This window comes from Dermochelys coriacea, chromosome 2 (assembly GCF_009764565.3).
Source record: "Dermochelys coriacea isolate rDerCor1 chromosome 2, rDerCor1.pri.v4, whole genome shotgun sequence".
In the NCBI taxonomy this organism is placed as follows: domain Eukaryota; kingdom Metazoa; phylum Chordata; order Testudines; family Dermochelyidae; genus Dermochelys; species Dermochelys coriacea.
This window is the reverse complement of record NC_050069.1, coordinates 270,236,182-270,377,660: the sequence shown is the minus strand read 5'-3', so window position 1 is coordinate 270,377,660 and position 141,479 is coordinate 270,236,182. Positions and strand designations below refer to the sequence as shown.

The following is a 141,479-nucleotide window of genomic DNA, read 5'->3' as shown; positions in this document are numbered from 1 at the left end:
CTCCATTTCCCCAGCCAGCACTAAACTGAAACTCGCCAGCCCCTCCTCCGGCCTTTGTCTCTTTCCCCGGGCCAGGAGGTCACCTGGTCTCTTTGTTCTCCAACACCTTCAGTCAGCACCTTTGCAGGGGAGTGGCCCAGGCCATCCATTGCCAGGAGACAGGATGTCGGCCATTCTCTGTGCAAACAGCATCACACTGGCCCTCTAAGGCTCTGCAACAATCACACCCCCTTATCCCACCACCTAGATACTTAAGAAATGACTAGGGGAAACTGAGGCACCCACACAATATTCAGAGAAAACATAATGAACATTCCCACTTTGTCACAGGTTGTTTGTGATGGGGGCAGGGCTCAGCAGCTTGGGGGCTCACTCCCAGTTTATGTTTTATGTTCCTCAATCTCATGCTCCAGGTTTTCAGCCAGCCACTGGCAGGGGTCAGTAAGGATGTTTTCCCCAATTTATTCTGTGAGAGGTTGTTTTTTTTTAATCTCCTTCATCTGAAGCATCAGGACTGGCCACGGCCAGAGATGGGACACTGAGCAGCGTGGACCAGGGCTCTGAAGTGGCACCGAATGTTCTCCGGTGCTTGGCTGGCTGGTTCTCTCTCAGATGCTGAGTGTCGGACTGATTACCACATAGGGGGTCAGGAAGGAATTTTCCCCCATGTCAGACTGGCAGTAACCTTGGGGGTTTTTCACCTTCCCCGGCAGCGTGTAGGGGCCAGTCACTTGCCAGGATTATCTGGGTGTGTCTCATTGACTCATTCCCCTGCCACTGCACTGGCACTGGTGCACCCTAGTCCCTCCTATGCACACATCACAGTCTACTTTGCTCAGGGCTAATACTTCAGTCTGATATCAGTTGTTGGGTGTAGTGCGAGTGCTGGGCTCTTTCTGAAGCTGACACCAGAAAGAGGCCCTGAAATGGGATTTCTGGGGCTGGTCACCAGAGCAACCAGCAGAAACTGGCTTGAGAAGAGATTCCAAGACATACTGATGTGTCCCCCAGGGACCATCACACGACAGGGGCAGGGAGCCACAATGGAAAATCCAGATGGGCTGTGTCCTTTCCCAGGCCAGGCTCCCTTTGTGTCAACATCCCATTCCTGAGTACGAGCAGAGCCCTGGCTCTGTCAATGGAGCCCATAGCAGGACGGTGCTTTCCCATGCGGTCAGAGGGAGTCATGGAATTTCCTCCTGCCCCTCTGACCTTCTCTGGCTCTGATCAGCCAGTAGCTCCCAGCCAGGGAGTGTATTTTTCCTCTCTCCCATGGTATCGTTCTCCCTCTTGTAAGGATAAGGCTTTTGTCTGTAACCATATTGTAAAACCTAAAGCCTAAGGCCTTCGTCTGCAGCCAGATTAAAAGAGCAGCCAAGCAGCAGCCCTGAGCTGAAAAGCAGGAAGTCCCATCCTCACATTCCATCTAATTATGTTAAAACAATGTAATATCAGGCTGTTAAGAAGGAGACCCCGTGCTAATGGCCCCCACTATCATCAAATAAAGAAACAGATCTTAAGATGGTGAAAGAAAACTTAGTTTGCTAGCATCCTGTCTGGCAAAAAATCACTTATCAATAGTTGTGGTTGTGAAACACTCATTTCTTTATTTTTTGTCTTTATGGTCCCCACTTCCCTATTGTTTACCTGTATAGTCTCTGTCTTGTTCTTTAATTGTTTCTGACTGCTGTATAATTAAGTTTGCTAGGTGTAAGTTAATTAGGGTAGTGGGATATAGTTGGTTAAAGAATTTTGTTACAGTATGTTAGGATTGGTTAGTAACATTTTAGTATAATGATTGGTTAAGGTATAGCTAAACAGGACTCAAATTTCACTATATAAACTGGGGTCCAACAGGAAGTTCTTTGGGAACCAGCTCCAGGACACAGCCCCACAGATCAGAGCTGCCAGACCTCAACAGTCTGCCAATGATACCGCACAGAAACTGGAGTTCCCCAGATGACCTGATCCTGACTGGCCATCAAGTTCATCTGTTGTATTGGGAGTGGTGAGCACTGTACGTGTAGCATGTACAATCTGGTTTTGGTGATTGTTAATAAATAGAGGTTTTGTAGTGTGTTACTGTGTAAGGCTCTGTCACTGGTAAAAGACCCCGCAAACCTGCAAAAGATTGAGCCCTGAGTCCATAGGGAAAGGGTGTTTGCTCTGAGTCCACATAGATAGGTATTTGCTCTGAATCTACAGGGAAAGGGTGTTTGCCCGGAGCCCACAGAAGGGTAAATTTAGGTGCTTTTCACCTGGAGCCCTAGGAACTGGGTAAAGGTAAGTGGCCTTGAGTGTGTGAGTAACAGAGAATTTTTTGCGGGTAACACTCTGGGGTTTGTATTATTGTCATTACAGAACACTGCACCCCGACCACAGCTCTGGGGTTCTTGTCTGGCTTCCCCGTTGCCCCTCTAGGAAATTCACAGCTACAGCGCAGGCTGGCAGAGTTCACACTGGCACGTCCTTCTTAAGGGGAGACTCTTTCACAGCATCACAGAAACATGGGGCTGGAAGGGCTCTTGAGGGGTCATCAGTCCTGCCCCTGCACTGAAGCAGGGCCAAGGTAACCCAAACCAGCCCTGACCAGGGTTTGCCCAACCTGTTTTTAAGCCCCTCCAGTGACAGGTGACGCTCTGGGATTCACCCAGCCCAGTGAGGGGTTGTCACCCCTGCCCTGTAACCCTGAGTGCGTCCACACTGTGCAGCTTTGGCTCAGCGCCCTGGCACCAGCAACCTGTTCACAGCACAGTGCCCTCACCCTGGCGTCTGCCAGCCTGGTTACTCCTGGCAGGGCGACACCGACCGCCCTTCCAGCACTGAGTCTCCCAGCACGGTCTCTCCCGCAGAGTCCAGTGCCCCTGCCTGGACCTCCCAGCAGTTCTCAGGCTGGCTGCCTCCAGAGAGAGCCAGTGGCCCCACCCCAGCTGGCTGAGCTGGGGCCGGGCGGTTAACTCCATAGTGTTTGCAATGAAACAAGGGCACCTGTATGAACAAAGAACAGACCCATGAGCGATTTCAAGTGAGAGAGAAAGGGAGAGGAAAGATTACAAAGAAAACAAACCAAACATGCTCTATAGTGACTAAAACTGCATTCTAGCAAGTTACAATCTTTGCCTCAGGAGGCTCGCAGAGGTGTGAGCTGCTCCATTCCTATCCATGGATGTTCCCATCCCCTCCCCCGTATCAGTGCCAGAGTGCATGTGCCATGCATCGAGTATGCCTGTTGTCAGCTCCCCACTCCCATCTCAGGGCTCTGTGCCTGGGGGATGCATCAGCCATGCCTCTTCTTTGTGCCCAGTAAAGATCAGGTCCATCATGCCTTCTGATGCTGGGCAGGAACTCAGAGAGTCTCTCCCAGGGGAGAACTGATTCATCCGTGCTGGGACACTGGTGTCTCTCTGGTGTCATTTTCAGTTTGGCAGCCAATCCTTCCCATGTCAGCCCAGCACCACACCATACCCCAGACAGAGCACTGCCCAGGAAAGGGTGCCAGGGTAGGATTTGGGAGGGGGGCTGCTGAATGGCTTTGGGGTACACATGTGGGGTGTTGAACTTCCTCAATATTGCATACGCGACTCCACTTTTTACTTTCAGCCTCAATCAGGATAAAGAGTTGAAATATCAAAACTTTTCACTGAATGAAAAGTTCAGCAATGAAAGATAACAATCATCAGCTATGTTAAGGGTTGTCATAAACTATGTTAAGCTATGTTAAGAGCCTGGTGATCAATTTTTCTCTTTCTACACTAAAGGTAGGAGAAGAAGCAAAGGGCTTAATCTCCAGCAACGGAGATGTAGGTTGGATATTAGGAAAAACTTTCTAACTATAAGGGTAGTTAAACTCTGGAACAGGCTTACAAGGGAGGTTGTGAAATTCTGATCACTGGAGGTTTTTAAGAACAGTTCGGATAAACACCTGTTGGGGATGGTCGAGGTTTTCTTGGCCCTGCCTCGGCACAGGGGTGGACTAGATGACCTCTCAAGGCCCCTTCCAGCTCTACTTGTCTATGATTCTATAGCAATATCCCCAAGCTGAAATATTTTGGTTTGTTGAACTGATCCAAAAATGTGTCATTCTGAATCAGTTCCACATTAAATCACATTTGCCCCTGGAGCTGCATGGGAGATGTAGTCTGGATACCTCATGCTCCCATTCTCCCCAATGGATTGGTCGCCCTGGCCAGATTACATCATGGGAGATGTAGACTGACTGCTCCGGAAGCCTGGCCATGGGTGCATGAAACACCAAAATGACAACTCCTATAAGGCAATATGGCCCCACAGGGATATACCGTTTAATGGTGAACTGATTCACACAGCCAGGCTGAACAGCGACATCTACTTCCTGAGCAGATGGAAGAAACAAAACATCATTTCCACGGACACACCATCTATAACCTCCTAGGCACTACAAACAGTTCGAAATATGCTGAATAACTCTGCAGGAGGACCTCAGAAAAACCGAGCAACCATCTAACTCTCAATTGCCCACTTCATTTTAAGTGGTCTCCTACTGCATGTGTGAACCTTTTATGCTTAACAATTAGGGCTGTCGATTAATCGCAGTTAACTCACACGATGAACTCAAAAAAATTAATCACGATTTAAAAAATTAATTGTAGTTAATCGCAGTTTTAATTGCACTGTTAAATGATAGAATACCAATTGAAATTTAATAAATATTTTTGGATGTTTTTCTACATTTTCAAATATGTTGATTTCAATTACAACAAAGAATACAAAATATACAGTGCTCACTTTATATTATTATATTCGATTACAAATACTTACACAGTAAAAATGATAAAAGAAATAGTTTTTTTCAATTCACCTCATACAAGTACTGTAGTGCAATCTTTTTATTGTCACAGTGCAACTTACAAATGTAGATATTTTTTTGTTACATAACTGCACTCAAAAACAAAACAATGTAAAACTTTAGAACCCACAAGTCCACTCAATCCTACTTCTTATTCAGCCAATTGCTCAGACAAACAAGTTTGTTTACATTTACAGGTCATAATGGTGCCCACTTTTTGTTTACAATGTCACCTGAAAGTGAGAACAGGTGTTCGCATGGCACTTTTGTAGCCAGCATTGCAAGGTATTTATGTGCCAGATATGCTAAACATTCATATGCCCCTTCATGCTTCAGCCACTGTTCCAGAGGACATGCTTCCATGTTGACGATGCTTGTTAAGAGAATAATGTGTTAATTAAATTTATGACTGAACTCCTTGGGGGAGAATTGCATGTCTCCAGCTCTGTTTTACTTGCATTCTGCAATATATTTCATGTTATAGCAGTCTCAGATGACAACCCAGTATATGTTGTTCATTTTAACAACATTTTCATTGCAGGTTTGACAAAACATAAAGAAGGTACCAATGTGAGATTTCTAAAGATAGCTACAGCAGTTGACCCAAGGTTTAAGAATATGAAGTGCCTTCCAAAATCTGAGCGGGATAAGGTGTGGAGCATGCTTCCAGAAGTCTTAAAAGAGCAACACTCCAATGCGGAAACTACAGAACCCGAACAACCGAAAAAGCAAATCAAACTTCTGTTGGTGGCATCTGACTCAGATAATGAAAATGAACATGCGTCGGTCTGCACTGCTTTGGATCATTATCAGGAAGAACCCATCATCAGCATGGACACATATCCTCTGGAATGGTGGCTGAAGAATGAATCATATAATCATAGAACTGGAAGGGACCTCGAGAGATCATCTAGTCCAGTCCCCTGCACTCAAGGCAGGACTAAGAATTATCTAGACCATCCCTGACAGGAGTTTGTCCAACCTGCTCTTAAAAATCTTCAGTGATGGAGATTCCACATCTCCCTGGGCAATTTATTCCACTCTGACAGTTTGGAAGTTTTTCCTAATGTCCAACCTAAACCGCCCTGGATGCAATTTAAGCCTATTGCTTCTTGTCCTATCCTCAGAGGTTAAGAAGAACAATTTTTCTCCCTCCTCCTTGTAACAACCTTTTATGTACTTGAAAACTGTTCTCATGTCCCCTCTCAGTCTTCACTTCTCCAGACTAAACAAACCCAATTTTTTCAATCTTCCCTCCTAGGTCATTTTTTCTAGACCTTTAATGATTTTTATTGCTCTTCTCTGGACTTTCTCCAATTTGTCCACATCTTTCCTGAAATGTGGTACCCAGAACTGGACACAGTACTCCAGCTGAGGCCTAATCAGCGCGGAATAGAGCAAAAGAATTACTTCTCGTGTCTTGTTTACAATACTCCGGCTAATACATCCCAGAATGATTGCTTTTTTTGCAACAGTGTTACACTGTTGACTCATATTTAACTTGTGATCCACTATGACCCCCAGATCCCTTTCCGCAGTACTCCTTCCTAGGCAGTCATTTCCCATTTTGTATGTGTTCAACAGATTGTTCCTTCCTAAGTAGACTACTTTGCATTTGTCCTTATTGAATTTCATCCTATTTACTTCAGACCATTTCTCCAGTTTGTCCAGATCATTTTGAATTTTAATCCTATCCTCCAAAGCACTTGCAGCCCCTCCCAGCTGGGTATTGTCCACAAACTTTAAAAGTGTATGCCATTATCTAAATCACTGATGAAGATATTGAACAGAACTGGATCCAGAACCGATCCCTGCGGGACCCCACTCGTTATGCCCTTCCAGCATGACTGTGAACCACTGATAACTACTCCCTGGGAACAATTTTCCAACCAGTTTTGCACCCACCTTATAGTAGCTCCATCTAGGTTGTATTTCCCTAGTTTGTTTATGAGAAGGTCATGAGTATTCAGTATCAAAAGCCTTACTAAAGTCAAGATATACCACATCTACCGCTTCCCCCTTGCCCCCATCCACTAGGCTTGTTACCCTGTAAAAGAAAGGTATCAGGTTGGTTTGACACGATTTGTTCTTGACAAATCCATGCTACTGTTACTCATCACCTTATTATCTTCTAGGTGTTTGCAAATTGATTTCTTAATTATTTGCTCCATTATCTTTCCGGGTACAGAAGTTAAGCTGACTGGTCTGTAATTCTCCGGGTTGTCCTTATTTCCCTTTTTATAGATGGGCACTCTACTTGCCCTTTTCCAGTCTTCTGGAATGTCTCCCATCTTCCATGACTTTTCAAAGATAATTGCTAATGGTTCAGATATCTCTTCAGTCAGCTCTTTGAGTAGTCTAGGATGCCTTTCATCAGGCCGTGGTGATTTGAAGACATCTAGCTTGTCTAAGTAATTTTTGACTTGTTCTTTCCCTATTTTAGGGCTACACTGAAAACTTCAAAGCGTTCCCAGCACTCCAAGCCTGTCCACACTAGCGCTCTAAAGAGCTCTGACTTGCTGTGCTCAGGGGGATGATTTTTCACCCCCCTGAGCCAGCAAGTTAGAGCGCTATAAAATGTAAGTGTAGCCAAGCCCTTAGACTCTGATCCTATCTCATTTTCACTGGCATTCACTATGTTAGATGTCCAATTGCCACCAACCTTCTTGGTGAAAACCAAAACAAAGAAGTTATTAAGCACCTCTGCCATTTCCACATTTTTTGTTATTGTCTTTCCCCCTCATTGAGTAACAAGTCTACTCTGTCCTTGGTCTTCCTCTTGCTTCTAATGTATTTGTAAAATGTTTTCTTGTTTCCTTTTATGTCCCTAGCTAGTTTGATCACATTTTGTGCCTTGGCTTTTCTAATTTTGTCCCTACATGAAGGAACATATGAATCTTTAGTGCATCTGGCATGTAAATATCTTGTGACGCTGACTACAACAGTGCCATGCAAATGTCTGTTCTCACTTTCAGGTGATATTGTAAACAAGAAGTGGGCAAAATTATCTCCTGCAAATGTAAACTAACTTGTTTGTCTGAGTGATTGGCTGAACAAGAAGTAGGACTGAGTGGACTTGTAGGCTCTAAAGATTTACATTGTTTTATTTTTAGTGCAGTTATATTTTGTACATAATTCTATATTTGCCAGTTTAACTTTCATGATAAAGAGATTGCACTACTGTACTTGTATCAGGTGAACTGAAAAATACCATTTCTTTTGTTTTTTATAATGCAAATATTTGTAATAAAAAGTAAATATGAAGTGAGCACTGAACACTTTGTATTCTGTGTTGTAACTGAAATCAGTATATTTGAAAATTTAGAAAACATCCAAAAATATTTAAATAAATGGTATTCTATTATTGTTTAACAGTGCGATTAATCTTGTGATTAATCGCGATTAATTTTTTTAATCACTTGACAGCCCTATTAACAATCTGTCCCTACTTGTATTTAGTTTAGACACTCTTGTTACTTTCCCCAGACTGGAAGTAGAGCTCTGTGAAGCCTGAAAGCTTGTCTCTTTCACCAACAGAAGTTGGTCCAATAAAAGATATTACCTCACCCACCGTGTCTTTTAATATCCTCGGACCGACACGGCTACATCTACACTGCATACAACTATGGTAAGTATTTTGGATCAGTTCAACACAAGTTATTTTAGGGGGGCCTGTATCTTAGGAACAACTTGCTCAAATGACCCGAAATTTGGCTCATTAAATCTACCCCAGACCCCAATGAATCACACACATTTTCAAGGCATTATGATTTTCCATATGGATTGTACAACACTTAGAAAAAAATCAATTGTTAAACAATAAGCTTGTCTCAACCTTAATTACTGTGGTGCATCACACCAGTCATAATGATTGTTTTATAGATGCCAGTATAGATTACGCAAATTAGTCTTTTATGATATATTTACATAACATTGTTATAAACTTTGTTTAGTGACAGATAAGATTGCATCTGCTCCAGCAGCACAGATGTGGAGAAGAGTGTTAAATCAGCAGATTGGCAGGGTAAAGGACTGGAAGGGAGATTGGAAAGGGCCTTGGTGTGGATTTGTGTGGACCAAACAAAAGGTTTATGGCATCTTATCAAAGAGGGGAATCATGTGACCATTTCTATACTGTATGATCCTGTTAGACACAGGGCCCTGCAGGGGAGGCTGCACCAGTATAGCAAGGTCCCTTTGTCAGTAGCTGAGCATGCGATGTCTCTGCACACTCAGGCCATGTCTCCACTCCAAACTTTGGTTGAGGCAAGTTACGTCAGTGTACAGTCAGTGAAGTTTATATATTGCTTGGGTGCATATGTAACCCACACACCTCCTGGGTGTGGTGTTCTGTCCCATCTCGTGGCACTGAGACCACTTAGAGAGAGAGAGAAAATGAGTTTGCTCTACAGCCTGAGCTAATAGCCTGTTGACTTTTAGCTCATGCAGTAGAGGCTCATGCACTAATCTCCAGAAGTAACCGGTTCGATCCCGCCCAATGACGACCAGGGTCTGTCGGCGTTACGCATACATACTTGGCTACTTGGCTGCTTGCGTCAGTGCTGTGCGCATTCAGCAGGGTTGATTTTGTCACTAAGAAGTGAGGTGCACCACAGTATCCCAGTGTGCCCCATACTGCCATCCTGCACAATGATTTGGGGGAAATGTTTGCAATCTATTGTGGGTAGAAATGACTCACCCGGAGATCTCTGGGACCTAGGCATCATGTTCCCAGCATGCAACTTTCTCCATCCCATGATTTTTGTGCTTTTTTTAAAAAAAAATCCCACAAATCTGTGTGGCACTTTGCAGTGCCTGCCATCTCTGACAGAAGCATGGAGTGTGCCAAGCTCCGCACTATTGTCGTGAGCACTGCAAGCACAGGCTGCACCATCCACCAGTATTTTCAAACTTGCAGGAAGAACAACAACAACTGGGGACATAGTGATTTCCTGGAGGACAGTTTGCTGATGGACACAGTGAGAACCAATTCAAGATTGTTAGTGGCATTCACAGAGCAGCTCCCAGCTATCTTCGAGACACCACTGACTTCCTGAGGAAACTACAGTCCATTGGTGATCTTCCTAAAAACACCATCCTAGCCACTATGGATGTAGAAGCCTCTACGCCAACATTCCACACAAAGATGGACTACAAGCCGTCAGGAACAGTATCCCCGATACTGTCACGGCTAACCTGGGGGCTGAACTTTGTGACTTTGTCCTCACCCATAACTTTCACATTTGGTGACAATGTATACCTTCAAATCAGCGGCACTGCGATGGGTGCCCGCATGGCCCCACAGTGTGCCAACATTTTTATGGCTGACTTAGAACAACGCTTCCTCAGCTTGTCCCCTAATGCCCCTACTCTACTTGCGCTACATTGATGACATCTTCATCATCTGGACCCATGGGAAAGAAGCTCTTGAGGAATTCCACCATGATTTCAACAATTTCCATCCCACCATCAACCTCAGCCTGGACCAGTCCACACAAGAGATCCACTTCCTGGACACTACGGTGCTAATAAGCGATGGTCACATAAACACCACCCTATATCGGAAACCTACTGACCGCTATTCCTACCTACATGCCTCTAGCTTTCATCCAGATCATACCACTCGATCCATTGTCTACAGCCAAGCTCTACGATATAACCACATTTGCTACAACCCCTCAGACAGAGACAAACACCTACAAGATCTCTATCATGCATTCCTACAACTACAATACCCACCTGCTGAAGTGAAGAAACATATTGACAGAGCCAGAAGAGTACCCAGAAGTCACCTACTACAGGACAGGCCCAACAAAGAAAATAACAGAACGCCACTAGCCATCACCTTCAGCCCCCAACTAAAACCTCTCCAACGCATCATCCAGGATCTACAACCTATCCTGAAGGACGACCCATCACTCTCACAGATCTTGGGAGACAGGCCAGTCCTTGCTTACAGACAGCCCCCCAATCTGAAGCAAATACTCACCAGCAACCACACACCACACAACAGAACCACTAACCCAGGAACCTATCCTTGCAACAAAGCCCGTTGCCAACTCTGTCCACATATCTATTCAGGGGACACCATCATAGGGCCTAATCACATCAGCCACACTATCAGAGGCTCGTTCACCTGCGCATCTACCAATGTGATAGATGCCATCATGTGCCAGCAATGCCCCTCTGCCATGTACATTGGCCAAATTGGATAGTCTCTACATAAAAGAATGAATGGACACAAATCAGACGTCAAGAATTATAACATTCAAAAACCAGTTGGAGAACACTTCAATCTCTCTGGTCACTTGATTACAGACCTAAGAGTGGCTATCCTTCAACTAAAAAGCTTCAAAAACAGACTCCAACGAGAGACTGCTGAATTGGAATTAATTTGCAAACTGGGTACAATTAATTTAGGCTTGAATAGAGACTGGGAATGGATGAGTTATTACACAAAGTAAAACTATTTCCCCACGTTATTTCCCCCCCCCCCGCCCCCCACTGTTCCTCAGATATTCTTGTTAACTGCTGGAATTAGCCTACCTTGCTTGTCACCATGAAAGGTTTTCCTCCTTCCCCCCCCCCCCCCCCGCTGCTGGTGATGGCTTATCTTAAGTGACCACTCTCCTTATAGTATGTATGATACATTGTTTCATGTTCTCTGTGTGTGTATATAAATCTCTCCTCTGTTTTTTCCACCAAATGCATCCGATGAAGTGAGCTGTAGCTCACGAAAGCTTATGCTCTAATAAATTCGTTAGTCTCTAAGGTGCCACAAGTACTCCTTTTCTTAGAGCAGCTGCAGACATTCGAGTGCTGCTTCTGGGCCCATGAAACAAGCACTGACTGGTGGGGTCACATTGTAATGCAGGATTGGGAAGACTAGCAGGGGCTGCAGGACTTTTGGATGCACAAGGTGAAGGCCACCCTCCCAGATCCATTCACTGAGCTCCCCCCAGCCCTCCAGGCAGGGACACCAGAATGAAAGCTGCACTGACAATGGAGAAGTGAGCAGTGATAACACTGTGGAAGCTTGCAATGCCAGATTGCTACTGCTCAGTGGCACATCAGTTTGGAGTTGGAAAATCCACAGTGGGGGCTGTTGTCATGCCAGTTTGCAGGGCCATTAATCATCTCCTGCTATGCAGGACAGTGACTCTCGGCAATGAGCAGGATTTGCAGCAATGGGGTTCCTGAACTGTGGTGGGGCAATAGATGGCACATATATCCCCATTTTGGCCTCAGTCCACCTTGCCAAAGTGCACATCAACAGCAAGGGCTACTTCTCCATGGTTATGTAAGCACTGGTGGATCACCAGGGATACTTCACTGACATCAGTGCAGGCTAGTCAGGGAAGGTGAATGACACTCACATCTCTAAGAACACAGGACTGCTCAGAAAGCTGCAAGCAGGAACTTTCTTTCTCGAATGGCGGATTACCATTGGCGATGTTGAAATGCCAGTAGTGATCCAGCCTCCCCCTTACTCCCCTGGCTCATGAAGCCGTACACCGGCCACCTCAACAGCACCAAGGGAAGATTCAGCTACAGGCTCAGCAGGTGCAGCATGACGCTTGAATGCACCTTTGGTAACGTGAAAGGCACCTGAGGGTGTTTACTCGCAGATTATAACTTTCCAAACGATGCTAGGCATACCTTTTACAAACCATATCATACTCCTGTAACCGTGATGAATATGTGGGTACAGGGGGTAACATGGGATACAGTATGTCACAGTGTCACATTAGCTACCCTCCAGTCATCTGGTACAGAACCTGATTTAAGTGATCGGATACATACCCCAGAAATGGCCCACCTTGATTATCATCACAAAAAGTTTTCCTCCTTTCCCCCCCTCCTTCCTGCTGGTAATAGCTCATCTTTAAGTGATCACTCTCCTTACAGTGTGTATGATAAAACCCATTGTTTCATGTTCTCTGTGTGTGTATAAATCTCCCCACTGTATTTTCCACCAAATGCATCCGATGAAGTGAGCTGTAGCTCACGAAAGCTTATGCTCAAATAAATTTTTTAGTCTCTAAGGTGCCACAAGTTCTCCTTTTCTTTTTTGCGAATACAGACTAACACGGCCGCTACTCTGATACCCCAGTTAGTAGTTCTGCAATTTCACATTTGAGTTCCTTCAGAACTCTTGGGTGAATACCATCTGCTCCTGGTGACTTATTATTGTTTAATTTATCAATTTGTTCTAAAACCTCTACTATCGATACCTCAATCTGGGACAGTTCCTCAGATTGGTCACCTAAAAAGAATGGCTTAAATGTAGGAACTTTCCTCACATCCTCTGCAGTGAAGACCAATGCAAAGAATTAATTTAGCTTCTCCTCAAAGGCCTTGTCTTCCATGAGCGCTCCTTTCACACCTTGATTGTCCAATGGCCCCACAGATTGTTTGCCAGGCTTCCTGCTTCTGATGTACTTAAAACAAAACTTTGCTGTTAGTTTTTGAGCCTTTGGCTGGCTGCTTTTCAAATTATTTTTGCAGAGCAACACAATGCCATTCAGGGAGGTGATTTTACTGTGTCACTATAATAAGGCACTTGTGTTGCCCAGAGACCAGTCTGAGTATAGACACATGCACAAATAGGTCGATGCAAGGCAACTTAAGTTGACCTACCTTTGTAGTGCAGACCAGCCCTGAAGCAACATCATGATGTGGAACAGAGAAATGTTTCAGTGTATTTGTCCATAGGATTGGAGAGAAGCAGCCTCCAGGCGCTGTACCAGCCATATCACCCTTTGACTGGAGAGGCAGGCAGGTAGATAGCACATGCATACAGAGCTTTTTTTGCCTTAATAACCTGTCAACAGCAGCCTCAAGGTCTCGTAGTTCTGTGACATTTGGGGAGAGTGGCCACCCTGAGGGGGAAGTGCAGGAAGGGGAGTGAGCTGCAGCATGAAGACGGCAGCCATTGGTAAAGAGGGCAGTTCTACTGTGAATCTTAAGTCTGGGGGCCAGGTTCAATTTTCTAGGGGCTCCTTCTGAAAACTGAAATAGCACCAGTGCAAGACCCCACTGGAAATCTGGGAAACTATAGACCCCACCCTGGGTAGCCCTGGCTGGCCAAAACTTCCCCATTTGCAGGTACCAAGTCAAGGGGTTTAAACAAAGAGAATATGATTGGGGAGGGGAATGGGGTGGGGAAGAACAGAATAAATTTGGGGAAACCAGCAATTAATGAATTCACAATATTAGGTCAGACTTTCACCCCCTGGGGCGTCTAAACAATAGTTCCAGCCTCCGGCCTCCTCTGGGAATTGTGAGCAGCTGGTGCATCCTGGCCCCTTCCCCTCCCACAGCTCCCCCACTCATAGCTTGTCGTCCTGCAGTGGGGAAGCCCCAGGGCTCTGGCAGGTCCCTGTTACTTGGGCAGCTCCAGGGGCTTTACCACCCGACCCAGCTGGGGTAGTTTCAGCTTTAATGACTGGGTGGGGGGCCTGCACTGGAGTCCCTTGGGTAGGCTGCGGCTCTGCGCAGCTTCAGCCCAAGCTACCTCCCCACCAGGGCTTGTGTTCGCGCAACTCTGTGCTGTCACCTCAAAGCCACCGCCTCAGCTCTGCACCGTCCACTCTTTGTCATCCTCAGCTCAGCTCTTTTGAGAGGAACCAGCAGGATACAGGGCCTTTAACAGAGTCCTCACCACCACACAGGCCCTGCCAGCGGAAGGTAAGAGTCCCTTTCTGAAACCACGACCTACCACATCTACTGCGTCCCCCCAGCCGCTCGGCCAGTAACACTGTCACAGAAGGAAATTCGGTTGGTCTGGCATGATTTGTTCTTGACAAATCCATGCTGGCTATTCTGTGTAACCCTGTTATCCTCCAGATGCTCACAAGCTGATTGGTTAATCATTTGTTCCAGTATCTTTCCAGATATTGAAGTTAGGCTGCCTGGTCTATAATTTCCCAGGTCCTCTTTGTTCCCCCTTTTAAGAAGAGATACTATATTTGCCCTTCTCCAGTTGAACCCAGTTCTCTAGGACCTCACCTGTCCCCCATGAGTTGTCAAAGATCATCGCTAATGGTTCCAAGACGGCTTCAGCTAGTTCCTGAAATACCCTAGGGTGAATTTCATCAGGCCCTGCTGACTTGAATACATCTAATTTAGCTAAATATTCTTTCACCTGTTCTTTTCCTATTTTGGTTTTCATTCCTTCCCCCTCGTTGTTAATATTAATTGTGTTAAGTATCTGGCCACAATTTACCTTTTTTAGTGACGACTGAAACAAAATAGGCATTAAACACTTCAGCCTTCTTGGTGTCATCCATTACTAGCTCTCCCCAGGGCTGGATTACCCAATAGGCAGACTAAGCACGTGCTTAGGGCACCAGCAAAGCAGGGGGCACCAAAAAAAATGAGATTTTAAAAAAAAAATTGATATTTGCAGAATGGAAATTTCTTGGGATTGTTGGAGCTTGTGGCTCAATTTGACCCATTTTTAGCAGGCCATATCTCAGAATATGGGAATGTTGTCAAAGGTAACCCACCATCAGAGGTGAAAGTAAGCCAGTACTCCCCAGTACAGGGTACCGGTAAGAGCCGGTTCACCGTACTGGGGCAGCCCGGCTTCCCCAGGGGGCAATTGAAAGGGCCTGGGGCTCCCAGCAGTGGCTGGAGCCCCAGGCCCTTTAAATTGCCTCCAGAGCCCCGCTGCTGGAGCCCTGGGGTAGTGGCTGCAGGGCTCCGGCGGCTATTTAAAGGGCCGGGCTGGTAGAAGCAGGGTAGCCGCGGGCCCTTTAAATAACCCCCGGAGTCCTGGGGTAGTGGGGGCTCCAGGGGCTATTTAAAGGGCCGGGGCTCCAGCTGCCTCTGCCACCCCGGTCCTTTAAATAGCCACTGGAGCCCCGCCGCTTCCCCAGGGCTCCGGCGGCTATTTAAAGGACCAGGGCGATAGAAGAGGGGAGCCCCAGGCCCTTTAAATAGCCCCCGGAGCCCCGGGCTGCTGGTGCTACCCCGGTGGGGGCGGGCACTTACCTTACAGGGTGGGCTGGCGCTGGCTCTGACACCCTCAACCCCGCCCCTTTTGCCTAGGCCCCGTCCCTTCCGGGGGCCAGAGCTGGCCCCAGAGTACCGGTAAGTCACTGGACTTACTTTCACCCCTGCCCATCATACTTATCCAAGACAATATGTGATGAACTCATTGGTCTAATGAGTGACAAAGTTCGTTCAGCTATTGTGGATGAAATGAGTACTGCTGGGTACTTCAGTTTATCTGTCGACTCTACACCTGATCTTTCACATATTGATCAATTGAGTATTGTACTAAGATATATGTTTCCCACAGATGGAAAACCAGTTGAACGATTTATAACATTCCTCAATTTGAAAAGCCACACTGATGGAGAAATGGCAAATCAAGTACTGCATTATCTATGCCAAGTTTGCAAAATAGATTTCACAAAGTGCAGAGGTCAATCTTATATCAACTCTGCCAACATGTCAGGACTTTATCAAGGAATGCAGAAGAAGCTTTTAGAACAGAAAAAATATACCATATTCATACCATGTACTGCACACTCTCAATCTTGTTGGCCGCAGTGCTGTTGATTGTTGTCCGGTGGCTGTAAGGTTTTTCTCAACAGTCCAGTTACTTTATACATTTTTCTCTGCCTCAACACACCGATGGGCAGTTCTTAAAACATATTTGGGCAATGATCGTGTGTTGAAATCTCTTTCTAATACTCACTGGCAGGCACAGGCAGTGGCAACAAGTGCAATACTGGAGTCTACTCAAAGATTGTGGCTGCATTAGAAAGAATAGCTGAAGACCAATCACAAAAGGGAGAAACTATATAAGAGGTAGCAAACATTGCAAATAAGATGCAAGAACTAGAGTTTGTATTCATGTTGACCATGTGGAATGACATTTCACAACACTTTGACCACACAGGTCAAGCTCTCCAAGAACAAGAATAGGATTTGCAAACATGTGCAGGCCTCTGTCCATCATTAGCAGACCACTTACACACTTTGAGGAATGATTTTCAAAGATTTGAAGACATATCAAAAGATATCTTGCCTGATACTAACTACAAAAAGCCCAGTCCCACAAGCGAATCAGGAAAAAACAAGCAAATGATAGCAGTGCAAAGCAGAAACAGCACTGAATCCTAGAGACAAATTTTGCGTATCTACTTACTACGCTATAATTGATACGCTTGAAGCTCATATGAAGAGGAGAGGTGAAGTGTACAAAGAAGTATCAAGTAGATTTTCTTTTCTAAACAATATGGACTTATCTAACGAACAATATTCACAAGGTTCCCAAAAGCTCATTGACCCATACCCTGTTGACTTGAACATGAATCTCTGTGGAGAAGTACGGCAGTTCCACTATTATATGTGTGCAATGTTTAATGAAACAGGAAAAATGAAATTCAGTCACATTGATCTTCATGACACAATATTGAAAGGCGGAATACGATGTGTATTTCCAAATGTGGAGATTGCACTACGGATTTTTCTAACACTGATGATTACTAAGTGCTCTGCAGAACGCTCTTTTTCTCATCTGAAAAGAATAAAAATCCCGCAGAGAACAACAATGTGTCAGGACAGACTTGATTCACTTTCCCGATTGTGTATGGAAGTGGACATGCTTCGTCGAGTCAGCTTTAATGAACTTATCCAGAATTTTGCAATCAGAAAATCTAGAAAGAAGCTATTTTAATTTCAGTATACATATCAGTTTTGTGTCATTCGAAAAATAAAATTTTATTTTACGGTATAGTGTTGTTTTTATAATCTTTTCAGTGCTTAGGGCCTCTAAAGGTCTTAATCCGGCCCTGGCTCTCCCTCCCCACTAAATAGTGGGTCTAAACTTTCCTTTATCTTTCTCTTGCTGCGAATGTACTTATAGAACCTCTTTGAGTTCCTTTCATCTCACCTGCTAGGTGTAACTCATTTTGTGCCTTTGCTTTTCTGATTTTGTCCCTACCAGCTTGCACTATTCTTTTGTACTCCTCCTTTGCAATTTGTCCATTTTCACTTTTTGCAGGAGGCCTTTTTGATTTTTAGGTAATTAAAGAGCTAATTAAATTCCTCTCTTTAGGCATAGAATAGGTGCTGCACAGACAGCGACATTGCCAATCACCCTCCCCCCGCCGCACCAATAACAGCATGTCTCAGCCCTGACCACAGAGCCAGCATCGGAGCAGAGGGCAGTCCCCATGGCACAGCCAGGCCCTAGAGCCGGCTGCCATGTGCTCTGTGATATGGGCACCGGGAGCTGAGACCAAATCTCCCGCTGTGTATGGGGCTGTGGGGCCACCAGAATGGTGATGCTGAGTGCGAGGGTGCTCAGCTAGGCCATGCGGCTCAAGGAGGAGCATTGCATGCTGGGAGCTGTAGTCTCCACAGCATGTACCTGCAAATTAAAGCTACTATGTGAAACCCCCCTCCCCCCCCATTGGCTCATGCACCATGGGGCTCTCTGGCCCCCACTCTTCAGCAGACACCACCAGGAGTAAATGAGATAGAGAAAAGGAACCAGCGAAGCCCTGGGCAGAGTCGTGCGGCTGTAGCTTGAGAGTCCCAGCTCCACCAACAGGAACAGGTCACGCAGAGCGAGTGTATTTGTGTTTATTTGCACTCTTGGCTCACATTCCCCCAGGTATAAACGGGCGCAGTTCCACTCAGTGCAGCAGAGCTGGACCCACGTACACCCCAAGGAATTCAGCCCTTTATATGTGGCTTTAGTTTCATTTACATCTATCTGCCTTCACACAGCGCCTTGGGAGGCCGGAGGGCGCCACGGGACAGGCCAGTCTGGTCCCGTGCGGCCCGCGCGCCCCTTGTCTATTACTGGGAGCGAGACAGGGGAGGGTGGGGATTGTGGGTTTGCAGGACTCAGAGAAAGGGGCCTTGATTCCATCCCAGCTCCGCAGCAGGAGAAACAGGGTGGGTTTGTGCCAGCTGGAGGGGGAAGGGGGGTTGGGATCCAGATTCTGTGTAACTGATCTCAGGGGTGTGGAGGGGGGGTGGATACCAGACTCCCAGCCTGGGCTGCTGTCTAGCTACACAAGGGATGTGAGGCCTGGAAGGACTCCTCCTCAGGTGGGTGCAGTAGCTAATCTCCTCTTGATCCTCCATCCGCCTCCTCTCTCAAGGGGGCAGGCTGGTCCCGCAGCGTGAGGCTGGAATAGCAGCCAGCACAGTAGAGCCTGTCTCTTGCTCTCTGCTTGGCTTTACGCTTTGCCGCCGTGGGCCTTTCGTCTTCTCTCCTGGCCCTGGGGCTCAGGATCCCCTCAGCAGAGCGCCCCTCCTGCACGAGACAGAGATGGGTCACCTACAGCGTCCTCTCCGCCCGCTGCTCCTTGCCACCGTAGCACAGGGTGGCGAGGGATCCCAGAGGAGCTAGCCAGGGCCTGGCACACACAACCATCACCCTTCACACAGAGGAGCAGAGGGGGGGCAGGGTGCTCTGACAAGCAGCCGATGGCTGAGAAACCAGGCACTCCTGACTTCTAATCTTGGCTCCATCATGGACTCACCATGTGACCATTAAACTCTCCGTGCCTCAGTTTCCCCATCCGTCTAATGGCGGTAATACTGACCCACCTCCTGCAGGGGGCTGGGAGGATTCACTCATTACTGTCTGTAATGTGCTCAGAGCCCAGACAGCACCAGCAGCTATTGGGCAGGAAAGCATCTCCTTCAGCCCTGACTGAGCAGGGCAGGACTGAGCCAAGCCCTCCTTGCCATCCAGGGATTCGGTCGCTGTCTCTCAGCAGCAGGTGGTTCTGTGATAGATGGCCAGGGACAGCAGAGCAATCTCTGCCCTGCCGCATATTTCCCCAGAGCCCTCCCCCACAGGGCATCTCCCCAAGAGTCCCAGCCGGAGGTGGGGGCTGTGACGGGACTTTCAGTGCCTCTATGGAGAGGGGCAGCAGCAGGTACCGTCTCCCCCTTCCCTATGCCCGTCCCCTTCTGTCCCATCATTCCCTGACCCAACTGTGGGAGGTTTCATTGTGTTTGACAGGAAGAGGAACAGAGCTAGAAGGCATCCCCAGCTCCGAGTCCTGTCTTCCCTGGGGCCCCTGGGTTGCCTCGTGCTGTTCCCCCCTGAAGCTACCTCTCACCTGGCCGGTGGCTACAGAGCCATGGCAGCTGGGACAGGGGAGCTTGGGGGTGGTGAGCTTGTCTTTGACTTCCTCAGGCGGGCTCTGCAGGAGGAGAGGAGAGGGTTAGGGGGCAAGTCACTGGGAGGCTGAGGCTTATGGGGTGAGGCCAGGGGGATGCATGCAAGCGGTTAGCGCCCTGCTGCCCCTGCAGCAATGGTGAGCCATCGTCCCTGGGCTGCACTGGGGCCGGCCCGCGAGGGCCTTGGTGGATTCGCTGGGGATCTAAGGGTCTGTCCATGCTACAGCTGGGGAGACAGACTCGCACTAGCTCCGCTCAGGAAAATGCACTAAAAATAGCAGCGTGGCCGTTGCAGCGAGGGTGGCAGCTCAGGCCCGGGGGGGCTTGGATGTGGAGGGCTAGCCTGAGCTGCCACCTACACCGCACCATCCAGCGGAGACAGACCCCTGGAGGGAGGCTTCTCCCCCTGCTGTCACAGCCACGCAGGGGTCTCAGCACCGTGCCCAGCTCCTTCAGCTTCCATTCCGCCATGAAGGATCAGGAGGGGGCTGGTTTGCTCCATGGCTGTGGAGCATGGAGTTCTCCCTGACCCGTTCTTTCTGGGCCAGCATTTCCCCTCGTTCATTTGAATTGAACCTCCCCTCTCCCGGAGCATGCGCTCTGGCTGCACCATGGCTGACGTGGCCTCCCAAGAGCAGCCAGCACATCGGCCCCCCTTGTGCCCCATGGATTAAAGGACAGGCTTTTGTTGCCCATTAGTTAATCTGGAGTTCATGGCTTCCACCGTCATCGCCTCTTACTGTACCCAGCCTATGATGGACCCAGAGCCAGGTCTCCAAGTTGGTTTCCTTGTGGGTCTGGCTTGCTGAGGTTTCTGGCCTTCCCTCTTAACTCTCTCTTGTTGATGGTTGTCCTGCAGGAGAGAGTAGCCCATCAGGGACATGCTGTAAGGCAGGAGTTGGGCGGGAGAGGGGTGAATGTCACCCTCTGCTGGCTGGGCACAGCCTTCAGAGGGGATAAAGCTCCTACTACTGCAGACAGCCACTGAAGGTCTCCTTTAGCTCAAGTGGGAGAGCAGGGATTTCCCCAGACCTCCCCTGGGGGGTGTACCTCCCCCCCTGAATTTCCCCAGCACCCCTGCAGTTACATGCAGTGTTGCCAATTTAGTCATAGATTGGAAATTAAATTGAAATTGAAACATTAGTACACACTTTAAAAGAATATACAGTGTATGATAAAATACTTGTACCTGAGAAAGCAGAATGGGTTTGAAAATCTGAACAGAGACTAGCTTCCTCAGAGAGCTGCTATTTATGACAACGTCAGCGCGTTGGTTTCGGCTATGTCGGCCTACCTTATCATTTCAAATTATGATTTGCAAGCCAGGTCTGATTGAGCTCTGCCCTGGCAGCTCACGATGAGCCGCGGTGGGGGGAAAGGCTTCAGGACCAGACTGTATTGACACGAACTCACCTATGCTGCCAAGGTATCCAGCAGACAGAGCTGTGTTACCCAAGGGATCGATTTCGGCTGGTGTTGGGTTACAAATCACTGAAGTATTAAATGTGGGGGTCATGAAATGTGGTTCTCCTCATTGTAGGAGTAAAGGGCAGCAGAACTGGGCTTAGCCTAACTGAATGAGGGGGTCTCCCTCCATGCTTAATTTGTGCCAGGGCTGAGCCCTGGCACCTCCAGGCTCAGCCGTTCAGAGCCCTGGGACGTCTGGGCTTGTCACATCAGTTGTGAAAGTAACAAACCTGCATGAGCCCAGCACCTCTTTCCTTACAGATTAAGCCCTGGTCACCCGCAACTGAACGGCACTTGCTAAGCAGGGTGGTTGGATGCCAGATCCCAGTGGAGAGAGAGAGACAGAGGGTAGGGACAGGGGTTTTGCTTGGTGGGATGGGCTCTGCCTAAGAGTCACAGGCACTATCTGACCTGCCCCTCTCTCCTGTTTAGAGGGAAAGAGAACTGGTTAGGCTCCACAGAGAGTCTTCTGGTTTGTTAAGTGATCACTAGAGCTGAAATCACTGAGAATCAGGTCTAAGTGCTTAGACCTGCTGTGGGACAGTGTTTCTGTGGAAGCGACAGCCCAGCCTGCACTAGCAGCGAGGTTCCCCCACTGAGAGCTGAAATCACCAAGGGATGGTGGAACCAGGAGAGTCCAACTCGCAGAGGTCACAGTGGCAGGTGGCAGCAGAAGATGACAGTGCACGGCCACTGGGGATGGAACAATAGAGTGAACGGTGGCACGACAAACAACAGCAGCCAGAGCATTTGTTTATTGGACTATGTGTTAGCGATTTCACTCCAGAATGCTAGATTTGTGACTGGACAACTTATAAAAGTATACGTCTCCTAGTAGGCCAAGATTTTAAAAATGCATTATTTGCCCAGGTCGTTATCTCACATCATCACTATCTCAAGAGGCCATTATCTTGGGGAGTTTCTGTACTAAACTTTTTTATTATAATAATTAATTTTTATGTAAGAATGGCCATATTGGGTCAGACCAATGGTCCATCTACCCCAGTATCCTGTCTTCCAAAGGTAGCTATTTCAGGTGTACCAGAGGGAATGAACAGAACAGGGAACCATCAAATGATCCATCCTCTGTCATCCACTCCCAGCTTCTGGCAAACAGAGGCTAGGGACACTAGGAGCATGGTGTTGCAAGCCAGCCCATCCTGGCTAATAGCCATTGATGGACCTATTCTCCATGAACTTATCTAGTTCTTTTTTTAACCCTGTTATAATTCTGGCCTTCACAACATCCTCTGGCAAGGAGTTCCATGGGTGACTGTGTGTTGTGTGAAGAAATACTTCCTTTTGTTTGTTTTAAACTTGCTGCCTATTAATTTCATTGGGTGACCCCTGGTTCTTGTGTTACGTGAAGGGGTAAATAACACTTCCTCATTCACTTTCTCCACACCAGTCAAGATTTTATAAGCCTCTATCATATCCCCTCTTAGTCGTCTCTTTTCCAAGCTGAACAGTTCCAGTCTTTTTAATCTCTCCTCATATGGAATCTGTTCCATATCCCTGTTCGTTTTTGTTGCCCTTCTCTGAAACTTTTCCAATTCCAATATATCTTTTTTGAGATGGGGTGACCAGAACTTCACGTAAGTATTCAAGATGTGGGCATATCTTGGATTTATATGATAAAAGTGGAGGACCTTGGTTTGCCAGACTGATTAGCTAAGCCAATACTGACAACCTATGTGAAAAGGGTGCAAAACACCAAACCTCTGGACTGCACCAAGCCTTATAAACCCGTCACTGTCAAAGCCAATTTTAGAAGAATTTAATGGAGGTTGTTAAGAATGCTGGAGACACAACTCAGTTTATGTGAACCAACATGGCTATTGCATCATACTTTCTCTTTAAGCAAGAGATACCACACACTACAAACTGGAGGCCAATGTTAAGTGCATTGTCACTTGTTAATCCTGAAATTGGACACTGGTTTCGAACAAGACCAGCAAATGCTCGCTATCTTTCTGGGGAAAAAAACTCAGCTGACTCTCTAGAAGCATGTGGTGCAACAGTGAAAGACTCAGCAGTTGAAAAAGTGAAGAACTCTCTCATCGCATTCAAAATATGTGCATGCATGGCTGATGAATGCACCGATGCAACTGGGCATCAAGTATTAAGTCAGTGCGTATGTTATCCTGATGACCATGATAGGCCAGTAGATGCATTCTAGATGTTCAGGTTATAGAAGACACATCGGCTGCAACTGTGACCTCTTAGAAGGGTTAAATGCTTGTCAATTGAACCCCAAACAGATGGCTGCTTGTGCATTTGATGGAGCTGCAAACTTCTCTGGAAGACATAGTGGAGTACAAGCTTTGCTCAGAGAAAAGTGTAACCCTAATCTCTCCTATACACACTGCAGAGGCCATCTACTCCAGCTAGCGCTAGTACAAGCTGACGAATCTTCAAAAGACATTAAAAAGCCATAAATTTAATGGCTTTGTTATACTCTTTTTTCAGCAAGAGTCCAAAAGGACTGAACATCTTGGAAACAAATAGAAGATACGCTGGGTCTGAAGTTCAAATTAGTCCAACCTGGGAAAACCTGCTGGCTTTCTCATGAGTGATTCTTGGCTGTTGTCTTAAAATTACTGCAACTTTTATTACTGGCTTTGGAAAGTATTCAACAAGATAGGATAGATCTAATTAGTGAGGATGGTGGACTATTTTTGTTACTAAGTCCAGAGAAGACTATAGTCATTCTCTCTCTTGTAAGTCTACTGTTGAAACCACTTGTCATTAAAAATGTCATCCAGGCATCTACTACAACAGTAGTAGTTCTTTGTCCAGCAACAGAAGCTACCTTTTGATCAATCAGAGATATCCATTGAAAATGTACTGAAAGAAACAAAAACTTCAGTCCAGATGTTGACTAATGAAGGTACTTATATTGACTTCTTAAGTGAAGAGGACAAGAAGTGTTTGTTAAGCCAGCTGAAAAGGTGCATAGACTTGATTCTTACAAATCTACAGTAACAATTTCTGAATTCTACTCAATTTCCACGTAACTTTTACAGGTGCCTGTCTTATAAAACACCGACAGTTAAGTGGAGTGAGGCACTACCAGCAATAGGGCTGCTATGTGATCAGGACAGAACAGAAATTTTTGAAAACAGTGTGGAATATCTTATGATGAACTAATGAAGATTTAACTTTAACTTCTTCTTTATCATCACTAATGGTTCAACCCAATTTTTGTGCTAAGTTTCCTGGGCTGAAAGAAGTAGGAATTCATCTCTTTCTATTCCCAGTCCCAAGAGCTACAGTTGAGCGTTCTTTTTCCTCATTGAATAGAATTTTGTGTTCTGAAAGACGTCGCCTCCTGCCTGATCATGAGCATGTCATGAAGGACTGGAAGTAATAGACATATGGGAAGCCACCAAAAATGAATGCACTGCGTTCGAGAAGTTCATTAACAGAATTGTGCAAAATAACAACCAGAAAGATGTAGATATAGAGTTTCAGAGTAGGCTTGTGTAGCCAACTTTAATTTGTGTGATGATTTAAAAACATGAGTTAAATCTAATAAAATGGTCATGAAACATTTTTCAGTTTTTATTATGGTGCCAGGGGTGGGGCGGTGCCCCATCCCCTGGGAAAAAGGGCTGAACCAGGCCTGAGAGGCTGTGCAAACCTGCAGCCAATCAGAGAAGACCTGGGGAGAGCCAATCAGAGCAGGGAAAGAGTCAGTCAATCAGGGCCAGGCTAGGCCCTATATAAAGGCTGCACAGGACCGAAGCAGTCAGTCTCTCCCAGACCTTCAGAGGGGAAGGGCTGTCTCCTGAGCTAAGGAGCAGAGGAGAGCTCCAGCCTGATACTTGTCAGACTGCGGGCCCTGACCAGAAGTGCCTAGACGGTGCAAGGGGTCAGAAGGGAAGTGACCCAGGAGGGATGGATAGACGAGGGGAGAGAAGGTGGGCAGAGAGGCTGCCACTAGAGAGTCCCTGGACCTAGAGTAGTGGGTGGGCCTGGGTCCGTCCCCCCGCTGCTTTGCCCTTGTACAGCACCTGGCTGTGGAAGAGTGGCTGTGATAGACTGCAGCCAGCCCTAGACCTTTGGGGGTTGTGGTTGGCCACTGCGGTAGGAGCAAACTGGAAAGACTGCTGTTAATCACACACACACACACACCCCAGAAGGGGGGTGAGGACGGATTAAGGGGCACTCTCGGAGGGCAGTGACTAGAAGAGGACATCTCTGAGCAGGGAGCAATGCGGGTTTGGATACCAAAGGGGGAGCAGATGACAAACGGGACACCACCGGCAGAGGGTGCGCTGCAGAGGATAGAGCTAATTCCCAGATGTGCCAGCAGGAGGCACTGCGGTGGTGAGTCCCAACCCCGTTACAGTGCCATACATCCCACCTTCGACCTCACGGTCTCACTCCACATCAGCCCTCCCCCTGTATATTCAAACACCACCACCCCCATTTCAATTCCTGGGGAAAACACTGTGGAAGAGGTTTCACAAAAGTCCAAATGGGCACAGGGAGAGAAGCTAATAGGGGAAGGTGGAGAGAGGTAGTTGGAGGAGGAGTGAAGAAACAGCAGCTGGTGGGGCCGGATGCAATGCACCCAAGGCTGCTGAGGGAATTGGCCAATGTGATTGCAGACCCATTGGCCACTATCTTTGAAAACTCATGGTGATCAGGGAAGGTCCCAGATGATTGGAAAAAGGCAAATATAGTGCCCATCTTTAAAAAAGGGAAGAAGGAGAACCTGGTGAACTACAGACCAATCAGCCGCATCTCAGTCCCTGGCAAAATCATGGAGCAGGTCTTCAAGGAAACCATTTTGAAGCACTTGGAGGAGAGGAAGATGATCAGGAACAGTCAACATGGATTGACCAAGGGCAAGTCATGCCTGACCAACCTGATTGCCTTCGATGATGAGATAACTGGCTCTGTGGATATGGGAAAAGCGGTGGATGTTATATCTTGACTTTTGCAAAGCTTTTGATACGGTCTCCCACAATATTCTTGCCAGCAAGTTAAAGTATGGATGGGATGAATGGACTATAAATTGGATAGAAAGCTGGCTACATCATCAGGCTCAATGGGTAGTAATCAACCACTCGATGTCTAGTTGGCAGCCGGTATCAAGCAGTGTGCCCCAGGGGTCGGTTTTGTTCAACATATTCATTAATGATCTGGAGGATGGCGTGGATTGCACCCTCAGCAAGTTCGCGGTTGACACTAAGCTGGGAGAGAGGTAGATACGCTGGAGGGTAGGAATAGGGTCCAGAGTGACCTTGACAAATTGGAAGATTGGGCCAAAAGAAATCTGATGAGGTTCAACAAGGACAAGTGCAGAGTTCTGCACTGAGGACGGAAGAATCCCATGCACTGCTACAGGCTGGGGACCAACTGGCTAAGTGGCAGTTCTGCAGAAAAGGACCTGGGGATTACAATGGAGGAGAAGCTGGATATGAGTCAACAATGTGCCCTTGTTGCCAAGAAGGCTAACGGCATATTGGGCTGCATTAGTAGGAGCATTGCCAGCAGACCGAGGGAAGTGATTATTCCCCTCTATTCAGCACTGTTAAGGCCACATCTGGAGTATTGTGTCCAGTTTTGGGCCCCCCAATACAAAAAGGATGTGGACAAATTGGAGAGAGTCCAGCGAAGAGCAACGAAAATGATTAGGGGGCTGGGGCACATGACTGACAAGGAGAGGCTAAGGGAACTGGGGTTATTTAATCTGCAGAAGCAAAGAGTGAGGGGGGATTTGATAGCAACCTTCAACTACCTGAAGGGGGGATTCAAAGAGGATGGAGCTAGGCTGTTCTCAGTGGTGGCAGATGACAGAACAAGAAGCAATGGTCTCAAGTTGCAGTGCGGGAGGTCTAGGTTGGATATTAGGAAACACTATTTCACTAGGAGGGTGGTGAAGCACTGGAATGGGTTACCTAGGGAGGTGGTAGAATCTCCATCCTTTAGAGGTTTTTAAGGTCTGGCGTAACAAAGCCCTGGCTGGGATGATTTAGTTGGGGTTGGTCCTGCTTTGCGCAGAGAGTTGGACTAGATGACCTCCTGAGGTCACTTCCAACCCTAATATTCTATGAGTGTATGGTGAGGGAAAGGAAAAATAAAAAATCAGACAGGCTTACACTGCCCCTCCCCATCACATGCCCTCTCAGCAGCACTTTGAGGGCCTCCAGGGTGTCCAAACCCACGACTGGCACCTCAGGAACTGGGCACTTGCCCCAGGTTAGTTTTTATACTCGAGTGAATTGAAACTGTCAGGTCACAACCTGCTGCTAACAGAGCCAGCAGCGGGGAGGCTGCTGGAAAAGGGACTGTGTAGTCTGAGAGGATTTTGAAAGAAGGAAAAAGTTAGGAATAAATATCTGTTCCAAACAGAAAGGTGATGACAACCTTTCCCCTACTACCTGTGTGAGCAGGGTCTGAATGACTTCTCCCCGGACATCCAGTGAGGAGCTCGGGGGGCGGGGGGAGAAAGACTTCAGGAGCAGACTGTGTTTGCATAGACATGCCCACTCTGCCAAAGTGAGCAGCATGATGGAGCTGCTTTGCCAAAGTGATCACTTTTGGCTGGTGCTGGGTTACAAATCCCTCTTAGTATAATCTTTATGAGTGATGTGCCTGAATATTTGGATGCTAATATCTAAACTGTATCGTTAATTTATTAACCTGAATTTGGGATATTGCAGATTATGTACTATAGGTATTTTATGATTTTTAAACCAAACTTTGTATAATTAAGCATTGTATCCAGATGTATAGACACTCTTTCCTTAACCTGTGTATGAGATAATTTTCACATTAGCTTGAATGCAAGTTTAATGAAATGTGGTTATCCTTATTGTACGAGTCAAGGGCAGCAGAATGGTACTTAGCCTGCCTGATTGAGGGTTCCCTTAAATTGAACCTCATTTGCTAAGCAGGGGGTAGAGATGCCAAATCCCAGGTACTATCTGATCTTCTCCTCTCTTCTGTTTGAAGACAGAGCTGATTAGACTCAATCGAGAGTCCTTGTTTTGTCTAATCATGGCTAGAGCTAAAATCCCAGGTAACCAGGTGCTGAGCCTTCGGCCTGGTGTGGGACAGTGTTGTCCTGAAAGAGAAGTTTCCTGCTACCCACTGAGGGCTGGGTTATGTGCTGGGACCGCAGAGCATGACCTGGCAGCAGCTAATTGCAGAGGCAGTGCAGCGGCTCGGGCATGGCTTGATGGCCCTTCCCCGGGGTGCGAGGTGAACTCACATGACAGCACGGCTGAACTCTGGATCTCCGCTGGCCAAGCCCAGTAACTGCAAGTGGGGTGCAGTGGAGGGAGAGGGGAGCGATGGGTTAAAGGAGCATGTGTTGTCAGACTTTCACACTGCAAGCAGAGAAACTGAGGCAAAGGACACTGCCCAGCGTACTCTGGGGTTGGTGTTTGCTCATGGTCACATGCTTTCGGATTGTGGTTGTGGTGTTTTCCCAAATTAATGCTGGGTTCCTTTCCCCTTTTAATAAAAGTTTTCTTTGCTAGCCACAGACTCGGTGCTTGCGAGAGGGGACGTATTGCCTCTCAGAGGCGCCCAGGGCAGGGGTTCATTTTCCGAGGTTGCTGGGCAGGGGCTTGAGCCGGTTCTGATTTGTATTGTTAAGAGGAACCCCTAGACATTGAACCCAGCCGTTGTTGCTGCTGACTCTACCTGGCAGAAGGGGTTACGCTAGCATTTATCTTTCCACTCTGGACTACTTTTTTGTAGTGGAAGTATACACACAAAACAACCAATGTCTCCACAGACTTTCTTCAAATGCCTGAGCTGTGCCCTGCTAGCAGTGGGCACCGTCGGGGCGTGCATTAGTTGGCTGCTGGGCCACTTATCCGGTGGCCTTTCCAGTACGTTTATCACCACCACCTGACCCTTTGCTGTCACTTAGCCAAGAGATGCCTATTTAACCCCTTTTGTCTCTCCTCCTAATGCCTCACTAGTGCAAGGCTCAGGGACACTAACCCACCTCAGTCTAGCACCTTCCCCACACCGGCATCTCTGCTTGTAAGCAGAGGAGACAGAGTACGAAAGGTGAAAAAAGTTTATCGTCATCACATTCCTTTGGCCTGACCAGAGTGTCTGTCCCCTGGAGCCTGCTCCTGCGATTTCAGGGACGTCTGGGTCTCAGATGCTCTTAGGGTTGAGTTTGCTAGATTGTCAGCTCCTTAGGGCGGGGGCTGCTTTTGCTTGGGTCTTGTACAGCACTGCTCGCCTCGTTGGCACGTAAGAGCTAGCACCAGAGTCTGGTCCCCTCACTCTCACTGACCTCCAGTGGACCCCATAGGGCCACTCCTGGAATGAAGTGCTACCCTACAGAACCCAGCCCATAATGCAGAGCTCTCACACCAACCACAGTGTTCCCTGCACTCATGTTGTAGCCTATCTCATCACATATGCAAATCTCTGCCTCCTGATTGGATCATGAGAGACAAAGAATAGCTTTTCCTGGACCTCTAACTCCACCCACATCTCTGGTCTAGACTGTAAATGTTTATTGGGGTGGGCTAGGGGGATGATTTGGGTCTCATAGTCCCGAGTCCCTAGACATACCCAGATACTTGTTTCAGAGTAGCAGCCGTGTTAGTCTGTATTCGCAAAAAGAAAAGGAGGACTTGTGGCACCTTAGAGACTAACAAATTTATTTGAGCATAAGCTTTCGTGAGCTACAGCTCACTTCCTCTAAGGTGCCACAAGTACTCCTTTTCTTTTTCCAGATACTTGTGTTGGAGACATTAAGGATGATAAGTACTTGTGGCACCTTAGAGACTAACAAATTTATTAGAGCATAAGCTTAATGCATCCGATGAAGTGAGCTGTAGCTCACAAAAGCTTATGCTCTAATAAATTTGTTAGTCTCTAAGGTGCCACAAGTACTCCTGTTCTTTTTTGCAAATACAGACTAACACGGCTGCTACTCTGAAACCTGTCATTAAGGATGATGTAACTGTTGACATGGACTCCATGACTCAGCAAACAGCAAGACTTCTTGTGCCTGGAGGTAATTATTAACACTGACTTCATGCTGGTCAATATTTACAGTACGTCTCAGGTCAATGATGTTGATGTTCACCTGGGAAGCCAGTGGGCCAGCTTCAGAGCTTTTGGTCATGGGGCGGGGGCGGTGTTTGCACTAACTTTTTTTTTTAATTAAATGCCCTGCCTTACAAAGCTGTAAAGTTGCAAAGATGTAAATCTAGGGTAACTCCACTTAATCCAATGGTTACTCCAGATTTACACTGGGGTAACGAAAGTCACTCATGCTAATTGAGTTACTCTGGATTGACACCGGTAAACTGGGATTATAGTCTGGCCCCCTATGGGCTTGATATCTATCGAAATGAAGACTCGCTGAACTATCTTCCCCTCTGCGGTCCTGCAGTCCTGCCCCAGAGGGAACTGGGGTTTATCTGTTTAGTTAGCTATCTCTTTATTTATTCCCTTCTCTAGAAGGGAAGAAGGCAGGTTCGTGCAGCTCCGTCCGGGGAACCCACTGCACCTGGAACTGGGACTGAAGCCAGTGGGATCCAGAAGAAGCAGCATTTCTTAGCACTGCACCTAAAGGAGACTCTCCATCATAAGCTGGTTCTAGGTCGTGCTTACGTGCCCCGAATCAGCCCTCCAGCCCCTGTTCCATCTGTCCCGCTGGCAGAGGGGACCACAATGCAGCTTGTGCTCTCAGTAGGGACTGCAGAGATGGCCAATTGGAAGCCCCCAGCTAAAATGCAGCCTATGGCCAATGGAGGCTACAGGTCCCAGCCTGCAATGCTCCGGCGTGATCTGTGCAGCCGTAGCTTAGCTCCGTCGGCTGAGTCCTGTAGCTCCTGGGGAGTTCCCAGCCCTCAGCCTGAGTGATGCTGAGTCCGAGAATCACCCGGCTGGTCTCTGCTTCTCCCCTCCCTGCCTCTTACCTTGAGGGACACTAGAGGGCTGTAGCAACCCGAGCAGGGCAGCCTGGGTCGCTTGGGTTTTAGTGTGCGTGGCTGAGTTCCTTCAACCGCCCTCCTGCCTCGCCCTGGTAGAGCAGGCCCCTGTGCAAGGAGAGAGTCAGCATTGGGCCTTGTTCTCGCTGCGTCGGGCCCCGCTGCCAGTGAGCAGCGCAAATGGGGCCCATCTCACCCCTGGGCTGGCCTAGCCACACTGAGCTCCCAGCTTCTGGGGGGGCAACATGTGCTGCCATGGGAGACTCACTAACGCCAGCCCTGGGACAGCAGAACAGAAGGGAGCTGTGGGCTGGGAGTGCTGCAGGAGAGGTTACGGGCTGTAACGCCCCATGGGCAGCAGGTATCCATGGCCGGGGTGGCTAAGCCTCCCCTGTTCTGCCCCAAGGCCCTGCCTTCCTCCCTCTTTCCCCTGAAGCTGGTGGGGGCTCAGCTCCAGCCAGTGGCCTGGAGCTCAGGCCCGTCAGCAGCCAGGGCCTGGGACTGCCCTGGGAAGCTCGGGCCAGCTTGGGGTTCAGGCCAGCAGCCCCAGGGCAGCACTTGGGCCATCCCGGAGGTCAGGCCAGTGGCTTGGCCTGGTGCTCGGGCCAGCGGCTCAGCCCAGGGATCGGGCCAACAGCTCAGCCCGGTGATGGGGAGGGCTGGCACGGCTCGGGCGGGCTGGCCAGCAGCTCAGGGCAGGCAGGGCTTGGGGCTCCTCTGGCGGCAGAGGGGGTTTTGGGGGTAGCAGTAGCAGGGGGGCGCTCAGGGCTCTTCCGGCCACAGGGAGGGTGCAGGTGGAAGGGGTGGGGCCAGCAGGTTAGCCTCCCCGAAACGGGGGTTCACCCGCCCATGTAACGCACTAAAGAAAACCCGCAGCAGGCAGGGGCACAGGGACCTTGCAAGCCCTGGTTAGTACGGGTGCAGAGGCAGTGGCTGGCTGGTGATCAGCAATGGAGCCTCTGGCATCTAAGGGCGTGTCTACACAGCAGCTAAACACCCATGGCTGGCCATGCCAGCCGACTCGGGCTTGTAGGACTTGGGCTGCAGGGCTGTTTCACTGCTGTGTAGATGTCTGAGCGGGTTCCCAAGCTTGGGCTGCAGCCCGAGCCCAGATGTCTACACAGCAATGCAACAGCCCAAGCCCCGCGAGCCCAAGTCAGCTGGCACAGGCCAGCCATGGGTGTTTAGCTGCTGTGTAGACATACCCTAAGCTGAGCATGCCCTCTGCAGTGTGTTGTGCCCTTCCTTCCGAACCTCCCTTTCCCCTCAGTAACGCCCTTCCCCTCTCCCTGAGCAGGGGCGCTGGCTGCCCCAGCCTCCCAAGGACAATCAATACATCAGCTCCCCCTGGGCCCTATCGCTTAGACCGTGGAGTTTCATTGCTTGTTAGCCAGGCCGTGGGTAAATCACACTTTTAGAAAATTCATAGCAGCGTAAAAGGCAAAATATTGAATTCCCCCAAGTTTGCACACAATGAATTTCACAACTAAATTCAGAGAGACAAGGTTGGGGAGGTGATATCTTTTCCTGGACCAATTTCTGTCGGTGAGAGAAACAAGCTTTCCACCTCAATCAGAGCTCTTAGCGCTTCTTTCTTGTTTACACAGAGCTTGCACAACAGAAGTTGGTCCAGAAAAGATACTACTTCACTCACCTTGTCTCTCTAATACCCTGGGTCCAGCACGGCTACAGCAACACTGCAAACGACAACTGAATTAAGTCAGTCTCAAGGCTGGAGTGAATTTCACAAGTAACTTTGGTCAGTTTTGAGTTGCCTTACTAGTAAAACTAATTCCAGCCTTCAAACTGACTAACTAAGAGAACTGTTTGTATTAAGGACTCTAAGGTAGACATTTTCTTTAAAAAAAAATATTGGAAAGATCACTGTCTGGGGGCATGGCCACGATTTCTGGGCCCTCTGTGACAGGGTGATTTGCACAGGGCCCTGCTCATTAGTTAACATGAAGCTCACAGCTTCCACCCTCCTCTCCTCTTACTGTACCTGGAGGCTCACATTGGCGGGGGAAGCAAGAAGAGTCATATAGCCGTAGTTGTAAGGTGAGTGCCCTGGAAGATTCAATCTGGGTCTGGGTCGCGGTTGCGGTCCTCTCTCAGCTTCCCTCCTGGTTCTCACTTCTGCATCCTGGACCTGCAGAAAGACAGTGTTAGGGCCACACTGCAGTGTGATCTCCAGGTAACAGGGGGCCATGGGACAGCACAAGTCTGGGTGGGGCGGTGAGCTCTGCTTCGGGCAGCAGGCCCCCCGCTGAGTTCATTTCAGGCTGCCGAACTGTCCCACTGGCAGGAACTCAGTTGGTAACATGGAGCTCGGGCCCCATCATGGGATGGCTAAGGGCTGAGTTTGCCATTAAATCTCCACTGGTGCCTGAATGGGGCTTTCTCTTCTCTGTACTGACACTCCAGACCTCTCAGCAGTGCACCAGGAGCTGAGAGCGGCGACGGAGACACCTCTCCCCTCTGCTCTGGGAGCTCTCCTGGGACCTCAACATCAACTCCAGCTTCCCACAGTGTCCTGCAATGGTCCTTTCCGTGGCTTCCCGGTGAGCTTTACTCTTGGCTAACGCTGCCAGTGGTGCAGAGAGCAAACAAAAGGAAGTGGGGATGCTGTCTAACAGGTGGCCAGCAGACCAAAGCAGCGGGCTAATTCACTCCAGTGTTAATTTAGTTCAAAGGTGACAGAAATGATATTGTCTTCACTTATCTGTAACCAGTTTACATTAGGTTTTACCCTAGATCAAAGGCTATATTAGCATTTGGATGAGAATGTACTTGTTGTGTAAACCTCCTGAAAAACCAGTGAATGTTACCTGTATGGCTTTCTCTTATCTATTTTTATTATAATGTGACAATTTCCTTATGTATATCACTAACCAAAATTACTCATCAAAGAAATCTTTTGAACGCTGAGGAAGGGTTTAAGGACTTTAACAAGCAAATGCTAACGTCAAAGCAAGTGGTCATTGATTTGGCGACCTGAGGTCATGGACTCCATCTGCGTTCTTCATCAAAGGAAGCGCCCACGTGGGTGAAAAGCCAGCGTGTCTTCTGTGAGCAGGATCTATAAATACTGATTCAAGGGCATGATCCAGCATCTCTGAACAAATGGATTCTGATAGAGGGAATCCTGAGTGATTGAACAGAGGTCCCCAAAAAACAATTTGGGTAACCCTGAGAGACTTAAGGTGAACTAGCAGAGATCTCTGCTATCATTTGGACTTACAAACTCTGACTCAGCAGTTATGTATTTTACCTGTTTTACCCTCTCAATAACTCTCATTCCTTTTCTTAGCTAATAAATATTTAATTTACTAGAGAAATTAGCTACAGAATTGTATTTGGTGTGAGATCCTGAGCATCCATTGACCGGGGTGAGTAACTGGCCTTTGGGATCGGGACGGAAGTGACCTGATGCGTGGTGATTTTTGGTTTATGTGACCTTTATCACCAAGTCCAGTTTGTCTGGGTGGTAAGGTTGGCTGGAAAGCCTAAAGGGGCCTGTCTGTGGCTCCATGGGAAGATTAATAGAGTGATCCAGGATCCCATGTCTGTTACTGGCTTGGTGACTTCTAATTATAGAACACACCACCAGTTTGGGGCGTCTGCCCTGTCTTCTGACAGTCTGACCTGAGACTGGCACTCTGGCAGCTGTGAACCCCTGCAGACAGCGTGACAGAAGTGGCAGGCCAGGGTCTGTGGACGGACAGGATGGGGGCTGTCATGCACGACGGGAACATCACAGCAGACAGGGGAACGAGGAGCTTGCAAGGCCTGGTGGAGATGGAGCTGGCTAGTGAACAGCTACGGAGCCTCCTGGCGCCTGAGACTAATCGTTCCCTCTGCATCCTGGCCTGGCCTCAGTCAGGCTGCGCCACTAGCTAGAGTCCATTTCCCTGTAGCACTCCACGAAATATCAGGATCGTGCTTGGTTTGCTCCATGGTGATGGAGCTGTGCCCTCTGCCCTTCCTGCCGAGCCACCGTTTCCCCTCAGTAACTCCCCGCCCCTCTCCCAGAGTGTGGGCTGGACAGCTGGGGTTCATCCCCCCTTTCTTAATCTGGTGCTCCTGGGATCCAGCTTCTCCCCCACCAAGGGTCGCCAGGTGTCCGGCTTTCGACCGGAACGTCTGGTTGAAAAGGGAAACTGGCAGCACCCAGTCAGCACAGCTGAGCGGACGCTAAAGGTCTGGTTACCTGCAGGAACGGGCTGCTGCCACCCGGGGACAGGAAGAGCAGCAGCTGCTTTTGGAGCCTGGAGGGGCAGCTCCGCTTAGCAGCCCCTTCCTGCCCTGCCCGCCCCGCCAACCTGATGGAGAGAACTGGCTGCTCCAGGACCGGGCTCCAAAGTAGGTACCGGTGCTGTTCAGGGGGGCAGGGGAGTAATTTGTCTGACCCCCATCCCACTGTGCCCCGATTTCCCCTTCCCAGTCCCTTGCTACAGGGATCCTGTGCCCCGATTGCCCCACCCCAGCCCCTCACTCCAGGGACTGACCCATCCGCCTCACTGTGCCCCGATTGCCCCACCCCAGCCCCTCACTCCAGGGACTGACCCCTGCCGTGCCCCACTGTGCCCCAATTGGTCAGGCTCCGCGTCAGCTCCTCCCAACCCAGCTCTGCAGGCAGCAGGTGAGTCCCCGAGGGGTGGGGGAGCAACCGGCAGGGGTGGAGAGCAAGCGACGGGGGTGGGGGGAGACATGTGAGGCAGGGGATGGGGCCTCAGAGGAAGAGGCAGACAGGCTGGGGCCTGGGGGAAAGGGGTGGGGCAGGCGTATTCGGTTTTCAGGGATCAGAAAGTTGGCAACCCTACCTCCACCTTGGCAGGCCTTAGCAAAGTCAGGGAGCCTGGTCTCCAGGTGGGTCTGGGTCTGGCTCTGGGTCGCCACTGCTTCTCCACTTGTCTCCTGGCTCTCACTGGTGTATCCGGCTGCAGAGGGAGGATGGGAGCTGAGAGCCGGCTCTGGGCTCGGCGGCAGTAGGCATTGCCTCAGCACCAGCGTCAGGACCTACCTGGGCTGGCCGGGGCCAGGGCTGGGGGCGGTGGCCTGTGGAGGGCAGAGAGGTCCCTGTGCAGCTCAGAGTTGAAGGACAGTGAAGCTGGGCGGGCGATGCTGGACACACGCAGTTCAGTCCCCTCGCGGGGCAGCTGGGCTCTCTGCAGCCTGACCGGGGAAGGCCCTTCCCGGTGCTCCCGCTGACCCCGACTAGGAAGGGGCGGGCGGATCAAAGCACCCCGTAGAACGGTTACCGCGCTGCAGCACCCACGCAGCCAGTCAGTGTGCGGCAGGCAAGTGCACTGTGAATTCACACCCCGGCGTGCCACAGGCTGGCTCGCCGTGGGCACAAGCCCTGAGTCAAGGGGCAGATGCAGCTTCCCCCGGGTGATGCAGCCGCACTGGGGTTGTGACAATCTATCGCGCTGTCTCCCTGAGCCCTGCCGTGGCTTCTGTCCCTTGGCGCTCCGCACGCCGCACGGGCACCCATGGGAGAGCCTCCCGCGACAGTCGGGACAGGCGAGCACAGAGTAGAAGGACAAAGAGTGACACCCTAGAGAGCCCTGCAGAAGGAGAGGAGCCCGCAGCGCCCTGCAGGGGAATAGAGGGGGTGGGGATGAGCAGCCCAGGTGGGAATGGCCAGGGTCGGATTAACGCAGGAGCTTTAGGGGCTGCTAAAGGCCCCGGGCTAAGGGGGGCCCCACAAAAATAAATCCATAATTATATACAATTCAGTGGTCACCAACCCGTCGATTGCGATCAGCTGGTTGATCCTGGAGCCTCTGCCAGTCTATCGCGATCTCCGGGCTGCTAAAAGTCCAGCGGCGCAGCAGGGCTCAGGCAGGCTGCCTGCATGCCATGGCCCCACGCTGCTCCCCGAAGCAGCCGGCTACTGGCGTGTCTCTGCAGCCCCTGGTGGGTGGGGGAGGCTCCGCATGCTGCCCTCACCCCCAACACCATCCCCACAGTTCCAGCCAACAGGAGCTCCAGGGGCCCCCCAACAGGGCACGCAGAGACATGCCAGAAGCCAGCCGCTTCTGGGAGCGACGTGGGGCTATGGCAGGCAGCCGACCTGCCTGTGTCCTGCTGCCCTGCTGGCCACGAGTTGCCTGTGGTAAGTGCCTCCTAGCCAGAGCCTGCACTTCTCACCCCCTCCCTCACCCCAACCCCCTGCCCCAGGTCAGAACCCTCTTCTGTACCCAAACTCCCTCCCAGACCCCACACCCCCTCCTCTACCTCAACCCCCTGCTCCAGGTCAGAACCCCCTCCTGCATCCAAACTCCCTCCCAGACCCCACACCCCCACCTGCACCCCACCCCCCTGCCCCAGATCAGAACCCCCTCCTGCACCCAAACTCCCTCCCAGAGCCCACAGCCCCTCCTCCACCCCAACCCCCTGCTCCAGGTCAGAACCCCCTCCTGCATCCAAACTCCCTCCCAGAGCCCACACCCCCACCTGCACCCCACCCCCTGCCCCAGATCAGAACCCCCTCCTGCATCCAAACTCCCTCCCAGAGCCCACACCCTCTCCTCCACCCCAACCCCCTGCCCCAGCCTGGAGCTCCCTCCTGCACCCAAACTCCCTCCCAGAAAGAAACTAATATAACAGCAGTTCTAAGGTAAGAAGTAGGCTATTTTGAATTAACTTAACTATATTCTACATGTTTTCAGAGTGAAATGTAACCACAGAATGGCTTTATGTTAATTAAAAAGCAAGTTTAGTATAGCATTAATAGCCTCAATGCCATAATTGTGATCATTTTGTTTTAAATTAGGAAAAAGACTTGTATCCAGGGCCCCACAAAATCTAATAGCCCCGGGCCCACAGGAGAGCTAATCCAGCCCTGGGAATGGGGGATTACAGTCAAGCCTTTCCACCTTAACTCTGACCTTGGGACACTGAACTATGCAGTCCCCTTGTTCTCCATGTAAATTGTGTTTTGAACGGAAATGCTGCAATTACAACAACAATCCCAGCCCGCAAACACCCAACGTCTGCTGGGCCCTTCCTGGAGATGGTCTGGGAAGGGCTGGCTGGGTTGCTGGGCTGGACAGTGGAGACTGGCCATTGCTGGCTGATTCTTCTGTCTTGCATCCCAGGTTCAGGCAGATTCCCCAGCTCAGTCTCCTGCTCTGACGGCACCAGGATGCAGTCTGGGCCGTTCCCAGTTAGATCCCTGTGTTTTATTACACGATTGTTAATCTGCAGCAGTGCTTCTCCATCCTGATCTGCCTTCCCTGGCCCAGCTGCTGTCTCTTATTAACCGATCTCTGGTACAGAACCTCTGGGGCCCATATCTCTCTGGTGCCACTGTTGTTCCCTGCTCACCTTGCTCAGAGGAGAATAGCAGCCAGGACAGGGTTTGAAAGGTGGGGGTGTGCGTTTTCTGTCCTCCCTCCTCACTCGCAGCAGATCCTGTGGGTGGAGAGAATTCAGCAGTTAGGGCCATGTCTCGTTGCCAGAGTCTGTGTTTTGCACCAGCTCACTGCCCAGTCTCAGGGAACGCTCAGAGCAGGATCAGCTCCGGAGGGGCAGGGCTGGGGTGCATTTGCTGAGCTGGCTGGGTGCCAAGGCTGGCATTGGCACAGCGGGGAGGTGGCAGAGCAGAACGAAGAGCACAGGGTAACAGACAGTAGAAATGGAGAGCATGTAGTCCATCCCCAGTCACTAAGGCAGGGTTATTCTCTGCAGTGCTTTGTCCAGTCCCCTTTTAAATAGCAACCAGCTCCCCCTTAGGGGATGAGTGTGCAAGACCTTTCCTCCTGCTCCACCAGGATCTACCTCTGTCCACTTTTCTCTCTTTACTCCAGGCTATACCCCTTGGCCCACTCCATGATTCCTCTCCCTGCTTGATGTTCTCCCCTCGAAATGGCCACACACTATTAGTCCCCCTTCGATGTCACCTAGACAAGCTAGCCCCGTATGACACTTAACTCTCTCTCAGTGTGGGGGAGGTGGAAGGACTACATGGCCTCCTGATGGCCCATCTAGCCCTACATTTCTATGAGTCTGTGACATATCTTGCCATTTTCAACGTTCCTCATAAACCTGTCCCTGCAGTCCCTCAAGCCCTTCTCTGGCTTTTCGCTGAATTCTTCCCAGTTTGGGGAGGTCCTTTTGGTCCTGAGGGACCCAGAACTGGACTCAGTACCCCTGGGGCACTCTCACCAGCGCTGTACTGGCATCGCCTCGTCGCTGTATGACACAATACATCAGTGGGCGCAACTCCTAGCCCACATCCTCTATGGTGGCCATCTGACAAGGCAGACCCATAGCCCAGCTGCTCTGCACTAGTCTCCCCCCTAGGTCTCTGGCTACGGCTGTTTCTCCAGTCTTTCCCGCTATGTTTTGGGTTGTCACTCCCCCCCATGTCTTCACTTCCACTTTTCCAGGCTGAATTCCATTGTGTTATTTCTTGCCCTTGTTTCAAATTTCTCTCAGCAACTTTCTGTCATTTCTCTCTCCTCGTTAGTGTTTGCAACTCCTTCCAATTTAGTGTCCCGTGGCAATATCGTGAACAGACTGGTCACACACCTTTCCAGGGCACTCAGCTGGCTCTTCAGTCAGACAGGACCTAACCCCGAACCCTGCCATGTCCATGAGATGCCTCTCCAACCCTTAGTACACCTGCCCTATGTCGTTACCCTCGATTTATGGCCTGCTCAGCTGATTTTCTGTCTATCAAATGCGTTACTAAAACTCTGAGAGAATTCATTAGACACATTCCCTTCGTTCACTAGCAATGGATTTGATCTAGTGCAGCAATCATCAGCTTACGTTGCTATGGCTTCTTCGGAAACCCTTCTGGCTCCACTGCCCCCTAGATACCTGCTGTCAGGGTTTGCAAGGTCTGGGCTATGTCCCAGCCACTGAACCGTCCCCGGCAGTACCCCAGCTTAGTGTGCCAGACCCCCCAGGGTCACACTTTCCCACCAGGGCAAGGCCATGCTGCCTTAGCACCTCCTGCAGGGGCCTTCGGGCTCCATCAGCTCCTGTTTATCCCCATGACTCTCCACCGCCAGTCCAACCAAGAGCAAAGCCCTGAGAGAGGCTGTTCCTCAGCGGGGAGCAATGCAACCGGGGGCACCTGCAGTGAGGTCAGCCAGCCTTTTCCAAACAAGGTTGTTTTTATTAGTTCCCTGGCGCACAGCTGAGGTCAGCGCGGGGAAGGTAGATTCCAGACAGAGTCCATGTGGGTGGGAGCCAGAGCCCAAAACCTGCCCTCTCCTTGGAGCCCAGTTCCCTCTTCTTGGCCCTCTGTGCCTGCTCTTGTAAGACACCATCCCCTGCCCACTCTCCAGCCAGGGCCGTGCGCTCCGCTTCCCCGCAGGAGCTGGGGAGAGGTAACCGGCTCTAGGAGTTCACGTGGGTCATTGAGGCTTCCATTGTCTCTGTAGGGTTTTCCATTCTGCTCAGCTGAGTCCAGGCCAGCCAGCCCTAGAGGCCCTACATCTCAGACCCCTAGCCCTGATCTCCCATGGCCCAGGGAGAGCAGTAACTCCTTCCCCCGCAGGACACAACCATGCAAAGCGGCTAGTCCAGAGTCACACCAATAGTTCATAAAAACATTACAGCAAATTCCCACTCTGAGCTCCCTGCCTCGCTTTCCTCTCAGTGGCAGCACAGTGTGGAGACCCAGGACGGATGTGCAGCTGAGGACGGATGTGCATTAGCAGAGCTGGGTGGGGAGACAGGGGGGTCATTAGCCAGCTGGCTTGTGGCCCTGGCCTGGACTAGCAGGAGGGCTGCAGGTGAGGGCTGAGGTATGTGAGCCGTGGGTAAAACCTGGGAGTGTAAAAAGCCATTTGGGGCATGGGAAAGAGGCTCCCTCAATCTCATTTTCCTCTCCCGCCGCTATCCGCCCTTCGCCAAGTCCCTGATGAAATGTTTGTCCATTGCACAAGCCCTGACCTGAGCAAGGGGGAGCTGGGATCTGCCCAGTGCAGATCCCCACAGTCACAAAAACATGTTTTCAGCAGGGCCCCCCCAGCTCAGCCAAGAGAGGGTGGGGAGGGGGAGGGGGCCATCAGCCAGGCAGCAGGTGAAGCATGTGACTAACCCTTGATCAGGATGTTCTGTCACACAGGCGCTGTCAGCTCCATCCCTCCCAACCCCTGCACACCAGCCCAGCTCCAGCCCTCGAGGGCCTGACTCGATGGGACCGGGCCAGCCAGGGACCAGTATGCCCCACTGCCATGCCCAATGTCTGTTCCCTCCCCGTCGGCCGCAGTCTCACTGCACGCTCCGTCTCCCAGCGGCCCTGCAGGCTGGTCTGCCCTGCTCCAGTCTGCACCCGCACTAGACATGCCGCAGTGGCACAGCGGTAGGGTAGACACTGCAACGACGGGAGGGGTTCTTCCCTCGCGGCAGGAAATCCACCGCTCTGAGGGCCGGGAGCTGGGTCAATGCACCAATTCTTCTGTCAACCTAGTGCTGCCTACCTTGGGGCTGTCCCCTTAACTCTGTCATATGGGGCAGGCATGTTACACCGCTGTGAGCAATACCGTTCGGTCAAGCTAACTTTGTAGTGGAGACTAGCCCTAAAACCTGCTTCCAAGGCATGGGCAGCGAGTCCCTCTCCCCACAGGGCTGCCTGGAGAGATAGGGACCATGTGGGTCTCTCCCAAGGCCCGTGGGCATTACGGTGGTTATTCGTTTAATCTGTGGTGTCTACAGCTGTGCCATGCATTGCACAGAAAACTCCTAAGACACAGGCCCTGCCCCAAGGACCCATCTATGCCAAGGGCTCCCACACAAGGCCAGAATCCATACAGCTCTCCCACCTTCAGTGAAGCTGGGCCGGTTTACACCAGCGGAGGATTTGGCCCGTCCTCTCATGGACATCCCTTTTCAGCTGTGCACTTTCTCAGCTGGAATCGGCAGCAGCCTGTGACCCACACAAAGCTGTCCTCCACCAACAGCCAGGGAGCCGCAAACCACTGCCCGAGACCCACTGAGCCGGGGGGGGGGGGGCAGTGCCCAAGTGAGGGTGTAACAGTATGAGGAGGGGAAGAGGGCAGGTCCGGGGGTACTCGGGTGAGGCAGATAGGGCTCCTGCTGGGTCCCACATTTCTCTTACAGTGCAGGGAGAGGATGCTCCCTCTTTGTAAGGGCTGCTCGTGGGAGTGACACAAGCGAGGAGAAGGGCTTCGCAGCCAGGCTGTGGGAGGACACTGGAAGGCTGGGGGAAGCATGGAGCGAGGGGTGAGAGATGTCTCTGGAGGGCAGTGTCACTGGCTGACCGGACAAGACGGGGCAATTCCAGCCAAGACAAGGCCAGAGACACAGGCAGGGCTGTGTGGGGAGCGATGGGGCGACCATGGAAGAGACTCACGGCCAGGGGTAAGGGGGGAAATGCAGGAGTATGAGGCTTTGGCAGCCACGTTTTGAGGGAGCTGGAAGGGGCAGGGGCAGCGTCTGAAGGTCTCAAGAGGAGGTGCCCTATTCTTTTCTTTTGTAATTTAAGCAGTTGAGCTGCTCCAATCAAAGGGCTCCCAATGTCACCCCCCTTCGTCCCTGCTTCTCCCCGCCAAGCTGACATCAGCTGCCCCATTCCTACTTTTACAAACGGCATTTTGCAGTGTGCTCCCTCACCATCCCAGATCCCAGCTTGCACTCAGACCAGGAGCTCAGCAGGAAAGCGATGGACACAACCATCGGACCCTAGAGGATGTTGTCTGCAGTGTTGGGGTAGCCATGTGGATCCCAGGCTCTGAGAGTGACAAGGTGGGGGAGGTAATAGCTTTTATTGGACCAGCTTCTGCTGGTGAGAGACAAGCTTTCGAGCCACACATAGAGCTGTTCTGCAGGTCTGCACCCAGAGCTCTGAGGGGCTCAAAAGCTTCTCTCTCACCAACAGAAGCTGGTCCAATAAGAGACATCACCTCGCCCACCTTGTCTCCCTGAAACCCTACAATAGAGAAGCAAATCACATAATTAGTGACCAGGCAGGAGAAAGAGACACACACACACACAACAGCACCAAACACACACATACACATACACACACACACACAACAGCACCAAACACACACATACACGCACACAATCTACCAGTGGAATTATGGTGGGAGGTGACGGACGGCTTGATTGCCTTCCTGTGATGCTTCAAGTATTGCCCATTGCCACAGGCAGGACACTGGAGCAGCTGGATTAATTGTCTGAGCTGGTACAGCAAACCCAGTGTTCCTGGGGGGGCAGCATAAAGTCCTTTGGTTCAGGGAGGTCACAGTGCCGGTGAGAAGCTAGTGCCTGCGGGCTCAGGCCTGGGAGCACGGCTGCCTCTCGCTGGTTCCAAAGACAACCAGCACTGCGATCCAGGCCGTGTCTCGCCGCAGCCCCGCACCCAGAACCTCCACTTCTTTTGAATAATGTCAAACCCAAATCCTCTGCGGGTCGATGGGTGTGGTTCCTGGTCTCCCTCTCCCACTGTCCCCCCCGTCTCATTGCTCAGGCCTGTCCCTCCTCCACACTCTAGAAACCTCTTTCTCTCCTACCTACCTCCACTCCTACCGTGGAGTCCCCCAGGTCGGCCCCAGCCACCGCCACGAGGGCGAGCACAGCCACTAAACCCGCCAGCAGCCAGAGCCTCATCCTGCACCGGGCTTGGTCCGCCTGCAGCTGCTTCTCCTACAGCCTCACAGACTGTCCTGCTGGAGGGCAATGAACTGTCGCCAATCCCCGCATGGACCTTGACTGTTGGATCCTAGCTCCTAGCAGCCAGCTCCAAGGCAAGCTGCCTAACAGCTTGGGCTCCTGCCTGTCGTTACACATTTACCTTCCTGCTCCAGATAGGCCGTTGACTCATCCAGCCGGCTCCCCCCACTAAGGGAGAGCCATTCCTGTGAGCGAACCAGGGCAGAGCTGACTGAACAAACAGCCTGTTTCGGGAGAGAGATGGAAACAGTCAGCAGCTCCCCCAGGGCAGGGTGCGCGCAGGGAGCTGGCGATGTGGGGAATGGGCAGCCCTTCACTTCAGCCGGAGCTGTCCGGAGCAGACATCCGGTAAATATTCCAAACCTGTGGGGCCAAAGTCCCAAGCCCTGGCACCTCCTGCAGAGCTGAAGCCCTGAGACCCCCCTCCCCACAGATGAATCCCAGAGCCCCGAGGTCCACCACCCCACCGCAAAGCAGAAGCCCTGAGTTCCCCCCTCCAAGCCTAGCAGCTGAATCCTGGAGCCCCCCAGCCCCACTGTACCCTGGAGTTTGTATAGTATTGATGGGAGGGGGCTCTGGGAAATACTCTATGACAGAGGTTCTCAAACTTTTTTTTTCGCTGGTCACTTGAAAATTGCTGAGGGTCTCAGCGGACCACTTAATGATCTTTCCAAATATTGTTTGTACCATGAGCTAGCTATTGTAAAGCGCTTTGGATAAAAGCGCTATATAAAAAAAATTAACTTTTTTTGTTCTACAAATAAAAGCACACAACTCATATTTTAATATCAGTAGTCTTACCTTTCTAATGTGATGGATGTGCCCTCTCTTCCCTGCCACGGCAGCTGCTGAGCTGGGGCTGGGAAGGAGGGGGGTGTCTCCCCCACCGCGGCAGCCTCCAAGCTGGGGCAGGAAGAAGGGCCGTCTCTCCTCGGCAGCCACAGCCCTGGAGCTAGGGAAAGTCACCTCTTTCTCTGGCTGCCACAGCCCTGCACATCCCAAATTCCCCCCACCCCCTCTTCTCACCACACTGCCCCCTCCAACCTAGCCCCTATTCCGCCAAGGCCACCACCTCACTTTACATGTGCGCCTTCTCCAGGGTCCAGGCACCTAATTAGTGGAGCCACTCCTGCACACTCCACTAATTAGGTGGGTGGCCCTTCATTTTCTTGTGTGCAGCCGCCCACCTTCAAGGGAACTATCCGTGGACCACCTGGATGGAGCTCGCAGACCACTGGTGGTCCCCGGACCACAGTTTGAGAACCTCTGCTCTATGAAAATTTACGCCCTGGGAGTGGGGCTCAGCTAGGCCCACAGCTCTGGGTTCTGGAAAAGGGCATGTGCTGGCCATTGACACTCAGTGAGTGGGGGGGAGGACAGGTCTCCCCGGAAGCTGTGAAGGGAATGTGGGTGAGAGTGCAAGGGGGTGGGGAAAGCCCTGCGGCTTTGGAGTGGGGCGCGCGGAGGTGGAAAGGAGGCATGTGGGCTCCACTCTCCAGCAGAGTCGCCTTCATTTCCACAGGCTCTTGCTACAGGTGATGGTACAGTCTGGAGCTTGCCCTTATCTCTACCGGACAGCGGGTAACTTGGCGTCTTCCCCACAGACGGGCCCCAAGCGCTTTGCAAACAGATGGGCCTGGTACAGTCACACGCTGTCCTGGCAGAGAAAACCCAGGGGAGGCTGAATTGTGTGTGGAGTCAGTGCTCCTGCAAGACACCTGCCTCCCCCTGTGCTAACCAAGCCAGCAGCATCCTCCGGCTGGGACTGCAGCGGGATGCCGGAGACCCACATCCAGCCCAGAATAGCGCTCAGCTCGGGAGGCCTGAGACTGCACCACGCTGCCCGTGGAACGGGCCCAGGTCTGCTCGGTGTCACGCCGAAGGCGACGGAGTTACAGCAGGCGGGAGATGGGGGAGGAAGGCAGGGACTCCAGGAGGCAGGGGTTTGTGCCAAAAGGAAAGGGCAGGGTTTGAAAAGGAAGGCAAACAGGTAGCCTAGTAACAAGAGGTTTGGCAAAGATGCTCAGTGAATGTCTGTAAACATGAGGTGCTCTGAAGAGGAAAGCGCAGGTGCCTACACGGAAGGAAGGTCACAAGGAGGGCACAGAGTCGGGGCCAACTCAGAAAAGTGGGAGTGGGAGAAGCCTGCACACCAGCACGTGGTCTCCTCTCCTTGGGCCCAGCAGTGTTAGCGGCACAAGCCCCGTGGGTCTCTCCCTGAGTATCCATAGCACCGGAGAGTGCGGGGTGCCTGCCAGAAGGGGAGCAGGCGCTGAGCAGAGAAGAGGGACACGCCTGCATGGTGACACAAGTTCATGGGGTGTGTGTGGGGTGGGGTGACTCATCTCACCTCCTCCGGGGAGTTGCTATGTGGTGCCAATTTACCACCGATTGACTTCCCATGGCTGTCTTTTCTGGTGTGTGTCCCAGTTCCCAGTGTCAGTCTTTTCCTGCCTCTCCTGAATTCCCTGCAGGGTGAGTTAATACAGTAACACATGGCTCAGTGACACAGGAAGAATTCCTGGTGGTTGCAGAGTTGGGGGGCTGAGCATGAGGCCATCCTGCGCCTTGCGGACAACCTGAACCAGAGCAAAGCTGCCTTGCTCTTTGGAGCTGGGAAGGCCCCTCTGCAGAGGATCTGAATTCAGGTGTGTATGGGGGCAGGGAGCTGCTCCTCTCCCCCAGCTGCTGCTTCTCACAGGCAAGAGAATAAAGAAGTTGGCTGTGACGGGCCCCTAACTGTGAGCTGGGCATGAAAGGGCCAGTGCAAATCCCTGCCCTTCCCAAATCAGACCCACCCCTTTGTTCAGAATCCCAAACTGCCTCATTGGTGGGCAGTACAACACCTGTGCCCCAAAGTGCCAGCATACAGGTAATGCATTTTCCATCTCCAAGGATAGAATCATAGAATCATAGAATCATAGAATATCAGGGTTGGAAGGGACCCCAGAAGGTCATCTAGTCCAACCCCCTGCTCAAAGCAGGACCAAGTCCCAGTTAAATCATCCTAGCCAGGGCTTTGTCAAGCCTGACCTTAAAAACCTCTAAGGAAGGAGATTCTACCACCTCCCTAGGTAACGCATTCCAGTGTTTCACCACCCTCTTAGTGAAAAAGTTTTTCCTAATATCCAATCTAAACCTCCCCCATTGCAACTTGAGACCATTACTCCTCGTTCTGTCATCTGCTACCATTGAGAACAGTCTAGAGCCATCCTTTTTGAAACCCCCTTTCAGGTAGTTGAAAGCAGCTATCAAATCCCCCCTCATTCTTCTCTTCTGCAGACTAAACAATCCCAGCTCCCTCAGCCTCTCCTCATAAGTCATGTGCTCTAGACCCCTAATCATTTTTGTTGCCCTTCGCTGTACTCTTTCCAATTTATCCACATCCTTCTTGTAGTGTGGGGCCCAAAACTGGACACAGTACTCCAGATGAGGCCTCACCAGTGTCGAATAGAGGGGAACGATCACGTCCCTCGATCTGCTCGCTATGCCCCTACTTATACATCCCAAAATGCCATTGGCCTTCTTGGCAACAAGGAGTTGATAAGTCCTTGATAAGTTTAGTTGATAAGTCAGTTACATCAGATCCCAGCTCTTGGGTTTCTCCAAACAGGGACCTGTCCAGCACATGGTAGAAAGTGGGTCAAAAGACAACTTGCACGGTTGCCATTTACTAGAAGATTAAAGCGAATAGTGACAGACCTCAATTAATGAGATTGCAAAAATTTTATCCAACCTGTCAGTGCCCTGCTATTTCCTCAACAGTTTGTATTTTTCTCGCTCGTCTGGGAAGCTGCTACAACGAATTTTCCCCTTGTGCCCTGATAATCCCTGACACACAGCTCTTCCCTTCGGTCCAGCCGGGATAAAATATCCAGTCTGGAAACTGGGCGCCCTGTTGATGGGAACGAGGAGGACAAATTGCACTCATAGCCTGCTCTGTAGTCAATTGTAAACTAGTTTCACACTATAGGTTTTTCTCTTGTGCCACAGGTGTTGTGTATTCCTATTGCTGATGCTCCCACGCTGTCCCATGAAATCCCCATTCCCCCAGTAAGGAGTCAGTGAGGATGAAATGCTAACAGCATGAAGGTGCTGAGCCAGCATCCATGATGCCAGGTTCCCCAGTGGGAAAGCCACTGCAGAGATTCTAGGAGTGAGATCGACAGGATCGGAGTGGTGGAAAGGGAAGATATTTGAGCCATAGCATTTGGGATGGACAGGCCTGGGGAAGGATGGACTTTAAGTGTAATTTATTTAATAAAGATTAACTGAGAACATTTACAGCCACCTTAGGGAATCAGTTCAAAACTACCTGGGCTTACGATTTTTTTAACCAGTTTCAGAAACTTATTTTAAAAGTTGCTTGTTCCCGAAGCTGCTCTCGGAGGGCTGTTGAAATCAGTGGAGCTGTAGCTCACGAAAGCTTATGCTCAAATAAATTTGTTAGTCTCTAAGGTGCCACAAGTACTCCTTTTCTTTTTTAGTGGAAAGGCTGTTACTGATTTCTAGCAGCTTTGGAGCAGGCCCAGAGTCAACTGCTCTAATGAGGGAACAACAAGGTTAAAGTCACCATATGGAATGAAACAAAGACTATCAGGAATCCCACAATCCATTATTCCATCGAGTTCCCACACTGAGTCACCGCGTTCTGCAGTCACCAGCAGTGCACACACAGCACCTGTGATGGCCACACCCGAGTCTCAACCAGGAGGGAGGCTTTAAGAAAACCACAAACATCATGAAACTTGTGATAAAATTGCAAGAGTTGACAACACTGCGTTTGCAGCAGCTTAAAACCTGCTCTTGCTGAAAGATGCACAAGCATTCTTGTGACCACTGGTGTAGCAGGCAGCTGATAGGTCCAACAGTTTAATCACTGGGAATTTGTCCTTTCTCCTTAGCCATAAGGAGTTTATCTATCAGTCCTCATAGACTCATAGACTTTAAGGTCAGACCATCGTGATCAGCTAGTCTGACCTCCTGCACGTTGCAGGCCACAGAAGCTCACCCACCCACTCCTGCCAGAATCCATCTCCTGATCTGAAACCTGATTGTGTCGGTCCCCAGATTTTGGAATGGATCAAATGTTATCAGAGTTGGTTGCAGCTCAGGAAGGATTGCTTAGAAATTGGACACATGGAAGGACCAGTTTAGTGTGTTTTCGGAAAGGCAATAATTAATCAACTGGACTGACATGGCCATTTCAACAACTTTTAACAGTATTTTTTGTTGCGGTTGCATTTACATACACATTCAAGTCAAGCATGTTCATCTAAATGTCTTAACTGTAGTAAGAGGAGGCCCTGAAACATAAATTCTTGTATCAAAGGCCCAGTCTGAGGCCTGAAGCCTGAACCAAAGTAAAGCCTGGGGAATGGCCCACCTGTGTGTGGACATTCTCATACGCAAACTAAGGAAATGTGATCTAGATAAAATTACTATAAGGTGGGTGCACAACTGGTTAAAAGACTGTACTCAAAGAGCAGTTATCAATGACTCACTATTAAACTGAGAGGACATATCTAGTGCGGTCCCACAGGGGTTCCACAGTGGTTCTGATGCTATTCAATATTGTCATTAATGACTTGGATAATGGAGTGGAGAGTATATAAAATATAAAATATACAAATGACACCAAGCTGGGAGGGGTTGCAAGCACTTTAGAGAAGAGGATTAGAATTCAAAACTGGCCTTGATAAATTGGAGAGTTGGTCTGAATTCAACAAGATGAAATTCAATACAGACAAGTGTAAAGTACTTCACTTAGGAAAAATCAAAAGCACAGCTATAAAATGGGGAATAACTGGCAAGGTGAGAAGGAGCTGGGGGTTACAGGGGATCACACATTGACTATAAGTCAACAATATGACACAGCTGCAAAAAGGCTAATATCATTCTGGGGTGTATTAACAGGAGTGTCATAGGTAAAACACGGGAGGTCATTGTCCCACTCTGCTTGGCACAGGTGAGACCTCAGCTGGAGAACTGCATCCAATTCTGGGTCCCACACTTTAGGAAAGATGTGGACAAATAGGAGAGTCAAGAGGAGAGCAACAAAAATGATAAAGGGTTTAGAAACCTGCCCTATGAGGAAAGGTTAACAAACTGGGCATGTTTAGTCTTGAGATAATAAGACTGACGGGGGGGACCTGATAACAGTCTTCAGATGTGTTAAGGGCTGTTATAAAGAGAACAGTGTTCGATTGTTCTCTGTGCCCGCTGAAGGTAGGACAAGAAGTCATGGGTTTAATCTGCAGCAAGGGAGATTTAGGTTTGATATTAGGAAAATCTTTCTAACTCTAAAGATAGTTAAGCTCTGCTGTGGGCATCCAAGGGGGGTTGTGGAATCCCCGTGACTGCTGGTTTTTAAAAACAGGTTGGACAAACACCTGTCAAGGATGGTCCTGCCACAGCACTGCTGGGGACTGGACTTGATGACTTCTCAAGTCCCTTCCAGCCCAACGTTCCTAGAATTATAAACCAACAGCCTGGGAAGTACGACAAAAAACAAATGAACTGGTACCTGGTTCCAATTTTTTTTCCAACTTTCTTTTAATTGATATTCAGGCAACTGCCAACAATGAACAAAGCGCCACCAGGGAGTGGCTCAAACCTGATGTACAATCCTGGGTGAAAACAGGCATCCCTCATATAAGAAAGAGAAACATGCTCCTGTTCTCACTGCCCTGGTTGTGTGGACAGGGTTAAGATGCCCGCCCACCCACATTGGGAGATGGCTGAATTCATATTATTCATTTTGACTGAGGTCAAAACATGCCTTTGTACCAGGTAACCTTGGTGCAGGGCAATGGGAAAACCCAGCCACCATGCAAGAGTAAACAGAGGGAATGTTAGAGCTAGTCTGTAAAATGAACTGGGAAGAAACAGCCATTGAAATACCAGAGGCTGACAGAGCCGCTTTCAGCTCAGACCCCTGGAGCACCCACACCATGCCCAAGAGGGTCTGTCGCTGGCAGTCCTGGCTGACACTTGCCCTTCCCCCACATCCCCAGAACCACTTTTGGATTGACCCACAGAATGGGCATCTACCTACATCCCCCATCTCCCCTCCCAACTCCCACTATTGTTCCATGTCTTTTCAGAGTAGAAAAGTCAAACTCCCCAGTACATCCTGGACTGATATTCCCCGTAACCACCCTGTACTGAACTATAAGCTATAAACTTCTAACACACAAAGAAACTGGCAAAAGGCCCTCATGCAGTCAGTGCTCCCCGGTCAGCTGCAGAAGGATTGGGCAATGCAGACTCTGCCTTCCCGGGATTCTCTGCGATGTGGGAGGCTGTCCCGTTTCTAGGGGCTGAGCCGTGGGTGAGTTGCCTGGTGTTGTACCAGAGCATGCTTGAGCCGGAAGCTTTTCCCACATTCAGGACAGGGGTGGGGCCTCTCTCCTGTGTGGACACTCCGATGTCTGTTCAGATCCTTCTTCTGCCAGAAGCTCTTCTCACAGAGGCCGCAGGCAAAGGGGCTTTCTCCCATGTGGATCCTCCCATGTCGCAGAAGATCCTGTCTCTTGCGGAAACCTTTCCCACACTCCTTGCAGGTGTGGGGCCTGGCACCCATGTGCATCTTCCGGTGGGCATTGAGGTTCGAGACGTGGTTGAAGCATTTCCCGCACTCAGTGCAGGGGTAAGGTCGCTCTCCCGTGTGGATGCACTGGTGCTTTCTGAGGTCTTGGCTCTGCTTGAAGCATTTCTCACAGGTCCCACAGGGGTAGGGCCTCTCTGCCGCATGGGTTCTCTGGTGGGCGACGAGATGCGCCAGCTGGCTAAATCGCTTCTCGCACTAGGAGCACAGGAAGGGTCTCTCTCCCGTGTGGGTTCTCTGGTGGCTCGTAAGCTCCTGTCTCAGACAAAAGCTTTTTCCACAGTCCATGCAAGGAAAGGGCCGATCCCCCGAGTGCGTCTTCTGGTGTCTCGTAAGCCCTGCCATTTGGCTGAAGCTTCTCCTGCAGTCCAGGCAGCTGTAGAATCTGTCTCCAGTATGGACTCCTTGATGTCTGGCCAGATCCTTCTTCCGCAGGAAGCTTTTCCCACATTTCCAACATTCATGCGGCTTCTTCTGACCATAAAAGGTGCCCAGACTTTGAAAGAAGATCTTCCCCTTCAAGCTCTGCTCACAGGCCGAGCAACTGGGCACCTTCCTAGAGGCCTTGGCTCCCACCTCTGAAGAGGACTCCATGTGCTTCCTGGAGCCCTTTTCGCTCTCCCTTGGACTGTCCAGCCCCTTCTCTGCTGGGATTCTCTTGGGTGTTTGCAACCTGCGCCGCCTCTTATAGGTTCTTCCCTGGCTTGGACTCTGGAAAACTGTCTCTTCACCACCTCCCAGTGGGATTGTTTGCGGCTCCAGAGTCTCAGACCCTTCCTCCGGGCGCTGCTCCTCAGCTCCGTTCATGTTCCCTCTGCTGTATTTCCAGGGGTGGTTTTCTCTCACCCCCCCTCCTTTTTCACCGTCTCTCCTAAGCGGGATGGGAACCCAATAAGACAGTGTGAGCCAAACTCCCAAAGCCAATGCAAGAGGAAGAAAATTCTTCTAATAAAAAGGGTTAAAAAAACACCAACACAACTCCTGCAAATGACCTCCTAGGTAGCTGGGTGGGAGACAACGGGTAACAGAAACTAGCGGACACCTTCAATTGCAAGGGTGTCAGGGCACTTTGCAATAGAACGGAAGACTCAGAATCTGGGCTGGGCAAAGTAAGCAGAAGATCGCTGTGGTGCAGTGAGACAGCTGGAGACCCAGCTGCACCAGCCCAGCGGAGGCCGGGTTCTTTCAATCCCTCGACACCAGGGGGAAGGATACCTTGGAAATTCTAGTAACAAAATCAGGAGTAACAACAATCGGTTCTCACCCCGGGCTGGGGAGCTGAGCACTAGTTTAAAGAGAACAGATTTAAATTTCCCAGGACAGCAGCACGACAGACCCTGCTGCAAAGTTTGACTCACCTGGATCTCCTAGCAGAAAAACCAAGGAAAGACTTACGGACCCGGAAACACTAAGGGGAGATCAGAGGTTTGCAGAGCACCTTGGGAGTTACCAAGTTGGAACAGGAATCTGGAAAGAAAAAGGCTTTGGTAAGACAAATACTTCATCTGACCTTCCTGCCCCGTCACACCATAGCCCCAAACCCCAGGAGGGACTGCAGGCTTAGAGGGGAGCCTTTCTGCTCACAAGGTGTGGAAAGCTGCAAAATTTGAGGAAGAGGATCTCATGCAGTTCTATGGACGGCTGTGGAGATGAACAGAGTGAGGGGGCTAAGCAGGTAATTTACCCATAATTTCACCAGTATGATGAAGCTCCAGAATTCAGCCCAAGAAAAGACACTGAGTTAGCCAGACTTGGTGAAAGCTTGTGTCTTGGGATTTGAGACCATCCACAAACCAGAACCAGTCAGGGCCAAGCCAAGAGCAAGGAGGGGGAAAGAGAAATCACAAACCGAGTTCCCATAACGGAGGCGCTGAGAAAGTCTGTGTATCCGGCACATCCAAATGACAGCACAGACACCCAGAATACACTGGCAATGGACCAGTCAAAGGCACCTCAGTAGATACAGGACTATCAAGTGCACCTGCCTCATCAGGGAACACATTTAGAGCAGAGAGGGGTGAATCTGTGAGCTCAGTTAATGACAGGACATCCCCGAGTAACAGGAAATTGCTGGTGAATTGGGAGAGCCCAGCACGGGAGGAATGATTTGCGACTGATGGGAAGACAGGAAAGTACAAGGATCCCTGAAGATGCCAAGCAGAGGTGCAGTGCTGTGCCCTGTTACAGTCTCTCCATCTGATGAGGGTTGGGACAGGGGAGAAGGAACTGGGAAGCTGAGAGTCTGAGTGTCTGGGGGCCCTGGGTTGCAGCGATTTTCAATGAATTTTAAACAGATTTTTGACAAAAATGCCTGTTCAACTTTTCCCTGGCAGTCATAGGTGCTGAAACTAGGGGAGCTGGGGGTGCTGCCGTACCCCCTGGCTTGAAGTGGTTTCCACCATATTCCGGGTTTACAGTTTGGTTCAGGCTCTTAGCACCCCCACTAAAAAAATTGTTGCAGCAGAAGTGAGCTCCTGTGTGACCCAGAGCAAACAGGGTCCCGTCTACAGTGATTTAAACAGGCCAAGCCATTAGGCAGTTGCTTAAATCCGCAGCTCAGTGAACTGAGAACTTTCAAACCATCCCTAGAGAACCTCCCTTAAAGCAGTGGTTTTCAAACTTTTTTTCTGGCGACCCAGTTGAAGAAAATTGTTGATGCCCTCAACCCAGTGGAGCTGGGGATGAGGGGTTTGGGATGTGGGAGGGTCTCAGGGCTGGGGCAGAGGGTTGGGATGCAGGGCTGAGGGCGGCAGGGTGGGGCCAGGAATGAGGGGTTCAGGGTGTGGTAGGGGGTTCTGGGCTGGGGGTTGGGGTGCGGGAGGGGGTCAGGGCTCTGTGCTGGGGGTGCAGGCTCTGGGGTGGGGCTGGGGATGTGGGGTTTGGGGTGCAGGAGGGGGCTCTGGGTGTGGGGGGCTCAGGGCTGGGGGAGGGGGTTGGGGTGCAGGAGGGGGTCAGGGCTCTGGGCTGGGGGTGCAGGCTCTGGGGCGGGGCTGGGGATGAGGGGTTGGGGTGCAGGAGGAGTCTCGGTGTGGGGGGGCTCAGGGCTGGGGCGGGGGTTGGGATGCAGGAGGGAGTCAGGGCTCTGGGCTGGAGGTGCAGGCTTTGGGGTAGGGCTGGGGATGATGGGTTTGGGGGACAGGAGGGGGCTCTGGGTTTGGGGAGTCTCAGGGCTGGGGCAGTGGATTGGGGCGCAGGGTTGGGATGCAGCCTTACCTCGGGCGGCTCCCAGTCAGCGGCGCAGCGGGGGTGTTAAGGCAGGCTTCCTGCCTGTCCTGGCACCGCGGACCGCGCTGCACCCCGGCTCCTAGGCGGACTTTTACCGGCCCGGTTGGCGGTGCTGACCAGAGCCACCGCGACCCAGTACTGGGTCACGACCCGCAGTTTGAAAACCACCTCCTTAAAGTGACTCAGCGCGGCCCGATTTTCACTGGCTGCTGCTGGGCCCTGACGTCTCCATCTGTCGGCCTCCAGCTGGGGAGAAGAGGGCGAATCCTCACTGAAGCGCCAACTCCACTAGCAAAACCGCTGCGTCCCCGAGATGCAAGGCAGGGGTGGGAATCAGAGCCACTATTCGCCCCCGTCCGTGCCGGCCAGGCCATATAGGGTTCAAAGCACATCAGGGCCCAAGGGTCTGGGACAATGACTGTTCTGGCCATTGTAACCCTCTCCCCACTGGAGCACGCAAGAGCCCCTGTCCTGGCTAAAGCTGCAGCCCCAGCGAGCCCTGGCAGCCCCCACCCTGCCCGAAGACACTGGCCTGGCCAGGGCGGTTTCCAGGAGCCCTTCAGGAAATCCCCGTCCCTGCCAATCTCTGACCCGAGCGAATACACAGACGGGGCCCTGAACTCGGGGCCGAGCGGAGCCCGCGCTCGCTCTCCTGACGGAAAAGCGGGAGGCCGCTCCTGGGCCGCACCCAGCCCAGCAGCTGGGAGTTGGCAGCTGCAGCATCAGAGCGGAAATCTCCCTGAAAAGTCCTGCTCCCGCACCGCGGCCCCACCGCGGCCATTTCACAGCCGCCTCCGCCGGGCCTGGGAAGATGGCGGCTGCCTGCCAAGTTCTGCAGTGGCAGGGAAGTCAGGCTGCCCTCCCTGAAGATGGCCACCCCCAGCCAGGAGGCAGGGAAGGGGCACTGTGAGTGCAGGCAAATCTAGGGAGGACACGACAGCAGCCAGGTGAATATGGGGTGGGGCAGGGACAGGCACTGCAAACGTCGACATATGTATTCAAGCAGCTTTACGCACTCGCACTGACCTGCACACAGGGGATCGGCCTTACACGCACACAGGACCAGCCGTACACACACATACAGCCCTGCACACATGGGACCAGCCTTGCACACTCACACAGACCTGCACAGGATCAGCTTTACACATCGGCACTGCCCTGCACACACAGATCAGCCTTGCACACTCACACTCCCCTGCACACACGGGATCAGCCTTACACACACACAGGCCGGCACACACACGGGATCAGCCTTACCCACACAGCCCAGCACACCCAGGACCAGCCTTACACACTCACGCTGCTCTGCACACACAGGATCAGCCTTACCCACACAGCCCGGCACACCCAGGACCAGCCTTACACACTCACGCTGCTCTGCACACACAGGATCAGCCTTACCCACACAGCCCGGCACACCCAGGACCAGCCTTACACACTCACGCTGCTCTGCACACACAGGATCAGCTTTACCCACACAGCCCGGCACACCCAGGACCAGCCTTACACACCGGCACCCCCCTACACACAGGCCCGCTGAGCCCCCCACCCCACAGCCCCACTCACTCGCTCAGGGAGCCAAGCCGGGGCTGAGCCCACACGTCACCCTGAGGCCGCTGCTGCAAGCCCAGGCGGTGCCCCCTCTCTCTGCCCCTCGGGGCTGAGCGGTGGGAGGGGACGGCGCGGCAGAGCCAGCAGCTGCCTGCCGGCCGGGGGGGCCCTGAGCACTGACCCCTAATGGAGAGAGGGAAGCGCAGGGCCAGCAGAGACGCCCTGGGGCTGAGCTGCCAAACCGTCGCTGCCGCCCCCCAGGCGTGTCGCCCTCCCCCCTCTGCCCGTGGTCCTGACACCCACTTCGGCCGGCTGCTCTTCTAGAAGGGGGCACGCGCCTCGGGCAGGAACGGGCGCGGCCGCCGTGTTAATACGCCAGCCCTGCTCCTGCACCAGGCCTCTGGGTGCTGCCACAGGGTCAGTAACAAAGGGGCCAGTGCCTGGCATGGGGCGGGGGGCACCCCTCTGCAGGGCGAAGGAAGCCTGCGGAGACCAGGTCTCGTAGGGAAAAGCCCCTATTTCTATGCTGTCAAACAATGGCCCATGTTAGAGAGTGGAAAGGCCCATGGAACATCCTGGGGGGTGCGTGGCAGACCCCCAAGCCCCCACCCCGTTATGTGACTGTTACACGCCCCACATGCAGAATGGACCCGGCTCCCCCAGCCAGGCCCCCAAGCTCACAGCAGGGCAGGACCCACTTCTCTGCTCACTAATGCTTTTGCAGCAGCTTTGAATGAACTTCCCCCAGAGGCATTTCCTGCATCCAGTGTGGGAACAAAGCCCCAGATTACCCTGCCTTTGTGTCAGGAACACAGACCTGGGGAAGGGGGGAAGCTGGAGACTCAGGCCGCTGGGGAGAGTCTGCATCGAGCCTGGCAGAGCTTGGTCTCCAGGCTCCAGCCATGCAGGGCTTGCCTGTGTGTTTCTACCTGTTCTGGGAAGCGCCCCTCCAGCTGCGGTGTAGACAGACCTTTAGGGCTTGGGGGCTGCAGTCAACAGCCCCTGCCTACCACTGCCCCACTCTCTCTGCTCAGACTCCTGGGGGCACAGGGGCTGGGGGTTACTCAGTAGGATCATCAGTCTCAGTAAAAATGTGGTTCAGGAAAAACCCCGAAGGAGCCGATAGGAATCAAATGGAGGTTCGGGGTCACACTGGGCTCTTCACAGCTCAGTGACAGAAGGAAAATTGCTATTTACCCAGCAAGAGCAGTGTCCCATAGTTCTCCAGAATCACATCCCAGTACAGCTCCTTCTGCCAGTATCTCCTGGGAAAATCACCCGGCCCTGCAGTCACAAGCGTTCCACGCTCAGCCCCTGCTGCTCCCACCTCCTGCCACCCCAGACTCAGCAGGAAAAGGGCTTTGTGTGTGAGAGTCGCAGCGATCACACAGTCCATCAGGGCTGATGTGACGAAGCGGGACTGTTCTTAATGTTTCCTCTGAATATTGTGGGGGTGCCTCAGTTTCCCCTATGCAGTTCTTAAGTATCTAGGGGGTGGGATAAGGGTGTATGATCGTTGCAGAGCCCTAAAGGGCAGGTATGTGCAGGGGTCTGGACACAGAGAATGGCCGACACCCTGTTTCCTGGCAACTGATGGCCTGGGCCTTCCCCCCCTGCAAGGTGAGAACTAAAGGGTTGGAGAACAAAGGAATCAGGTGCCCTCCTGGCCCGGAAAAGGCACAAAGCCCAGAGGAGGAGGGGCTGGAGAGAGTTTCAGTTTGGGGCTGACTGGGGACATGGAGTGAAGTGCAGACGGGGTTGTCTGGCTCACTGCCCCCCAAAATGGACCCAGCTGAGGGGTCCTGTTCTCTGCACCTACAAGTTCTGTGTTAGACCATGTTCCTGTTGACTAATAAACCTCTGTTTTACTGGCGGGCTGAGAGTCACGTCTGACTGTGGAGTTGGGGGGCAGGACCCTCCGGCTTCCCCAGGACCCCGCCTGGGCGGACTCGCTGTGGGAAGTGCACAGAGGGGCAGAGAGGATGCTGAATGCTCCGAGGTCAGACCCAGGAAGGGGGAAGCCGGGTGAGCTGTGTGTCCTGAAGACAGTCTGCTCACAGAGAGGAGACTTCCCCAGAGTCCTGCCTGGCTTCGTAGGGAGCAGTTCCAGAGCATCGCCCGGGGACCCCGTGACAGCTAGCCTGGGGACTTATCCACTCCCTGCAAACAGCCACCTGAGCTGGGGCCGCTGCAGCCCTGGGTCCAAGCTGTAACCACACAGTCAGGAGCCCAGCTCCCTCCCGCCAAGGCTGTGCGCAGAATAGGGTTACCATATGTCCATATTTTCCCAGACATGTCCGGCTTTTTGGTTCTTAAATCACCGTCCAGGAGGAATTTTTAAATATCTAAAAACGTCCGGGATTTTACCATTATTATTTTTCCCAAAGAAGAGTTGATCATTCAAGAAAGAGAGCGAATGTTGATCACTCGAGAGAGTGCCCGCTTTTCCCCCCTAGCTCCCAGCGCTTGCGCCGCATAACAGCTGTTTCGCACGGCTGGGAAGGAGGGGGGAGGAGGGGGAATGGGGTGCGCTCAGGGGAGGAGGCGGGGCCTGGGCAGGGATTTGGAGAAGGGGTCCAATGGGGCAGGGAGGGGGCAGAGTTGGGGTAGGGCTGGAGGTGGTGGTGGGGCACGAGCAAATCCCCCCCCCCCGTGGAGTGTCCTCTTTTTTGAATGTTTAGATATGGTAACCCTAGCGCAGAGTTTCCCTTTCCTGGCAGGCGAGGCTCAGACCGGCTCTACAAAGACAAGCCAGGGCAGGGGATTTACCCCAGCAGGTTGCTGCTCAAACCTTCCAGAGAGGAGGGGGGGCCTGGTCAAAACAGAAACACTGGGGAATTGCCCCCGCCCTCGTCACGGAGAGCAGCAAAGCGCATCAGAGAGGAGACACTTGGAGAGCCTCCATTACTTTCCCTAGTGATGGGGTTGGCCCCTTTGCCTCACTCAGCTCAGGCGGCGAGTGTGGACGGGTTAGTGCCCCTCCCCCAGTTCCCTGCACTCGCTCAGGCCTGTGGGGTTTGGGCTCCCCACTCTGCGGGAGACATTAAACAGCAGCAAACAGCCTTTGCCACTCTCTTCCCCCCACCCCCAGGGCACCAGAGGGGTCACTAAGAGACTCCCCCAAGGAGCACCATCTCCCCTCCACGCAGGCCCCAGTGGCGAGAGTCACAGCTTTCCCCCCCCCGCCCCACACATCCCCCAGAGAGACACCTAGCCCCGTGACTGCTTAATGCAGGGGTCTCTGGAGAGGGGCAAAGGGCCCCAGAGCCCGTGAGAAAAGCCCCTTTGGGGAAAGTTACAGGAAAAACCCTTTAACGAAAGGCTACTCTGAAGGGTCAAAGGTCAGGGCCCTAAGCAGGGGCACCCCCCCATTTCCATTCCTGAGGCTGGGGGCTCTGCCATTCACCCAGCTTTCCCACAGCACGTGCACTGGACTCTGCAGGGACCGGGCTTGCCGCAAGCATGGCCCGGGACGGGGAGCTGGCCAGTCATCCCCAGTGAGCACAGGAACAACGGGGGCCCCCGCTGAGCTTCCCACCCTCTCGGGGAGGCCGCCTCATTGCTCCTCCCTGGAGGCTTCACTTCTCCAGCCTCAGGCTCCCACTTCCTCGCAGACCTAACACAGAGCTCCCCTCGGCCAGGCCAGACACCGAATCCTGACCCTGCCTGGCAGTGCCCGGCTTGGCGTTTCTGGCAGGGCAGGCCATTAACCCCGTCCTGCCCTGGAGCTCGCACACCCCATGGCACCCCTCCTAACCCTGCGACGCAGGTGCAGAGCTCCTTCCTTCACTCCCGCCCCTTGCACCGTCTCCCTCCCCACCTGTATCCTACAGCCTCCCTGTGTGACACCCCATTCACTACCTCCCCAGCTTGCATCGCTTCTTGCCAACCCAGGGTGCAGCCAGGCTTCAGTCATGCTAGAAAGAGTGGGAGCCTGGGGCCATCTTTACTAGGGGCAAATATCTCATCCAGCTGCAGAGATAGAAGTGGCAATCATCTTAACCAAGGGCAAGGTGCAGCTTTGCTCCTATTGAGAACAATGGGAGATGGTGGCCATTTTGCATAAGGGCAAAAGTTGTCTAGATTATGCCAGAGAGTGAGCTGGGCTCTCTGTGGACCTTCTCTCCCACCCGCCACGGATGTAGGGGAAGCCTCATCTCACAAGCCTTGGGAACAATCCTGCATTGATCCTAGAGCCTAACTGGATTCGGGGCTTTTCCCCCATGGGCGTGGTTTGCCTCCTTCCCATGTCACTTCCCTTTCCCACAGGGAGGGAAACCCCAGCCCCACCTCGCACTGAGGGAGTCCTGGATCCAGGGCTCTATCATCATGTCTGTAGCGCCTCGGAGCAGGAGCCCGCTGTGCCAGGCACCAACCAGGCTGAGTCACAAAGTCAGTCCCTGCCACACCAAGCTCAGGCTCCTGCTAGGAAAGCACATGAAACATGCATCCGATGAAGTGAGCTGTAGCTCACGAAAGCTTATGCTCTAATAAATTTGTTAGTCTCTAAGGTGCCACAAGTACTCCTTTTCTTTTTGCGAATATGGACTAACATGGTTGCTACTCTGAAATAAGTAGGGGTGATCTGCTTTGCCACTGATGTGTATTGTATAGGTGGTGAGTGAGAGATTTTAAGGCCAGAAGGGGCTATTAGAACATGTAGTTTTACCTGCATGGCACAGGCCAGAGAATTTCACCCAGTTACCCTTGTATGGTCTCTATCTCTAACATATTTCCCAGTCCTATGAGCTGATACACCTGTGCAGGTGGAACTGCTGGACTAGGGCCTTAGATTGTTAAATTCCTTGAATCTTGGCTTCCCTTCTGTACTGAACTCAAGCAAGAGCCATGCTGTTTGCTCTCAGTAAATAACGGTTGTGGTTTTAGGAATAAACTCTATTTAAGACTCTTACCGTAGAAAACAAAAAGGTGCAAAAATGGTCAGCCTGTGAAATAAACCAAGTTCGCTGTCTCATCCAGTCATTTAAATCATTTTGACGTTTTCCTTTTATGAAAACTCAGGCCAAAAGAAACAAACCACAAATGTACAGGGGGAACAGCTCTCATCTGGCATACAGTGCCACATATATTGTACCTCAAATTGCCCCAGGCAACGCAAGTCCGTGGCCCAAGAATAGATACAAGAATTACATTCAAAACAAACTGTTAAAAGAACATTTAAGGTTGCAAAGTCAAGCACTGAAGTTGGGAAATGCCAAAATGAAGGTGTTCCGGCAACCTTAATTCTGTCTCCTCTCTATTGCAGTCAGGCCACTTCCTTCTCCTCTGTTCTAGAAAGGGTCTTGTCCGGTGCTCGTCACCACAGTATCTGAATGCCTCCACACTGCCTGGGCACCAGCATGTCACTGAGAGCACAGGGCAGCCTCCCTGCTCTCCCTTCCTTGCCGCTGGGAGGAACAACTCCAGGGAAAGTCCTGCTCAGAGCAGACAGGATCTTGGAAGAATTTAGCTGTCATGCTCTCAAGTCCCCACTGAGCTTGTGCAACATATGATATTTTGGATGCTTATAACTTAGCCAAGTTTGGGTGGTTTTTCAAGGGAACAGCAAAAGGCATATCCTGTGCTGAATTTCAAGTCTCTGCTCCAAAAGTATGAAGGCACTAGAGCTTCTCACTGAAAAGGTTATATGAATATTTTAACATGAGCAAAACTGTCTTTTCCCCTAATCTCATTCTTGGAGATGGCTGAACTGTTTCATCTGAAACTTTCCCCAGTTGTTCAACCTGAGACAAATACCTGGTATGGAAAATGTCAGGCCCCATAGTTAAAGTTTGGCTAAATTCCAAGCTACTGAACACAGAGCCCAATAATGGACAGTGCTTGGCAAGCTGTACTATAGGTCGGGGCAGTCAATTATTTTTTGTCAAGGTCCAAATTTCTTGGTTAAGGTACAGTCAAGGTCCAGACTCCAGAGAAAATAATAAAATAAAACAACAAGTAAATAAATATTTGGGGGTCCATTCAAAAGCATTTGGCGGTCTCGATTTGGCCCACTGTCCGCCTATTGACTACTCCTGTTATAGGCAGTGCTACCAGCTCCACCTATAACAACTGCCATTTATCTTTACAGAAAGATTTAGGATTAAACCAAGTATCCATCTAGTCTGGGTTGCCAGCTCCAAAATGAAATGCATCCGATGAAGTGAGCTGTAGCTCACGAAAGCTTAGGCTCAAATAAATTTGTTAGTCGCTAAGATGCCACAAGTACTCCTTTTCTTTTTGCGAATACAGACTAACACGGCTGCTACTCTGAAACAGCTCCAAAAGTATCCCGTGCCTGCTGTTTCAGAAGACAATGCAAGAAACCCCCTGGTGGTCAATGATAATCTTGTGGCACCTTAGAGACTAACAAATTTATTAGAGCATAAGCTTTCGTGAGCTACAGCTCACTGCTACTCTGAAACCAATGATAATCTTGTTTCATTCGATTGGATGATTTAGGTTTCTAACATTTCAGGATCCAATGCCAATAATACTATCCATTTCTATGTGGGTAAAGAAAGTACAATATAGCTTCAATCTTCCACCTCAAGGAGGTGTAGAAGTGTCATTGCAGAGAACAGCGATCATGCAAAAAGTAACAGAAACGGACAGAGAAATCATTAGTTTTTACAGTCTATAGATTAGCTGGGAATAGCCATTGAAAGAAAGAAATACAGTATTCGGTGTAAAACACAAAACAAAAGATACCAAGTGGGGAACTCATAGGCCCTTGTCCACATGGCAAGGACAACTATGGGTTCTGGAATCATTTCCCAATGCCTCCATCTCACCTGCTCACAACAAATATGGTGGAGTTGTATTCATTCACCAGCTTTTTTCTGCAGCACAACCCTGCGTCACTGTTTGTGCACCGGCACCTAGCACAACCTGTGTGTGTACCAGTGCATTCTGGGAAAAGCTGCACAGCTATCCCATGGTCCTTCACCAGGAGATATTCTTTAGTACTATTTGTATTATGGTAACGCCTACAGGCCCCCATGGTGATCAGGGCACCACTATTCTAGGCACTGTGCAAACATAGTGAGAGAGAGTCCTGCCCAGAAGAGCTTACAGTGTAAACAGACAAGACAAAGGGTGGGAAGGGAAAAGAGCTACAGAACAGTGAAGGGATTTGCCCTAGGTCATACAGTGAATCAGTGGCAGAGCCAGGAAGAAACCGCAGGTCTCCTGACTCCCAGTCCAGTGCCCTATCCACCGGACCAAGAGAGCAGGGAAGATATGCACAGAAGCATCTTTCTATCTAGGATTTTATATTGTCCTCATCATAGTATCTCAGTGACTCCCATTGAGAAAAACAGAAAGGGAGGCAGTGCATGCTGGGACATCCTACTGCACGGACAACTGGGAGAAAGCAGGTCCAGCTAACTCAGTGACCAGGCACATTACATTGCAAAAAGCTGCCAGCCAGTAACGGGAAGACAACCATACTGCAGCCTTGCCTAACACCAGGGGCCAATCTCTCCTGGCTGCCATATCACTGAATTGTATCTGTAGTTAAATGTGGGCATAAACTATGTTCTGAGCTGACTGTGCCACCAGTTGGTTACACTCCAACTCTGCGTTCAGAGTTGCAGTGCAGACGGTGTTTCAGTCATCTCTCTCTCGAGACCTCTGGAGATCAGCCCGCCAGGACAAAGACAGCCCGTTATTAATACTTCTAGCCAGCAAAATCTCCTCTCCTTGATCCGCATTCTATCTAAACTATCTGTGGGTTTTATACTGCCATCCATCACTGTAGGATCTGAGCACATTCATGTCCCACTTCCGTGTGTATATTAAACAATTTATCCTATTTTCTTTTCCAAGACTCCTGTGATTTTCTCAGATTCCTTTTTGCTAAAGAGCCAAAGGATAACAGCAGCATACAGTTGATACTGGACTGATATCCAGCCAACTAAATTCCTTACCAATAAGCCACAGCCTGGAGAGCAACAGACTAGCAGAAAAGACTACAGATAAATTTCCGTAGGAATTCACCTGCACATAAAAGAAACTTATGCAGAGTCCTACATTAGTTGGCCCCCTGGGGTATGCTGCACAAAAAGATCTTGTAATGGCCTTGCAATTTCTAATTATAACCTTAGAGGGCATGTTCACCTTGAAACCAAAAGGGGCAGGTTAAAAACTATAAAGCATTAGCAAGAACACACACAAAAAATCATAAATACTGCAGGTCTGGCTGAACCAAAAATACTATTTTTTTTAAAAGTACTCAACGGAACAGCACAGAATTCTCTGTCACTGGAAAATCAGGGAGCAATTAAACGGGTTGCTCTAAATCCACATTAATTTGATGTCAAAAACCTCAGTCTGTATTCTATGCTAGTTACCCCCAGATGGAAAATCCATTTCTGATTTGAAGCCAAGTACTGCCTGTAGTAGGAAGAGAGCCTGAGAGAGAAGCACTTGTATCAGAGGCCTGGCCTGAGCTAAAGCAGTGGGCAAAGTTTGCTGATATAAAGCAAAGTTAGCAAAAGGCAGGCTGTGAGCAAATGTCAGGCTCTGCCTGATTGCAAATTCACAGAATCTGGCAAGAACAGGGCTGATATTGCAGAAACACACATACCTAAGACATGCTAGGCACAAAGTGCTCACGCAAACGCATCTCAATAGCATGTGGTACCAGAACATCCCGATATCAAGGATGGTACAAAAACATCTCCCAAGGATAACAGGAACACACTGACCCCTCTTAAAAGATAAGGTCAGGATGACAGTACATAATAGAGATGTTTTAATTAAACCATGTACAAGGTGATGGATAATAACTAGACACATCAGGGGGCAGTAACTAATTATAATAGAGGGGCAGTACTAACTTGTTTGTATCAGGGTATAAAGATGTATCATAGAGGAGTATCTTTGTCCAGCTAAGGGGGGAAAGGAAAGTCCTGTTGCTCACTGAGGTGTGTCCATTGTCACGGGCATAAGCATCTTAGTATCCTCGTAGAGTCTTCCAGGTGCTATTACCATGCTCTGTTGACAATGAACCTGGTCTGGTGCCTTCGTACCTTAACTAATCTTGTGGTCATTGGGTGCTTCGCTCAAGGTCTGCTGTGCCGGCTGTCAGTGCAGAGCTGGGGCAGCACACAAGGAGAACACACACACGCAGCTGAACATCTAACCACACTGCCACATCCACTACAGATTCTTTCACAGATTCTAAGAACAGAAGGAACCTTTAGATCAGGGACCGGAAACCTTTGGCACGCGGCATGCCAGGGTAAGCCCCCTGGCGGGCTGGGCCAGTTTGTTTACCTGCTGCATCCGCAGGTTTGGCCAATCGCAGCTCCCACTGGCTGCGGTTTGCCGCTCCAGGCCAATGGGGGCTGCAGGAAGCGGTGCGGGCCGAGGGAGCCTTGCCCTTCATTGGAACGCAGTCCATTGGAGTGGTGGAAGGTCAATGCACAGCGTTTTCCAAGGCTTGGGAAACTGGCAAAGAGTTACCTGTGCATTCCAGGATCGTCTGTGCCTGCAGAACTTGTGTTTTCCAATGCTGGCCTTCCTGTTAATCGGCTGCACACAAGACTGACACCAGAGCTTGTAAATGTGTGAATGTTTCTTAACAAAAATCAGCAGCAGAGTTGAAATTCTAATGGGACTTTTTGTGTTTTAGGACGGCTCAGGGATATTATGTAAAAAGTTAAACAAAAGAGTGGGTTTTACACATACGACTGTTTTTGTTGTTAGTAAAGACACTTGACAAAGATAATATGTATGTGGGGTCAATTGTGAATCGTTAATGATTAAACATTTACCCGACACAATTTTAATGGTTTAAATGTTTACTTTTTTTAGATGCTATTTACATCCCTAATATGGGCAGAGGTCAAGTATTGCTGGTGAGCTCTTTGACTGAGAAACTTTCCACTGGAGCCTGCTGAGTCTCTGAGAATCACAGGGTGTGCTCCAGTTGCATGGGGTGCAACAAACATATTCTGAAGGAGCATTACATAAAATCTAGGGCACAGCAGTCAATTATTTCTTGGGAAAGATCCAGATTTCTTGGGCAAGGTATAGTCAAGGTCCAGACTCCAGAGAAAATAATAAACACCCAACAACAATAACGATGATCAGTACAGCAGAACCTCAGAGTTACGAGCCCCTCGGGAAGGGAGGTTGTACGTAACTCTGAAACGTTCGTCACTCGGAACAAAGCGTTAGGGTTGTTCCTTCAAAAGTTTACAACTGAACATTGACTTAATGCCGCTTTGAAACTTTACTGTGCAGAAGAAAAATGCTGCCTTTAGCCATTTTAATTTAAATGAAACAAGCACAGAAATAATTTCCTTACCTTGCCAAATCTTTTTTTTTTTTAAACTTTCCCTTTATATTTTTAGTAGTTTACGTTTAATGCAGGACCATACTGTCTTTGCTTTTGTGTGTGCGGGGGGTGGGGGGGGTGTCTCTGCTGCCTCCTCATTGCCTACTTCCAGTTCCAAATGCAGTGTGGGGTTGACCGGTTAGTTCATAACTCTGAGGTTCTACTGTAAATAAAAAGATTTCAGGGTCCATTCAAAAGCATCCGCAGGTCAGGATTTGGCCCGCGGTCCGCCTATTGACTACCCCGATCTACGGCATGGGGTGTAAATAGTTTGTCGGGTTCTACTTTTTGTTGTTGCAGGAGCCAGGAAATTGCATTAAACCTGGACAGCCTCTCACCAACCTTAGACTTTAAGGTCAGAAAGAACCATTAAACTCACTCTTGGGAAGATCTCTGTGTCTGGACATCAGTGACACAAAACAGGCTCCTGGCTGAGCACTGATTCCACCAGGCAACTCATCACATGGAAAGGAGGGGATTTCAACCCACCTAAGGGCTAATTCACAAACGGCCGACGGGAGCTGGGAGCAGTTTTGGAAGGGGGCTGTAGATATTTGGGTTGGGTTCACAGATTTTAAACGTTTAGGAGGAGTTCTCATAATCGCCTGGGAGCAGGAAGTTGCACTGTGGAAACCCAGATGACCACAGAGTGACTGTTCCTTATTCAGATTCTCTCTTCCCCAGCGCTAGATTACCCCGAAATGGCACAATTTACATAGTCAATAGGGGCACCGTAGACTTCTCGCCCCGCAGGGCCAAGTTCTGCTCTCACACTAAAAGATGGGGATCTAATGCTAAAGTCAATGGTGAAATTCTGAAAGACTTGAACGGGAGCAGCACAGGATGCCAACTCAGGAGTAACCCCACTGACCGCCGTGACATTACTCTGGATTTACACAGCTAAAACGAAGTAGAAACAGGCTGTAGCGGGGTGGCCGCCCACTCTTGCCCAGAGGGGTTTAAAACAGCCCTGAGAGAGGGCTGTTGCAGGAAAAAGGCAGCGGGGCTGATTGGGGGAGCAGCCTCAGCTGGGGACCATGCCCCAGTCAGGGCCCAGCTGGCTCTATAAAGGCTCTGAGCCAGAAGCCCGGAGAGTCTCTCTCTGCCTTGAGAAAGAGAAGGGCCTGGCTGCAGGGGCTTAACTAAGTATCTGGAGGGGAGCAGGGTTGGGGATAGGTCAAGGGAGCTGGGGAGCTCCAGCCCAGGAAAGCCTCAGGCTGCAGGCCTGGTAAGGCCTATTAGATACTGGGGTTGCAGGGGGCAGCCATGGGTAGCCAGAGGCAGCATGTCCAAACCCCCTCGCCTGTAATGCGTGGCTTATACTGCAGTCTGCCCCAGGGAGCGGGGGCTAGTTGGTGACTGGCAGTAGCCTAGGACTGAGGCGAGGTGGGGATGGGGAGGGGGTTCCCCTGGGAGGGGGAGACCCAGAGCTGTGGAGTACTGCCAGGGGGCAGCACACAGTTAAAGGGGTACTGGGGTCCTGGCAGGGACATGGGAGCCAGCAGCAAGGCGAGACACCGGCCGACAGAGGGTGCTCTGGAGGCTGGAATGTTAATTCCCTGAGACGACCAGCAGGAGGCGCCGCCGGCGAGTCTGCACCCAGTTACAAGGCCCAAGCCAGATGCTGCACCAGGTCTGCCTCATTTACGGCTGTTCAGCCCCACTGAAGACAATAGGGTTGGAGCACTGTAATTGAGGAGATTTTGGCCTGGTGCCTGTCCCTCCAGCTGGCTTTTTCTAGAGCAGGGGTTCTCGCAACAAATGTTTTGGTGGCCTCAGAGTGCGGCCACCAACTCTTGCTGGCAGCCGCTTTCACAATTTTTCCTAAAATACTTAATTAACTTTAGGAAAAACAAATCAATATACACAGATACATGTCCAGGTTATTGTGATTCATTTATGTAGGGTTTTTTGCAGACTCAATATTAAAAATAATGTACAGTTGTCTCTATGCTTTACTGGACCTAAACAGAATAGAAACACAAGGTGCTCGTTCTTGTCTTTTTTTCTTGTTCTTTCTTTTGCTTTTTGGGTTGCTTTTTTTTAAACTTGCTACAGAGTCAGTCTGCTGGGAGAAGTGATACTTGTATGTTGTTAGCACTTCTCACAGCAGACTGACTCTGTAGCAAGTCTAAAAAAAAAAGCAACCCAAAAAGCAAAAGAAAGAACAAGTTAAAAAAGACAAGTATCACTTCTCACAGCAGACTGACTCAGTCCCGGCAAGCCTGGGGACAAATTAAGCCCAGAGGGGGAAGTGGGTATGGAGACAGCGGGAGCCAGGGATGATGCGGCACGGGGGGAGGCAGTGGAGGCCAGGGTGATGGAGGCCAGGGTGAGCTCGGGGCCAGAGCCTGCCATCACACAGCCAGGGAACGAAGCCTGAAGCCCCATGGCTGGAACCCGACACTTAAGGGCTGATGCCCGACCCCACTGCCCCCAGGAAGGTGAGGAACTCACTGGCTGCCTGCTCCTCCAGCTTGTGTGTCTCCAGATGGGGGCAGAGCCCAACCACTACTGACAGCCCTGGAGGTGGGGCCAATGCTTTGCGCCCCCCCCCCCATCACTGCCCAGGAGGCTGTGGCCGCAAGAAAAGCCCCTGGTGGCCGCATCTGAGAAACACTAGACTAGAGTCCTTATTACCGCAGTGATCTGCACAGTCTGGGCCAGGCAGCTCCCCCGGGGCGAGGCTTGGGTCAGCAGGGCGAGTCACCCATCTGGGACGAGCCGCTCAAGAAGCAGGGCTAAGCAGTAATGGAGTGAAAGGCCTGGCTTGACAAAGCCCTGGCTGGGGTGATTTAGTTGGGGTTGGTCCTGCTTTGAGCAGGGGGCTGGACTAGGTGACGACCTGAGGTCCCTTCCAACCCTGATATTCTATGATTCTATTCTATGAAACATGCCCGGAGCTGGCTGCCAGAGCCTGGGCCGCAAAAGCGGAACTTACACCTGCTTGATATGTCATGGGGTGGATCAGACCCTGGTGTAAGTGCTACTGAAACCAATGGGATCTCAGTCCTGGAGGTGCTGCCAGACAACATGTCGGCAGGGGTGGCTTGATCTAGCACCCTCTGCTAGTCCCTTTCCCTGCTCCCCCTCCGCTCAGCTCCCTCAGTTAGCACATCCGCTGAGAAGTGAAGGGAGCGGCTCCTGACTTGCACTGGTGGGAAGGGAGCAGAACGCAGCTCACAGCCCAAGTGATGTCGTTCCATCGCCCACCCCAATTTCCTGACCGGCTCACAGCAGCACCCCCACGGTTCATTCCTTGCCGGGTTGGGCCAGGCTGGCCGCTGGGAGCCGCTGCCCCAGGTGGATCCTTTGGTGGGCAAGGAGGTTGGACACGTTGCTGAAGCTCTTGCCGCACTGGGCGCAGGGGTAGGGGCGCTCACCCGTGTGCACCCGCTGGTGCTTGGTGAGGTCCTGCTTCTGGCTGAAGCTCTTGTCGCAGTCTGTGCAGGGGTAGGGGCGCTCGCCCGTGTGCACCCGCTGGTGCTTGGTCAGGTCGTGCTTCAGGCTGAAGCTCTTGCCACAGTAGGTGCAGGGGTAGGGGCGCTCACCCGTGTGTGTGCGCCAGTGCGTGTACAGATTGGAGACTTGGCTGAAGGCCCGGCCACAGTCGCTGCAGAGGTAGGGCTTCTCCCCTGTGTGGATGCGTCGGTGTGTCTTGAGCCGCTGGCTCTGCCCGAAGCTCTTGCCGCAGTCGGCGCAGACGTAGGGCCGCTCACCAGTGTGGATGCGCTGGTGGATGGTCAGCTTCTGCTTGTCTTTGAAGCTCTTGTCGCAGTCGGTGCAGGCGAAGGGCCGCTCGCCCGTGTGGATGCGCTGGTGCCGGACAAGCACCTGCTTCAGGGTGAAGCTGCGCCCGCAGATGTTGCAGGCAAAGGGCCGCTCCCCGGTGTGGATGCGCTGGTGCTTGATGAGGTTGGAGACATGGCTGAAGCTCTTGCTGCAGTCCGTGCAGGGGTAGGGACGCTCCCCTGAGTGGGTTCTCTGGTGCTTGGTGAGATCCCACTTCCTCCGGAAGCTTTTCCCACACTCTGGGCACTTGTGGGGTTTCTCCTTCTTGGGAACGCTGCTATCCTCCACATCGGGAGAGGCCGTCCCATTGGCTCTCGGAGCACACACAGGGCACGGACTCGGCCCCTCTCCAGTCTCAGGCCCTGACTGCATATTTAGGGAGTTGCTAGAGCACTGGTCACACCCCCATGTGGCCCCAAGCTCAATCTCCGGTCTCTGAGACCCATATGAGCTCTGGGAGGTTCCTTGCAGCTCAGGGCTCAGGACTGCTCCCTCTTCTGATCCCCGGAGTAACACCCTGTAGGGCTGCAGGGTCTCAGTCCCTTCATCCAAATGCTGCTCCTCAGAACTGCTCCTGACCCTGTCATCTGCTGAGTGGAAAAGAGAATCCAGAGATTATCCCTCAGGGAAGAGAAAACCCTAATATTCTGGGACTGAGCACCCCCACACCCCTTCTTGCACAACACTTCTCCCAGAAGGCACTTGTAGCTCCTGCAGGAAGTGGAGAAGGGCCTGCGATTTCAGCGGGGAATAGACAATGGGCCACATTCATGCTGGGGTAACTCCATTAACTCCAATGCAATTACCCCAGCGAGGCGTTGGCTCACTGTGTTCTCATGAAAGCAGATTTTCTCTTGTGACTACCCCATAGCTCCCAGTTCTGAACTGCCAGCCCCAGGTAATGGGCATCTCCAAGGCACAAGCCTCACTCTGCCGCAGCATCTCCCGACAGGCGATTTGTGCGCACCTCCCAGCATCCGGTGAGTGCAGGAGCCACCAGGAGAAAGTCACCAACACTGAGGGTGCAAGAGCAGGGAAGAGCCAGACCTGCCTCATGTGGGGAAGAGTCCAGCGTGGGCAGACTCAGTGTGGGGGTGACCAGAGGGAGTTTCCCAGGGGCTCTCCTAACAGGCCCATCTGCTCCCAGTGAGGGGATTTAGGGAGAGCAAATCCGGCAAGAGTTTCCCCTAATCTTAACCACCTGAGTATTAAAAATAGCCTCCCCACAGACCTGGCGGGGGGTGTTTGACCCTGGACAGCAGCATCTGTAATGGACTGAGGGCGTCAGGCCTGTGGGGAGGAAACCGTGTGCGTAAAGGAGATGAAAATTCCTCATGTAAACACCCACTGACTGGAGGGGCCGGGAGTCTGCCCTGGGCATGCGCCAAGTGTGAATGCCCAGTAGCGGCAGTGACCGCAACGGTGCGAGTCTGGGTGTATAGCATGGCAGCAGAACACTGTCTGGCTCAGCAGCTCCATTCCTGCACCTCACCGCAATATCCCAGAGAGATCAAAAAATAGGTGGGCAAAGGGCTTGGCCTGGGAGGGGACGGAAGGCCGACAGGCACCTTCTGAGACACAGTAAATCCTACTGCAGGAAGCCCGGGCAGCAGCTCGGAGAGTCACTGCTCCCAGCTCTTCGCTCTAGAGTCGGAGCGGCTCCCAGGACCACTGCTGCTCACCTCGGCCGATGCTCTCGGGTCTCTCCCACGCCACGGCGCACTGGAGGATGCTGGCCCATAACTGGCGTTGCTGCTTCCTGGACCCACTCAGGACATCGCCGCCTGATGGTTGGAAAAGAGAATCTAGAAATTGTCTCTCAAGCTGCAGCCAAGAGGAAACGGCTCCTAACCACCAGCAGTGGGATGGGGCTTGGACATCCCCCAGATGGCACGTACAGCCTGGTACCAGCAGCACACAACTCCCAGCTCCTCAGAGCACAGAGAGGTGGGGGCATCATTTGGGGAGGGTTTGATTGCAGCAGGGAGGAAGCAGAAACAAGGTACCAATTCTACTCTGCTGTACACGGGTCCTGTTGCATTCAAGGCTTCCCCCAGGGCTGATGGTACCCCAGGAAGCCTGTTTCCTTGGCCAATCTCTTGTGAGTCCCTAATGGGTACGAGATATACCGGGAAGGTGGCAACACCCAGTCACACCCACCTGGAAGGACACAGCCTACATCTTCCTACCCCCCTCCTCCCCCAGCAAACTGCAGCAGCATTCCCATGGAGGGGCCCCTATCCGTGGGCTGAGAATAGGAAACCTTCGCTGCCTGTATAGACACACTGCTGAGGATGAAGGGCCCAGGAACAGCCTAGCCTCTCCCCAGCAGGAGGCAGGAGTGTCCCGCAGGGGACAGCGAGAGGCAGGGAAGAGTCCATGCTGGATGAATGGGATGTAAGGTAACCAGACACAGGTCTGCACGGGCCCCCAACCCAGTCTGTGATCTTAGGGAAACAGAGCCCAGTGCCTTTCCCTAACCTCAGCCCCATGTGAATGAGAACAGAGCCCTCAGCAGCCTGGGACAGGGTCTCTACCCAGCTCTTCTCTCCGAGGGAGCTGGGCTGGGTGTTACTCACCTCGGCAAGGGCTCTCTGGAGGCTCCCGCACCATGGAGTCCTGCTGGGGGCTGACCCACGGCTCGCAGCACTTCTTCTCCTCCTCTGCTGGAGGGAACATAACCCAGATGCTACTGCCTAGGCTCGGGAAACACTCAGACCCCCCTGCAGCGGGGCCTGACCGAGGCAGCCCCCCATGCCTCTCCCAGCATATGCATCTGTAGGTCACCCTGTCGGCACAGCGCTGACGGCTCTGCCTGGCTGCCGCCGTGCGGGAGGATGATCCTGCTTGGGAGGAGCAAACAGTGAAAGTGTCCAGCAGAGCAGCAGGGACGTGGGCGTGAAAGAGCCAGCGCCCCCGAGTAGCAGCCCCGCTCCCCAGGAGAGACCGAAACAGGAGAACGTGCCAGGTCAGCGGACAGTTTTCACGGAAATAATCATGATCCACAGGGAGTCTGAAAACTGAGGGGCAAGGGGCTTGTGCTGGGGATGAATGGGCAGGGGAGGGGAGGCAGATGGGACATGCCCAGACATGACACCTGTGCTGGAGGAAGCCCGGGGAGAAAGGGAAGCCATGACAGCAGCCTGCGACGGGGTCACTGGCCTCTGACCCTTACAGTCCCTTCTAACCATATGGTTCTACGATTCTGTCACTCCAGCGCGTGAGCAGCGCTGAGGGAGCGGGGATTACTGCTACTCACCCGGAGAGGGACTCTCCCACGCCACGGGGCCCTGCGGTGTGTGGACCCACGGCTCTTCCCCACGCTCCAGCCGATATAAGAGGTCAGGCTTGGGGCCCGGGTAGCCTGTGAGTGGGAAGAGACCAGGGGCTGTCAGGGCTCGGTATCATATGAATAGGTTAGTCTTGATTTCAGCGAACAGTTTGTCATCACCTGCACAATTGGTGTAAAACCCCTCAGGAGCGTTCCAGTTCTGAAATGGATAAGGACTAAGAGGGTGGAGCGGAACAGACTGAAAGCTGTGGACATGACACAGAAGAAACAATACGTTTATCACCTTGAAGTGTTCCCTTTAACTGACGCACATCCAGTGAGATGAAAGGGCCACGTTACACCTCTCTGGGCTCCTACGTGCTGCTGGAGGGTGTGCAGATCCCGCATTTATCCATACCAAATGCCATTTGCTGCAGTGCTGCCCATTCACCTGGCTTGTTTAGATCTCTCTGAGCAAGCGTCTGCCCAGGGACACTCGGGAGAGTGACAAAGGGCTCGTCTACACTTGAAATGCACCATTGCTGCACATCAGCATAGACACCACCTGCACCGACAGGAGTGATTCTCCCATTGGCATAGGTAATCCACCTAGCGAAAGGCAGGCAGCTAGGTCAACGGAAGAATTTTTTCCATCAACCTGGCGCTGTCTACATGGGGTTAGATTGGCTTAAGTACATTGCTCAGGGGTGTACCTGGGTAGCTGGGTCAAGCTAACTTTTTAGTGTAGACCAGGCCTTTGTTTGCTGGAATTTACTCCTCCTCCAAATTAAATTACAATGAACTAAAGCCCCTTTGCTCCTGAGTGAGACCATCCATATGGGAGTTTAATGTGCTTTCATTTATGCCTATTGGCTTCACACCTTTGGTGGATCTGTGATGCTGGCAGACTAGGTGCCAGCTCATGCCACGGCCCCTATGCCTAAGGGAACACTGACTAATGCATACCTGGAAATGTGTTAGTATGGTTAAAATAGATATTAGAGTGATAAGAATTGTTTAGACTTTATGAAATGCTTCTTGGATGCTGCATGTATAAATCTCGCTTATAACATCTGTACCCTAGGTTATAAGGTAATATTTAAATATTTGCTCTAATGTAGCTACAAAAGTGTTTGCTCTGAAACTGGAAACCCTTCCAGTCAGGAGAGAAGCATTCCCAAGTATGAAATGCTAGTTTACCACAAGAGGTGTCTCTCCTGCGCAACAAAAGAAGCTCTGTGGACATTAGACAAGCCCATGTGTAACATCAGTGGACAGAAGACTGTTGCTTGCTCCCCCCATAGCCACGAAGAGGAGACTTGCACATACGCTCGACCCATCCATGGGAATTCTACGGGAAGGTAACAAAAATGCCAGACCAGAAGTAACTTTATCTTTATGCTGTTTGGCCTCAGAGAGGCAAAGATCCCCAGCTGCTCAGGCCGGGTTAGCCCTAAAGGACATATAGAGCTTGCCTATTATAGAAGCTTCTCTTACCTTTTGAACTTAAGACTATCCCATTTGTGTGTGTCTGTTTATCTACCTGTTTTCTCTTCCCCTAGTTAATAAACCTTTAGTTAGTTTATTACAGGAGTGGCTTTAAGTATTGTCTTTGGTGAGAGATCTACTGTTCACTTGACCTTTGGGACTGGGAGTAACCTGAATATTGGTAAAAAGAAAAGGAGGACTTGTGGCACCTTAGAGACTAACAAATTTATTTAAGCATAAGCTTTCGTGAGCTACAGCTCACTTCATCGGATGCATTCAGTGGAAAATACAGTGGGGAGATTTATATACACACACAGAAAACATGAAACAATGGGTGTTACCATACACTCTGTAACGAGAGTGATTAGGTAAGGTGAGCTATTACCAGCAGGAGAGCCGGGGGGGGGGGGGGGGGAACTTTTGTAGTGATAATCAAGGTGGGCCATTTCCAGTAGTTGACAAGAACGTGTGAGGAACAGTGGGGGGAGGGGGAGAATAAACATGGGGAAATAGTTTTACTTTGTGTAATGACCCATCCACTCCCAGTCTTTATTCAAGCCTAAGTTAATTGTATCCAGTTTGCAAATTAATTCCAATTCAGCAGTCTCTCCTTGGAGTCTGTTTTTGAAGTTTTTTTTGTTGAAGAATTGCCACTTTTAGGTCTGTAATCGAGTGACCAGAGAGACTGAAGTGTTCTCTGACTGGTTTTGAATGTTATAATTCTTGACGTCTGATTTGTGTCCGTTTATTCTTTTACGTAGAGACTGTCCAGTTTGGCCAATGTACATGGCAGAGGGGCATTGCTGGCATACGATGGCATCTATCACATTGGTAGATGCGCAGGTGAACGAGCCTCTGATAGTGTGGCTGATGTGATTAGGCCTTATGATGGTGTCCCCTGAATAGATATGTGGATAGAGTTGGCAACGGGCTTTGTTGCAAGGATAGGTTCCTGGGTTAGTGTTTTTGTTGTGTGGTTGCTGGTGAGTATTTGTTTCAGGTTGGGGGGCTGTCTGTAAGCAAGGACTGTCCTGTCTCCCAACATCTGTGAGAGTGATGGGTCGTCCTTCAGGATAGGTTGTAGATCCTTGATGATGCCCCCCCCCCCCCGGCTCTCCTGCTGGTAATAGTTCACCTTACCTGATCACTCTTGGTACAGTCTGTATGATAACACCCATTGTTTCATGTTCTCTATGTATATAAAATCTCCCCACTGTATTTTCCACTACATGCATCTGATGAAATGGGCTGTAGCTCATGAAAGCTTATGCTCTAATAAATTTGTTAGTCTCTAAGGTGCCACAAGTACTCCTTTTCTTTTTGCAGATACAGACTAACATGGCTGCTACTCTGAAACCTGAATTTTGGTGTAAGGGACCCTCTGTCACAAAGGCAGGCTTGCCTGGGTGGCCAGATAGACAGCGTAACTAAGGGGACTGTCACTGACTCCATACAAAGGCAGGGATAGTGCTTGATGCGTTCACACTTGTTACTTGAGGGGTGAAATCTAAATATTGAACGCACAAGCAATCGGGGGTTTATGCCAGTCTGCCCTGAGGCTGGCACCCACATTCGTGAGCCACTCCAGACAGCCTGACAGGATACACCTTAGCTGTTCTGATTGTCCCTATGCAGACATGGCCCGCAGGTCCTCCCAGCCCTCTGGTCTTCAGTAATGTCCCTCTGTGCCATCTGCGTACCTCTCTTTCCGGAGCAGTGAACTTCACAGGACCTATTAGAGAACCTCCCGGCCCCAGCAGTTACCTTCTGTCTTGATGAAAACGGACCATTGAATCTCACTCTTGGATTTCCAGCTCCTTGCCAGTTGCTGAGCCATGCCCATACTCTGTCCCTCAGGCTCTGGGAGCTGGCAAGAGCCACTGGGGGCCTGTTGTAAGTCTGGCTCAGGCAGGGCTGGCACACAATAAGGAGCGTTATGTGGTGTGTCTCACAGAAGTGTAGTCACTCCTTGGTCTGTATGTGCACTGATGAGCCTTCACTGCGTTAGAGGTGGGAGAAGCATTACAGTATGTGACAAAAGGGACAGGGAGCTGCCATGTGACTACAAGGAGGGTGGTGGAGAAATTCTCAGGCACAAGGAATACGAAGTAAGGGGCATCTTCTACAGGTCACCATGACAGAGGGACGAGAGAAAGAGGAAAAAATTCCTGCACCAAGCCCCAATCCACTCATCGCTGTAGTTGTGGGGGATCTGAATTACCCAGATAGCTGCTGTATAATAAGTACAGCCAAGCAATCATCCTTAAAGTGGCCTTCAGGATAAGGCAGCTTATGATCCTGGCATAGAGATTCCAACCAAACAGGAGAGGCTGTCCTGGGTCAGCTTCCTAATTCTAAGGAGGAACTGATCGACTGTAACAGGAAGGCTCAAAACATATCACCATAAAATGCCTGAGTTTATCCTAGTCAGATAGATTCACATGGGGCCTTATCCAAAGCCCACTGAAGCCAATGGGTGTCTTTCCATTGACTTCAAAGAGCTCTGGAGCAAATCCAGAAGGCAGCACTCTTTTGCAGGATGTTTCACAGGGGTAGAGAGAACTCGTGAGAAAGGACTACAGGATTGGATTCCTAGCAAGCAAGGGGCAGCGGGAGGAGTAGGGACGTGAGCCAGCGTGGAAGACGACAAGATAATTAAGGCACAACAGGGCACAGCTCCTCTGAAAAGAATAATGTACAAAAGAAATAGCGGGCATAGCTTCCTTCAGGAGGGACTGTTTCCGGGTACGAGGGTCTCTGCTAGAAAGAGAACAAGGAGTCAACTGAACAGAAAATGTACAGTGCAGAGAAAAGATAAGGGCAGTAAAGAGGCCAAATGAATTAATGCCAGACAAAAGGCAACAGCGGAAACAATGGCTTTTACAAGTGTGTCGTGGAAAAAAGTACAAGGGGGAACCATCAGTAAAGGAAACCCAACTGGCCACGGTACTCACTCCTTTTGGAAATCGTTCTTTAAGAAGAAAAATAAAGGAATCTGAACAACCTGTAAGGATGGGAGACCCAGTGAAAACAACTATTGATCTAGAACTGGTGAGAAAACACTTGGAAAATATACACTATCCAGATCAGCCTGTATGCGTAGGACAGCACCCTAGGGTACTAAGGGAATTAGCTAGCCAATTTACTGACCACTGCTTTTGAAGAGTTGTAAGCAGATAGACAGGTAACGAGATGGCAGAAAAGTCTGTTTAGTGCCGATTTTCAAAATGTGCAGAGACGAAAGAAAGTATGGAGGTTATTAATAGCGTAATAGACATCCATGCGTAGGCCAGAATCCTTGACACAACTCAGGCCTCGGCCTATAACACATCAAACAGCAAATGATGCTTTTGTGTTTCACACGCAGATGTAGGCTGGGTAACAGCAATGGCTACCTAGCTAGGCTTAACCACAAACCCTCGCACAGTTGTGAAGTGACTGGCCAGTGAGAGCGCCCCGTTTGTCTTGTCCCTGACAAGCAGCCTATTGTCTGTTTTTTCTCACCTAGGGAGATCACTGTGAAATCTGGAGAGAGAGAAAACAGCAGCAGCTGTCAAAACACCTTGAGTGCAGAGCTGGAGAACCCACCCTCATGCCAGAGTGTTCATTACACAGACTTTCCATGGTTTTAAATCAGCCCCTTGCTCTGCTGGGGGTGGCTGGGATTCTGAATGCAGATCAAACATGCTAACGGAAGCCCCAAAACAAAGAGCCCACACACATCTCAGCAAAAGAACGAAAACAGTTCTTTACCCAAAGAAAGCAGCATTTCATAGTTCTCCGTCATCACCTCCCGGTATAGCTCCTTCTGCCACTCTGCAAACATGTCCCACTCCTCCCGGGAGAAATAGACAGCGACGTCATCAAATATCACTGGCACCTGCAATCACAAACATTCCACACTCAGCACTGCCAGCAGCCCCGAGTCCCAGCAAAAGGGTTTTCTAGGGGGGAAATTCACCCCGTGCAGAAGACTAGCACAGGGTCCAAGTCCCATGTCAGCCCTAGCTTTGTGAATGATTCACAGCGATAACCCACAGCAAGCATCTCTCAGGGGGGTTATCCATCCCTGTGTATCTCAGCCAGACTGGATGATCACAGTGGTCCCTTCTGGACTTGGAGTCTATGGGGAAAAAACACGCAACATTAGCACCAAATGCAGCCTGGAGCGAGTAGGTTCAACCCCCCTTGGAGTGTTTGGGCCAGATTCAGTGGTGATGTAAGTGGTAGCATGAGAGGCTACTAGAATGTGTGTCCTGGTCTAGTCAGGGCAAGCTCCCAGTCAGGCGTGCAGGAAGAGAGAGCCAAACTGGCAGAAGACGAATTATCCTTGTTCAGCCTTTGTCCATAGCTATCCATGCGCGGGGCAGCACCCACCACTCTGGGAACTCTGGGCACAGCAGCTGCAGTGAATTCGAGCAGCCCGATTCTGTGTTTTACCAGCTCTCATATCACTTTTGCACAGGTGTAAATACTGAGAAACTGCACTGAAGCCAATCAAGTTACACAGGTGTAACCTATATCAGAATCTGGCCGATGAGCAGTTCCTGGTCCCACTGAACTCCGTGGCAAAATCGCCAAGTGGTTGCAGGAATTGGCCAGAAGTCCCCAGAGAGTTTATCACGAGCAAGGGTGCAAAAGGAAAACATCACTAAGGTGAGTGATAAATGAAGTACACACAGGGCGGTGGGAGGGAGGGTGCTGAATGGATGCTATGCACCACTACGGCCCAGGTCCCTGCAATCAGCCTGAAACAATGGGTGAAATCCGGATTCTACTGAAGACAAGGGAAGTTTTGCACCGACTTCAGCGGGGCCACGCTTTCACAAGGCAGCTCTAAGATAGGCGTGAACTATCCCCACTCATGGCCCTGTGTTCATCAAGAAGCCTGTCTGGGGACTATTTAAATATCCACATTGTTCACAGCACTGAAACCTGATCAACAGCCCACCCTTATTAGGGAACTGCCTGACTTACACTGCTAACCTGGACAGAGCAACGTGGGCTTGTGCTTGTCTGCTTTTATAATGAAGCCTAATCTAAACCTGTTCACACTGAGGTTGTATGTGGGTCGTGTCTGCCCTGGGGCTCCTGAAATGCTCTGTGGATGACTGGAGAGCTAGGGGGTTCTTTCTTAAAATTGCTAAAGAACGTGCCCATTTCATGCTCCGGACACATGAACAAAAGCAATAAAAAGAGCATTATGATAAACAAGTAGGACCCAATGTCCCAATCACAAAGACCCTGCTAAGCCCCACAACCTCTCACAGCGCCCCTCATTCACCATGCAACATTCCCTCCTCCCTGGAGACCTGGCATATGGCCCTGGCTGCCTAGGGCATGGGGCAGCCCACCCATCCCAGAGCCATTGCCTCAGGCTGTATTGCCTGCGCAGGGCCCCGGGCTGGGGTCCACAAGGGCTGGAAGCTTCCTTCACTGTTTACATGAAGCTTGAACTCTGCAGAACCAGCTGGGAAGGCGGCCGGCCTTGCTTAGCTCCTGCACTGGGGACTAAGGCTCGGTCTGCACCAGAAATGTACACGGGTGGCGCTAGGGTCTCTCCGGGCAGCTGCGCCGCTGTGGGGAAGACGCTCCGTGCCAAGGGGAGGGCGCTCTCCCGTCGGGGTGGTGAATCCAGCCCCCAGAGAGGCAGCAGCTGTGGAGGACAGAGAAGCTCTCCCGCTGACACAGCACTGGCTACAGCAGGGTTACGGGCGGTATAATTACATCCCTCAGGGAGGGGGATTTTTCACACCTCTGAGCTGCGGGGCTGGGGGGTCAGTGGCTGGGTGTCGGGGGGTCCCACTGGGTGGGGGGCGGTGGCTGAGAGGTCACACTTGGGGGCTCCCACTGGGTGGACAGGCAGTGATTGGGGGGCAGGCAGTGGCTGGGGGGGTCACGCTGGGGGGGGCAGTGGCTGGGGTGTCACATTGGGGGGGATGCTGCTGGGAGGAAGAGTCCCGCTGGGTGGGGGGTCCCACGGGGGGATCCTGCTGGGTGGGTAGCAGTAACGGGGGGATCACGCTGGGGAGGTCCCGCTGAGTAGGCAGGCAGTGGCTGGGGGGATCACACTGGAGGGGTCCAGCCGGGTGGAGGACAGTGGCTGGGGGGGGTCACACTGGGGCGGTCCCGCCAGCTGGGGGGGGGCCACGCTGGGGCGGTCCCGCCGGCTGGGGGGAGCAGTGGCTGGGGGGGGGGGGCCACGCTGGGGCGGTCCCGCCGGCTGGGGGGAGCAGTGGCTGGGGGGGGGCCACGCTGGGGCGGTCCCGCCGGGTGGGGGGGAGCAGTGGCTGGGGGGGGGGCGCCACGCTGGGGCGGTCCCGCCGGGTGGGGGGGAGCAGTGGCTGGGGGGGGGCGCCACGCTGGGGCGGTCCCGCCGGGTGGGGGGGAGCAGTGGCTGGGGGGGGGGGGCGCCACGCTGGGGCGGTCCCGCCGGGTGGGGGGAGCACACTGGGGAGATCATGCTGGGGCGGTCCCGCTAGGCAGAGGACAGTAACCGGGGGGTCACACTGGGTGGGGGCAGTAACTGGGGGGGTCACACTGGGGAAGTCCCTAGGTGGGCGGGCAGCGGCTGGGGAGTCACACTGGGGGGTCCCACCGGGTGGGGGGCAGTAGAGGGGGGGTCACGGTGGGGGGGCCCCGCTGGGTGGGGGGCAGTGGCTGGGGGGTCACGATGGGGGGGCCCCGCTGGGTGGGGGGGCAGTGGCTGGGGGTCACGATGGGGGGGCCCCGCTGGGTGGGGGGGCAGTGGCTGGGGGGTCACGATGGGGGGGCCCCGCTGGGTGGGGGGGCAGTGGCTGGGGGCGCGCTGGGGCGCCCGGTGCGGCGGCTCCTACCTGGGCAGGCGGGGCGGGTCCGTGTCTCCCGGCCATGCCCGGCGGGCGGCTCCCCGCGCAGCTGGAGGCTCCGGCCGGCGGGCCCAGCCCGGCTGCTGCCCTGCGGCTCCGGGGACCAGCGACCCCGGCCCGGCGGAGAGACCGGCCCGGCCCGGCACGGCCCCGCACGGCTCGGCGGCCACCCGGGCAGGGCATGCTGGGAGCTGGGGGCTGGGCTGGCAGCGGGTCCCACCCACCCACACACACACACACACACACACAGAGCTCACACCCCCACACCCCGACACAGCCACAGCCACACTCACACAAACAGAGCTCACACCCACACACACCCCGACACAGCTACAGCCACACACAGCCACACTCACACAAACAGCTCACACCCACACACACACTGACACAGCCACAGTCACACAAACAGAGCCACACGGACAGATACACACACTGACAGAGCCACATTCACACACACACACTGACACAAACAGAGCACTGACAGAGCCACACTCACACACCCAGAGCTCACACACACACTGACAGAGCCACACTCACACAGAGCTCACACCCACACACACACCCTGACACAGCCACACGGGGACACCCAGAGAGAGTTGACACACACACAGAGCTCACACCCCCACACACACTGACACAGACACACACACAGTACTGACACACACAGAGCTCACAGACACAGAGTTCTCACAAACACACACACTGACACAGCCACACTGACACACACAGAGCTCACACACACTGACACACCTTTCATGGTGAAAGGTTTTCCTCCTTTCCCCCCCCCCCACCCCGCTGCTGGTGATGGCTCATCTTAAGTGATCACTCTCCTTACAGTTTCAAAAAGAAAAGGAGTACTTGTGGCACCTTAGAGACTAACAAATTTATTAGAGCATAAGCTTTCGTGAGCTACAGCTCACTTCATCGGATGCATTTGGTGGAAAAAACAGAGGAGAGATTTATATACACACACATAGAGAACATGAAACAATGGGTTTATCATACACACTGTAAGGAGAGTGATCACTTAAGATAAGCCATCACCTTCATTTCGAATACATCCGATGAAGTGAGCTGTAGCTCACGAAAGCTTATGCTCTAATAAATTTGTTAGTCTCTAAGGTGCCACAAGTCCTCCTTTTCTTTCTCCTTACAGTGTGTATGATAAACCCATTGTTTCATGTTCTCTGTGTGTGTATATCAATCTCCCCTCTGTATTTTCCACCAAATGCATCCGATGAAGTGAGCTGTAGCTCACGAAAGCTTATGCTCTAATAAATTTGTTAGTCTCTAAGGTGCCACAAGTACTCCTTTTCTTTTTGTATAATGGTGTGTAATCTAGGCACATCAGGGGCGGGGTGGGGAACAGCAGGCACAGCCCGAGCATGGCTGGGCTCCAGCTAGTCTCAGCTGCTGCAAAGGGAGGCAGTGTGGGTTTGGGCCTTTTCCTATTTCTTTCTGCTAGAGAAGGCAAGAAAGTGACCCATTTTTTCTTGGGAGACCCTGTGGGTAACTGGAGGTGTGGTAGGGTTATGGCATCAGTGAGGGGGAGTGGTTATTTAAAACGCGTTGATGCTTATTTTCATTAACCCATATTTAACTCAAACACCCAAGGCACACTTGGGAAGAAGAATGTCTCAGTTAAATAGTTAAAACAGACAGCTGCTCTGGAGGCACAAAAGCGATTTGCATACTATTGGAACGGTGGGAGCTGAGGAAAACCAGGCTGGGAGCACGGTGCTAGTTTTAAGACCTGCAATAACTAGATAACTAAGGATCACTGGTGTGAGACCCTTTCCCTCCAAAGCACTGAGCAGAGACTCTCGGTGATGAATAGGTGGGCATCTCTCCTGTGACTGCAGAGAGTACAAGGGGCATAGCTGGGTTTGGAGCCTCCCAGCTAAACCTTGTCCTCTTCTTGGGGTTTACACCACTTTACCAGTGACCGGTAGGGAACACAAGCTCACCCGCTACTCCAGGTTCCCCCCAGTACACAGCAGCCCCTACTGCTCAACTTCAGTCCTCTGCTGCTGTCTCTTTGGGCCTATTCCTATGGGGCTCTTTTATCTCCAGCCCTATCTCAGGGCCAGCGTCCTCAGGTCCTTCTCCCTCTGCAATCCCGGCCATGTACGTTCAGCCAGCCATACGTTCGGTCTGATTGTCCAGCTCCACCCATGTTCATTCCTCTGCTCCCAGCCAGACCTGCCAGGGCCTGCGGCGCCTTTGATCTGAGCCTCTTGGCTGCCCAGGCAGGCCTGGGGGACCCACCTTTGCTGCTCCTGTCCAGTCACTTCACTGCTTCCTGGGGCGGAGTGTAGTAGGGCCCCAGGGGCTCCTGAAGGAAGCTGCACAGGCCAGGGGCACCCCGTCACAGGGCCCAAGCCCCATCTTTGAGGAACTCCGCTAGTAACCTCCCTTCAGCTCAATAGCTCCCCTTTCAACACAACCCATGGTCTCCTCTTTCCTTTCCCGCCTTACAATCCTTGTACCAATCTCCAGCTTCATGAATAATTTTCCATGTGCTACCATATCAAATGCTTTACTTAAGTCTGATCTACTGCATTTCCCTTGCCTGGAGAATCAGAGCCTTATGCCCGGGCATGTCCGCACTGCAATCAGAAGGTGTGATTGCAGCATTTGTAGACATATCGAGCTAGCTTTGATCTAGCTAGATCAGCATAACAATAGAAGCGAAGTTGCAGCGTGTATAAGGTGGCTGCATAAGCTACCTCCACCCACCCGGACCCCAATACATACTTAAGTGGCGTCGCTTCGCTGCTGTTACAGAGCTACCTAGCTCAAAGCTAGCCAGGGTCTGTCTACACCTGCTGCAATCACACCTCCTGAATGCAGGGTAACCATATCCAAAGTCTCTCATGTCTCAGGTTTGATGCTCTGTGTGGGGTACACCCTGCCTGTTCCTGCCCTGTGAGCACCAGGGCTGTCACATGACCATTGCATGGGGCTCTGGGTTCCAGCCCTGCCCCATGTAAAGACAGACACTGGGGAAGACCCCAAGGCGTGGGGTCTTTCCATGCCAGCCTTTGTTCTCCCAGCTGGAGTGAACCATTTGTGGCCTTGGACCCAGGGGGTGGAGAAAGCTCTCTGCAGTGTGATGAGGAATTTCTCTTTCAGGTGTTTGTTTCGGGGGGGGGGGGGAGGGGCTGTAAAGGCGCCAGATGCCACGATTCCACGTCCTGTTCCCACGCCTGCATGCAAGGATGGAAACAGTGAGCGGATGTGGTGTTCATGACACCCAGAGCTGCAAGCCACCACGTCACCTCTCTGCCTCAGCAGGAGTGAGCTTTGCTGGAGATTAGACTGTGTGTGTCAGCATCACCAGCAAACTCCTCCAGACTCTGCAAGGCTCACAGGTAACAGTCAGTGCACCCATGGGTGCCAGGTTTGTATAATTTTTGGTGGTGTCTAGAACGGATCCAAGCAGAGCCATCCCATCCATAGGACGGACTGGGGCAACCACCCTGGGCCTCGTACTTTGTGGGGCCCTGTGCTTCAGGGGAACACGGGGTCCAGGGCAGCCTGAGGGGTTAGTGGGGGGCCTGGCACTGGCAGCAACATGTGACCCGGCTCCAGTCCGCCCTGCTCCCCCTCTTCCCGCCCCTGCTCTGCCCCCATTCCACCCCTTCCCCCAAGATCCCACCCCAGCCCTATGAAAGGGACAGCTCTGAAAATATAAGCACAAATATTGTTGGAGCCGGGGCCACGTTTCTGAATATTGGTGGAGCATGGGAACCACGGGCCCATATAACTCACCTCCTATGTGCACCCCAGTTCCTGAGTTTCCCAGTGGTGTCTCTTTGCAGCATCCGTCCCCTCCCACTGTGACACTCACAGAAATTAAGTTTGCTGCCTCCAGCGAGACAGAGCGCACACCAGCCAGCTAGGTGAGCTGCAGACTTCGTTTCAATATGCAGCACTGTGACGGTTACTTTATAGTAAAACCAAGAAAGCTTACTAACAAAGAAAAGAGAGGAAAGGGATACTAAGCAAGAGGAAAAGTGACAGGGCTGGTAACAAAAAAACAAAGCAAAACACACTTTCCAGTGACTAAAACTCAATTCTAACAAATTATATCTTCACCTAAAACAGTTTCTCACTTGCAGCAAGTTTGCAGCAGCTCCTGCCCTTCAGACCAAGAGGACCCACTGTTCACAGGCTCTGACTCGGATGCTGTTCCTATGTCCCCTAAGTGATGGGTAACGAGAATGGTGAACCACATGGGGAGCAAACAGACAAAGTCCATTGTTTTTCCCATCATAGCCATGGAGACTTGCTGGGGGTGCAGTCTCTGTCCAGGGCAGGCTGAGGGGTTTGCTCACTGAGCTGTCACTTGTTAGCGTAATTGCTTTGTTTACTTTACATGTAAATGTACTTTCCTTGTCGTTTGGCTTACAAAGCTTGACCGAGACAGATGGACTCACATTCCTTTGTCTAAGCCAAACTTGTTTATCAAGCCTGCTCCCAAACATACTTTAGGCACATATTTCCAGCGCACACATACAGAATTCCACACACCATCCGTAGATACATCACGCGATGATATTCATGACCAACGTGGCACCAGTTTTTTTATGATACCTTACTTCATACACTTTTATGTACAAAAATATTGCATATCACAAGTTGATTCAAGGGCATACTCTTTGGGGCTGAGACCCCCCTGTTCTCCCCAGGGTATCTGGACCCTGATTGTCACAGTGGAACCACGTTGTCATCTGGCAAAGTCAGGTACAGAGAGAAACAGCACATGGACTCTCAGTGCTACAGTTGGCCCAATGCTGCCGAGGGCTGGATCTTTATTCTTATGAGGCCAAATTCCTGACGGCAATTGAGATATCAACAGACCTTTAACTATCTGTCTCCTTCCAGAATTCCATAACCAAGAGTTTGAACCGCATGAAGTTCAAATGTACATCTCCCATCCACTGAGCTGCACAGCTTTGGTGCCAGGTTACTTCAACCAGTTCAAGTGTTTTCTGGCTCTAGGATCACACAACAGCCTCCTTGGCAGTTGGGGGCCTTCTCGTCACAGGCTGCTGGACAGGGAGTGACTTTAAAACAGCTGTGTCCTAGTTTGTTCAGGTCTCTCAGTGCACTTGCTGCTTAAATCAGTTTCCGCTGGTGTAAACAAACCCACTTGCTGCACATGCCCAAGGTCTCCCTTCTCTGCACATCTGTCACAGGTACAAATAAAATCTCCCTGCTGGCCCTATCTTATTTTGGAGGGGCACACACAGCTGCCATCCCAGCAGCACGAGCATCTGTGGCTGCAGGAGTGGGCTCAGCAGAGGATTCCTAGATTCCAAGGGCCGGTCCCTGCAGCCCCTTTCCCTGCTCCCTGAATCAGCAGCAAACGGCTCTGCACAAATTGGAGCTGCCCCCAGGGTCTGGGAAACCCAAGTGGGATTATGTCAGCCTCCACTCCTGCTCCCGGGGGCTGAGACCCACCCCCGCCCAGACTCAGGACCCTGCCCCCCGAGAGGCTGGCAAGGAAGCGCAGAGCTCCCACAATGCCCCCTCCTCCCTCCCAGACCAGGGAGTAGCTTCCTGAGGTTGGAGGGAAGAAATTTCATTTCATTTGGGGGCCACTGAAATGTTTTGGCTTTATTTGGACTGTTACATATTTGTTTTATGTTCTTCTACCATGTTATTATGCCAGGCCATGTCGTCATAACCCTGAAACTTTTTGACTTTTCTATTAAAAGTGACAATGTAAGTATGTAAGTAAACACGGTAAAGCCCAAACCAAATATTTTTACATTCTCAAAATGACTGGAATCATGTTGATAATTTCTCAATCAAATTGCTACACTCCCCTGGAATGCTTCAAATTTTGTCAAAGCTGCGTTCTCTGACAGAAATCTGTTCCCTTGGAAACGTTTCCACCCGCGTAGACTTGATGAGTTGCAGTCTCCTCTTTCCAGCCCCCAACCCCACTTGTTTCCCTTTTCCTCCTTCTTCTCTACACCATGCGGTTGATCTATGAGTCTATGGTCTGGTGTGTTCACAGCAGTTTGGGTGACCTTGGTGATGCTGATGCCTTGGCGACCCATATGTAATGACTGCTTGGGATGTGATTATCCCTTTCTGGGTATACATGGTCATGCATTATATTTTATTCACCCTTTTTATGTTTTAGGTGTGATTCTTATGGGCTAAAAGCGTTTTTCACGCCCTGCCTCCTTCCTTCCGGCTCACCCAGTGGTGTTTACAGAGGCGTCCATGAGCAATGGGCTATCCTCTGGGGAGGATGTGCACACTGACACCCTTCAGCTGCTGTAGCGAGGGGGTGTCTCTGGACCGACGGTTGCTGCTTGATTCCTTATAATGTTTATTGACAGGCCCAGCAGAGTCATTCGCATCAGTGCCTGGGGGAGGAAAGGAATCAATATGTCTGCATTAGAGATGGCATGTCCCTGCCAGGCTGGAGGTGTGCGAGACAGCTCCCAGACTACCCGGGCAGAAAATGTACAGATCCCAAGGCCAGAAGGGACCCACCTTATCATCTAGTCCGACCTCCTGCATCACACAGGCCAGAGAGCTGCCCCCAAATCATCCCCGGAGCAGATCCTTTAGAACCACACACCCTCTTGGTTTTAAAAAACAGCCCGAGAGAGTGACAGCAAGTGGCCTGTACTACTCCGGCCTTAGTGTCAGTGACGCCACCGACTGCTGCGGAAGAGACCCGGACCCCTGGGGCCCGAGCCGGGGGGAGCCGGAGCCGGGCACCCCCAGGGCATCTGAGCCCAGGGGCAGTGAGTGGCTGGGTTTCCCTTCATGGAACCGCAGACTCAGAGAAGCTCAGGGCTGGCAGGGACCTCAGCAGGTATCTGGTCCAACCCCCTGCTCAACGGAGGACCAATCCCCCACTAAATGCAAGGATGCTCCGCTCCCCTGCAGCCCGGCGCGCTCTGCCCGGCCCGGCGCCGCTGGCAGGGATGCGCGGCTCGCAGGGCCCCAGTCCCCCGGGACCCCCCAGCCGGCGGCGGGCGGAGCCGGAGCCCCGCTCCGGGCGCGGGGAGGCTGCTGGGAGGTGTAGTCCCCCCCGGAGAGGCTGGCCGGGAAGGGGGCAGGACCGTTCCCAGTGATGCTTCGCTGCCGCGCACGGAGGGAGGCGACGACAAGGGACCTGCTCTGCCCACGGAGCTTCCCCCTTCCTGCGTGGGCGCCCCACGCCCCTGGCTCCGTCCTTCTGCCCTGGCTGCCCCCAGCGCCCGGGGGAAGAGCCGCTCCGGCAGAGACCGACCCTCCCCGCCCCAGCCCCGGCCGCCCGGGCTCCGGGGGAAGCGGGAGGCGAGATGTCCGGCGGGGTCGCCGCTGCCCAGGTGAGGAGTGGGGCGCGGGTGGGAGAGGCGCAGCTCGGTCCCCTTGGCCGGGGGGAGCTGGGCCGGCCGGGGCTGGGCTGGGTTTGGCTGGCAGGAGTCAGGCACCCGCCTGCTTTCCGGGCAGCCCCCGGCCTCCAAAAGGGGCACCCGACGGGCCCTGGGGCGTGTGGGTCAGAACTTGGGGCGCTGGTCCCTGGAGTGATAAACGAGGCCCGGTTAGCTGCCTTGTTCCCGGTCAGGCTGGTCGCCCAGATCCAGAGTGGGGAGCAGGGAGGTTTGAAGGGCCAGGAGACCCGGACACTTCCCGAGGTAGGGGGGTGGGGGCGGTTAAAAACAGGAGATTGCGCGGCCCAGTGCTGGGAACGGTGCTGGGTGGCACCAGGACCCTTAAAAGAGGGCTTTCCAAAGAACAACCCGTGTAGATTTGCTTTCCCCCCCCCCCACGTCTGGGGTTCAGAAAATGCCAGCGGGTGACACCGATCAGAGTTACTTGGCACTTGCCAGTGGTGGCCTCTCACTGGAAAGCACCCTGGAGACGTGTGTGGTGCTGCCTGGCACTGCCCAGGGTTACCTTCTCCTTGGGCTGCCCTCACTGAGCCATGTGCATGCCGGAAAGTGCTGTGTGAAATGACCCAGGGTCACTCCATGCTTGGGACACAGATATCCCAGGAGCTTGTCTGGCACGGAAATGTTGCTATTTTCACCAGCCTGCAATCAGCAGTCTCAGATTTGTGCAGGGAAAGGCTGTCCATTAGGCACATGGATGGCTAGCCTGACTTGTCACCGGGCAGACGGCCTGCCTTCCCACAGCAAAAACGCCTCTCACAGTGCAGCCTTCCCCATGGCTGCCATTTGGGGAGTGCTTTGCCTGTCGCAAAGAACTCCCAAGTGCATTCCCAAAGTTCTTGCTTTTCCATGAGCCCTCAAACCAGCCAGCGCTTGCTTTGTTCAGTTTGGGCAGGAGAGCGAATCTTTGTATGGAGCTTTGTGCTGTGCCCGGTGCTTGGCTAGAGACCATCCACATCTCCTGAAAAGGGGTAGTAAAAAAGGGAGAAAATATGCCGAGATTCTTGCTCTTTCTTTCAGTAGCAAAAGCAAAACCCCAAGGTGCCATGGGGCTCAGTTAGGGGACGTAATGCAGTCTAGTGCATGGGGCCCTGACTGCTATTCAAAGGACCTGGGTTCTGTTCTACTGTATCACTAACTTGCTGCATGATTGACCTTGGGCAAATCTCTTCATCTCTGTTTCTGCTCCCACCCTTTGACTGTCTTGTCTGATTAGATTGTAAGATCTTCAGGGCAGGGCAGGGCAGGGCCTGGCTTTCACTGTGTGTTGGTACAGCACCTACCGCAATGGGACTCTGATCTCAGTCGTAGCCTCTAGGCACTACCCTAAATACAAATAAGAATTACAGTAATCCTCACTGTGGTAGCCAGTAAGGTTTGAAGTTGGGACCTTTGGCACCAAAGCACAGTTTTTCCTCTTGAACTAATGGAGCAGGAGCGTCAAAAGTTGGTAGCAGTAGTAAGCTGTTATCCTCAATATAGTCTAGCCACTAGAGGGAGAAATGAAACACACTGTACAACCACGTTACACAACATTAATTTCCTGGAGACAACTTTTTCTTAGTTCTCTTTCAAGCCTTTTATTGCTGGATGACTAAACACAACACAGCTAAAAACAGCAGCAAACAGCAGGTCAAGAGCCAAATGACGTGGGACCATTTTTTAAAAAAAGGGGGTTCAGGGAATGATCCTAGTCAGGGGCAGCAGAGGATGAAACTGCAAACAAAGCTAGTATGTTCAGAGGCTTTTTAGACTTGAGGATGGGTTCAGCCATGGGGGAGTCTCTGGCAGGGGGAGGGGGCACACGTCCAGCACCTGAAGAAATGCCACGGCCGCCATTCCATGCCCTGCCCAGCTGAGGGGCAGTGGTGGACGTGCTAGATCGCAGGTGGTGTCAGTCAGGGCATGGATACCAGCAGGGAAGGGGCCCTGGAGCAGATCTCACCAGAGCAGATATTATAGGAGGAGCCCATGATATTTGTTCATGTACGGGCTGGTTGGTATCTCTGAAATGGAGTCACACAGTTGTGTGAATTGAGGGCTGGTGGAGGTGCCAGCCCATGGAGAGAGAAGCCCTCAGTTTTTCCCTGTGCAGGATACAATATGGACAGCGGCAGGGCGGTCGTCCCCACACACGCACCCCAGCCTGCCTCTGCCCAGCACAGAGCGGAGAGGCCACTTTGGCCTCTGAGTCCAGGCAGCCCCTGGCCTCTCTCAGTACCGAGGTCAGCTAGCAGCTGCTGCGCTGGTGCTGTGGGACTCGGGAAGGAGTGTGAGCTCCACCAACCCTGGTGAAATCAGGCACCGTTCGGTCTGAGCGAGGGTATCCGAATCTGGCCCTCGCTGACCAGCGGCACAATGGGCACTCAGCCCAGCAGAGGTCATCCTGAGCTGGGTCAGTGCAGTTGCCCTGTTCGGTGACATGATGTCAACTGGTCTTTGGGAAGAGCAGCCCTGCCGTCAAACTCGAGCCTTCTGCCTGGCAGCTTGTTGTCAGTGTCACGTCAGCAAGGCTGGGGCATCAAAGCACCATAATAGGGCCCGGCAGGTTGTGTTTCACGAGATACTGCGGGGTGAAGTGTTCCTTCGGAGGCTCCCCAGCCCCGGGGAGAACATGAGGCCAATGGGCAAAAGGGGAAGGTGAAAGGGGAATCCAACATTGCATTAAAACGTGTCATGACTCACCTGTGACTGTCCCTGAAACAGCGTGTGACACCCCCACAGCCCGGACACGCACACGCAGGGAAGTGTGTGCAGAGCAGGGAGTCTGCACGTTGACATAAATGCATGTGGGCCTGATTATTCCCTCTCCACCCCATCCCACCCCACTGCCTTGTGTATTCGTTTGCCCATGTGCAAAATAGATACATGCCCCAACATAGGGAGGTGTACTGGTGGGGAGAGGGGCAGCAGGGCACTCCCAGCTAGTGCTCTCCACTGTGGGGTTTGGGGGCTGAGGTGCAGTCCATGAGGGTAGTGCCAGGGAGGCTGCTGTAAGTTAGGGGCTCGTCTTTGCTATAGTTTTTTGCCTCGAGCTAGTTGATTGCCAGTTAACTCGCGGTGATTAAACACCTTTGTATGGGCTAGTTGGGACACTCCCTTCATATTTGTTCCAGATCACAAATGTTTGTTCTTCCCCGTAGACTCTGCACTAAGGGTTTATCTTGACCAGCTAACGTATTAAAATGATCCCTTGCCTTGCCTTCACTAGGATTTTAATGTGTGCTAGTTAACACATGTTCAAAAGACACCGCTCTGCCTAGTGTGGACATGGCCTGAAGTCCTGCTTGAGTCACGTTTTGAGAGTCTGTGGGGTGCATAGGCCTTTGTGCTGGCCCCAGCACAATGAGACTTGCCTCCTTCCTCGGGGCAGAGGGTTGTGAAGTGTAATTGATCCAGCCTTCTACCATGCTTTGAGATCCTTAGATGAAAGGGCCAGGTGGTTTTCTCTTCCTGTGCCCTAACATGCAAATGCCCTTGGCTAATCTTTGCATGATTGATGTAACCCGAACGGCCAGGCTGTTAAAGAACCATGAACGATTATCACACATTCCACAGGAAGCCAAGCCAAGGAGCACATAGCATTAAAGGTTTGACAAAGTTACTTCTTTTGAAAATATCACGGTGTCGGACTTAATTATGTCTCGTCAGCGTCATGTCATCCCTGAAGGAGCCTTAACGGAACAGTGAAATGTCAACAGGCAGCGGGGGGAGAGGATACCCAAGGATACCTTAGTCCGGCATCTGACGGTGCACGTACGCACAAGCACACCTGGGTCAGAAACCGTTCGCAATAGAGGCAAAGGATAATTATTGCTACTGCACCTGGGCAAGGAAAGGATGACACAGGCTGCTGAGTACAATGTGGATTCCTGCCCTACAAATGGCTCCCTGCTGCTCTAGGTGGACCGTAGGAACTGTGGGTATCAGTGATGTTGGATGTCCAAGTTTCTCAGTGCCCAGGGTGAGAAATCTTAAAGGGCCCTAATTTTCTGAGGGCAGGTGCTCAGCACTTTCTGAAAATCAGGCTCCTTTTAAGACGTCTCAGGTTGGGCACCCAAAATCACTAGTCACTTCTGGGAACATTGGCCTTGTCAGGGTCTGCTGGGGGCAACTTACATTGGTCCATGTACTGCAGTTAGAGTGCCCATCACCTGACGTGCCTTACGTGCTGCATGGCTTTCTGTGTGCAAAACCAAATTGCCCTGTTGACCGAAGGCTGGGAGACTCCAGCTCTGGATCAGAACTTGGTGGCTTGGACCCATCTCTAGCATTGAAACGTTTTGTTTGAAATGTGCTGTGAAGTTTGACTGTGGTGGCAGCTTCCTTGTGGAAGGGATTGTTCCTCTACCTGACAGTACCCACCTGGGTAGTGGGGCTTGCGGCCAGCTTGGATCAGCGCCCAACAGTCTGGATGGTTTTCGTACACATGCACCTCTCCCAAGTAGCATGAGAAGAAGCTTTCTCATGAGACTGGCCGTGTTTCCTCCTTTGCCTTGGGATGGAAATATGAGCAGAACAGCCTTTATACCCCAGCACGTACGGTCCAGGTCCCCGCTGGTGCCTGAAAGAGCAGCTGCGTCAGTGGAAGAGCTGGCAGCAAACCCTTCTGGAATATTTGATCAAACAGTTTGATTCCAGCAACGGGCAGATGCTTCAGGGCGGAGCCTGGGGTAGAAGTGTCTAATTTGGGGGGTTTTGAGAACTTGTTTTCAGATCACTAGTGGGTCCCCAGTTATTTAAAACACTCACACATTCCCCTTCCCCCTCCCACGCACCCTCTCCTCCTTCCCACACACCCCCTCTCCCCACACCTACTTTCACCCCGCACACCCCCTATCCCCACCCTTTTGTTCTGCTAACAGGGCATGGAGGCCTGTCACATTCGCTTGTACCATTCTGTCCTGATCTTGACACGGGGTTTCCAGAGGTCAAACCCTGCTGCCCTTTAGCGGGGCTCCTACCCCAGGGATCTCTGGGTAGCCTTGAGCGGCCAGTGCAGTTCTTGCCCTGCAGGGACCCAGGCATGGGACAGAGTGGGCCCAGATTCTGAACAAAGGGCACACAACCGTCGCCTTCAAAGAGGGGGAAGTGAATTCTTGAACATGAATGACATCCTCCTTTCAATGTCAACGTCTGACGTCAGTAACTTCCTCTAGGGGAAGGGAGATCAGCGTGAGACCCAGGCAAACTTGGGTTTAAAATGCGGGACTGAACCGTCCCTCAAGGCAGAGAAGAGAAGAGTCATTGGCCTGACATTGCCTAGAGGCAGTTCTCTGGGAGAAGTTTCCCCTGATTGATTTGTACAGCTGACTTAAAACGAACCTGGCTGAGTAGCAGGGCAGCAAGGAAATCGTGTTCCAGTTAAGTGCTGGCTTCCAGGAGCTAGCCAGAAGGCATACCTATCTCTGATCCCCCCCGCTAAAATCTCAGGCAAAGAGGGGCTTCCCCAGCACTGTGGGGCCTGAGCAGTTTGGTCCCAGGCCTTGTCAGAGCACGCAGTACAGGAATCGCAGCTCAGCTCTGACTACAAGCCAGGACTGACAGCTTTCAAAATCCATCGGGTATGGTAACGGAACGCAAGCCCCGAGACTTCCTGGGAGCCGTCTTGCAAGAGAGTCCAGTGCCATCCAGACCCATGCTGCGTGGGTTCGTGCCATCGTTATTTCTGTCAATAACCGATCTCGTTTGCTAATCAAGCCAGCATTCCAGAACCTGCCGGCTTGAATCACCCCAGTGCAGTGGGATAACAGCCCTTATCTGTGCTCAGTCAGGTGGTGGTGGAGATGTCAGAAGCTATCCAAAGGTAACTGGCCCAGTCACTGAGTCTGTCTCCGTTCCCCGGGGCACAGACCCGTTTGCTCACCTCCCTTTGTTCTCTCTGCTGCCAGATTCCAGCCTGGCACTCCGACAGGGTCGGGCATCTCTGAAAAGCAAACTCTGTTTTACAAATGTCTGATTCCCAGGGTGCTCTAGGCCTGGCAGATCCCAACCCCTTCCCTCCATGGGGGATATTCACCCCATCCCGGACTCTGGTATTGCTATCTACCCCCAGACTGTGGTTTTATAACATGCCATGTAAGGGCCCAGGCCTGTGCTGGGAGCTGTGCTCCCCTGATGAAGTCCATGGGAGGAAGGGGGTGGGATCTGGGGGAAGGGGAAATACTATACCACTTTCCTCCTCTTTTGGGGGACCGTTCTGCCCTGGATTCCATATCTTGAGCCTGATTCTGATCTTGCTCACTCTGGTGTGGACACCGAAATCAGTGGAGTTCCTCTGGTGTAACATCAGTGTGGACAGGATCAGACTCGGACTGGCATACGGCTCTGATGCAGCGCTACAGCAATCGCGGGAGTGGAAAGGTGTGAGATGGGGGGGTGCCTCTTTTAACAGCCCCACTCCGGTTAATACCATCACCATGCTCCACACCACTTACATTGCACCTTTCACCCCAGGATCCCATAGGACTCTCTGAGCACTAGCAAAGGCTCCTGTTTCCCTTGGCAAAGAGACATCAGGGGCTTTGAGCAGCACTCAGCTCATTCTTTGAACAGAGATTTTTCAATGTGCTCTCGATTAAACCTGCTGTCAGTAAGTTCAGATCCACACTGACCTGTCTGGGGTCTTCACTCTGCCATCGGAGCGTGGGGGCGGGGGGTAATGTCAAAAGCTGCTTCCAACAGATTTTGCTACCAGTAGCAGTTACTGACAGGTAAGGATGTTCCTTTTTGTTGCCCTGTCACCTGGTCCGGGAATAGCAAATTGTGATATATGGGGTACTCCTGTCACGCTTTGCAACCTCTCACCTTTCCCATCCTCTGGTCCAAAGTAGCCAGTTGTGATGGATTAGGTCACTCCTGTCACAATTTGCTATCATTTTGCTATCTTTATTTTAAACGTGGACACAAATAAAGAGAGTTATTTTCCAAAATTTTTAAACTTTATTATTGTAACACAGTATATAAACAAGAATAGCTTCCTTTACACTTCAGCTTTTTTTTTTTCAGAAACAAGCATTCAAACTTATCTTTAGATACACAGTTATTAACAGGTTTTTTTCTTCATTCAAATGTACACTAAAATTAAACTTCTCAATTACTCATTTGTATTCCAGCCATGTTATTCCAAGGAAACCAGAATAGTTCTCTTAACAAAATAGTGATACAATAGACATTTCTGTAAGCATCTGAATGATGCACACTTTGTGCAGTTGTACTCTTTCTTCTCATCGGAGGTCTTCACTTGCGTTTTGCTTGTAACACTCCTGCTAATACATCCCAGAATGATGTTTGCTTTTTTTTGCAACAGTGTTACACTATTGACTCATCTTTAGCTTGTGATCCACTGTGACCCCCAGATCCCTTTCCACAGTACTCCTTCCTAGGCAGTCAGTTCCCATTTTGTATGTGTGCAACTGCTTGTTCCTTCCTAAGTGGAGTACTTTGCATTTGTCCTTATTGAATTTCATCCTATTTACTTCCAACCATTTCTCCAGTTAATCCAGATCATTTTGAATTTTAATCCTGTCCTCCAAAGCACATGCAACCCCTCCCAGCTTGGTATTGTCCACAAACTTGATAACTGTTGTGACAGGGCAAGGCCAGATGGCTATGGAAGAGTAGTGGGAGATAGATATATTAGCTCCAGGCTAAACAAATCCCTGGTACCAGGATAAGTGAAATGGCAGCTGCTCCAGATCAATTAAGACACCTGGGGCCAATTAAGAACTTTCCAGAAGGCAGGGAGAAGACTAGGTTGATTGGGACACCTGAAGCCAATCGGGGCTGGCTGAAACTAGTTAAAAGCCTCCCAGTCAGTCAGGTGGGTGTGCATGTCAGGAGCTGTGGGAGGAAGTTGTGCGGTTGGAGAGGCTGAGTAGTACACACCATATTAGACACAAGGAAGGAGGCCCTGAGGTAAGGGTGAAGTGGAGCTTGAGGAAGCGAGGGCTGCTGTGGGGGAAGTAGCCCAGTGAATTGTACATGTCATGTTTCTAAAAGGTCAGCTACCGTAGCTGATATTATTAGGGTCCCTGGGCTGGAGCCCAGAGTAGAGGGTGGGCCCGGGCTCCCCCCCCACCTTTGCCCCCTGATTAATCACTGAGACTGGGAGACAACAGAGACTGTGCAAGGAAGGATAACTTCTCCCCACCTCCCTCGCTGGCTTATGATGAAAATGGCTCAGTAGACTGTGACCCTTGTCTCTAGAGAGAGAAGGGTTATGTGGAGGGTCACAGTGAGTCTCTGAGGCTAGCGAAATCCTCCAGGAAACATGGGACCCACGGAGGCAAGGACAGAGCTTTGTCACACTGTACTCTCTATGCCATGATCTAAATCACTGATGAAGATATTGAACAGAACTGGACCCAGAACCGATCCCTACGGGACCCTACTTGTTATGTCCTTCCAGCATGACTGTGAACCACTGATAACTATTTGCTTGGAATGTTTTCCAACCAGTTTTGCACCCACGTTATAGTAGTTCCATCTAGGTTGCATTTCCCTAGTTTGTTTATGAGAAGGTCATGCAAGATAATATCAAAACATAAGAACAGCCATCTAGCCCAGTATCCCCTGTCTTCCAACAGTGGCCAATACCGGGTTCCCCAGAGGGAATGAACAGATCAGGTAATCATCAAGTGATCCATCCCCTGTCTCTCATTCCCAGCTTCTGACAAACAGAAGCTAGGGACACCATCCCTGCCCATCCTGGCTAATAGCCACTGATGGACCTATCCTCCATGAACTTATCTAGTTCTTTTTTGAAACCTCTTATAATCCTGGCCTTCACAATATCCTCTGGCAAGGAGTTCTACACGTTGACCGTGCATTGTGTGAAAAAATACTTCCTTTTGTTTGTTTTAAACCTGCTGCCTATTAATTTCATTTGGTGACCCCTAGTTCTTGTGTTATGAGAAGAAGTAAATAACTCTTCATTATTCACTTTCTCCACACCAGTCATGATTGTATAGACCTCGATCGCATCCCTCCTTAGTTGTCAATTTTCCAAGCTGAAAAGTCCCAGTCTTATTAATCTCTCCTCATATGGCAGCTGTTCCACACCCTTCATCATTTTTGTTGCCCTTTTCTGAACATTTTCCAATTCCAATATATCTTTTTTGAGATATGGCAACCATATCTGCACGCAGTATTCCAGATGTGGGCGTACCATGGATTTATATAGAGGCAACATGATATTTTCTGTCTTATTAACTATCCCTTATTATCCCTTTCCTAATGATTCCCAACATTCTGTTAACTTTTTTGACTGTCGCTGCACATTGAGTGGATGTTTTCAGAGAACTATCCACAATGACTCCCAGATCTCTTTCTTGAATGGTAACAGCTAATTTAGACCCCATAATTTTATATGTAGAGTTGGGATTATGTTTTCCAATGTGCATTACTTTGCATTTATCAACATTGAATTTCATCTGCCATTTTGTTGCCCAGTCACCCAGTTCTGAGAGACCCTTTTGTAGCTCTTCGCAGTCTGCCTGGGACTTAACTATCTTGAGTAGTTTTGTATCATCTGCAAATTTTGTCACCTCACTGTTTACCCCTTTTCCCAGATCATTTATGAATATGTTGAATAGCACTGGGCCCAGTACAGACCCCTGGCAGACACCATTACTTACCTCTCTCCATTCTGAAAACTGACCATTTAGTCCTACCCTTTGTTTCCTGTCTTTTAACCAGTTACCAATCCGTGAGAGGACCTTCCCTCTTATGCCATGACTGCTTACTTTGCTTAAGAGCCTTTGGTGAGGGATCTTGTCAAAGGTTTTCTGAAAATCTAAATACACTATATCCACTGGATCCCCCTTGTCCACATGCTTGTTGACCCCTTCAGAGAATTCTAGTAGGTTGTTGAGGCATGATTTCCCCTTAGAAAAACCATGTTGACTCTTCCCCAACAAATTATGTTCATCTATATGTCTAACAATTTTGTTCTTTACTATAGTTTCAACCAGTTTGCCTGGTACTGAAGTGAGGCTTACCCGCCTGTAATTACTGCGGTCACGTCTAGAGCCTTTTTAAAAAAATGGTGTCACATTAGCTATCCTCCAGTCATTTGGTCCAGAAGCTGATTTAAAAGTGATAGTTTACAGATGAGTTAGTAATCCTGGAATTTCACATTTGAGTTCCTTCAGAACTCTCGGGTGAATCCCATCTGGTCCTGGTGACTTATTACTGTTGAGTGTATCAATTTGTTGCAGAACTTCCTCTGATGACACCTCAATCTGGGACAGTTTCTCAGATTTGTCACCTAAAGAGAATGGCTCAGGTTTGGGACTCTCCCTCACATCCTCAACCATGAAGACCAATGCAAATAATTCATTTAGTTTCTCCGCAATGGCCTTATCATCCTTGAGTGCTGCTTTAGCATCTCGATTGGCCAGTGGCCCCACTGGTTGTTTAGCAGGCTTCCTGCTTCTGATGTACTTTAAAAATTTTTTGCTATTAATTTTGAATCTTTGGCTAGCTGTTCTTCAAATTCTTTTTTGGCCTGACTAATTATATTTTTACACCTCATTTGCCAGAGTTTATGTTTCTTTCTATTTTCCTCACTAGGATTTAACTTGCACTTTTTAAAGGGTGCCTTTTTTGCCTCTCACTGCTTCTCTTACTTTGTTGTTTAGCCATGGTGGCTCTTATTTGGTTCTCTTACTATGTTTTTGAATTTGGGGAATACATTTAAGTTGAGCCTCTATTACGGTGTCTTTAAAAAGTTTCCATGCAGCTTGCAGGGATTTCACTTTTGGCACTGTACCTTTTAAATTCTGTTTCACTAACCTCATTTTTGTGTAGTTCCCCTTTCTGAAATTAAATGCTACAGTGTTGGGCCGCTGTGGTGTTTCCCCCACCACAGGGATGTTAAATTTAATTATATTATGGCCACTATTACCAAGCGGTCCAGCTATATTCACTTCTTGGACCAGCTCCTGTGCTCCACTTAGAACTAAATCAAGAATTGTCTCTTCTCTTGTGGGCTTCAGGACTAGCCACTCCAAGAAGCAGTCATTTAAGGTGTCAAGATACTTTATCTCTGCATCTGGCCCTGAGGCGACATGTACCCAGTCAATATGGGCATAATTGAAATCCCCCATTATTATTGATTTTTTTTATTTTAATAGCCTCTGTAATCTCTCTGAGCATTTCACAGTCACTATCACCATCCTGGTTAGGTGGTTGGTAGTATATCCCTACTGCTATATTCTTATTAGTCAAGCATGGAATTACTATCCACAAAGATTCTATGGTACACTTTGGTTCATTTAAGATTTTTACTTCATTTGATTCTATGCTTTCTTTCACATATAATGCCACTCCCACCAGCACAACCTGTTCTGTTCTTCCAATATATTTTGTACCCTGATGTTACTGGGTCCCATTGATTATCCCCATTCCACCAAGTTTCTGTGATGCCTATTATATCAATATCCTCATTTAATATGAGGTACTCTAGTTCGCCCATCTTATTATTTAGACTTCTAGCATTGGTATATAAGCACTTTAAAAACTTGTCACTTTTTAACTGTCTGCCATTACATGATGTAATTGAATGGGACTCTTTTTCATTTGGCTGTTTCTCATCAGATCCTACCTGTATTTTCAAAAAAAGAAAAGGAGTACTTGTGGCACCTTAGAGACTAGCAAATTTATTTGAGCATAAGCTTTTGTGAGCTACAGCTCACTTCATCGGATGCATCCAATGTAGCTGTAGCTCACGAAAGCTTATGCTCAAATAAATTTGTTAGTCTCTAAGGTACCACAAGTACTCCTTTTCTTTTTGCGAATACAGACTAACACGGCTGCTACTCTGAAACCTGTATTTTATCATCTTCCATCTTCTCCTTCTTACTAGGACATAGAGAATCTCCATTCGTAGATCCTCCTCTAAGAGATGTCTCTGTCCGAGCCGTGTGTTCCTCCATACCTGTCGGCTTTCCCCCAACTCAGTCTAAAAACTATTCAACGACCTTTTAAATTTTAAGTGCCATTTAAAAGCCTTGCTAAAGTCAAAATATACCACATCTACTGCTTCCCCCCATCCACAAGGCTTGTTGGCTTGTCAGAGAAAGCTATCAGGTTGGTTTGACAGGATTTGTCATTTTGTCATGTTGGTTTAACTGAGTGTTTATCCTTTTAACAAATTTGTGTCCATCCCCACCCCGCCATCTTTTCATTGCTGTCTCTGTCTGAGCAAGCACAGGGAATGTTAAACTACTAACGAATGTGTTTCAGGGGGTGTGACGCCGTATGGAATCTAGGGGACACTTGAGGTTATTGTGACTACCGGGATTATAAAATTGCAATGAGTTATGCCAGATATGCCGCGTAAGGCATCTGCAAAAATATTATGATTTGCCAGATATGATAATCTTGTTTATATGTTTGTATCACCTTATGGATTATGTGTTATAGATAGGTCTATATTTCAGACTTGTTGTATGCTTCTGGATGTCACCCCCAGACAATTGACCCATTGAGAGAAGGCAGGTACATCTTATGACTCAGCAAGGCCTGCAGGGACAGGCCTATGGACAGAACTCTAAGGCTTTCAAGCCATGTGCTGGGCAGCTTGTGTTTGGAACAAAGGCCACATGGCAAAAGACTATAAAAGGCAGCTGCAGCTCCTCCATCTTGTCTCAACCCTGCTACAAACTGCAGCTCAACAAAGGACTGAATGACCCATCCCGGCTGTGGATGTACTCCAGAGGGATCTTCAAGCCAGCAAACTCACCAATACTGTTAGGAACCTGATCTATAGACTTTGTAGTCTTTGTATGTATCTGACTTACCATTTAACAACTCTCTTCTTGTTCTTTCCTTTTTGTATATAATAAACCTTTAGTTGCAGACACTAAAGAATTGGCTGCAGCACGGTATTTTGGGTAAGATCCAAACCTAGACTGACCCGGCAATGTGGCTGGCCCTTTGGGGTCAGAAGAACATTTTGTATATGTGAGCAGAGTTTAAAATAACTTCTCACTGTACTGGTCCTAAATGCTGATTGGGAGCCAGAGACTGGAGTGCAATAAGGGGACTATGTGATTCCTTTTTTGCTTCGTGATAACCAGTGTGGGGGATCAGAAGTGCAGTTTGTGACTGGTTGGGAGGTTTAACTTCAGTGTTACCCACCTGTCTTGGGAGTATCTGCTCTCCCTTTTGCAGCCTGCCCTGACCTTGGCATTTCCAGTGAGGGCTGCTCCCAGGCACCTCCAGTCTCAGGGGTTCCCCTGTACTGAAGTAAGTTAGCTAATGTCCATGACGGGTTCTGAACATGAACAGAACTGTATAAGAAGGGGTAAGAATTGTTAATGCTCGGAAATATTTTTTCACACAACTCTCTGGATCCCATTAGCCATTCTGGCTCGTCACTGTTCTCCCTTCCTTGCTGCTCATCCAGGATATGCAGGCTGGGTGCCTGGCAGCGGGTAGTTCTTTCAAGTGCCTTCCCCTTTAAATGGGTCTGACCCTGTTCCACCCCACCCCACTCTTGGGGCTGTGTCCACATGCTGCAGCAGGCTGGACGTGGCACTGCCTACCGAGAGCTGGGGAAGCGCTTCCCCTCAAGGCTTCTCCTGTTCTCGGGGCAGAGAGGGGCTGGTGGCTCGGAGTGGGCATGCTACTGAAGGGCCTGGGGAGTGTTTGGACGGGGTGTTATCACAGGTGCTGGAACTAGGGGTGTGGAGGGTGCTGCCGCACCCCCTCGCTTGAAGTGGTTTCCATCATATCCAGGGTTTGCAGCTTGGTTCAATGGCCCTCAGCACCCCCACTGTGCAAATTGTTCCAGCACCCCAGGGTGTTATGACGGGGGAGTTTGTTTTCATCCTGCCTCAGTCTCATCCATACTCTCCTCCTTGGCTGTAGGCAAACAATTGGTGTGAGGATGGGGAGGGATTAGGCCTGAACGGTAGGTGTCCCGAAGAAGAGCTCTGGCTTGAGAGGTGAGCTACCATATGAAACCACTTGAGCCTGCTTGCTATAATTAATGTTTTAGGTGTAATGGGCATGTTAATAACTTGTCTGAGAGATATTTAGTAGGGAGTGCGTTTCCCCATCAAAATCACGGAGGGAGCAAAGTTAATCACTAACAAGGTCAGCTCCCAGACTGCTGTGCTGGGCAACACAAAATGGGGAAGAGATGGCCAGCCCTCTGTAGAGATAGAGGTGGTTAGGGACTATTTAGAAAAGCTGGACGTGCACAAGTCCATGGGGCCGGACGAATTGCATCCGAGAGTGCTGAAGGAATTGGCGGCTGTGATTGCAGAGCCCTTGGCCATTATCTTTGAAAACTCGTGGTGAACGGGGGAAGTCCCGGATGACTGGAAAAAGGCTAATGTAGTGCCCATCTTTAAAAAAGGGAAGAAGGAGGATCCTGGGAACTACAGGCCAGTCAGCCTCACCTCAGTCCCTGGAAAAATCATGGAGCAGGTCCTCAAAGAATCAATCCTGAAGCACTTAGAGGAGAGGAAAGTGATCAGGAACAGTCAGCATGGATTCACCAAGGGAAGGTCATGCCTGACTAATCTAATCGCCTTTTATGATGAGATTACTGGTTCTGTGGATGAAGGGAAAGCAGTGGATGTATTGTTTCTTGACTTTAGCAAAGCTTTTGACACGGTCTCCCACAGCATCTTGTCAGCAAGTTAAGGAAGTATGGGCTGGATGAATGCACTATAAGGTGGGTAGAAAGCTGGCTAGATTGTCGGGCTCAACGGGTAGTGATCAATGGCTCCATGTCTAGTTGGCAGCCGGTGTCAAGTGGAGTGCCCCAGGGGTCGGTCCTGGGGCCCGTTTTGTTCAATATCTTCATAAATGATCTGGAGGATGGTGTGGATTGCACTCTCAGCAAATTTGCGGATGATACTAAACTGGGAGGAGTGGTAGATACGCTGGAGGGGAGGGATAGGATACAGAAGGACCTAGACAAATTGGAGGATTGGGCCAAAAGAAATCTAATGAGGTTCAATAAGGATAAGTGCAGGGTCCTGCACTTAGGATGGAAGAATCCAATGCACCGCTACAGACTAGGGACCGAATGGCTCGGCAGCAGTTCTGCGGAAAAGGACCTAGGGGTGACAGTGGACGAGAAGCTGGATATGAGTCAGCAGTGTGCCCTTGTTGCCAAGAAGGCCAATGGCATTTTGGGATGTATAAGTAGGGGCATAGCGAGCAGATCGAGGGACGTGATCGTTCCCCTCTATTCGACACTGGTGAGGCCTCATCTGGAGTACTGTGTCCAGTTTTGGGCCCCACACTACAGGAAGGATGTGGATAAATTGGAAAGAGTACAACGAAGGGCAACGAAAATGATTAGGGGTCTAGAGCACATGACTTATGAGGAGAGGCTGAGGGAGCTGGGATTGTTTAGTCTGCAGAAGAGAAGAATGAGGGGGGATTTGATAGCTGCTTTCAACTACCTGAAAGGGGGTTTCAAAGAGGATGGCTCTAGACTGTTCTCAATGGTAGCAGATGACAGAACGAGGAGTAATGGTCTCAAGTTGCAATGGGGGAGGTTTAGATTGGATATTAGGAAAAACTTTTTCACTAAGAGGGTGGTGAACACTGGAATGCGTTACCTAGGGAGGTGGTAGAATCTCCTTCCTTAGAGGTTTTTAAGGTCAGGCTTGACAAAGCCCTGGCTGGGATGATTTAACTGGGACTTGGTCCTGCTTTGAGCAGGGGGTTGGACTAGATGACCTTCTGGGGTCCCTTCCAACCCTGATATTCTATGATTCTATGATTCTATGAATAAGGCTCAGGGGCATGGGCCAGAAATGGTGAGCCATGCTTATTTATAGGACTCCCGTACTCTGCCCCAGGCCCGGAATCGACTCAGCCATTTGTTTGTCTTCAGATGCCAGTGACATTTGAAGACGTTGCTGTCAGGTTCTCAGCAGAGGAGTGGGAGATCCTGGAGGGATGGCAGAAGGAGCTTCATAAAGAAGTGATGGAGGAGAATTACCAGTTGCTGATCTCGCTAGGTAAGGAGCAGCATGTTTTATGTCTGCATGGAGGGCTGTGGGCCATTACCTGGCTTTGCAGTTACAAACGTGTATCTTTCCAGCTCTGCCGACATTAAACCAAGTGCAGGAACTGTATTTAAACTTCTCTCCAGCTACACTGGTTTTCAGTGATCTGTGTAGGTAAGACCAAACTGTCCCTGTCTACACTCATAGATTCATGGATTCCAAGCCCAGAAGGGAACATTGATCTCTTGTCAGGCCACAGGACTTCCCCCAAAATAAGCCCTGTAGCAGATCTTTTAATAAAACCTCCCATCTTGATTTGAAAATTGCCAGTGACGGAGTATCCACCTCGACTCTTGGTAAATTGTTCTAGTAGTTAATTACTCTCCCTGTCAAAAATTTACACCTTATTTCCAGTCTGAATTTGCCCAGTCTTCAGCTTCCAGCTACTGCATTGTGTTACATCTTTCTCTGCTAGATTGAAGAGCCCATTATCAAACAGGTACCTATGTAGGTACCTATAGGTTGTAATAAAATCACCCCTTAACCTTCTCTTTGTTAAGTTAAGTAGATTGAGCTCATTGAGTCTGTCACTCTAAGGCCGGTTTTCTAATCCTTTAATCATTCTCAGGCTCTTCTGTGACCCCTCTCCAGTTTATCAACAGTCTTCTTGAATTGTGGGCACCAGAACTGGACACAGGATTCCAGCACCGATCGCACCAATGCCAAATAGAGATGGTAAAATAACCTCTCTGCTCCTACTTGAGATTCTTTTGTTTCTGCATCACAGATCTCATTACCTCTTTTAGGCACGGCGTCACCTCAGACGCTCATGTTCAGCTGATTATCCACCACGACCCCCAAATCTTTTTCAGAGTCACTGCTTCCCAGGACTTAAGTATGGCCTACATTCTCTGATCCTAGAAGAATACATTTACATCTAACCATATTAAACAGCACCTTGTTAGCTTGTGCCTAGTTTACCAAACAATTCAGATCTCTCTGAATCAGTGATCTGTCTTCATTATTTACCGCTCCCCCAATGTGTGTGCCGTCTGCAAACCTTATCAGTGATGATTTTGCATTTTCTTCCAGGTCTTTCATAAAAATGTTAAATAGTGTAGGGCCTACAACTGCTCCCTGCGGGACCCACTGCAAACAGACTTGCTCAATGATGATTCCCCATTTACAGTTACATTTTGAGACCTATCAGTTAGCCAGTTTTTAATTCATTTAACGCCTGCCATTTTCATTTTATATCATTCTAGGTTTTTAATAAAAATGTTGTGTGGTACCATGTCGAACACCTTACAGAAATCTCAGTATATAACATTCATACTATTACCTGTATCAGCCAAACTTGGAATCTCATCAAAAAAAGATATCAAGTTAGTTTGATAGGATCTGTTTTCCATGAACCCATTGACTTGCTTTAATTACATTACCCTCTTTTAGTTCATTTTTAATCAAGTCCCGTATCAAGTGCTCCATCATCTTGCCAGGGATCCATGACAGGCTGACAGGCCTATAATTACCCAGGTCATTCTGTTTACCATTTTTAAAAACTGGCACATTAGCTTTCTTCCAGTCTTCTGGAACTTCCCCAGTGTTCCACCTCTTATTGAAAATCGCCATTAGTAGTCCATTGAGTCCCTCAGCCAGCTCTTTTAAAACTCTTGGATGCAAGTTCTCTGGACCTGCTGATTTTAAAATGTCTAACTTTAGTAGCTTCTGATTAACATTCTCCACAGATACTAGTAGAATGGAAAGAGTGTTATCATCACCATATGATGAGACAGCATCATCTGTTTTTCCCCAAATACAAAACAGAAATATTTACTGAACACTTCGCCTTTTTGGCATTATTATTGATAATTCTACCCTTTCCATCTAGTAATGGATTCTTTTAATTCCCAATATATTTAATAAACTTCTTATTGTCCTTAACTCTGCTTTCAGTAGATTTCTCCTTGTGTTCTTTTGCTTCCCTTATAAATTTTCTAAAGTTCCTAACTTCTGTTTTATATTCATTACTATCAACTTCCCATTTCTTCTATTTGTTACATATTATTTTTTTATTGTTATAGCTGCCTTTGTTTCCCCTCTAAATTAGGTTTGGTTTTTAACCAGCACAACCTTCTTCCTCAGTTGTGGGATTGAGGCTTTTGGGGCATCTAGTAAGGTATTCTTAAATGATTCCCAAGTATCATTCACCACAACACTAGCCGTGTTTAACCACCTTAGTTACAGGAGTGTTCTTGCTGTGTGGGAGATACAGGCTCTATATATGATACAAGAATGCCCCCCATCACTGCAGTAAAGGAGCACCTCATGTTCTTCAACTCGTTAACTTTCACAGCACCCCTGTGTTATTATTTCCATTGTACAGATGAGGCTCAAGGCTACACAGCAGCTTAGGGCTTGTGTCCCAGCTCGAATAGACAGACGCCGCTGGCTCTGCTCAAACTAGCAGTGTGGCCACGGCAGCAGCCCCGACGAGCCACACGGGTATATGCCCAGGCTGTCAGGCAGAGTGGCTAGCCAAAGCCACCACCCGGGCTGCTGCAGCCACGGGGATATTTTTAGCATATTAGCACAGCTGGTGTGTGTATGTCGAGCTGAGTAGGGAATTACCCCTCCCAGCTGCTGTGTAGATGTGCCTGGAGCAACGAAGTGACTTGTCTGGGTCACACGTAAGCATGTCAAAGTAATCTGTATTAACCCTTGTGGCTACCCCCTGGTTCTCTAACACATTCCTCCCCTGTTTCTTTTCTTCCCATTCCCAGGCAAGAATGAACTATGTTATAACATACTCTGGCCATAGCTGGGGTGGGGTTTGGTTCTGTAGGGTAGAGCAGTGGCTCTCAACCTTTCCAGACTACTGTACTCCTTTTAGGAGTCTGATTTGTCTTGCATACCCCAAATTTCACCTCACTTAAAAACCACTTGCTTACAAAATCAGACATAAAAATACAAAAGTGTCACAGCCACGCTATTACTGAAACGTTGCTGACTTTTTCATTTTTACCATATGATTATAAAATAAATCAATTGGAATATAAATATTGTACTTACATTTCAGTGTATAGTATATAGAGCAGTATAAACGAGTCATTGTCTGTATGAAATTTTAGTTTGAACTGATTTTGCTGGTGCTTTTTCTGTAGCCTGTTGAAAAACTAGACAAATCTCTAGCTGAGTTGATGCACCCCCTGGAAGACCTCTGTGTCCCGCCAGGGGTACGCGTCCCCCTGGTTGAGAACCACTGGTATAGATGGAACCATTGGACACTTTTCTTTAGAAGTCTGATTCCAACACAGTTTTGCCTCGTTCACATTGACTGAGTGAAACGCGCAGAGCTGGAAATTTATTTCAACTGCAGTTGGTGTAAGACTGATTGGTGCGGCTGAGAGTTACACACATGTACACACACACACACACACACACACACACACTCTACACTAGCATTCATCTCCATATCCTCCCCTGGCACTAGCATCCCTTCGTTTCCACCGGTGGTAGCAGCAAGGGAGCACTAATATAAACTGGACACTGATGCTTTGACCGCTGTGTTATCTGACCCTGTCTAGACAGCACCATGGTGAATACTCTGGCAGCTGGTCTGTATCTTGCTACCGCTGGTGGAGCTGCACAGGTGGTACCAGTGGTGGGGAATGTGAAGAAAAATGCCAGTGTCCACAAGGCCTCTGAGCAGCATTTCAGTTCGCCACGCAAACTACAGGCAGCTTCCACTGGCAATGGCTCATAGGAAGGTTGGGGACGACTCTCCTCCCGCTCACATGGTGGGAACCCTTGGAAGCCAGAATGAGAGAAGAATCCAGTTCCTTCATTTCCTCTCTGATTCATGTGGAGGTTCCTCCTCTGTCCTGAGCTGGGCTGGCGTTTCAAAGCAAAGCTCAGCCCAAACCTATTGCAAAACAAACCCATGAGTTGCCCCAGTTTTGCTGAAGACACTAACGAACGTTGCACCAAACCAAGCCTGTACTGTGACCCTGTAACTAAATCCCAAACCAGATGGCTGTGGTGCACTCACGAGTTTCACGGGGAACCCCTCTGGCTCTGACTTCCATTGGGAGGTTTTAATTTCAGCTAAGACAAAAGAGCAATTGAGCAAATACAAAGTCTCTGACTGCGGGAAAGAGCCATCTCACCCCACTTACCGCCACCCTCTGCACTGAACCATCTCCATCTCCGGGGGGAGCTGTTTCTTCCCTGGCCGGGGGGATTCTGACATTTGAAGTGGCAGGATGTAGAACATAGATAAGTCAGAGTGAAACTGGAAAGGATCCAGAGGCGAGCAACAAAGATGATCAGAGGGATGGAACACAAGCCATTTGAGCAAAGGCTGAAGGGACTGGGTATCTTTAGTTTGGAAAAGAGGAGATTAAGGGGGGACATGATAGTGGTCTTCAGATACTTGAAACTCTACCATAAAAAAGATGAAGAAAAGTTGTTCTCTCTGGCCACAGAGGGCAGGGCAAGAGGCGATGGGGTCAACCTACAGCAGAGCAGACAGATGAAATCTAGGAAGAACTGCCTCACTGTCAGAACAGTAGGACAAAGGTACAGACACCTGGGGCGGTTGTGGAAGCTCCTTCCCTGGAGGTTTTCAATAGGAGGCTGGATAACCGTCCCTCTGGGATGGTGTAGACACAACAAATCCTGCATCTTGGCAGGGGTTAGATTGGATGAGCCTCGCGGTCCCTTTGAATCCTGTGGTTCTGTGATCCTGTGAAACATGTCCCCACCCCAGGCAGCAGTACACACAGCAGGTTTGCACCATCTCCTGCCCCTGCTTTGCACCATCCTGCCTGAAGTGCAGGTCACCCTGTTTGTCAGCTCCCACCCAGGTCACGTGTTAACGGCCCTGTCTGGGACTCAGCTGACCTGTAGCCAGGTTCCTGGACAGCGCCCAGACTGGGCTGGATTCTGGTCCGAGCTGAAGGACTCTGCTGGCCGTGGTGGACAGACGAGAACTGGGGAGACCAGGCAGAAGTCGCTCTGAGCTCCATGGAGGGCCAGCAAGGTGCAAAGAAGCATTGGCTCCGTCCTACTTAGCAGCTTCATTGTTTCTCTGCCCCCGGGACAGCTGGGGTGGCTTTTAGCTCCTGGATGGCTGCTGGCCCTGCTCGGACTGGCTGCTGGTCGCCTGGCCTCTGGCTGGCCTGGGGTAGCTCGCCAGAGCGAGAGTCATTGTGCTGAGTCTTGTTTTCCCTGACCAGGTCAGCCAGTTCCCACACTGGCTCTTCTGGCCATGACTGCAGAGCGGGAAGCTGCTGGCGGCCAGATCCGCAGTGTTTCCGGAGAGCGAGAGCTCACCAGTGAGGGCAGCAGCTCAGAGGGTGAGTGAGCCCTTCAGTAACCAACGCTAAGCCACTGCCCTCCATGCCAGCCCTGGCAGTGGGTAGACTGCAGACACCTCTGGCTGGCTGCTGTGTCAAGGGATCTATTGCACATCGCTGGGCTGGCTGAGACCTGACAGCAGGCCCGCCCCCCAGAAGATATCATCTAAACCCGGGGTGTCTGTCTTCTCCCCTCTCCCACCTTCCTGGGGCTCCTTTCCGCTGTCCACAGAGGGAGTCCCATGGGGTCCAATAGAGCTACTAGGAACTGACTGCCCCCACCCACCACTTTGGCCCCTATGCACCTCTCTGGCGGTGCCTAGGGGCCGGTGATGCAGCCCAAGGGGTCGGGGAGAATTCCCCTGGTGCAGGCACCCTGGCCCTTTGCAAGCCCCAGCATAGATGGCAGACTGGGGGAGGGAGGAGCTCATGGTGTTAGGGAGACTCTAATCCATACCACAGCCCAGGACAGCTGCTCTGACTTACACCGGGATCTGTCAGCCAGAATCTGCAAGTACAGCCCCCTTCTCCAGGGGTACCACACAGATCGGGACCCTCCATGGTCAGCTTTCTCCTACCACCACTGAGTAAAGATGGTCTCCTGGTGCAAATCCCACACCAGCAGCCAACAGACCTCCCAGTGGTGAAGTGATGGGAGGCTGCTGGTTCTGCAGCCTGAGGCATTTCATAAGGGTAATAGGAACCATGTGGACAGAGACCACCCCCAAATAGATAAAATGGTGCCCATGGTGACATCCACTATTCCATGCACCCACGTCTTTCTAGATGAAGAATTGGCCTTTCCAGGGAATGACCCAGATGTGGGCGGATTCTGGGACTCAGGGCAAACAGAAGAGGACGGGTGCCCCACAGGAGATGAGGAAGGTAAGAGATTCCCTGCCTGAGGTGGAAAAGAAGAAAAGAAAGAACTGCTCTTTCCTCAAGTCAGATGCTGATCACATTGGGCTTCTGGTAAGTTTTTCTCCATGTCTTAAGCAGGAGAGCATCAGGGCAGCCTGCATCTTAGCGCACTGATGAAGCTGGTGAAGGAAATCCCAGAATTTCTCTTTGGGAATTCAAAGGCCACTGTGGAGCCAGCTGAGGCTGCCGATAGTGAAGCTGAGATGGGCTCTGAGAGGGCGTGTGCTGACGGTAAGTGAGTACCATACGCTGGGGATAGCACAACCGCAGGGAGAAAGTCCATGATTCTGTTTTATTTATGAACCCTGAGCTTGGTTTTAAGGTGCAAGTTGAAAGCAGAGAACGTAGTGGCTCTGTGTATACCTACCTGAGATCCTTTTGTGCATCAGGGATGGCAGGGGGGAAAGCAGGAAATTGCATGAGGGAAAACTGGACTAAAGGATGCTAAAGACTGGCCTCACTGGCAGATCAGAGGAGATGTCCATGGGTCAGTAACGTAGAGGAGTTGATAGGTACAGATCTCCTGAGCCCGAGGCCAGAGCCTTTTGCCCACAAGACCATCCACCCTCTCAATTAGTGGTGCACAGATGCCCATCCAATGACAGTGGAGAGGTTTCTCTTTAACACTTGGTCTAAATATCCACTGTCAAAGATCCAGTTGGTTTTATAGGGTTAAAATGAACCCGCCCTTCAGCAACAGGCCCTGAGCTGATGCTGGCTTTGTCTGTCTAGTTAAACCAGAAATAACTCCAGAGAATCCACCTGCCCTTGGCCTGGAGAACTGTTTAGCGGAAGTATCTGTCAATAGACCCAGTCATGCCGACACACCGAGCAGCTGCGAGTCCACCAGCAGCCCAGAAGGGGCTCAGCTTGGGAGACTGTATGCAGAAGGTGAGTCACAGAGGAGTCAGACTATGCTAGTGACGTGGTAGGTACCAAAACTGCCTTGGCAGGCTGACACATCCCAGAATAGTGCTGTAGGAGTGTGACACAGCTGTCCCGGGTGTGTGAGGGGACGCGGAAGGATCGGGGCAGGGGGGTCTTAGAGTGATACGGATTTGGGTTGGACACGATCTGCTGGGTCCCATCTATCTCATCCTTTGGGAACCAATCTGAATGAAATTAAATGGCTAGAGCGACGAGGTTTCTACCCCTTCCTTTGCGACTTGACTCCACGATCTGATAGATCTCATGGGTTCCTGAGACTCAGCCTAAACTTTCCTTTCCTCCGTTCAATTTGGTGACCTGTCCTCACACCCCTTTGGGTGTGCTCATGCTGAGCATCTCCCATTCCAGCTGGTTCATAACTTCCCATCCCCTGGTGTCACATCCCTGGTGCCTCTTCCTTGTGGCTTAGCTAAACTTCACATCCTGAGGCTGCATCTTTCCCCCTAAATCACCCCTTCCTCAGATCACCTTGGTTTGTTTTCCCTGAAAACATTCCAATTCGTCCATGCCTTCAGGCCCTGGGGCGCCAGATCTGAATGCCTCGTTCCACAGGCACTTTTGTATAGATGACCTGCTCCGGGGTGTGATGGATCTGTAAGTGCAGCCCAGTCTTGCTGGCAGGAATGTGAAGAGAGAAAAGGGAAGTGTTGGGGGTCAGTGTAAGTTCCTGTAGTTTTGACGGGGCTCAGAGACCAACTACACCACGCTGCTGTGGCTCCACATCTTCCGCTGATCTATTTCTTTTCTGACTATTAACACCGAAGTGACTTCAGAGAACAGCCCCCTCCAAGGTCTGTTGAACTGCCTGAAGGAAATTCCCATCAACAGACCCCGTCACCCCAACATGCAGAACCTCAGTGCACAAGGAGACGTGGAACACAAGAGAGTGGGGGTGGAGATGAAGAGCTTATGTGCTACGGGTGAGTTAAAATGTCTTAATACTGTAATGCACAAAGAGACAGTATCTCACTAGGCAGAGCGGAGAGATCAAACATTCTGCTTCTGGCTGTGTGTGGTATAATCAGAGAATGAGCTAGGAGCTGATTGACTGACACTAGTTTTACATTGATGTAACTTCAGTGGAGTGACTCCTGATTTACACAGTGTAAATTAAGAGCACAGGCCCCCAGGGTACAAAACTACACAGCCCGAATTTGGGGCCCAGTTAAGCCCAGAGTATTTGGGTGCCAGCTGAATAAGAACCATTTGTTATTCGCATGTCTGTGTGTCCATCCTACAGGGGTGTCACTGCATTGGTCAGTATTCTTGCTACACAGACGAGAGGTACATGCATGAACCAAAATTCGTGTTGCCGTGTTAACCTTCGTATGGCCATGCTCCATCCTTCCTATGCTGCATCCCCTTCTTCGCACTGGTAACTGGAGAGAGGTGTCTCAGAAGGGGAAGAAGCGCTGAGACCATGTTATTTCTGTGATTGTGGATCTTCTCCCCCCCCCCGGTTTCAGGCATTCTAAAATCAAAATGAACCTAGTTTCTGGGTGGACGCTTGGCATTTGAAAGAAGCATGTGGCCTGTCTACGGTCTAGCCGCTGATCCAGTCGGCTGTGTTGACTGTGTTCAGGAGAGAAGGAGCCGAGCCATTCGGCTGCAGGACTTGGACTGAAACTGAGTTTGTTTCTGTAGTTAAAACAGAAGTCACGACAGAGAGTTTCCCCATCCAGGGGCTGATGGGCTGCCCTGTAAAGAGGCCCAATTATCTAAGCACCTCAACCAGCAGCTCGTCTACCAGCAGCGCACAAGGGGGTGTGGAAGACAGGAGGCTGGAGCTGGAGCTTTGGAAATGTTCTTATGAAGGTATGGTTCAGTCAGGCAGAGGATAGGACCTGACATGTCTCCTGGTAGAGTCCATGGAAAGACACCTGTTGACCTCAGTGTCAGTGGATAGGCCCCTTCTCCTCAGAAGGAGGATGTGGTTTGCAAATGTATACGGTTATAGGATTCGTGTAGGGTGGAGTTTTGGCAACAGGGTGATGTGCCGTTAGCCGAACACTCTAGGGGTCTGGGATGGATCTGACCTAAAACCTCAGTGTGTTCTCAGGATCTGGTCACTCCATTGCTGGGGCTTGCGAGCTGACAGATGGGTCTGAAATTCTGAGAGATTTGGAGAGAAACTGGAGGGATGTCTGGGGATCAGAGGACAGGATTGCATAACCCCATATGAACACCATTGATTCTTACACCAAATAAAATAGATCCAGAGAAGCCCTTATTTCCTCCCTGATCAGGACCAACTCAGCCAGTGCACACTGGCACAAAGGAGAGGAAACACAGTGACCAGTCAAGGCTGTCTGGGGAGAATCTCCATAAAGGCTCCTAGAAATATAAACTCTTGGGTTTTCAGGGTTAAATTCCATAAACCACTGATCAGCCCAGAGTCCCGTTTCCTACAACCCTGGGGGTACCGTACTAACCCCTCCCACCCGTATGTTATCTACAAATGTGCACCAGCTCCTGATTGCTGGCTCTGAGCCCCCACCTCTGCCTTCTGCTCTGACTGATCAGGGCTTCGCTGACAATCTGCTGGTTGTTCCCAGTATTGACCCTCTGCATCCTAGATCAGCGGTTCTCAATCGGGGGTCCACAGCCCCCTGTGGGTCCGCAAGCCTTTTCAGGGGGGCCACATGGCCCCACGGCTGAAACCCGAGCCCGGTGCTGAAGCTGGGAGCAGCGCGGGGCTGAAGCCACACCTGCCCCCCCGACACCATGGCCTCTGAGTGAGTCAGGGGGTGGAGGTGGCACTCCCTCTCTGGCCCCCGCTGTGCAGAGCTGGCTTAAACCCTACCAGACTTTGACCCCCGACCCAAATAGAAGTAAAACTGTGCCTATGCCTAAGGGTCCCCCCCAGCCCAGAGCCCTGAGTTCCCCCTCGCACCTCCCGCTGGGCCCTGGAGTTTTTATAGCATGTTGAAGGGGCCTCAGCAAGAAAAAGGTTGAGACCCCCTGTCCTAGATCTGTGCAGGAGGCTCTTCCAGCGATGGGGGACCAGCCCCACCCACTCTCCTGAGGATGGCACTCAGAGGCTGGTGTTTAAAGGGCTCAGGTCATATGATTCAGAGTCAGGTGGAACCTTCTTCCCACAGGGAGAGGGGTTGAGTTAATCACGTGTTTATTTTAATATTCACGCAGCGGCGACGGCAGAGAATAGCCCCCTCCAAGGCCTGCTGAACTGTCTGAAGGAAATAATTGTTCATAATCCCCATCATCCCCACCCATCACCCTGCAAATCGGCCAAGGGCAGCACGCAAGGAGACCCAAGGCAGAGGAGGCTGGAGAGCAAGGATGGGAGCTCGTCTGTAGAAGGTGAGTGTGTGTAAAATTATAGCACCCCTTTTGGAATCAGGACCAGCTCTTTGCAGCGGTGCTTGGCTGCTCCTCGCGTGATGCTCGCTGTACGGGCGGGGCAGTTGGCGAGAGACGCAGGAGCGGCCCTCAGAGTGTATCTAGCTGTGGTGCCTGGTGCATGTTTCCCACGTTGTCTTGCACATATTTGTAGGGGAGATGGCTCAAAAAATCCAGTGTCCACATCTGGGGAACAATAATGCTGAGCGCTTGCACAGAGAAGCAATCGCATGGGCAGGTCTTGGCAGGCTTTGCAGGGGTGGGAAGGGTTGTTCTCTCTCTCCCAGGCGAGGTAAGTGCGGGGACGTGTCTTGCTCAAGTGAACTATTGACAAAGGTGGGGATAAAAGCCAGGGGTCCCTTGCCCAGCCTGTTCTCAGTCTGCCAGAGCACAGCTGCCCCTCTCAGCTGGCTTTAGGAGGTTTGTGGATAGACTGAACCAGCCCCACAGGTGCTGACCCGGACTTTGCTGTTCTGCATACACTGAAAACAGAAGTAACCGCGGAGGATCCACAGGACCCCAGCTTGGAGAGCTGCCCATCAGCCAGGCCTGTGAGCAAAGCCAGCCCTCCTCCCAGACCAGCCAGCCGCTCCCCACCTAGCAGGGCAGAAGGAGAGGCCAGGGGTAGGAGCCTGTTTGGCAAAGGTGAGCCATCAAAGTCACACCCCATCCCGTGTACGTGCCTTGTGTGAGATGGCACCGGAGGGGGCACGGGCCATATGCCACTCTGCCCCTGCCTGCCTTCCCCCCACTGTCGAGACTCTGCCATGATGACCAGGTGATGGATGGCTCAGTGATCTTGGGGTCTGTCTCTCCTGTCAGCCATCCATCGCTTCCAGCGGCCTGCCCCCGTCCAGGCCTCCTGATCGTCGTATTTATACCCAGAAAGTAGAACCAGTCCGTCCCTCAGGCCACACTGCTGATGACTGAAGTAAGGAATCTCTGGCCACATAGACAAGTACGGGGTCAGCCCGTCCTCCAGGGGCCTGTCTGAGGGGAAATGCTTTAACAAGGTGCGGGACCAAGGTATCGGCCCCGAAGGGGGACGAGGCAGAGAGTCACATGGCTGCTGCCTGCGGAGGTCGGAGGCGTGGGGCAGCGAGTCTCTATCGTGCCCCACAGCGAAGGGAGCCGCTGGGCAGCAGCCGCCCAGAAGCTGAAGCTCTGACTTGCTCACAGGAGCTGTTAAAACGGACGGAGCTGCGGAGGGCTCCCCTGCCCAGGACCTGCTGAGCTGCTGGAGAGACATGACCGGCCCCTGTCGTCCCGCCCGGCCAGCCTGCAGCTCCCCCGCCAGCAGCGCCCACGGGGGGCAGAGCAGAGGGGGCTGGCCCCGGGGCCCTGGCACGGTCCTTGGGAAGGTGGGGGGGGGCGCTTCCACACTGGGGAGGGAGACGTTCGCAGCAAACCTGAGGCCCCGCGGGTTTAAGAGGCAACCGCCGCTTACCCCCAGGCTAGTCGTTGCTGAAAACGCTCGTGGAGCGTCAGGAGCTGAACGCTCCTCGAGCGGGTCTCCAGGGCCAGGGAACGGGCTCCGGCTGCGGTCGTGATGAGGTGCGCAGCGGGGGAGCGGAGGAACAGCCAGCGAGCGGGACGGCCTGGCTCCCTGCGGAGAACCCAGCCAGACCGTAGCAGACGAGGCAGCTGCCATGGCGCGTGATGGGGAGCAGCCGCCACCCCACATTCAGCCTCTGGCGCAGGCCTCAACGTTCCCTGTGCAAGGGGGTTTGCACTGATATAATTGCACCAGTGTCACCGGGCAGCACTGGTGTAAAACAGGACTTGCACCAGTGTGTTTGAAATGAGGGTATGCCACAGTGGTGCACACTCCAGTACACACTGGTTGAAAGCATCTCTCGCAGTTTATCTCTGCCAGTGGAAATAAACCCCGTCTCGACAGCATTCTGCTAGTGCTGTAAAAGCTCTGCGGGTATTCCCAGCAAGCGCCCACAGCACTGGCCTGTGTACCAGAGCCTTGGCTAGTAACTCCGGCTGGCTGCTAGCCTCAGAAGCCAAATTCTCTCCCCAGAACAGGCTCATAAAGCAAAGGACTCTCAAAGTGCATCTCAGGTCAAGACCAGGAGGCTGGTGGGGCCTGCACAGCCCCCTGTGACTCTGCCCGTTTGGGGGATCTCCCGGAGGGAGTCCGGGGGGCTGGCCAGTGAGTGGTACAGTGGGGTGACTATGCTGGGAGCAGACACCACCTGTCCTGCACCTGCAGGCCGTGCCCTATCCATTGTCCGTTAAAGCAGAGGCGGTGCTGGAGGACTCCCCGCTGCGCGGCCTGGAGAACTGCCTGAAGGACATCGCTGTGACCAGCCCCCGTTGCTCCCACCCACCCGCTCGCCGCTCCTCCAGCCACGGTGCACAGAGAGCCCCGGGGGAGAGGCCTGGGCGAGAAGCTGGGAGCTTGTCCGCCGAAGGTGAGAGCCATAGTGCATAGTGGGGGCGCACCCGCTGGATACACCTCGGAGACAAACGTTCTGCTGCTGGGTAGGAAGGGTCAGCTCCTCCGCTCAGAAATCGGACAGTGGGCAGGGGAGGGGGTACAGGTCCCTAAAATCTCTATGATGTGGGCACCAGTGGCACCAGACGCATTCCGTACACAGGGGCGTTGCTCCATGCATTGGTCCACTTGCTCTGCAGAGGAGGGACCATACTAGGGAACATGCAGAAATCAGCGTGTCTTTACCAGGACCAACCTGGTTCCATCCCCAGCCCCTTCTGTGCCGCCCATCCCATGGGGGGGGTGCAAGGGGCAGAGAGGAAGGGTCTCGGAGTGTAGATGATTGCTGTTCATGTCCATTTCGAGTTGAATTAGCTGCTGGCCCAGTCCCCAGGGTCTGATCGGAGGGCGTCTAGTTCTGGGAGCTGGGGAATGGGCTGGTGGGTTTATCATGCGCAGAAGGGCCAGGACGCCTCCTCCAGCCACAGCCACTGGGCTGTTATTCTGGGCATCGTTCCTATTGTTAAAACAGAAGCAGTGACAGAGGATTCCCCCTGCGGGGCCTGCTGAGTTGTGTGACAGACACAGCCGCACCCTCCCCCCAGCATCCCAGCCCGCCGACCTGCAGCACCTCGGCCAGCGGTGCCGAGCGGGAGACGGAGCTGAGGGGAGTGGAGGCCAGGCTCTGGAACTCGTCCCCTGAAGGTAGGACAGGGCTCCAACCAGCAGTCCCCATTGAAGTCCATGGGAATCTGCCACAGACTATATGGGACCAGGATTGGGTCCTAGAAAGGGGTGGGATGGGCCAGAGTCCAATGTTGCTATCTGCGGCTCAGGAGCGGGTCGGTTCTTTGGCCGCTGACCCTGAGCTGGAGCGTGTGTCTCCATGTTTCTCAAGCAGAGGTGACGCCAGGGACCAGCCCCCTCCACGACCTGGCGAACTGCCTGCAGGAAACACCTGTCCGTACGTCCTGGGCTTCCCGAGTGCTGGCCTGCAACACAGGAGCAGATGTGTCACCAAGGAGATCTGCGACGGGGATGGTGCAGAGCTGGTGCAGAGAGGGTGAGCCCAAGAATACACGAGCTATCACACCATGGGTCTTGTCGACGGCTGCCCGGCTCACTGGAGGGTCCCAACTGCCCACAGGCAAACCCCTGTCACTGAGCGGTCTCTGCCTTACCCATCTCCGACCCTAGCATGGCACTTAAACATCCTTTTCGGTCACTCTTACGTTACGATTCCATTTCTAAATGGTTTCAAAGGATTCATAAATGATGAATGGATGTGACAAGCAGGAGAAAGCTGTGTTACAGGTGCTGATTGGCACATCACTAGGAGAGGCTATAGCTGGTTATAAGCAGGCGTGGTAGAATTCAGGGGGTTTTATATTTTTGACAGATGATATTGATTTTAAGCATTTTTTTCCTATTTTTAGCCATTTAAATGTTTCACGTTTGCGCAAAACTATGAGCTGGGTGGGGGTGTCTGTCACTAGGGGGGTCAGACAATAACTATTTACTGACACTAGACTGTGAGCTTCAAAAATGTAAAGCTTTATAGCCATTAAAAGACAATCTGTCAACATGGTGTGTCAAAATATACCCATTAATTATCCCTTACATTAAACCCTATGTCCCCAATCTGTATTTTCCCTTCTTTGCCGATAGAATCGTAGGACTGGAAGGGACCTCGAGAGGTCATCTAGTCCAGTCCCCGGCCCTCATGGCAGGACTAAGTATATATACATTTTGATGACTATTGATGGAAATATTTTTTTTCGGTTTGTGTGTGTACAGTGAAATGCACGTTTGCTGACAAAAATCTAACCCTTCCAAGCTCAGTTATAAGCCATAGTCAGAAGCAATTTGTTGGGCTCTGTAACAATTGATTAACATGTGTGTCAATCATTTATTAGCCCTTTTATAAGCTATTTATACAGGGAACCGTACTGTAGAGTTTGACCTCCTTTTCTCTCCTTGGTCTTGCTGCAATCAGTACTCTGTTCCTTCCATGAGGCTGTGAGGTTTGTTTTACCTCCTCGTCTCTCATGTCTTTTCCTGAGTGTCTTACACAGCTTTCAGGGCTCTCTGGTGTCTGTGCTATCAGGTCGCTCCTCCTTTCCATTCCCATTCCTTTGCTACAACTCCAGAGGGGTCTGGTTCCTCTTCTTTCAGCCACCGGGTTCCCCCCGGCTCTGTGCATGCACTCTCTGATTCGCTTGGCTATGCCAGCATTATTGCATTCCTTGGCTCTGGTTTCTCTAAGGCTTTGAGTCGGTTTGGAGTCGTGGAGAGGAAGGATGGCATGGTGGGTAAGGCACTGGGGTGGAACACAGGAGAGCTGGGTTCTGTTCCTGGCACAGGCTGTCTGTGTCCTGGGTCAAGTCACTTTGGGTCTCATTTACACTGGTGTACATCAAGAGTATGTGGGCCAGATCCTTGGCATTTTTGAGGTCCCTTTCCATCCCAGAGAATAGGTAACAAGCTTCATGTGTTCAGGAAAGGAGTGAATGAGACACTGTGGGGACCATTAGATCATCTAGCCCGACCTCCTGTGTAACACGGGCTGTTAATGTTCCCCCTGCGCTCAGCCTGCTCTGCACTGCCCCTACAGCTAGTCCCTAGCTTCGGAAGGGAGTACGTTTCTCTTCGAAAGCAGGCAGTGGGACGAGTGTCTGCCCAGGCCGAGAGCCGGTCTAAGGTCCAGTGGGTTTTACAGAGCTCAGCGATATGTAGCTCCAGCTGATATTGGCTTTGGATCTTTTCTTTAAACAGATATCAGCACGGAGACCTCGCCACTCCAAGTTCTGGAGAACTGCCTGAGGGTCATCCCAGTAAATAAGCACGGCTACCCCCACATGTCAGCCAACATCGCCTTGACCAGCCCCACTCAGAGAGACATGGGACAGAGGAGGCCAGGGGCCGGGAACAGGAGATCACTTGGAGAAGGTCAGATGAAGTGATTACACCATAACCCAATGTCACCACCATAAGGATCAGGTGGCAGGGAGCGTCAGCCGGGGCCACAATAACACCCCATAGCAATCCTATTCCAGTGCTAACCATACTCCTGTGCAGTGATAGCCTGGCTCACTTCCATCTCCATTCCACACAGTGAGCAGAATTCACCCCTCGGCAGGGTCCCAGCACACGGCCTGAGCGCTCCAGGGGTGAATTCCACCAGACCTGCGGCCCCTGAGCTGCTGTTGACTTTCACTCTGCATCATACAAGTAGAAATAACTGGGGGAAGAGTTTGCGTTCCTGGCATGCAGATTCTGATCTCGCGTACGTCTGTTTTGGCTTCTGGCTTCTCCCTGTGTGAATGAGAGCAGAATCAGACCTGGGTTCTGAGTGGCGTGTGGTTCTGGTGCACACTTTGCCTTATAGAGGGGTGGGGATGATGTGTAACCTGTTATAAACACAACGGGTGTGCGTGTGTGGGTTTTTAACCCATAAAAACAAACACAATGTGGGCTGGAAGCCAGGGGTGTCCAGAGAGGATTCTCCCCTCTATGGATTGGGGAAGCTTTTCCAAGAACTAGCTGTAAGTAAATCCGCTTCTTCCAGCCTGCTGCTCTTCCTGCAGCAATAGAAGTGAATCCAGACAGATTTGATCTCTTCACAACAAAGGCTCCTATTTATCCCTGGTGTAACTCCGATTTGAGTGGAGTTCCTCCAGGGATGAACCCAGCTTAATAGCTCAAAGTCCCTGCGAAACACCTAGAATTCAGAGCCAGAGACATTCAGAGCCTCTGCCTTGACAATCACGGTATGAGAGTGGAGGTGAATCGCACTGGACGCAGGCTCATTCAGAGATGGAGGGAACCCATCCCAGAGCTGCAGGCCGTGCACTGACGCAGGCTTGGTGTTGTTTCAACAGACGTCGGTACAGAGAATTCACCGCTGCGAGGCCTGGAGAACTGCCTGAAGGACATTCCTGTACCTAGCTGTAGTCAATCCAGTACCCCAATCAGCCACTCCTCTATGAGCAGCTCACTGGATCCACGTGGCAGACTGGAGACAGCGGGGTGGCCAGTGAAAACAGAAGGTAAATAGAGAGTTCACAGTGTCCCTGGTTCAGTTTTGCAGAACTGACCATGGCATGGACCTGAAGGTAACATCTGACTACGTCGCTTTTCGGTCTGTTTTACTAGCCCTGGAATTTCATGGAAGCATTTCCCTTTTTAGGGCAGGATTTTCAGATGGGGAAGCAGCCCCTTGTGGGATAGTCCCAGACCCACTGGAAGTGGAGCTTAGCCCAACTTTGGGGGGAATTGATACGTTATGGGCATATCGACAGTGCTGTATGTCAGCCACCAGTGAAACCCTAATACCCTTGAATGAGTCTGTTCCTAAATTCCCTGTAAGCTGTGCAGCTGCCTATTTAGTGCCATCCAGGTGCTCAAGGAAGGTGTGGACCCCTCTGATCTCTCCTCTGGAGCAAGGTTTGGACCCCTCTGATATCTCCTTCTCTGGAATACTTTTTGCTTTTCTCCCAGATTTTATGATCTGCTCTTCTTGCCTCTCGCTGTCTTCGGTTTAGTTCTTAGGACCCCTCAGGCCAGATACTCAGCTGGTGCACATCGACGGAGCCCCAGTGACTCCTGTGGCTTTGTGCTGATTTACAGGAGCTGGGGATCTGGCCCTCGGCGCACGTGCAACACGTGGTTCCTTTCACACTTTTCTGGCAGCTTTTCCACGGATTTGCACAGTGCTGATTCCCACTCTCCTACATCCCCCAAGCCCTGAGGTACAGTGAGACATGAGATGTGGCTCGCTGGGAAGCCCATCTCCGCGGCTCCTTGCCTTGGCCCCGGCTGTGCTGGGGTCTCCTTTTGGGGCTCCCTACGGTCACACACTGCACTCCCGCTGGAGGGCCAGAAAGACTGGGCTTTTCAGCGTGCCTGGCAGGAGCTGGGAGCTGGTAGCAGAGCCAGTTGGCTTCACAAGCGTCCAAGGCAAATGGAAGCAGGGCTGTAACTCCCAGCCTCCTGCTGACAGAGATGTCGTACCTCTCATTAAAGCAGGGGCCGTCTCAGAGGTCACGCCACCGCTCCAAGGCCTGGAGAACTGTCTGAAGGACATACCCGTGACCAGGCCCAGATGCTCCAGTGAAACAACTAGTTACTTCGGCCCCAGCAAAGCCCTGGGAGAGGTGGAGCAGAAGAGACCGGTGCCGAGGCCCTGGAGAGCATGCGCGGCAGGTGAGACGAGCTGAGAAAGGACTGAAATGGGTGGGAGCTCGGCAGGGCAGTGTCCTGGGTGGGGCTGGGCATGCAGCGCATGCAGCGGGAGCACACGGGGGAAGCGGGAACTGCGTGTGACTCCTCATTGTGCTTCTGGGAAAGAACGGGACGGAGAAGGGCGAGAAGGAGGGATTAAGATTTGATCCTTTTAAATTCACCTTCATCCCTAAATCTAAAAATGTTTTGGGCCGCTGGGTCCTGAAATCCCCCGGGTGCCCATGACACGTCCCACCCGGTTCTGATGTTGGGGGTTTGTATTATTAAACCAGCAGCAAGTGTGGAGAGCTCCCCCCTCTATGGACTGATGAACTGCTTGAAGGAAATACCCGCTGGCCAGCTGCGCTATGCCAGCACCCCGTCTAACTACTCCTCCAGCAGCAGTGCCGATGGGGAGAGGGACCCGTGGGGCGCCGGGCCGGGGATGTGGAGGTGGGGCAATGAAGGTGAGCCAGGGGCTTCGTGGCATCTCGTGGACTGTCAAGCCATGCCGTTTGCTCCATGAGCTCTCCCCGGCCTCACACAAAGCAGCCAGCTCTTACAGCAGCTGTGCTGGTGATGGGGTGATGTGCACTAGCAGGTTATCTGGGGGCATTGGGGGGTGATGATGGGCAGTAACCCTGGGCTGAGGAGCAACGGTGAGTGGGGGGAACTGTGGGGTGAGGGAACCAGTGGGCTGATGAGCGATGGTGGTTGGGGAGACTGTGGGCTGAGGCCCTGGTGAGCATGGGGGACCGCTGACAGCAGCTGCTGTGTGGCCCAAGCTCTGTGCTGAGCCTGTGTTGTCTAAACAGAACGGAGCCCTGAGAATTCCCCTCTCCGAGGCCTGGAGAAGTGCCTGCAGGAGATCTCGGTGTCCAGGCCCCGGACCCCCAGCTCCCCCACCACAGCTGCTGTGGTGGGCAGCCAGCGAGGAGACACAGCGCGGAGGAGGCCAGAGATGGGGCACTGGGACTGGCACGGTGCAGGTAAGAGGAGGATCAGGTTCACAGTGTGAAAGGAGAGGCTGTGCCCTTTCCTGCTGCCCTGCTCTCTGCCAAGCCCCTTGCTTGTCTGGTGTGAGAGGCCACACCCCCGGTCCTGTACGGAAGGGGACGCTCCGGAGTGCGGACGGGACAATCAGTGAATAGGACACGTGGAGGGGGATGGTGGAGTTTTCCTTCTCCCCGTGTCTGCCCCCCAGAGTCAGGGTAAACCGAGGCACTAGGCAGAAGTGTGAATTAGGGGGAAGAACGAAGCGATGGAGCCTCCGTTGGAGGCGGAAGGAATCAGACACTTTGCCGAAGTCACCACAAAGCGCTCCCCTTCCATGGCCTGCAGCGCTGTCTGATGGGCCTAGCGGTGAAAGGCTCCGTCGCTCCAGCAGACTTGCCAGTGACAGCCCCGCGCGGGGGTAGCTCAGCGGAGCCCTGAGGTGGGGTTTGGAGATCACAGGCGGAAAGTCAGGCCAAGGTGTCCAGCCATGGCGGTGGCCTGGGTGAGCAATCTGAACGTTGTCGGGTGGGGCTTGGAGGCCAACGGTGGGAGGTCGTTCGGGTACAAGTCCTGCTGGGCCAGAACAACGGTCCCTTCGTAAGCCACCTGGCTCGAACGGGACAATCTTACTGCAGGCATCTGGCAGATCCAAGACGGCCCTGGGCTGTTACTCGATGTCCAGGTTTCCATGCAACGGTCACATGGTTGTGGTTGCTAGAGGGGTGGTGAGAAACCTCCAGGACAGACGGGAACTGAAACCAGCACGGCAGCAAATCACCTCTTAGGAATACGTGCTTCGCCATGCTTCCGAGACAGGTGAATCCACGGGGCCCTGCCACGGAGAGGCCATTCCCTGAGGCCTATCTCGGAACAGGCTCGTGCTCACAACCCCATGGCACGCTCTGTAACGCCGCGGTGTCTGGAACGAACGGCACCTGGCAAGAGTCTGACTCTGACTCTGTCTGTGTTTGTTGTAGCTACAGTTAGCGCCCATGTCCACGGCCCAGAGAGCTGTGTGAAGACTCTGCCTGGAACCAGACCCAGTCACGCCAGCCGCTTGTCTCACCACCGCACAGCTGGAGACACGGAATGCAGCAGCCCAGAGGTTGGGATTTCGAGATTTCAGGCTGAAGGTGAACAGTAGGACTTTAAATTGTGTTCCCTTGAACCGGGCTTGTTCCTGGCTCACTCTCCGGGCAGGGGAACTGCAAACCTTTCGGCCCGGTTGGTTTTCCAGGGCTCGAGGGAAGGACTGACCTGGCCTCATGCCCACACCCCTATCTGGTTTCTCTGCTGCAGATCAAAGGCAAGCGGAAAACCTCCCAAGCCTGGCGGAGGTAGCTGCACCCAGATCCTGTCCTGCCCAGTCCCCTCCCAGCTGTGCTCGGGGAGACGCAGAGCGGCAGGAATGGGATGCGCATGCGAGGAGCTCCAGTAGCAGAGGTGAGCCGAAGAGCTTGGATGTTACGGCTCTGTCTAGATCAGGTACTTATCTGGCCCCCAGCACCATGCCTCCCAGTCTATGACTGCATTTACCCTCCTGCACCACTGCGGGCAGGGCAGGGCAGGGGTATGATCCCCATGGTAGGGAGAGGAACTGGTCACACAGAGTCTATGGCTGAGCCGGGGCATGAACCCAGGCCTTCACAGTCCTAATCAAATGCTCTAATCACGGGACCACCTGACCTCTACTTGTCCTGCCTCTGACTCTCACACGTGATGCAGGATTCACTTCCAACTTTTGGGAGCAACAAGGACAGCCATAGTGTAGACAGGGCTCAGGAGTGCTTCACTTAGTTCTAGTGGAATAACCTGGTGTCTCTCCAGGAGGCTGCTCAGTTCAGACTGGGAGTACAGACTCAGAATGGCTCCCTGCTGCCCTTCCCCTTCCCTGTACACCTGCCCCTAACATGGAGGGCTCAGTTCCCATTGGCTTCACTCGGAGCTGCACCCACAGAATGGGAAGCATTCAGTGATCAGCACTGCTCACAAACCTACCGTGTGGGAAATAGCTCTCAGCCCCTGGGAGCCTCCTCCCCGGTGGCCCTCTGCCGGGCAGCCCGCCATGCAAGGCGCATCTCCTCGCACAGCTTGGGGCCTCCATGGCAGGGGCGTCTCTTTCTGCTGTTGCCCTCCAGGGGGCTCGCCGACGGGTCTCCCATCTCCAGCGAGCATAGGAATGGGTCTGCCAAAGCTGAACTAGGCAGGATAATCCAACCTGCTGCCACGGGTCTGAGAGCCAGGTATGGCCACGGAGACGGTGAGCGGCTGACCCGGCTTTATAGCAAAGGGCCTTGGGAGACTTTTCAGTTTAAAGCAGAGGGAATGGCAGTCGGTGACCCGGAGAGCTGTCGGAAGGAGAGTCCTGTGAACAACCTGTCATGCCAGCAGGACAGGAGTTATGGGGCCAAGGAGAAGGGGGACGGGTGCCGGGAGATCCCCGAAGGAGTCATAGGGTAACCCAAGGTCCCATTTAGGTACCAGTTCAAGGTACAAAAGTCTAGTGCAGACCAGCCTGAGGAGGGACTGCGTGTCTGCATCTTGCATTGAAGGCAGCAGGAGAGGCAGGTCCTCAACCCCGAGACTGGGGTGTCATCTGCATGCTGGTACCATTTGTTCTGGGGTAACCAGGGAATCTAAACCCCCAAGGACAGGGCGAGTAAGGTACCAGCGTGTAACCCCCAGAGCCAGGTTAACTCTGCCTCTGTGTAACCGCACGCTGCACTCTCAGGAGAAAGCAGCACTCGCCACTTAGATTATAACAAGTGTGCTTCTGCATGGCAACGACCACGCTTCCCGCCTCTCCCGGGACAGTGGAACAGTACATAAGAGCAGCCATACTGAGTCAGACAAATGGTCCATCTAGCCCAGTGTCCTGTCTTCTGACAGTGGCCAATGCCAGGTGCCCCAGAGGGAATGAACAGAACAGGGAATCACCAAGTGATCCATCCCCCGTTGCCCATTCCCAGCTTCTGGCAAACAGAGGCTAGGGACACCATCCCTGCCCAGCCTGGCCTATAGCCATTGATGGACCCATCCTCCATGAACTTATCTAGTGCAGAACAGCTCGGGCAGAGCGTAAGCAATGGACGTGGGAACTGGGACACAACCCAGCTCAGGCTTGATGTTGTTCAGGGGCAGAGGGAGCTGGCCCTATGGAGAGTGGCCAGGGGCGGACAGCAGACTTGGCTATTTCTGTGTCGGCAGAAGTCACGGCAGGGAGCTCACCCCTCCCCAAGCTGAACTGTTTGAAAGAGATCACTGCCAACAGACAAACGCCTTCCTCGCCGCCTGCCCGCGCTGGGCAGGGAGACGTGATGCTGAGGAGAGCAGAGGGCAGGGGGAGGAAGCTGTCCGGGGAAGGTGAGCAATGGAGTTTATGGCTTTAACACCTTAGGCAGCAGCACTGCAAGGCCTGGCTGGTCCAGGGGGTCTGAGAAGCCTGAGAATAAGCCCAGGGCACATGGCTTGCCGGGGACTGGTTTCCTTCCCTGAAATCGAGGTTCTGCGGGTGCTCAAATGCACACGCGTGGGTGTCTGGATTAGGGCTCAATCTGCAGGCCAGGCGCAAGGCTCTGCAGAGAGACTCCTAGATTCCTCGGACCAAACAGGACGGCAAGAGGTTGCTTCATCCAGCCCCCTACACAACTGTCAGATGTATCGCTCGGCTGAGGTGGAGAGGGGGAGAAAACCACATCTGGCACCACAGCAGATTCTAGACACCGGGCCCCTCAACCATTCCTCCAAGGGCTTTGATTGTACCTCTCGGCTGGGGACAAAGGGAGAGGAAAGTTTCCCATGAGCAGGGCCGTCCTTAGGCATATGCAAAATACGCAGCTGCATAGGGCACCTGAAACTTTGGGGCGCCCCTGGGTCTTAATGTCCACCCCCAGCTTTCCTATCCCTGTTCTTACCCTTCCAGCAAGCTCCCACAGCTGGCTGCTGCAGCCTGGTGAGTCTTCCTCTGGAGGGGATCTAGTAGTTAAAGGTGAAAAAGCCTCCAGCCTGTCAGCCCTATTAGCACAACATTGAAACTGTTAAAGTGCCATTCAAGGGGGAATGAAGCCATTTAACAGGCATTTGCGAACCCCCAGGTATAGACTGTCAGTTTCTGAATTTACTGACAAAAACAATTGTGCATTACTGTAATATTTACTCAGAACATATTAGTCTACAGGACCTTAGTTTAAAATTTGCTTTAAAAATATTTCATTAGTGAGTTGGTGAAGATTATAAAATCACATCTCTAAAAAATCCTTGCATAGATTTTTAGATGCACAATCATCTTTAGCCTTAAATGCTTGGATCTTCAGACATATAATTTTTAAATAAATCCTTCAAACAACCACCCTTCTCTAACATACACATTTTAATTTTAATTACTATAGTAAAAAAACCTTGTTTCCAAAGTCTTCCTGTCCTTTCTGTCTATCCCTTTCTCCTTGAAGAGAGCCTTTAAAGGGACAACACCCCTTTCCTTCCAGATAGCTGGACAAAGAGTTTCCTTTACTTTACTTCTGACTATCTGATGAACTAGTTTTAAGAGAACTCTCCAGCAAAATCAGTACCTAGTAAGATATAAAATCCTTTGTTATGCCTAAAATCTTTGGAAACATATTTTTAAAGTCGGTGTTTCATAAACACATCTATTGTTATGGAGATCACACAAAGTAAATTAGTGTCCCTTTTTCTAAAAGCAGTGAACATTGTTATGAACACACTAAACCTCTGTGACTGATGAATTTAAAATAATGTCTTTGTTTCAGTGAGTTAAATCTGTAGTACTCTGGAATGATTCCTTTCTGAAGGCTTAAGAGTACATTTAAAATATCCTCATCATCATATCCACTCATTATACTCCATGCCTGAACAGAGCCATTATATGAACAACATACCCCCATATCTCAATGTCTGTACTCTGACCCATTAACCTTCTACCCCCAATCGGGGAGATTGCAGATTATGTATTCCTTACACCACCCATTCCTAAAACGAACTTCGCACCCCTTGATAATCTGTATCTTATTCCCTGATAACCAGAAACTTCTGTGCTTAAACTCTGTACCGTTTCTTTTTACTTCAACATTATCTTAATAAAATTATTAAATATAAAATCAGTTTAGAAATACTGATCAAGAAAATGTAAAACAGAGAAGAGCTGCATCATGTACGCCATAATATTTAACGTTTTATTCAGCAGAACAGCTGACTCGCCCTTACTACAAAGCTTTTGGAAATAAAACTCTGACAAACTTCAGGACATATCAAAAAACCCGTGACTGACACTTTTTATTCCAAAGTTTAGTGCTTTTAATTAGGTACCTTCTGCATGTCCAGTCTGCATGAGGGAGAGGGTACAGAGGTCTCTGCAGGGAACTGTGACTCTCCACCTCCGTGAGGCGGGCCGGGAGTCTTGCTATCCTTTGCTGCTTCGTCCCCCCGCCATTGGGCTGTGAGCCCAGGCTGCTGTCGGGCATAGGGGCACCAGTTTAATAATACTGCATAGGGCTCCATAAATCCTACGGATGGCCCTGTCCATGAGATAAGGGGACTAGTGAGGGAGGAGGCCAGAGGATGTGCAGCCCCACTGGGAGGAGGCTGGGGAGCAAATAGTTACATGATGGGAGAGCTGCGGGGCATGTGGCCTCGGGGGGAGGCTGGGGAGCAGCCCCACTGACTCCACTCTGGCCCTGGCCCTCGGGGTGCGTGGGCTATGAATGTACCTACGGGTTTCCTGCCCCTGTAAAATCAATGTGTGTACCCCCAAGTGTACGAGTGGGTTGAGGATTCCATCCCGAGTGGGGATCAGGGAAGCCCTGGTCAGTTTCCATGGCTATAATGTAGCGGGGTCTGTCCTGTAGCTGACATGGATTTCTTGGTTTAAAACAGACAGTACGGCCGAGACTGCCCATCTCCCAGGTCTGGAGACTTGCTGGAGTGCAGTGCCTGAGAGCCGAGGCAGCTGTGCCAGCACCCCCCTCGGCATGTCCTCCAGCAGCAGCCCACGTGGGGCCAGGGGGGAGAGGAGTCCACAGCCAGGGCTTTGCAGGCTGCACAGAGAAGGTGAGCCAGCCAGCGGGCCTGGGACGCAGTGTATGTGATCTGCACTGCAGGGCCAATCTGTCAGCTGGGGTCAATCAGTGAAGTCGGTGAAGCTTTGCTGATTCATGCCCGTGGAGGTTCTGGTTGTGGGACTGCGTGGTACTGAGAGTCTCATGCTCCCAGCCTTGCGATGCAATGAGAGACTGACAGACAGGAGCGCTCCATTGACATGTCCCAGGCCTGCCTAGCACTGATAGCTCTGCCCAGCGTTGCCACGCTTAGCCTCTTGGATTTCACGTGGCAAATCTTCACGTACTGAGGAAAACCGGACCTCTGGGAGGGTGTTCCTGGAAACTCACAAATGTGGCATTATTATCGATTATTATTATTAATGATCTGTATTACCCTAGGGTCTGGGATCCCCATCAAAGACCAGGCCCCTGTTGTGCCAGGTGCTGGACAGACACAGAGCGAAGAGGGTCCCTGTCCAGAGAGCCAACAATCTAAGCCCCTTTGGCCAGATAACGCTATTTCCTCTGCAGTGAGATCCCCCCTACCCCTCCGAAGTAAGGAGCGAGCATTTCCGCTAGGGGGAAACCAGCCATCTGAGCAGCCAAGAGACATTTCCTCCCGTCAGAACTGCCTTTGTGTTGTGGGAAGCAGCAGAGAAACTCTGTCCTCAGCTCCATAGTCCACAGGCACAATGGGAGCTGGGGCGGTGAGGATCCCAAGGTTTAAGACTGACGATTCCTGCCAGTGCCCCGTCCTCCTGGAGTACAGTGGGCTACCTGCATTTCTGGGCTGGGAGCCCAGCTTCCGGTGGGACTAATGGCCCATAGAGGGTCACCGCTCCTCCGTCCTGCTGTCCTTAGCTTGCTACACTCCTGTGCTGATAGACTCAGAGAAACTGGAGCTGGAAAAGACCCACTAGAACTCCGTTTCCCGAGCTGTGCAGGGCTGGGTCTGTTCCCGCTCCAGACACTCCAATAACGAGGGCCCTAGATGTGCCAATAGATGAATGGTTTCCTTTAGGAATAAGGCTGCAGTGGGTCTATAGCACTTGGCGGAGGGTGGGACCTGGCTTAAGCTGATGCAGGCTTTGTTTGTGTTGGTAAAATCAGAAGGGATGCCAGTGGACGCCCCTCGCTATGGCCCAGCAACCTGCCCACAGGAAACCCATGGAAACGGGCCCAGTCGTTCCAGCACGTCGAGCGGTACCTCGCCTGCCCGCGATGCCCCGGGCCACAGGCATGCTAGAAGACCCAGGACAGGGATTAAGAGACCACACACTGAAGGTACCTTGATCGCCTTGCACCTTCCGACTAGGTTCCTCGTTAGGCCCCCCAGTCTGTTTTCAAAGGTGCTGAGAACCCACAGTTCCCATTGATTGCAGTGGGGTTGGTGGGTGCTGGAACCAGGCCTGCATTTAGAAGTCTGATCCGGTTCTTCCCTCCTGGGGCTGGGGTCTCATTGGCTCTCGTAAGCCAAGCTGAGTCACTGGATGGGAGACCTCCAAGGAAGACGTGAGTACAGCGGGAAACAGTGCTTGTGAATGAACAGGTGGCGATCTGCCCACTGAGTCCCTCCTGAGCCAATGCCCCAGCCCCACCTTTCACATCAGCTGTAAAACCGAGGTGCCTATCGGTGGGCGTTAAAAATCCCATGGCACTTTGTGTAGGAGTAGGGGTTTTAGCCGGGGACCTGGTCCAGTGCCAGTTGGGTAATTACACTCGGTTTTACTTCACTCCCTCCCACAGCATAACTGGATATCCCGCCCTTAGCTCTCTGTCCTCAGCTTTTGGGTAGCGTTGCTGGAAGATAATCAGCTGCCACCTTTCACTCCAGAGGAGGCTGCAGTGCAGTGGTGGGTGTGGGGATTCCTGCCTAATATAGTGCTAGGAAATTGTCTCTAGAAGAGCGCACTAGAAATGGTGCTGACCCTTGCTGGGTGTTGCCGGGTCTGATATGTTTGTCCTCTGGACCGTAGCCAGGACAGATGCTGCCCGACCACCCAGCACCAGCTCCTGCACTGCTGGTGAGGACGGTGGACAAAAGGCAGATGCCACATGGGAGGAATTTCCTAAGAGACCATGCTCCCGCTCAGCGCCATCTCCGTGGGAGTACTACGGCTGGGAGAGCGGGACGCCCCTGGACCTCAGGGTGGAGAGGAGCGCGGTCGAGGCCGTCCTCTCGGAGAAGCTGGACCGGGTCTCCCAGGATTTCGCGGCCATGTGCAGGGACGTGTCGAGCATGCAGAGCCGCGTGGCCCAGCTGGAGCGGGACTCGAGGGGCTGGGCTCTCGAGCTGGCTGCCCTCCAGCAAGGCAACAAGCGCCTGAGTGAGACTGTCCGGCGGCTGGAGAGCCGCTGCCACGTGCTGGAGAACCACGCCCGCCGCAACAGCCTGCGGCTGGCAGGCCTGCCGGAGGGGGCGGAAGAGGGAGACCCCATCGCCTTCCTGCAGAGGACCCTGCCCATGGTGCTCAACCTGCCAGCGGACTGGCCGCCCCTGGAGATCGAGAGCGCGCGCCGCGTGCCCGGGGGGGCGCGCTGGGACCCTGCCACCCGGCCCCGGGCGCTGGTCTTCCACCTGCTACGCTTCTCTGACAAGCTGGCCGTCATGCGAGCAGTCAGGAAACGCGCGGAGCCCCTGGCCTGTGGCGGCGCCCGGGTCGCCCTCTTCCCAGACGCCTGCCCCAAGCTGCGCCGGGGGAGCGGGGCACGGTACGCGGCTGTCAGGAGGCTGTGGCGGGCAGCGGAGCTCCGTTTGGGTGCTCAGCCCTCCAGCTGCTGCCACAGCCGGGCACGAGGACACTGGGAGCCGCTGCCCAGCCCCCCGGGCCACGCGCCCGCTGCAGACAAACAGGGGAGCAGAGTCACCAAAGGGCAGTGACTGAGAGGGGGGACTTGGAGCTGCTGACTCGCTCACCCTCCCCTTGAGTCACAGGATCCGTCTCCCTGCCCTGGAGACCACAGCACCCCCTGGGCCCGGACTGGACCTCTCCCGCCTCCAGCTCTTTGTTTCCCAGAGTGTCGCTAGGTCCCAGCACTTGGCTGTGTGATTCCACCGTGTCCGTGTTTTCCCCACCACGGTGTGCACCTGCTCTGCTCAGCTCACACGCCGGGGGCTCCGGGAACTGCAGAGCAATAGAGACTCGGCCGTTATTGGAGCCGGCACTGCAGGGAGCCCTTGTATTGTAACAAGTGAGATAGCATCAGAGCCGCGTGTTAGCGAGCTGCTCAGGGAGCTCTTCGGGTGCTAGGCAGTCTGCGGTGGGGGGCTCTGGGCAGGGGTCCGGGGTAGGGTGTGGCACTCGGATTTGCTTTGCTCCCCATGACAATTGCTCCTGGCTGGCTGGGGAGAAATTTGACATTTCCCCTTTTTTCCCCTGTCCGTCGCCACTGCCCAAGCTGGTGTCTTTTCCGTCCAGCTTCTAACCACCCCCCGACCTGGGGGAGTTGCGCTCGATGCTACGTCTCGGCAGCAGTTTCACAGGGAAGAGCCTTCAGGAACCCGGCCAGGACAGAAACCTTCCTGGTGGGAGGCATCACTCACAGGGATGTTGTCAGAGTACAGGCACCGCCGCGTGCTCCAATTCCCCGTAGGCACTGCCCGCACCCAGGAGGCGCTGAGGATAAAGGCTGTCATGGGCTTGCTTGGCTGGTCCTTTCCCCTGGTTGTATATCTGCTTCCACTGGCTGGATCCGCCACCCACAGACTTATGCTTATTCCCCATTGCCTCAGCCCTGTTTTGCTGCCCAAACTCTCCTCTGCAACTCCCCAGGCAGCTCCCAGCACTCTGGAGAGTTTCTGGTTTTGGGGCACAAGGAGAAGCTGCCAGATTTGGAGCCCTCTGCACCCGAACAGGTCCCGCCCCCCATGTGCGTGAGCCTGGAACAGGTCTCGCCCCCCCCACGTGCGTGAGCCCTGCCTTGGAGGGACCATCTCTGAGCGCAGAGGGAAGTTCATTCTCCTTCCTCCCTACCCTGGCCGAGACTACAAACAAAGGGACCGAAGGCTCGATCCTGCCAGGTGCTGAGCACCCCAGCCCCGCTGTAGCGAAGCATGTTAGCTTGTGCTTAGCTTTAAGCCCCTGAGTAACCCCTCTGAAATCGGTGCTTTCCTGGATCGAGGTCGAAGCACTCAGCGCCGCAGAATCAAGCCCTACATGGGGGCTGTGTGATAATTACACCCACCCACTCTGTACCCAGCTGCACCCGCCAACTCTCCCAGCAGCCATCAGTGCGCGATCAGAGCTGGATTTGAACTGGAGACCTGCAGTGAAAGACTCCTGCACCCGTAACTAGGTCCCATTACCTAACTCACACCAATCTCATCTCAATAGGCCCCGATCGCTTCAGTGTCCAAGTGCCGATCTCCATCAGAGAGGTTCTTTATCACAGGTATTTCCAGGCTGTCCTGTCTGTGCAGCACTGTCTTGCGTGTAAAGCACAGGGTGAGCAGGGAGGCTGGAACTGGAGCTAGGCAGGACTACGGTAGAGGATGTGCCATGTGTTGGGCCAGGCAGCCCCGTGAGTGGTGCCTGGATAATCCCAGCATTTTAAGAGTTAATTAGTCCAATGAATCATCCTGTTGGCTGAACAGAAGTGACAGGTGCCTCCCTGGATACGTATTCATCAAGTTCCCTAAGCTGGCCCCATGTCTCAGCCAAAATTTACTGCAGCTTGAATTTCTTTGTCTTCAAGGTGCCCCCTGCCTATTCTCACTGGGCAGCTCAAAAACCTCTGGTTACAGGGGAGTCACCTTCCAGTACCCACACCTGCTTGAGTTCGCCCCCACCCCTAGCTCTGCCAGTGCATTGCACCAGGGCCTGCTTTTCTGGGGTGGGTGGTGGCTGCTCTGCAGAGCAGGAGAGTTCTGACCCTGCTGGCTCCCCTGTCGCTCTCAGGTTTGCTCTAACTTGGTGGCCCTACTCAGTAGCCACAGGGCACTGGGGGCCTGATTCTGAGCTCTTACCAGCGAAATTGGGAGTGACTCCGCTGTGGGGGGTGGAGCCGTGCCAGAATCGTGCAGGCTCCCTTCTGTTGACAGCATGGTGTTTGTGAGATCCTTTCCTGCTGCCAGGGTGGGCGGCACGTGGCTCTCCTGATTTCCCTGTGTTCTGTGCTCGCAGCACAGTTGGACTGTATTAAAACAATGATTTGTAACGCTGCTTGGCCCCCCTGCCTGGTGTTTGTTTGAATTCCCTGCACCTGCATTACAGGTGTACATCAGGCAGGCCATGGGCCAGAACCTGCTGTCTGGGTAAATCCGAGCCACTCCACAGCTTGCAGACTGGGGAGTTCCCCTTGTAGCCGAGAAATTGAGGCATCTCCTGTATGAAACCCCCCTTCAGCCCCCGAAGAGAACGCGGGGCATTTGCTGGGGATTTGTGAGCAGGCATGAGGGATTATGGCCTGGGCTGAGATCCTGAGTGTTATAAACCTGGAGCAAATCCCACCAGCCTACGGATTTCCATCTGGGTGAGGCAGTGCAAAGTGCTAGAGAATCAATGCTCTGTGCACTAGCCAGTCCGATTTGCTCGACTCTCCGCCCAAAATTTCATTCATTTGAATAAATCTACATGGCAGGTGGCTTCTTAAGCGCGGGGCGTGAATGTTCCCATCCCCCCATGTTCTGTCTGCAGCAGCAACTTTCATTCACTTTCCACTCAAGGCACCAGTGTGTGAGGCTGGTCGTACCCGGCAGACGGCAGCTGTATAACAAAGCCCTGGCCTCAGAGATACAGCGGGGATAGAACCCAGGACCTTCCCCTCCCAACGCGCGGCCCTTACCGCTTGAGCTACAGGAAGTGCTCCGTTAGGTATGAGCCGGCCCCTATCCTCCCTGGAGCAGCCACAAAAGGGAGACATAATCTCATACTCACACAGTTAAGGGGCGGTAACGTGTGGGTGACACACAGGGCCAGACCACGTGTAATATAAATTAAGACCCAAAAACCAGCGTGAAGGAGCATGACTGGAAAGGGTCCAGCCCAGTGCCCGCTGTGTGCGGCACACCGGGGCCAGTGTTGCCATGGGGACAGGTCTGCCCAGGGTGCCGCCCCTGGGGGTCTCTCTCCCCTCAGCCCTGCCCCAGTTTAGGACTTAGGATACTGGCCAGGAACTGTGGTGTTAAAGCATTGGGAGTTTCCAGGGGCTGGGGAACCTGTCAGGGGCTGGAGCTGGGATAAAATATGGGGAGAGGGACTCCAGGTCTAAGCCAGTTCCACGTCACCTGCCTCTCCTCACCGTGAACCCCAATCCTCCATGGGATGCTTAGCCCACCTCCTGCCATTCCTAGTGCCACCCCGCCCCACTCGGGGGAGTAACGGGGAAGGAGACAGTGCAGGCATAGGGCATGGGCCTGCAGGCACAAAGTTGTCTGGGGATTGGGTCCATGGGGCTCTAGAGGGCCAGGAGGGAGAGGGTGCTGAAGGGCAGGTAGTGGGGCTGCTGCAGGGGAGGAAACGCTGCTCCCGTCCATCCCCTGGGAACCCAGAGAGCAAGTGGCTTCCACCCTCGGGGCTAGGGGGGCTGCCTCCTCAGCTCTGTGCAGGTAGCCCCTGCCGGCAGGGCGCCTGCAGGTCAGGCCTGGTGGTTGTTTGCTGCCCACCGAGGTGAAACACGGGAGCGCCACGGGTCCGTCCCAGCACCTAGCAAGAGCACGGCCCCAATTGCACCCAACAGTAGCTGCGGGCGCCCCAGCCCCTGTCAAGCAGAAGTAAATCTGTTTCATGCTCCTCTCCCCTCCAGGGCACGTGAAGGTAATAAGAGCTGACGGCGCCCCTGACATTTCCCGCCGTCCCCTGAGCCAGGCAGCTTCTTGGCTCCCACAAAGTACCGCACACGCCCCCACGCTGGCCATGCACTCACGCCCCATCGCTTCCCAGCCCTCTCACACGCTCTCTTTCCCCAGGGGAACTGTCCCATGTCCGTGGCGATCAGCAGCTGGCGCAGCTCAGAGACCCTGGCTCAGGGTGGAGAACGAGGCCTGGTCTGCTCCAGTGGCTGAGTTCTTGGACCATCCCCCTCACCGTAAACGACTGAACGAGTGCCCTGTGTCCTGGCAGAGCCCTGTGTCTGAGCGCATGCCGCATGAGCGTTAAAGCTGGAGGAACGCTTCTTGGACACACTGGCCAGAGAAGGGGAAATGCACCCTCCCCTCGCTCTGTGAAGTGCCTGTGAATGTAGCAGTTGGTCCATTCGCCCCCATCCCGGCTGCTGTGGGTTTTCATGGAATTATGTTGCTTCAAAAGCAAGTGAATTAGTAAAATGTAAAAAGTAAAATGAGCCTGTGTGACAGGTGTGGGTGCCCTCTTGTGGCCTTTTAAAACCAAGGCTCCCTTGAGTGGGGTTTTCTGCAGACTGCAGCGGTTGGACTGGGGGGGCCTGGCCATAGTCTCTCCTGTGACCAGCAGGGCTGGTCAGCGGGGAGTCTCCCTGCTGTCTACTGCAGGGTTTCCTCCAACTCAAAGGCCTTCACAAAACACGCTCTGTATTCTTCCCCCCTCCTCTGCCTGGTGGTGCATGTAAGCACCTAGTGCACCAGGAACACATAAATGTGAGGACCTGAACTGCTCCACTCATTAAAGATCCCAAGAGTCCGGGGGTTAACCCCCAGGGGCCTGAGTCTGGTAAGATGCTCTGCCTCCCTGAACTCCCCTGCAGTTTCAGTTGGCTGTGCCATTCTTCACTTCCTTGCCTACAAACATACCCGTGTGCCATGCTAAACAGCTGCTGCATCCCACCCAGAGGTGGCTGCATTTACTTGGTGTGTGAATGATCCTGTATATAGTCTGTGGTGGCTTACAGGCTCTTCATGGCTAAAAGGCACTAGCCAGGCCCATGAATCCTGATCTGCCCTCTCTTCTAGTCTACATCTAGCCACTTTCTTCACTGTGGTATCTGCGCCTTCCAGTCATGCATTAAAAGCAATGAGACTAACATCCGTCCTGTATTTGCTCTTTTCAATCTCCCAGAGGGAGAAGCATGTGCAGAGCCGTGTTTGGTTTTGCGAGGGGGTTCAGTGTTTACAGATGCATGTGTTGTTAGAAAGGCGATGGCCAAGAAACGCACCTTGTGCTTGGAGCAGAAGGTGGGATGTTCATGCCGCAATCTCGGCCCATTTCCGCCCCCGAGAAAGTTGTGTCTCCCGCATCGCCAAGCTCTGGCCTTATTACAGAGCGTTCCGCTGAGCCTGAGGAGCCTGGCTGTCACCCACCATCTTTGTCCCGGCGCATTTGGCTCTTTCACAAACCCTGGGCCCAGGCCCTGTGGCACCGGGAAGAGAAGGCCCGAGATGGACCATGGTTTGAAATCCCCTGGGCAGCTGGTGTCGAGAGCAGAGGGCAGGTGTGAGGGGCACCAGAGCTGTGTTGCTGAGGAGACCCGCTGCTGCAAGAAAAGGAGGACTTGTGGCACCTTAGAAACTAACAAATTTATTTGAGCATAAGCTTTCGTGAGCTACAGCTCACTTCATCGGATGCTGAAGCTTCTGGTGCCCAGGTGTAGCTGGGTGTTTGAACAGCGCTTAATTCCCCTGCTCACACCTTTATCACACTGAAAATAGGCCAGATCCTGTACAAAATCCAGCCCGGGCCCTTCCCCAGCTGGCGTGCAACCTCATCAGCCAGGTCCGCGCCAACTCTCAGAGCCTGAGGCTTCCCCCGGCCTGTCACGTCTGTGACTGCACCGGAGAATGATGGCATTAACCTTTCCCAAGCACCCCCTTGGGCCCCTTCACGAGCGCTTTGCCTGGCTGGTTTCCTTGCCTTGTTTTCCTTGAGGCTGCGGGGCAGGGAGGGCCGGACACTACAGATTATCAGGGGAGTCTGCCTGCCCCTCAGAGGAAGAGGAGCTCGGAGCAATTCTAGCCTCAGTATTATATTATTTGGGGGGGTCTTTTGTTCTGTTTTCATAGATTCATAGATGTGAAGCCGGAATGGCCCACTCTGACCATGGGGTCTGCCTGCCTGTGGGATGCAGCAGCTGCTTAGCAATGCACAGCTACACCACACCGTGGTTAGGACAGGTTGTGATCTCGCACACAAGACTTGGGGGCTAAAAGGGCACAAACCAGAAGGCAAATTCAGTATAGCCCCAATGTATTGCTGTGTAAAATCTCCTGATGTTTTGGGTCCAGTTCCTGCTTTCCCAGCGCTAGGGGCTGGAGCTACAGCCAGCAGGAAATTCGCTTTGAAACAGTGAATGAGCAGAACCCCCCCCCCCCACCCTGCCTATTAGGCAGAGTGGGCATGGGGGAGGCAGCCATGGGGTAACAGCCAGGCCAGGCCCAGCCAGGCCACTCTCAGTGTGGGATTGTGCTGCCTTCTTACATACCACGGGACCCGCGTGAAGGCCTGTGTCTGAGCAGCTGGGCAGGTGGAGAGCAGAGGCTGCAATCTGAGCCATGGAGAGGGAGGTGCAGTCTCCTGGCACAGGGCTGCTGCATCTGGAAGGGAAAACGGGACGGCTGGGGGCAGCGTTAGCAGTGGCTTAGGGGTTCAGCTGCACCCCCAGAAACCATCCGGTGCTCCAGTGCCATGCAAGTTTGGCCCTGACGTCCTCTGTCATGTGGAGGGGGAGGGTGGCTGAGCCAAATTTGAGGGAGTGGTGCTGCACCAGGTGACAATGCCCACTCAGAGCAGGGAGCCATGCCCAGCCCTGCGGAACAGGACTACTCATTGTAACCCGCCAGCACAAACCCCACTAACACAAGCCCATCGACCCGGCTCAGTGCAGACAGACCCAGGGACACTGCTGGCCCCAGCAGCTGGTGTGACTCTTACAAGGCGAATCCTTGATGGGGTCTCTCCCTGCTCCAAGCCAGCTATAGGATGGAGGTGGTGACGTGGCAGAGAGGTGGGAGACGAGAATCCCTCACCCCATCAAATCCTCCTCTAGAGACCTTTGCTCTCAGCACCAGCTGTACAGTCCTAGGGGTTGGAGGTTGCTGCAGGGATCAGCTGTGGGGCCACAAAAGCCATTGCGAAGACACCAGTACCACAGAATGCCACGGAGCTTAGATCGTATGTTAAACGATTCTGGAAGAGCCAGTCCGAACTGATCAGCATCATTCTGCCTGATGTCTGCCCCGGTGCAGAAAGAGATGGCATGAGTTTGGAGAGACCAGAAAAAGAAGGCTTTGGAGGGAGTAAAAAAGAAAGTGAGTCGTTCCCGCCGACTGGTACATTTTAACAAAAATTTAGAATTGAAAATTGTAAAATCACACCAAACCATAGGAAGTGTTGTACTCGAAAACCAGCGGCCATTGCTAAACCTACAGCTCTGTGGGTTCCAGAGGAGCAGCCCTGTGAGTCTGTATCCCCAAAAAGAACAGGAGGACTTGCGGCACCTCGGAGACTAACACATTTATTTGAGCATCTCTGTCTGTGTAAATATTTTCAGTGATTATTTGCTATTAAAATATCAACAACACAATGAGATCGCGCAATGTTAATGAAGGTTAAATAATGAAGGGCTTAGAATAATTAGAGTAATTAAAACATTGGGCAAAGCAATCAATACAAAGGCACAGAAGTACGCGCAGGAAGGACTACAAGACAGAGGGCAAGGCAGGGAAGCAGAGCAGCCGACAAGGCAAAG

General features: G+C 51.7%; 3 protein-coding genes, 1 long non-coding RNA gene and 1 pseudogene across 9 annotated transcripts; 2 read left to right on the top strand and 3 right to left on the bottom strand.

Moving 5' to 3' along the window:
- Positions 1-11,367: 11,367 nt before the first annotated feature.
- Positions 11,368-36,312, top strand: LOC122458452. Its single transcript, XR_006278502.1, has 3 exons — positions 11,368-11,378; positions 17,385-17,395; positions 36,240-36,312. It is a non-coding gene; the product is annotated as an uncharacterized LOC122458452 (long non-coding RNA).
- LOC119851981 lies at positions 18,421-44,144 on the bottom strand. 2 transcript variants are annotated; one of them, XM_038392667.2, is made up of 8 exons: positions 43,894-44,144; positions 38,722-38,808; positions 36,210-36,326; positions 33,389-33,535; positions 31,375-31,494; positions 20,736-20,843; positions 19,930-20,013; positions 18,421-19,112 (listed from the first exon to the last, which is right to left on the bottom strand). In XM_038392667.2, the coding sequence occupies exons 1-8, from the start codon at positions 43,984-43,986 to the stop codon at positions 18,918-18,920; spliced, it is 951 nt and encodes a 316-aa protein (XP_038248595.1). In that variant the 5' UTR covers positions 43,987-44,144; the 3' UTR covers positions 18,421-18,917. The 2 variants fall into 2 exon arrangements, with proteins under 2 accessions (XP_038248595.1, XP_043363004.1); XM_043507069.1 differs by lacking the exon at positions 31,375-31,494.
- Positions 44,145-51,215: 7,071 nt separating this feature from the next.
- On the bottom strand, positions 51,216-52,465 carry LOC122458497 (annotated as a pseudogene).
- Positions 52,466-68,659: 16,194 nt separating this feature from the next.
- LOC119850781 (zinc finger protein 436-like) lies at positions 68,660-82,350 on the bottom strand. 5 transcript variants are annotated; one of them, XM_038389348.2, is made up of 7 exons: positions 82,170-82,350; positions 79,372-79,456; positions 79,087-79,213; positions 73,834-73,938; positions 73,154-73,240; positions 72,257-72,358; positions 68,660-71,164 (listed from the first exon to the last, which is right to left on the bottom strand). In XM_038389348.2, exons 2-7 carry the CDS (start codon positions 79,378-79,380, stop codon positions 70,035-70,037), a joined length of 1,560 nt encoding a protein of 519 aa, XP_038245276.1. In that variant the 5' UTR covers positions 79,381-79,456; positions 82,170-82,350; the 3' UTR covers positions 68,660-70,034. The 5 variants fall into 5 exon arrangements, with proteins under 5 accessions (XP_038245276.1, XP_038245272.1, XP_038245275.1 ...); XM_038389344.2 differs by lacking the exon at positions 79,372-79,456; XM_038389347.2 differs by lacking the exon at positions 79,372-79,456 and having other exon boundaries at positions 68,660-71,161.
- Positions 82,351-89,201: 6,851 nt separating this feature from the next.
- On the top strand, positions 89,202-136,214 carry LOC119850768 (protein KRBA1-like). The gene is given in 26 exon segments (XM_043507073.1): positions 89,202-89,527; positions 105,462-105,588; positions 110,817-110,936; positions 111,723-111,821; positions 111,936-112,088; positions 112,590-112,748; positions 113,570-113,725; positions 114,450-114,620; positions 115,965-116,126; positions 116,649-116,810; positions 117,345-117,470; positions 117,473-117,526; positions 118,415-118,588; positions 119,144-119,158; positions 119,161-119,316; positions 119,513-119,674; positions 121,387-121,560; positions 122,493-122,660; positions 123,637-123,816; positions 124,128-124,301; positions 124,650-124,823; positions 125,808-125,963; positions 126,130-126,273; positions 128,038-128,193; positions 131,994-132,167; positions 132,860-136,214. Coding segments are annotated over 26 exon segments (4,428 nt in total). The 5' UTR covers positions 89,202-89,500; the 3' UTR covers positions 133,765-136,214.
- Positions 136,215-141,479: the final 5,265 nt, after the last annotated feature.

What these genes read in the sequence shown, in the direction of transcription:
- LOC119850781 (XM_038389344.2), bottom strand. Translation starts at nt 82,205, where the DNA reads ATGGCCGGGAGACACGGACCCGCCCCGCCTGCCCAG. An exon ending in GTGGGAGAGTCCCTCTCCGG is followed by an intron (nt 73,241 to 73,833) that starts GTGAGTAGCAGT and finishes TGTTCCCTCCAG; the next exon opens with CAGAGGAGGAGAAGAAGTGC. An exon ending in TCCAGAGAGCCCTTGCCGAG is followed by an intron (nt 72,359 to 73,153) that starts GTGAGTAACACC and finishes TCCAACCATCAG; the next exon opens with GCGGCGATGTCCTGAGTGGG.
- LOC119851981 (XM_038392667.2), bottom strand. Translation starts at nt 43,986, where the DNA reads ATGAGGCTCTGGCTGCTGGCGGGTTTAGTGGCTGTGCTCGCCCTCGTG. An exon ending in ACTCCACGGTAGGAGTGGAG is followed by an intron (nt 38,809 to 43,893) that starts GTAGGTAGGAGA and finishes CTCCACCCACAG; the next exon opens with GATCTGCTGCGAGTGAGGAG. An exon ending in GCTATTCTCCTCTGAGCAAG is followed by an intron (nt 36,327 to 38,721) that starts GTGAGCAGGGAA and finishes CTCCCTCTGCAG; the next exon opens with CCGGATACACCAGTGAGAGC.